Source organism: Lonchura striata, chromosome Z, assembly GCF_050655825.1.
Source record: "Lonchura striata isolate lonStrDom1 chromosome Z, ASM5065582v1, whole genome shotgun sequence".
NCBI lineage: Eukaryota > Metazoa > Chordata > Aves > Passeriformes > Estrildidae > Lonchura > Lonchura striata.
The window spans coordinates 34,331,262-34,475,440 of NC_140740.1; the positions used below are offsets into that span (position 1 = coordinate 34,331,262).

At 40.8% G+C, this 144,179-nt stretch overlaps 2 protein-coding genes, 2 long non-coding RNA genes and 1 pseudogene across 10 annotated transcripts; 2 read left to right on the forward strand and 3 right to left on the reverse strand.

Annotated features, from left to right (window-relative positions):
- Nucleotides 1-917: 917 nt before the first annotated feature.
- On the reverse strand, nucleotides 918-13,573 carry LOC146763768 (uncharacterized). The gene is made up of 3 exons (XR_014951452.1): nucleotides 13,464-13,573; nucleotides 11,000-11,085; nucleotides 918-1,041 (listed from the first exon to the last, which is right to left on the reverse strand). It is a non-coding gene; the product is annotated as an uncharacterized LOC146763768 (long non-coding RNA).
- Nucleotides 3,182-8,151, forward strand: LOC144248295 (uncharacterized). Its single transcript, XR_013341676.2, has 2 exons — nucleotides 3,182-3,452; nucleotides 6,380-8,151. It is a non-coding gene; the product is annotated as an uncharacterized LOC144248295 (long non-coding RNA).
- LOC146763769 (uncharacterized) lies at nucleotides 4,168-5,014 on the reverse strand (annotated as a pseudogene).
- A 6,356-nt stretch (nucleotides 13,574-19,929) lies between the features above and the next one.
- Nucleotides 19,930-28,710, forward strand: RGMB (repulsive guidance molecule BMP co-receptor b). Of its 3 annotated transcripts, none has more exons than XM_085567262.1 (3): nucleotides 19,930-20,063; nucleotides 22,763-23,274; nucleotides 27,720-28,468. In XM_085567262.1, the coding sequence occupies exons 1-3, from the start codon at nucleotides 20,048-20,050 to the stop codon at nucleotides 28,380-28,382; spliced, it is 1,191 nt and encodes a 396-aa protein (XP_085423388.1). In that variant the 5' UTR covers nucleotides 19,930-20,047; the 3' UTR covers nucleotides 28,383-28,468. The 3 variants fall into 3 exon arrangements, with proteins under 3 accessions (XP_085423388.1, XP_085423387.1, XP_021401902.1); XM_085567261.1 differs by lacking the exon at nucleotides 19,930-20,063 and adding an exon at nucleotides 20,076-20,284; XM_021546227.3 differs by lacking the exon at nucleotides 19,930-20,063 and adding an exon at nucleotides 20,077-20,425 and having other exon boundaries at nucleotides 27,720-28,710.
- Nucleotides 28,711-35,885: 7,175 nt separating this feature from the next.
- On the reverse strand, nucleotides 35,886-90,510 carry CHD1 (chromodomain helicase DNA binding protein 1). Of its 5 annotated transcripts, none has more exons than XM_085567259.1 (37): nucleotides 90,424-90,510; nucleotides 87,922-88,129; nucleotides 70,360-70,564; nucleotides 69,247-69,348; nucleotides 67,920-67,990; nucleotides 66,559-66,708; nucleotides 65,980-66,248; nucleotides 64,214-64,439; nucleotides 63,307-63,407; nucleotides 62,882-63,060; nucleotides 61,746-61,873; nucleotides 60,947-61,163; nucleotides 60,212-60,301; nucleotides 59,127-59,317; nucleotides 57,943-58,131; nucleotides 57,476-57,638; nucleotides 56,912-57,064; nucleotides 56,366-56,437; nucleotides 54,253-54,402; nucleotides 53,514-53,662; nucleotides 53,178-53,274; nucleotides 52,994-53,089; nucleotides 51,895-52,071; nucleotides 51,561-51,721; nucleotides 50,156-50,197; nucleotides 49,238-49,368; nucleotides 48,710-48,848; nucleotides 47,863-48,013; nucleotides 46,759-46,881; nucleotides 46,262-46,399; nucleotides 43,785-44,033; nucleotides 43,253-43,393; nucleotides 40,351-40,529; nucleotides 38,689-38,785; nucleotides 38,417-38,474; nucleotides 37,261-37,468; nucleotides 35,886-37,066 (listed from the first exon to the last, which is right to left on the reverse strand). In XM_085567259.1, the coding sequence occupies exons 2-37, from the start codon at nucleotides 87,972-87,974 to the stop codon at nucleotides 36,703-36,705; spliced, it is 5,409 nt and encodes a 1,802-aa protein (XP_085423385.1). In that variant the 5' UTR covers nucleotides 87,975-88,129; nucleotides 90,424-90,510; the 3' UTR covers nucleotides 35,886-36,702. The 5 variants fall into 5 exon arrangements, with proteins under 5 accessions (XP_085423385.1, XP_085423384.1, XP_021401899.2 ...); XM_085567258.1 differs by lacking the exon at nucleotides 90,424-90,510 and adding an exon at nucleotides 89,986-90,237; XM_021546224.3 differs by lacking the exon at nucleotides 90,424-90,510 and adding an exon at nucleotides 89,891-90,237.
- Nucleotides 90,511-144,179: the final 53,669 nt, after the last annotated feature.

Genomic DNA, 144,179 nt, shown 5'->3' on the forward strand with positions numbered 1-144,179 from the left:
AGATTATTACAATATTTGTTGTCCCAATACAGGAGTTTGCTGTACACAGAAGTTTGCTTTATTAGTAAATTGCAAATGAAGTGGAATTTTCAAGTTAGATACATTCACATGTACACATATATATTTACAACCTCAGTTCCTGATGCTACAAGTTGCAATGATTGAGAAATATTTTTTGGTTTATTGTGTTTCATATGTGGACAGAAAGATCTCATTTTTCCCAATTTACAAAGCTGCTTTTAAGTGAGAGGAAGAATTAAAGTCTGAATTCAGTATAGACAACTCTGAGTCTTTTCAGAAACATTTGAATTCCCCTCACAAGACACAAAAAAAAAGTTTTAAAAAATAAGAGGAGTTCTTTCTGTTTAGGTGTGAGAACCCCGGCCTTGCTTTGGGGTCTCATGTAGTGGTGAAATTCCTCCTCCAACCCGTGCTTCCAAAGAAAAACTCTGCAGGCTTTAGCTGTTCAGTCTCAAGGCAGTTTATTGCTAGTTATCTAACAGATTATGTTCTTGGACTGCGGCTATTTGGTCAGCGGCCTGGGTAGAGGCACACACACACACTGACATCCTCTCTATCTGCTGTCTTCTTCGTCTCTCTCCCCGCCCAGGGCTGCTGCTATCTTTTATAAGATATATTACGTGTAACATGTTTACAATTATTCCCCAATACCTACTACCTACGTTGCCAAGTGTTTTTCTATTCTAAACCAATCTGTGAGTGCCAACATCACCAAGAACATGGAGGTAAGGAAAAAGAAGGAGGAAGAACAGGATCAGCCCACTTTCCTCCATCTTAGAACTTTTGACCCCCACGTACATAATGAAACCCCCCCTGTACATGTGCTAAAACCCCCTTGTACAATACTAAAAACATTTCCCCTCTACTTTGTAATTACTTTTACTGTATTATCTAACCTTTTGTGATTGCTTGTTCCACCTCCAAAGTTGGTAATTCATTCCATGGCTCAAACTCAAAATCACAGCTGTTTTTCAGCTGTCTGCCAGGGTCTAGAATGCTTCTGACCAAGGCCTGGAACCTCTAAAAATGACAGAGAGACATTTTGAGTTCCCACATTTAGGTATTTATATAAGAAGAGGAAGTAATGTGGTTTCTGATGCTATATTGAATATTACACTTGAACTATGCAGTAGAACTTGCTTTCAGAGTTATAGGAACATAGCAATGCTAGTGTAAGTATTGAATCTACCCACATGATAAGAGCTGAATTATCAAAGTAACCTGCAAAGAATACATAAATGTCTGCTCAGTTTTGTGGGAAATGGATTTGTAGAAAATTTTAAAGGTTTGATAGAAGGCTTATATAGTACGTATTAGAATATAAACTTTGAGATAAGAAATATTAATTTAGAAATGTTGTGGAATAAGATAGATATTATTGAAAGAGAAATGGAACTAGAAATAAGTTTTTAAGGATGGTTTTATAAATAAGACTAAATACTTTAGAGAAATAAAACTATGAAAAATACATTGTAGTAAGACTTATGAGGGATAATTTTAGATTATTAGCTTTAAGACATTTACACTATAGTGTATTAAAAGCTGATAAAAACTACTTATAATGTATTATAATAAGAAAGTATCTTCTAATTGTAATAGCGTGAATTATAACACTTGTATTGTCTCACTCTTCACAGTAGACTGAAAATAGAATAAGTTTTTAAAACACCTCTCAGTTACCCCATCTCTAAGTCAAAAAAGGGAATAATCCAACAAATTTCATTAAAAAATCAGGATGTGAATATTTTATCTTCTGAAAAGCAGAAGCTCCAAAATGCAATCCTGTGCTTTCCCTTGTCTTGTTCTGAAGCCTCAAGCAGTTGATAGGTAGGACATGCTTTCAATGTTAAAAGTTACTGCTCAAAAAATTTGTCCTGAGTATTTGCAGCCTGCAGACATCCTTACACTGAACAGAATCCCTAGAGCCATGGGGTAACAATTCTAGAAACATATTTTTAGGAGGAAAAGTGAAAAATTCAAAGCTATACACACCTCATGTGTCAGTAATTTTATGAGTAATAAAAGGTAGAGGTTTACTTGTTGGAACTCAAAATGTCTCTCAGACATTTTTAGAGGTTCCAGGAAAAGTAGTTACAAAGTAGAGGGGAAAAATTTTTAGTATTGTATAGGGGGGTTTTAGCACCTGTACAGGGGGGTTTTTACTTTGTACATGGGGGTCAGAAGTTCTAAGATGGAGGAAAGTGGGCTGATCCTGTTCTTCCTACTTCTTCTTCCTTGCCTCCGTGTTCTTGGTGATGCTGGCATTTATGGATTGGTTTAGAGTAGAAAAGCACCTTGTAATATAGGTAGTAGGTATTGGGGGAAAACCGTAAACATATAACACATAATATATCATATAAAAGATAGCAGCAGCCCTGGGCAGGGGGAGAGAAGAAGAAGACAGCTGACAGAGAGGATGTCAGGGTGTGTGTGTGTCTCTGCCTGGGCCGCTGACCAAACCACAGTAGCCAGAGAAGACAATCTTTTAGATAACTAGCAATAAATTGCCTTGAGACCGAACAACAAGAGACTGTGGAGTTTTTCTTTGGAAGCACAGGTTGGAGGAGAGACTTTTCCACCACACGAGACCCCAGACCAAGACCGGGGTTCTCACAAATGGCATCCCTGGGCGCACATCAACAAAAAGAACAAAAAGAAACATCAAAAAACCTCCAACCTTCATCAGCAGAGAAAGAAAAAAGAAAAAAAAATAAGAGCAGAGCACACACACTCTCTGCAGATTCCAAGGAGAGAGGGAGCGGAAAGCTCAAGACAAGAACCTGACCTTCACTGTAAGACAAGGGTGACCTTTTTGTTCGATGCAGCTGCAGATAGTAATTTGTTTCAAAGAAGTTTGTTTTTACAGCGGTAATAGGCAACAGGCTGTGAATTGCTGATAATACGCATTCCTAACCTTTTACAGCGGTAGTAGGCAATAGGCTTTGCATTGCTTAACTGATAACACGCATTTCTAAGATAACACGTACACTTGAGACTGTGAGAATCCCCAGATCAAAAGACACCTGTGAGGAAGACAACCAGCCTTCATCCCACGACCACCAGGAGGCAGAAAACGACCACCTAGCAACAGAATGCGACTGCGCAGAAGAAACGAGTGAACTAAGGAAGGAGATAAAAAGAGTGAGCTAGGGGATCACAGGGCGGCAGTTTGGCGGAGCGGTTGCTCCCCTCTGTCGCCGCAGCGCTGATTTTTGCTTTGCTCTCATATACTCTATTAAATGAATTAAATAAATTCTGTTAATCGGATCAGATAGCCTCTTGTGCTCAATCATAACATTCACCAAGACAGCTCGTCTGGAGGACAGCCAGGAGGAGAGAAACCAGAAGCACGCCTAGGATTTCTTGCCTGTGACCTGCTGGACAATGAACAGTGCCATCTCCAGATTGACCTCATGCTGACTCAGCTTTTGGTGAGAATGATTGAAATTAAGAACATGGGGAGGGGATGCTCCCAAGGACAGACCAAAGATTTCTTTTTAGCCCTATAGGGCGAGACTTCTACCCATCAGGGAGAGATATCTCCGAATGAGATGAAAGCTTTGTTATTGTGAGTGCGGTATAATCATCCGCACACAGAGGCACATCTTTTCTTTGAGTTGAATTTTTGGCAAGGGATCAATCAGCAACTGTATTACTGAGCCACAAAAAAAGATAAGACTTCCGCAAAACTTTTGCTTTCAGCAAGAACAATAGAGTCACCTTCACAATGTGGCATTTCAAACCAGACAGCTAAGGCTCGTAGGGGAGCACAACGGGGAACATCGCCCAGCCAGCAGCTTGGGGCAAATTTCCTCACCAGGGGAAGCAGGATTGCCTCCCGTGGAGGATCAGGGGGATGGTGTCTCATCACGCCCTGTGTCTCAGGGTTCCCACTGTTCCTCAGCCTCCCTTGAACATCAATCCCTAAGCGCCTCCGATGCAGAAACTCCCCAGACAGTGAGAGATAAGCCAAACATGGCCGCAGCCCTCGGTGGGGGAAGGGACCAGGCATTGCCCGAGTCCAAACCCGCGGCGGGGGGGGGAGCAGCGGCATTGGTGGCTCCGGTGGGGGAGGGTGCAGACGTGAGTGCAGAGCAGAGGGAAGAGGGAGAGGAGAGTGCTCTTGCAGCTGCGCGGGTGGGGAGTTCAAAACAGCTCATGATGCAGACGAGGAGGGGGGCAGCGGGAACGATGCGGGCACAGGTGGTGGTGGGAGCGCGGGTGCGGTAGTCAGGTGTCCCGAGCGTCCCGTGACGCGTTCCATGACGAGGATCTGTGAAACGGTGGAAGTGGCCACTCGGCAGGCGCCGGGGAGCAGCTGCCGGTTTGCAGCGGCGGCGCTGGCCAAGCAAGCGGCTGAGAGAGAGTGGAGGTCTATTCTCGCCACGGCATGCGCAGAACAGTAGAGTGAAACCCGGAAGCCGGGGCGGGGGATCTTTCGCATCTTGAGAATGCAACACAGGCACAGACAGCGTCGGGGGCGGCGTTGGCTGTGAGCCAACCATCCGCAGAACATGCGGCGGCAGCGGGGGGAGACCCGAGTGGTGCGGGGCCTGGTGGAACGTGGCGTGGGGATGCAGCAGCGGTGGAATGCAGCAGTCATGCGCTGCTGACATCAGTGGAGCACTGAACTGCGCTGGGAGCCGGCACTGCCACTGGGACCGGGCGGGGCAACCCAGAGTGGGACCAGGGTGGCGCCAGACCCGGCTGGGAGAAGGAGGGAGGCGTTGCCAAGCCCACAGCCGCACTGGAGCCGGTGCAGGCAGGGCGCGACGAGGCGGGGCTTCCTTACCTTGTTCCCATGGCAACACAGACAGAGAGGGGTGAATCCAGGCTGTGCATGTGTTTGCGGGAGTCAAAGCGAATGCGGAAGTGGCTGAGAGGGGCAGATTGCAGGCGCGGGTTCAGCACAGTTGGCGCTGGGCATGAGCAGGGAGGGTGAGCAAGAAAGCAGTACCCCTCATGCTCGTGCAGGCAGGGGCTGGGCACAGCCAGTTGCAGGGATTTCCTTGGTCACCTCCTCTCAACAGCGGAGCTGCATTGTGGCAGCCGCAGAGATGCCAAGGTTTTTTCTGCGGCATCGGTGAGCCTGTAGCCGCATGGTTCAACTGCAGTGCACATCCAAACATTAACAACAAATACGTGGCAGTGCCCAGAAACCACAGCAGCCAGAGCAAACAACTTTTTACAAGCACATCCATTGCACCAAATATCCTGCAGCAATGCTGGAGGATGGGACTCCAACATTCACCCCAAAAATAAAATACAGCTAAGTCGCCTTTTGAATTCATTGCAACATAAGGGTTTCTTCCAAACTTCTCCAATGTTTCTAAACACTAACCCCAGATTTTTCAGTTAGGTGACAGAACTGATCAGCAGACACACCCAGCCGGTGTGATGAAAAGCACTGATTGTGGAATACAATATGAAAAAGAGATATCATAATAAAAATTGAAATAGAAAATTAAATAGCATGAAATTTTAGTATTTTATTATATTAAGGTTTAAGTTAGGTTGCATTTTAACATTCTATTAATGATAGAATTGATTTTTATATAGTTTGGTTTGAGTTTAAGATAAGTATTGTTTAATTAGAGTATATAATTTTAAGTTTATTTTAGGTTTGAGCCCTGAAGAAGTTAAGTTTATAAAGGTTTAATTGATAATGGATTTATATATTATTAATTTGATACATATGGATTTCATAAAGTTAATATAATTTAGGGATTCTTTACCAAGATTTTTTATATTGAGTTTAGGTACTGTTTGATTCAAAAATTATTTTAAGTTTTTCAAAGGTCAAGTTTATTTAGCTAACAAAGTTTAGTTGTTTTTCTTTAAGGTTTAGAAGGTTTTGACTGAAAGAGTTTACGAAATTATAATGAACATTGATTTAAGGGGAAGACACAATCTATTGGATCTTTGGTTTTATTTTAGTCTTTTCTGTTTTATTATAAGTTTATCAGTGTATAAGAGTTTTAAAGGAATTTGAGTTTTTCTGAGATTGATTTCATTGTTTAATAATCAGTTGTATAGTCTATTATTTCTTTGTATAATGATACAAAGGGTGTTTGTTTCCAAATCCTTTATTTTATTTTTAACTATTTAAGTGTTTTATAAATGTTATTGTTAAGAAATTTTATCATGTTATCAGGTAAAGCTTTGTGCTTTGTTTTTTCATAGTGAATTTTCATACGTTTCATTGTTGTTTATGTAATCTTATCCAGGTTACATGCCGTTCTGAAGTATCATTTTGGATTTTAACTATATTGTGCATTTTTTTAGGTGAACTTTCTGGTTTGTTTTTATATCTCTTGTGAGTGGAATAATTGCATTTCAATTTTTTTTTCATTCTCAGATGTTTTTCAGAAGATCTCAGAGAGAGGTGCCTGAAGCATTCTGACAGCCTTTTGTCATTGTTAATCTTATTATTTCTTCCAATTGACATCCTTTTCCTGCAAAGAAGTTTCAAGAAGAATGAATCCTTGTGTCATTTGATGAATTTATCAATTTGAACTTTGAGTGTTTATTTTATATGAAAATGTTATAATGAGTTATTATGTTTTAAGTATCATATATGTATTGTTGGTATAAGCTTTGTTTAAGATAATATGTTAAAGGATATCACTCCAATTTAAAGTTTGAGTTTTGGCTAGGCCCCGATTTTAACTTGGACAGTTGAGTTTGCCAGCAAAATACAGAGGTTTTTGCACAAAAATGAATGATATGTAGATCATTTTGATCCACCAATTTGATCCTACAAATGTGACAGCTGACACAGCTTTGAGGTGAAACTTGTCAGCCCTGCCTGGGAACGGATGCCAGGAGTTTCCACTAGAAACAAATGTTTCAGCTGTTTGCAGACTCTGAACTGCTGGCACAATGTTTCTGATAATCACGCTTTGTTCAATTTTATATATGTTATTTAGAATCTCTTCTGAACTTTCTTGACTTGTTATTGATTTTGATAGGTCTTACGCATTTTATTATTGAGGTATTTTGTCTTATTCTATATTATGTTTTATATTTCTACCTTCTTGTTTCAAAAGAGAAGAAGAAAAAGAGAGAAAAAAGAAAAAAGGAAAAAGAAAAGGAGTGAAGAAGTGCCTGAAATAAGGCTGGAATGAGCAATGAAAATTTTGTATATTTTAATCTTTTGAGATTGTTCTTTTGTAGACCTGATTTCCAGAAAAATATGAGGAGAATGCCAGACACTGGACAGTTCAAATTGAAAAAATCATTCAAGTTAATAACTTTGAACAGGGATTATGTTAATGTTTTCACAGAAGTTGAAAGTGGGTTTTTGTTTCTTTTTAGCTTACAGAACCTCAAAAACAATTCTTACAGATTTAGAGATGATGGCTCAGATTATTATTAAGGCAAAGACCAGATTGCTGACAATGTCAGGCAAAGATTTCTTAATTATTCTTTTACATTTAAAGAAAAAATATTTTGAGTGGATATCCTGGTTTGTAAAATAAGCTTGTATTCTATTTGCCATCTGTTGGAGGTTGGGCAGGTTTGTTATCTCTTCCAAGAACAATGGTTTGCTCCGAAGAAGTAATGGTTTGTTAATGGGCCATTGACTGACTCACTGCAGGGCTGGTAACGTAACACCATCCCATTGCGAGATGCTCCACCCAGAGGGGGAAGCCAAGCACTCTTACTGCATAAAGGGGTACCTTTTGGGAGACAGAGCAGCTCTCTCTCTTTGCGGGATTCCCAGAGAAGCAGATCTCTCTCTTTGCGGGATTCCCAGAGAAGAAGCTCCTTTGGCGGGATTCCCAGAGAAGCAGCTCCTTCGGCGGGATTCCCAGAGAAACGGCCGGAGCACGGTGAGGCGGCGGCAGCGGAGCTCGGAGGCGGCCCCGGCGCAGAGGAAGACCGGCCCAACTGCCACCAGATCTTCAGAGAAAACTATACCCTTCTAAAGATCACCACTTCAGCTGCAATTCATCAGCCACTGCAAGAGGAGCAGCTGTCATTTCAACTGGACTGCTACCAACACCCTGAATCCTCAGAGTGTCAGGTTGTGGACTTTATCACTAGTTTTGTTTGTACCAATTGCATTTGCCTTTTTAAATAGTTATCTAGTTTTCTCGTAGTAAAGAATTGTTACTCCTATTCCCATATCTTTGCCTGAGAGCCTTTTAATTTAAAAATCCTGGTAATTCGGAGGGAGGGGGTTTACCTTCTCGATTGCACAGGAGGCTTTTGCTCTCCTTCACAGACTCCTGTCTTGTCAAACCAAGACAAGGACCCACACAGGCATTGGAGGTCATTCAGTGTTCTCAGGTTGTTATCTATCTTTATCTGCTGGGGCCTAACGGTTCTGTTGTTAATTTCTAGGTCCAGATACTTCCAAGGTGGAAGTAGCCATACCTTTTTTTTTTGCAGCTCAAATCCTGCCACCGACAAAGCCACAACAGTGTCTTCTAATGCCTTTTGTAGGGTGTCATTGTGATGGGTACAAACCAACACATCATCCATGTAATGGTAGAAAATAAAGAATGTCCACTTGGCATGCGTCGGGGACAGAACTCTGGCGACATAGCACTGGCAGATGCTGGGGGAGCATTTGAGGCCCTGAGGCAATATTCTCCAGTGGTAGTGCTTCATGGAAGCCTCTCTGTTGATGGAGGGCACAGAGAACGCAAAGTGTGGTGCATCGGCAGGATGTAGCAGAATTTGGAAAAAGCAGTCTTTTATGTCAGTAACAGCCAGGTTGTAATTTTGGGGCAGCATAAAGGGGACGGCATACCCTGTTGGAGGGACCCCATGTCCTCCATAACATCATTAATTTTTCTCAAGTCATGGAGGAGGCACCACCTATCTTTCCCCAGCTTTTTAATAACAAAAAACAGGGAGTTCCAGGTGCTGTTGGTTTATACAATATGACCTTTAGCTAATTCCTCCTCCACAAGCTTCATGAGCGCCTTTAATTTCTTCTTGCTCAGCGGCCACTGTTCTACCCCAACTGGTGAATCCATGAGCCAATTTAGTTTCTGGGTGGGGCGCTCTTCAGTGGATGCACCTAAAAACCCTGGGGGGCCGTAAGTTCCAATTTGGCCCCCCACTGGGAGATGGTGTCTCTCCCCAACAAGGTAAATTTGCTGTTAATCAGAAATGGATGTACTGAGGCCAATTGTCCATTCAGTCCTGTAATTTGCACTATGCTTTTAGATTGTTTTGCGAATTGAGGCCTGCTACTTCTACAACTGGCATTCCAACACTCTGCATCTCTCATTGTGACGGCCATTTGTGTGGTGGGATGACTGTCTGTTGTGGTTTGACACGGCACAGGAAAAAGAATCTTCTCGGAACGAAGAGGTCAATTTGGATATTGACACTTAGAGTGACTAATTGAGGGTAGACACGCTTTTGAGAACACAGAGGGGTTAAAAGCAGAATTTCTAAGAGAGCTCTCTTTCTTTAGTTCTGGGCCTGACCCGTGGCTGGGTGGGGAAGGGGAGCCATGCAGCCCAGGTTGAAGTAGGCTGAAGGGTGGAGGGACTGGAACCAGGCTGGCCCTCTGCAGATGGAAGGGTAGAGAAATCTGGGATGTCTGCATCCCCCCCCACAGAGTCTCTCTCAAGAGAGAGAGAGTGAGAAAGAGACAGCGACAATCTGCCAGCAGTACACTGCAGGGAAGGAGGAGAGCTGGGGGGCTGCAAGGTGCCCAGCCGTGGGAGCTAGAGATCCGGGCAGAGAGCTATCCAGGGAGTTGGGACTTTTAACCTTTCTTTGAGAAATGAAAGCTTTGTGAAATTTTACTCCTCCTCAGTTTGAAAGAGAGGAAGAGAGACAGCTTGGGACCTGGGATTGGGGGGAAAGATGATGGAGTGGCTTTTGGCTGAACATTTTCTTGTTAGCCATTGACTGAACTGATTTTCTCCTCTAAGAGAGAGACTGTATTTTAGGATGATTCCAGTGAGCCAAGAGACCTGCTTCAGCAGCTGAGAAGACAGAAGTGGAGCGAACAGAGAAAAGTTAGGGAGGTTTGTGGTGGTGCTCCCCTGTCCTCAAAAGAAGGAGAAGAGAAGAAGATCTCTGTTCTTGAGCCCTCAGCCCCAGGGGAGGAAGAAAATGGGGGGGACTGTGGTCCCAAAAAAAAATTAAAAGATGAAGTGTTTTTTTCCCTCTTGGCAGAGCATTCTTGAAAGGAAAAATTCTAAAAGCAGTCTGTCCATCCATGCATTGGTGCTGAGAGCACTGTGCATGAGCATGGAAAGGAGAGTGTTACCATGGCAAACTTTTTCTCCGGGCAGTGCCATGTTTGACATGGAAACACAAGAAGCGGCAGCTGTGTTTCTTGGAGGTCTATGGTGCAAGGGAGATTCCTTTCTCCCCTGATGGACTGAGTATTGATTATTTGCAGGGTGAATGCTTGATTAAGGGTCCAAATGTGTCTCACTGTGGTTTATTAGAGTTGGGTGGTAGGAGGAGGAATGTTTTGAAAGGTTTTCATTTTAGATTTATGTGTGTGTTTTCCTTTTTTTCTTCCTTTATAGTAGTATAGTAGTAGCTTAATAAAGTTTTTTCCCCCCTTGCTATTAAGCTTGGGCCTGTTTTGCTCTGTTCCCAATCACATTTCACAGCATTCAATTGAGAGGTTGCATTTTCATGGGGGCACTGGCATTGTGCCAGTGTCAAACCATGACACTGTCATGTCTGCTCTGGTGTCCATCATCCCCTGGAGTTGTAGTGAATGCCTCTTGCTCTTAAGGCCACACCATACAAGGGGGCTTTTCCTCTCCCAAACACTTGGTGTAAAAAACTGAGAGTTCCAGATCGTCACACAGGACTCAAGGAATGGGAATTGCCTGTGCAATGATCTGGCCTCTTGGTAAGAAGGGGGTGGGGGGGTGGACACAGCGTGCCATGAGAGAGAAGACCCTCGGGTCAAGTGTGGAGATCCCAGGAGGGATCTCTATCTCAAGTGAAGTGTTTTTTGTGTCCCTGACAATGAGGTACCTACAGTTCAGGAGGTCTTTTCTCCATCGGGTCTCACAGCAGCAGATGTGCGATAGAAGCTCTGTCATCTGCTATAAAGAAATGCCACTCCTGAGAAGGAAAATGGACAGGGTTAGTGAGTCGAAGCTGATAAGGTTCCGTCTTGTCAGTCATTGAGAGGCAGCCACTTTTACTGATGGCACTAAATGATGGATCGCGGCTCCTTGTGCAGTGCCACAACCCACCTCATTTTTGTCTACACGCGAGGTAGGTCTGCGCTCCTCCTTCAGTTTATTTGAAGTGTAGGATTCTCCTCCCCGACCGCCTCTGCAGCCCCTGGAGATGCATTCCCCAAAAATGGATATTGGGCCAGAAAGTGGCCCTCCTGATGGCAGTGGAAGCACTGGCACCTAGATGGGAACTGCCTTGGAGCTGAGTTCCTATCACCAGCCAGGGGCTAAATACAAGTCATGAACAGGACGGGACTGCTGTGGAATATGTCTCAAGCTGTTTATTTTTTAGCATCAGTCTCATTACATGGTTATAACAATGGGAAGATGCCAGCAGCTCACATCCCAGGCAACAAACCAAGAACTTAATGTTACAACTTACTTTATAAGCCTTTTGACCAATCACACAAAAGTATATTGACAGTAGTTCTATCCAATCACTATTAATACACATACCTTTGCTTAAAACAATGCTTGCTTATTTAGAATACAATACTTGCTTGTAAGCCTCAAGATACAATGCACAGAGCTCCATTATTAAGCTTAGAACTTCCTAATATCTCACCAGATATACTTTTCTGCAATTTAGGGAGTTATTCTACCCAAGCGTTAATACACAGACCATTGTTCTATTGGTCCTTTCTTTCTACTTCTTGTATAATTTTTCTGCTGACAAATCTTATAGCTACTGCTTATCTCTAAATCACCGTCCTGCTGTCTCTGAGGCCTGTCTTTTGCAACGTGCCCAAAACCCTCTGCTTTTAAGGAATCCCACAAGTTCCTTGGTGTGGCAGCTGGAGCAACCACTTTGTCTTGAGGCTTCTTTGGTATCTCTTCTCCCATGAGTTGTGCTTTCTGTGTGCATTTGTTGTTATCATGCTGGCATGGTAGCATGGAGGAAGGTTTTAGAAAGGCCTTGGGAATGGTAAACTGAGGAAAAGGATACATTCATGTATGCCCCATTGTTTTAGAAAGGCCTTGGGAATGGTAAACTGAGGTAAAAGATACATTTATGTATGCTCCACTGTTTCGGGAAAGTCCCGCTTCAGCATTCCTCTGTAGACCCCCTTCTCCCCACCCCTGAGCAGTTCCTATTGGACCTGGCCCCTGGGGTGGTTCTGATGTGCCCAGGCTGGACACTGTCTCTATTGTTTAAGACCTTATCTCTTAATTTTGCTGTATAAAACTGTATCTGGGCAATAGCCCAGGGCCTTTGGTCCCTGCAACGCTTCAGGCAATACAATCTATCTGGACAAGCATACCATTGGTCTCTCTTGGTCTCTTTATGTCGAATCCTAGCGGTGACTGAGGCAACGCCGCAGCTCGGACCATGCTAACCCAGACGCTGCCTGGTAAGCCCAGGGCAGCGGGACCGCGGAAAACCCCGGCCCTGGAGGGGACAGCTAGCCAGAGGGTCCCGGGGGGCCGGAGAGGGATGGGTGACAGCAGCGAGGAACCCCCGAGAGCAAAGTGGCAGTCGAAAGAGAAGCAACATGCATTCTTCCATTATTTGGTCAAGGGTTGGTGGTGATGAGACAGGCAAGGCTTGGATAATTCTTTTGCAAACTTCATTTGCATTCATGGAGGTAATTTCCAGGACGATCTGGTCCTGGAGTTCCAGCCCCTCCACACGCTTCTCCACAGCTTCCCTCACACAGTCCACAAAATCTATAAAAGGCTCAGTAACAAATTGTTTAATTGCTGCATATGATGGCATTGGCTCCTTGGTGGGCATAGCCAGGAACGTGCACTCTGCCGCATCCCTGGTCATGTCCAGCACTGCTCTTGGAATTCCCCTAGCCTGCAGCAGTGCTTCATTCCAGTCTCCCTCACCAATAAGGTGGTTTAAAGTGATTGGTTCCTTGGCAAGGTTGAGGCCATATGGGCCCTCTGCCCATCTCTTCCACTTTCTTTCCCATAATTTTTATTCTGAGAGGCTGAGCAGACAACTAAACATGCGATTAAGGTCTGCAGGGACCAATGTTTTTGATGGAAATATTGCTCATAACATGTTCCTGAAAAAAAGGACTTTTGGGGCCAAAATCTCTTTGAGTCTTGCAGAGCTCTTCTATAGCCTTGTAGGAGAGGGGTTCCCATCTAGGGTTTCCCCCCCACCGGCCTATAACAGACTGGAGCTAAGAATGGCTGATCTACTGCTCAAGCCTGTTCCCTCCCTGTTCCCCCCTCCCTCCCCGGTACCTGAGGGACCGTGGAAACCTGAAGGTGGGGCATGGGAAACAAGAGGAGGGTGGTCCAAACCTGGAGTCTGAGGGGCAGAGTTGACAGACCTCTGTGGACTGAGGGGGTGGGCCAATGGTCGGGCCGTGAGAAACTGAGGAGGACTGGAGGGAACACCCACAGGAGGAGGAGCAGAGGGAGGGGGAGTTACACAATTTCCAGAAAGGGCTGCACATACGTCAGCAGGGAAAGAGGAGGTATTTGAGGCAACAGTGGGAAAAGGCACAAAGGGGTTGGGAGAGGGAGAGACGCCTGCCACCATTTCGCATTGGTAGTGCAGTGGTGCCTCTCCAGGGGGACAAAGGGAAAGATTTAGGGGAGCAGAACTGCATTGGGCTGTGCCGAAACCGGGATGTATAACTGGGAAAGAGGGATCGAGATGAGGGTTAGGGATAAAGTTCCTGGCAGCATGGCCAGTGCCATCAGAGCAAGGGTACTGGGGGGACTTGGGGGAGCTAGGAGCACAGTCCACATTGCAGGAGCTGCCCTGCACCTGCAAGTGGTGGGTTGCCTTTCCCTGTCCACCTGATTTAGGGGAAGATAGGAAGGGAGAGCTAGGTGGGGAAAGGGGTGTAGAAAAAACTGGGGATTTGTCCGCTGGCTGCTCTTCAGCCACCCATCCACCTCTTGCGCACCTTCTTTTTTAACCACTTCCCAAACCAGCACAAACAGCTTCATGAAGCTGTCCTTTATGGAGGGGTCTCCACGTTTGATTCCTTCTGCTAATCTCACACCAACTCCCTTCCAAAAATCCTTTTTTCTAACATTCTCTGCCAAGAATCCGGGAAAAGCAAAGAACAACCATCGGACGAATTTTTTAACCAAATGTTTAGGAATAACATCACCCCCCTCCCTCAACTGATGACCCTCCCTTAGGAATCCCTTAACTTGGATATATAATTTTCTCTGGTGAGTGGACAGCCTAATATCCATGCTGCTCACTCACACAATCTCACGCACTTGCCACAGGAAAGGAACAACTAAACAAAAAATGGCCAAAGAGTCGCCAGTGGTGAGCCACTCACACTGCACGTTGTACCTCCCCTACCCTCAGGAGCATGGCCACCCACATAGTGAGGGAAGTTCCGGCCGGGTCTGTCCCACCCACCGGAAAACTTACCCAACTGACGATCTTCAGAAATCAATCTGTGTCAAGGGTCCTCCTCTCAAAGACAGCTCCCTATAGCAATTGGTGAGGAGTTAAAGCCTCATTCCTTGTGGGCATAAGCAGAACAAAAAATCTGTGTGCTCACTCAAGGGCGTTGGTGCTTTCACTGACTGAGTACACACAGTCCAGCAAGGGGCAGTTCCATGCAGAGGCAGCAGTGTTCGTCGTGGCTGCGTCTATGGCAGTGGCCGGTGCGGGGGCGGCCAGTGTGGTCTGGCAGTGGCGGTGGCTATGCGGTCTGGCAGTGGCGGCGGCTACACGGTCTGGCAGCACCAGTCAGGAGACCAGCATGCTGCTTTGGCGTGGGCAGTGTGGTCCTGGACCGCAGCCACCGTGTGTGGGTGGCGTAGTCCCGGCACGCAGCTCAGCAGCATGGCACAGTGGCCGGCATGGTACAGCGACGCAATGGTGGTGGCATGCTGGTCGTGTGGCCTTAAGCAGCAGCAGTGGCTTCCAACCGTGGCAGCCGGTGGCAGTGGGGTCCAGCAGTGCAGCGTCCAGTGGCGGCATCTGGTGGTGTGACTTCCAACAGTGGAGGCCCACAGTGGTGGCACATGTCCCTCTACGGCTATTTTCCTGCCTGATGGTGGAGCACCACCTGCGGCAGTTACCATCCATGGCCCCAGGTAGGTGGAAGGGTCTGGCTAGTACAACCCATGTGAGGCTGTGTGGCCACCATGTGAGTGGACGAGCAGCTTAAGTAACTCTGCACACTGAGAGGAGATGAAGAGATGAGAGAAGGACACTTGTATACCAGCCCAGAGTCCTTTATTTCCCCAAGTGGGGCAAGAAAGGTGCCCTCTGAATGGGTACAGTGACAAATGCTGAAGAAATCAATGATTACAGAAACTTAAATAGGGGGTGGGCGGACAGAGGTGTAAACCTGTCTTGCCTAATGGGGATAAACCAGAGAGGGATACAACAACCTATGATAATGTAGCAGGGATAGGTACAAGGTCAGGGGACAAATAGAAAAGCTAAACTGGAGTGATTGATACAAAACTTTCTGGAAGAAACTGGGGATAGTTACAGGATTGACAGCCAAAAGGGTATAAACAAACTCGGATTGATGGAACCAAATAACGAGAAAACAGGGAGATATGATTGACATATAACTGGGGAGCCAAGTGGCAGGAACTTTTGGCGTAAACAATTTGTATCAATCCAATTGCAAGGGGACAAATGGGAGAGCATAAGACTAATTAACATTGCTAAAACAAACTGACTAAATCAACCCACAGCGCAACACTGTAAGATTTCAGATTTCAGAATTTTGAATTTAAGGGGCACAAATGCAGTGACTTGGTCACTTTGTGGATATCCATGTGAAGCGATGCTACTGAATCTGTCTGTAGCACAGCAGCAGAGGAAAAGCTTCTCAGTTCACCAGGTGTATTGATCCTCAGTATTATCTTTTTATGAGGGAGAGAAAAACTAGCTTAAAAGTGATGGGAGAGGGAAAGATGTCACTATTGAGTAAGAAAGTGGCACAGACTCCAAGAAGGCTGGTTTGCACAACAGGAGCTTTAATGCCAAAAGTCTCCTCTTTATAGACTGACCTGACACATTCTACCTGATTGGCTAATGAACAAAAACACTTTTATCACAAACAATCCTGGAGAAGAACAGAAAAATAACACCTGCAGGTTGTTTACAATAACAAGCTATCATTGTTTCTCTACAACTTCCTAAAAGTCTCACAAGTCCACAGTGAGAAAACTTCTGTTGTTTTCTCACTCTCTGACCAGGTTGTCACATACACAGAAAGATACCTCTGAACTTTCTTCTTTCCTTCTGTCAACTACAGGTAGATCTCTGCAGCTCACAGATTTGCCCAGGGAAACTACCAGACATTATCACAGAACACAGATATTTATTGAAGATATCATACCACAGCAAAAGCAGGTTTGTTGTTTGGTGTGTGCAGCAGGTTTCTTGCTTGTCTTTTCCCTTTTTTTTTCATGAATCATTAATTTTGGGTGCCTAAAGGTTGAGTGTCCCCATGACAAGTGTAGAGTCTAGGGAGACACTAATCTCATATGTGTTTGCATGACACTTCATCCAAGATGGAAGGACGTTTTCTAGTACCATCTGTGTAGCAGTTGCCCTTTGGCAGTTTTCTTTATCTCCTGTTCATGGGCCCATCAATGTCTTGCCACATGACTCAGAGATAACACTCTCCAGGAGCCAGTTCTGTGATCAAAGACACACCTTGTGACTCAGAATGACATGAGCCCATTGTGAGATGCTCTGTCCAGGGGAGAGGAGCTAAGCATTCCCACCTAGATATAGCCTGAGATTTCTAGACATAGAAACAGCCTTCCCACAGGTTTCCAAGAGGACACATCTGGGGTTTTTCCACTGGACCAACTATACCTCTTCTACAGGATCACTGCACAAAAAGAAACCACATCTGCCACTCCAAGAGGACTGCAGCCACTCTAATTTGGACTGCTACCAACATGCTGGCCAAAGGGGTGTCAGGTTGTATTCTGACTTTGTCAGTGGTCTTTCCATTTGTATCATTGCATGTATTTTTTCTCTTTTCCCTTTTCTCAATAAATTGTATTTCTGACTTGGAGTCTCTCACTAGTTTTGCTTTCAAACCAGAATATACTTAAATAGCTTTTGTCTTGTCAACATCTAAGGGACACATCCTCTAAGCAACCCGTGTCCTGTGCATGGCAGGGGGTGTCATTGAAAGCCATCAGAATGTGGATTCACCCATAGGTGTATCTGCCCATTCTCCCCACTCTGACCACTTTTCTTACAGCCTCACAAGTCAGACCTTCTCAAAAAAAGTTCCCTATCCAGCATTGGACTCCTAGTCTCTTTGCAAAAAGAAGATTCCCTTTGGCTTGTGGGAATCGGCAGCATCAGTTCCCTCAGCAAACATTGCTTTTAAATCTCTGTCCCATCCATGATGGATATATACTGGATGGCAGCACATTTTTAAATATTTGCTGGACTCTAAAATCCAGCCTACAGAAGCTGAGTAAATTTCTGAGCTAACTAACTCTCATCAAGTCACAACTTCTATTTTTACAGTGCACATTTGCAAGGACCAAAAGAGGGAAGCAGTGTTGCTAGAAAGTGCAGTTTTATATAGAATTTTCCTCTGTTATTTAATTCTAGATGTCAAAATAAAGTGCTATGGAAAAGAACAAACTGATGCCAGTGCTGCAGGTGAGAGGAGAAGGCACATGAAGGAGAAGGTCAAGCACATGAGTTCTGACCCTGGATAGAGGCAGTCCTCTTGTGAAGCAGGGGAATTTTCAAGGTAGGTGAATCCTTGAGACAGTATGGGGCTGCCAAACAGCACAACAGATTTGTGTAACACAATACAACTCTGAAAAACTTCTCCTTACTAATTGTATACATAAGATGTACATTTCGGGTTTGGTGATGCCCTCCTTTCTAGGGTGCAACAGAGACTTCTGCAGAGGGCAGCCTCCAACTGATTTATTAAAAAAATATGGATATTTATCTAGTACAAATATCCAACTGTGACGGACAAAATCTCTCTAACAGTATAAAGTTAGAAAGTGTATGTTTATTCAACACCGGGCAGCGTGCGGGATAGCTCCCAAATACACACTGTGGCTTCCAGGTGATTACAGAGTCTTTTTATCCATACAAGTATTGAATATCCAAAATAAAAATACATATTAATAATTTTGGTACATCCCATTCCTCATTTCATATGCTAATCATTTCAAAAGCTATTAAGGATGTGTAGTTTGTTCCTTGAAATCGGTCGGTGGTCCCTTTCATGGGGAGGGGTCCCAAACTGAGGAATTAAATGAAGTCTTCCTCGTTCTGACCTTTCTACCTTTTCAATGCAAATATGACAAATGAACTCTTGGTAGAACTCCCATTCCTTTTCTTCAATTGGTTTCAGAACAGAGGAGGCCCACAATTGTCTTATGTTCCTAAAAGCTATTTCCAGTTTTTATATTCTTCATTATAAACCCAGCTAACTAAACATTGTGCTGACAAGCAATCAATTATTAGTTAACTACTAACTCTTAACTTCATCAAAGCCTACTCATTAATTTTAATTAACTCTAGTAAAGCTTATCTCTAACTAAAATCTTAGCTCCTCTAAAATCTCTAAATTCCTTAAAATTTATGTTTCACAACTAGCAGTGTATTTCCAAAAGCCACAGGGGCAGACATCACATTGTAACATAATTGTGGAAGTGATAGTGATCCTAATAATAATCCTAGGAATAATCATAATTGCTGGAATCCTGGATGCTGAGAATTTTAAACTTTCTGTGCTGAAAGGTACAGACTCACAAGAGAGCACTGCATTTGACTTGAAGTTGTGGAGAAGACTTCCAAAATTGATTAACAGCACTGGGATTCCAGGTGTGTAGTTGGTTAGAAGTGTGTAATATCACAGTGGAAAATTTAGAGCTTGGGGTTTTAGAATATAGAAATAAATATGAAGCAAGACGGGGGTTTTAGCGGGGAGAGGCTCTTCTTCGCCTTCTTCCTTCTTCTTCATGGGTTTGGGTGTTGTTTTGTAATTGGACAGAAAAGTCTGCATTGTGGGCTTTGAGGGATGTTATTGGGTTAAAAGGGAAAATAGTCTAGGTGTCATTTCTTAATTGGATTGTTTAGTTTTAAAAGACTTTGTAACAAGAGATAGTAAACCATTTTATGCTTTGTTAATGAAAGACTGCAGAACTGTGAGGTTGTGCAGGCTGTGAGGTTGTTTCACTGATAAGTAATAATAAACACCTGAGTCCAAACATGAAACACCATCTCAAGTGCCTTCAATCCCAACCTCGACAGAGGTAGAAAAAACAAGCAGAGGACCCACACATAATCCTGATGGTAGATTATAACTGTGACCTCACATCCATTGCTCTGTAAAGTCAGGTGCTGTCAGAACCTGGGCCAACCTGTGGGAACAAGTACACATGGCCACAGGGAAGGAGTGGAGCTGCCCCATCTCGGTGTTCTGTAACCCACCCTGTATCTGCGCTGCCATCTGCACTGTCCCACTGGTAACTTCTGCTCTGGGCCACCGATGTCCCGTGCCCTGTTCTCAGCAGTGCCGGTGGGCCACCGGTGTTGCCATTTGCCCTGTCACGCCGCGTCCCTTGTCTGCACCGGAGGTCTTCCATGTCCCATCCCTGAGGTGTCCCTGCCCCCCCGGCCGTGCCCCCTTCTTGCCTGGTGGTAATCCTAACCTATCCCGGTTGAGCCGCCTCTCCTGTCCTAGCGGTGTTCCCCACCCTATTCCGGGGTATTTCCTTTCTTATCACGGCGGTGTTCCCTGCCCTGTTCCGGCAATACCCCTCCCGCCTCACGGGTGCGACTAGTGGTGCGGGCGCTCGGCCGTTAGTGACGCAGCAGCTGCGGCGGCGGGGTCCGCGGCGGGCGGGTCGTTGCCGGCAAGGGGCGTCAGGCGCCTGGGCTAGCCATGACCGACAGCTCAGGTAACCAATAAGAGGCGGCGCAGAAGGAGGGGGCGCGCCGGTCGCAGCGCCGGTGCAGGCGCCGCCGCCGCTGCCCCATCGGGGGTCCGTTCCTTTGTGCGCATCGCGTCCCGCCCCGCTGCCGTGGATGCGGCCGCACCGCTGGAGCAGTAGTAGGCGGATGGGAAAGCACTGTGGAAAACGTCGCCCACTCGCCCGCGCCGCCGCCGCCTCATGCCGTGGTACCGTCCTGCCACCGGCTCGGGAACCTGCATGGCCGGGCATGGGGAGCGCTGTAAACTCGCCCGCCCCCAGGGCTAAGCCGCCGCTCGCCGCTTTGCGGCGGCTGCTCGCCGCACTGGGGCTGCTGCTGCTGGGCGCAGGTACCGGGAGTGTGGGGCTGGGAAGGACGGGTGCGCAGCTGTGTGCGCGCGCAGACGCGGGTCCTTTTCCTTCCCGTAGAGGCTCTCATGAGGCGGGATTCGCGAGCTGGGCCTGTGTAGTCCAGAGGAGAGAAGGCTGAGAGGCAATCTCGTTAATGCTTATAATAGCTCCATCTGAGAGGATGGTGCCAGATTCCTTCATTGGTGCCGAGCGACAGGAAGGAGGCTATAAACTGAAACACAAAAAAAGCTTCACCTCAACATGAGGAAAAACTTCCTTGCATTAAGGGTAGCAGAGCACTACAACGGGCTGCCTGCGAGGTCATGGATTTTCCTTCTCTCGAGGCATTCAAGCCCTACTTGAACACGTGCCTTTGTCACGTGGTCTAAGTGATCCTGCCTTGGCTGAGGGGTTGGACGAGATGATCCCCAGAGGCCCCTTCCAGCGCTAAAAATTCTCTAATTCTGTAATTTATTGAACTGTTTGATGACTGGACAGACTTGCTCAGCTAGCCTGATTTATTTGTGATTAAAATAGTATTACAAATACAACTGAACGGAAACAAAAGTTTTGATGCTTTGAAAGTCTGGCTCTAAATCCAGTATTCCCTCTGTCATTTTGCTTGGTATGGGTCTTTTTTATATATCTGAAAACACAGAAATTGATTGTTGTTGTTTTTGGGTTTTTTTTTCTGTATTCTGCAGAGGTATGTATGGCTTGCACAAAGAAATTTTCAGCTTACCTGCACAAGGCATGGTCATGCTTAGCTGTAGGTGGAGAGTTCCTAATTCTACTTCATGTTGTCATGGGATTTTGACAGATTTGTGTTAGCTACGCATCACTGGCAAAACATATTACCCTTGTAAATTCATAGTTTGGATATTCGGAGTAAGTCATGTGAATACTGACTCAGGAAGGTGAGCTAAGGGGCAGGCAAAGAAATTGCTGATATCCTCCCATCACTGGGTGCATTGAAGAAAGCAGCTATTTAGAAATGAATTATTCATTTGTTATTCAACCTATTTTCCACTTCTGACAGCTCAGAAGTTTCTCATATATTTCGTTTTCCCTTTTTTTTTTTTAACTCTTCCATGGGTCTTTGTGGCGTTCAAAACCTGCTTTATGACAGTGAGAAATTTCAGACAAATGTTCCTACAGATGAATTTTAGTAGATAGTTTTGCAGGCTTGGACAGCTATTGTATGAAGTTGTGCACCAGTTCTTTATGAAAGTCCATTTTCTCTTTGGATGGCAGGAAATGTGAGCTCTCCTAGACTGGGATCCCCCTGCTTTTAACCTGTGGGAAAAGTGTAGGTCTGTTGTCCTTAGTATGTTTTTTTCATTTAATTTTTGCTCTTGGTAAGTTCTTTGGTAAAAGTTACCTTTAGAAAGCTGATGTTAACTGCCATGAGAGTCTGGAATGATTTCAGATCATACCTGTGAGAGCTGTGGAGGAGACTGTAGAACTTTGGTTTGCTTGCAAGGATTTAACTGGTTTTTTTTTAATGGAAATCAGGTTATCAGATAAAATGTGACTGGTGTGCTCATGTAAGTTCAACTGTGTAGCAGTTGTATACATCTGATAATCACTTCAGACTTTTGTGGAGAGAGGGTTTTACTCCCCCCATCTTATGAATTTTGCTCTTTGAGGTACAGTTACTGCAATGTACAGGTGCGTTAGCTGAAAACTTGCACTTCAGAAAACTGTTTTTTTTCATGCTTTAGTTTCAAAAAAATAAGCAGTGAAGCTCTAGCTATGGCATTGCCAGGGAAATAAAGCAAACTGCTTGTTCGCTTATCTGCTCATTCTCCCCCACTCTTGTTTCTAGAAGAGAACTTGGCTTCTGCTTTATTCAGTCTAGTTTTTGTCAAAACATTTTTAGACTTATGTCTAACATCTAAACAATGTCTAAATAACATTACTTTGTTGTCTTTACCACATTCTTCTGAGGGGCAGAATTCTATATAAAAAGCACTTAAAAACTAAATGGAGGCTTCCTTATTGACTAAGTTATTAATTTAAAAACAGAATACCATGACCTTGGTATCTAGAAAGAAATGTGTGGCTTGTACTTGACAGGACCTAGTGCTCTTAATTTTCATCTAGACAATATGAAGTAATGGATTAAGACATCATGAGTCTCATCAGCCTCTGAGATATTCTCCATTGCTTTTATCTTTCAACCTCTTCTTTTTTAAAATGTAATGTTTCCCTAATGAGTGAACACTTTTAAGTTTCTTTCAAGTTGTTTTCTTATGGTTCTTGTGGGAGTGGAAAGGGGTATTGCCACTTAAGAGGTTTGCTTTATGTCTTTCTGCTGTCTGTTTCGTGCTTAGGTGACTGTGAGCTGCACACATCTTGTGGAATCCAGAAGTGCACCACTGATTTTGTATCCTTTACTACACATCTAAACTCAGCTCTTGAGGACTTTGATTTGGAGTTCTGCAAGGCCCTGCGAGCATACTCTGTGTGTACCTATCGCAATTCCAAAGTATGCCGTGGAAACCTAGTCTACCATTCTGCAGTGCTTGGGATCGGTGATCTCATGACCCAGAGAAACTGTACCAAAAATGGACCCACATCCTCCACCAACTCTGAAATAACCCATGATCCCTGCAATTACAGTGGCCACACAGAAGTGAGAGACCATCAAGGGGGAGAGAAGACATCTCCTCCTACTTACCTGTTTTGTGGCTTGTTTGGGGATCCTCATCTGAGGACTTTTAAGGATCACTTCCAGACATGCAAAGTGGAAGGTGCTTGGCCCCTTATAGACAATAAATACTTATCAGTACAAGTGACCAATGTGCCTGTGGTCCCAGGATCCAGCGCTACTGCTACAAACAAGGTAGAGATTATTTTTGTGTACTGTGCATGCATGAAGAAGTGAAAGGCAAACAGTTAAGTAAGTCATTTAGCCCTTAACAATGAAAAAGTGTATTAGCTTGAGAATCTTCTGTGCAGTAGTATAAAAAAATAAAACTCTTAGCATCTTTGTTAATGAGCATCAAACAAAACAGGTTATTTTCTTCCCTCTTCTCTTGTTTAAGAAAACCTGTGCGTATCAACACACAAGCCTGTAATGATACTGATGTAACACTTTAAAACAGTTATTGATTATTGTACATCTGTGACTGCCTCTGTACTAATTAGAAATTTGAAAAATCATACAATGCTTTGGGTTGGAAAAGAATTTAAAGATGTAAAGAATGTATGTTTAATGAATGAAGTTTAATTTTCTAAACTTCACAGCTATAACAGTAGGAAACAAATAATACTGAGAGTGGCACAAAAAACTGGTTACCAAAACACTGATGATTCAGAGCCAAAACAAGAGGGCAAACTGCAGAGAACTGAGAGAAGGTAGCAAGCTGAATGCTTGTGACAAGGACTTTAGTACCTGAGCTGTACTAAACAAACAGTGGCCTTAAAATTATGCCACGGATATTAAACCCTTGTTGAGACAGGGGAGACTTAAGATTGCAATCCTCTCAGATATTTTGAGGAGTCTAGAGTAGGAATACATCCACTAGTATTTAATAACTGATGCCATTTCTTTAACTTAAGAAAAGTCTGTGTCTCTTCCTGCTGGATGCAGGTAGCAAGTGAGTCCATCAATTACTGGATTTGAAGCTGATATTGTCACATATCTCTTTTGGAGTGAAAGGGCTTTTTTAAAAATAGTGTTAGTGTAGCTCTTGGATTGTCAAGCTACATCAGGCTGTATGTACACAGCTTCAAGACATTTACTAAGCAGTCACAAGTTTTTTTGTTACAAGGCAATATATAACTTTCAAAACCAACAGACAGTTGCCACAGGATTTATTTTACTTTTCTAACCTATCACCTTTACTTACTTCTACTGCACTGTGGCTATTTTTATCCAATGGGCTTCTAACTCACAGACATACATATGCATCTGTTATAACTCTGAACTCTTAGCTGATTCCATACAACTACACCCCTACATTATAAACACTTGAGCAGCTTACCAGTATAGTTTCTCATTTACTTAAGGCATATTCTCACCTACAACTATAGAAATAAAAATTTATAATTTTTCTGCTTAGTATCTGTGTTTTGTATTTTTACATGAATCTAAGCTTTTTCTAAGGCTGTAGATCAAACCCTTCTGTGTCTGATTCCCACAAGAAGATAAGTACAAGAACTCAACAGTTGAAAGTGTTGCTTTTGTTTAAGGCACACAAGCCTTAAACTTTCTACAAATACATTAGGGCCTTCTCTAGAAATGGTAGTTTTACAGCTCAGTAACATCATCTTTGAAAGGTTTTATATGTGCAGTGGAATTTAAGAAAGCTTTGTGGTCAGTGTACTCATCAGTACTGGCATCAGTAGGAGTGGGAGGATGAAGTTCAAAATTAAATGTGTAAATTTCTTTGGTTTAGTAATCTTACTATAGCTGATTTGTTTATTGTATCCTTAGATAAGCCTCTGGAAACCTTTATTTTTGTGTTTCAGCAAGCCTCACTGCAGAAGAGCTCTGTACCCAAAGAACAAGGCTGATACACTGATAATTTCAAAGATCTTTCTTTATGTGAAGATTTTGGCATTCGGATTTTTCCATCCTAACTTTAGAAAGGGCAGCTAATCACTAGTCTGTAAACAGTACTGCATAAGCAGCTGTGTGAAGGTGTTCTTGGGACCCAGAGTGTGAAAAGTACCATAGGTACATAAACATTTGTTAGAAATAACCATTTTCACTTTTTAATGCTCTCTGATACCTTGAGAATTTAAAGAGAGAAAGCTCTACAATGACATTTTGCTTCATCTCCATTTGCAGTAGGTTCTGAAGTATCTGTCAGTACCAGGGCATGATACTGAGATAGGAGTGTATGATAAGACAAAGCCCATGCAGCACTCTGGTTTTACTGATCTGGCCTATGGTTTAGGTGGATGTTGCCCAACAGACAACAGAATATTCAAAATCAGTGTATTGAGCTGCAGTGTTTAAATACAAGTATGTCCTTGGAAAATCTTAATGTCTCTGTTGATTCTCTCTTTAAAGTGTCCTTGCAACATACATGGAGGCCTTTATTCATCTAATAAAGCTCTCTAAAATCTAATTTCAGCTTTCTACATGTCTACAGCATCCATTGTTATTGTTAATCTTAAATTAGTGTGAAGGCTTCTTGTTCTTTCTCTGTGTTCTGAAATTGTGTGCATTTCATTCTAGTAAATGAGGGAGTTCTGGAGAGAGCAATTTGGTAGCTGCTTCCTGATCAATTTTGCCAGGTGTCTTGCTTAAATATTTTATGAAGCAGGTAGTTCAGTGTCTCATTAAAACAATGAGACTTCTTTTTGGCTCCAGTCTTGTTCAAGTGCTAAGGAAACTTAGAGTTTTACTTCTGTAGGTGTGTAAATTATTCTTCACAGAACAATGCAAGTGTGCTCAAGAAAATAGCAATGCCTCTTTGTCTGAGCAGGCTGAGATAGAAGTCTGTTTCATTCAAACTGTGTTACACAAAATAAAAGGCTTTTTACTGTATTATGGCCTGGATTATATGCAGAAATACTAATCATTTGAGAGACCTCGAATTTCTGTTCTGTAGGTTGCTGAGTGTACTTTACTAAGAGCAAAACTGTGAGGTCATCTTTACAGCAAAAGAGGCACTTGTGTGTTTTGTGGATTTTGGGCATAAGCATTCCTGCTCAGCTGTCATTCACAGACATCACTTTACTAAATTACTTGACTAAGATGGTCTTAAGGTATATAGCTGATACATCTCATGCTGTATAACTGGTTAATGCAAGGAAAAAACATTGGAAAAATCCCATCAGCACTAGTGAGAACATATGAAGTCAAAATAGTAAGTAGTGTCTGTGTTGTGAGACAAACACTGACAAAACATCCACCACCTGGGATGAGCCAATTACTGAAAATTAATGTAATATTTTTTAAGATATGTGTGTGTACTCCAAAGAAGAAATTGTTGCAATGGGAGGAGAGAGGTGGGAAGACTTGTGTCTTATAAAAATTGTATAGAGAGGTGAGACTAATGAGGCCAGAGGTTTTATTAAAATTGTTTGTAAATGGTTATTGATCTAATCTCTTGCTCTTACTTGAAAGGAGAGAAGCAGAAATAAAAGTTGTGCAGAAGTGTGTTGGTCTTACTTTAAATGAGAGAGGCAGAAATAAAAGTTATGCAGAAGTCCATTGGTTAACTGAAACTAAAATGTGAGGTTGCTGTGGAACAGATTTTAAGTTTAACCTTAGTTTAAAAATCCCTTCTGATATGTTTTGAAGTTTTTGAGTGAGTCTCATAGCAGAATTCCTAAATTGTAGACTGTAACTAATTTGATTAATCAGTTAATGATGAAAATAATTATTAAAATATTTATTCTTGGTGCAAAATGTCTTTTACCTTTTCAGTAAGTTATTCCCTTCTAGTCATTCTTTCTCTACAGGAAGTAGCACATCTGTTTGTAATACTTAGATGTGATTTCTCATTCTAATTTTTGCTTTAGGAAAGCTGCTAGACACTCCACATTTCATCTGCCATATAGCTTAGTTATTCCCTTCAAGTAAGACTTGAGGAGGACCTCAAGGATACTTAAGGAGGACCTGCTTTTTCTTCTGTTGTGACCTACTCCAATAAGTAGAAAGGATTAAAAGGCTAGTTCTTATCTTTAAAAAAATAATTAATTGCCTTATGCTAATGATTTTGATGTTGAAAGTCACTCACTCTTCAGAGGCACATCTTTGGGTATCTTTCAGTTCTGCATTTTCTCTGTAGCACAGTGGATTCAAAGTGTCAAATCTCCCAATTCCTAGGATTAATGTATCCAGGATCTCTAAGCTGTTATTTGACTAGTTGTTCTTCTTGGTTCTGATTATACCTTTCCCTGATTTTGCATGGTCCCATTCTGGTTTTGCCATAGTTGCCAGCATTGTGGGAATTACTTGGTCCTTACACTTCTCCGCCATTGCAGGAGGCATTCCAAAGCGTTAAGAAACTGTGAGGCAGGAGGTAGTTTTTATGCTTAATTAAATATAAAGTGTTTTCCTTTTCTGACCTCAAGGCTGTTGCTACATGCTAATAGTCTTGCTTCCAGACCAAAAAAAAAAAAAAAAAACAAATTTAACATTTGCCATGTGATAAAAGGCTGCTTTAAGCATGTGTACAGGCTGTTTTCCTTAGGCATGAGTTACAGACAACTGTCAGGTTTTAAGGTAGTGGGCAGTTCCAGACATATCAGGTACAAAATGGAAAAGGAATTGAGACAATGATTTCTTTCCACTAACTTTACTTATCTTTTTTCCCTCCCCCACAGGTAACTATTATCTTCAAATCATACCAAGACTGCACAGATCAGAAAGTATATCAAGCAATGACTGATGACTTGCCTGCAGCTTTTGTTGATGGTACAACAAGTGGAGGAGATGAGCACACCAGGAACTTGCACATTGTGGAGAAAGTTGGTGGCAAATATATTGAGATGCATGCAAGGTACATTGGGACCACAGTGTATATCCGCCAGCTTGGGCACTACCTGACCCTGGCCATTCGCATGCCGCAGGAGCTCGTGATGGCCTATGAGGAAAGCCAGGATCTACAGCTCTGTGTGAACGGCTGCCCTTCCAGCGAACGTATTGATCAGAGTGACCACTTGCCATTGCCTGTGATAGGAAAGCTTCTTTCTTGGGGTGCTGTGTCTCATGCCCGCTCAGGGTACACACTAGAAACAGCCACCACCAAATGCCATGAAAAGATGCTTGTGAAGGACATCTATTTTTACTCATGTGTATTTGATCTACTTACCACTGGCGATGTCAGCTTCACAGCTGCTGCTCACAGTGCCTTGCAGGATGTGGAGGCACTGCACCCCAGGAAAGAGCACTGGCATATCTTTCCCAGAAGTGGAAATGATGGTGTGGGCAGGGATAGCAAATTCTTTGTCAGTATTGGACTTCTATGCTTGATCGTTGTTGCATAATTGTAAGAATTTTTTTTTAAACTCTAACAAAAAAATTTGAAATATATATTGTCATAATATATTGAGTAAAGAGGAATATATATGTATATACCGTGTATATGAAGGGATGTTTTGTCTTGGGGCACCAGTCAGAGAGGATGTTAACTGTTTTCATGTATGTTTGATTCAGTATTCTATGCATCTATTTGTTTTACAGTTGTTGAAAAGTTTTAGTGTTCCTGCATTGAGACCTGATAAAAAGCACTTTATTTTTTACACATTAAATATATGTGTGTATCAGAGTAACTATGTGTTACACATTAAATACTCAGTACTCTTTCTTCTCTAAGTACTTCATTTAACTCATTTTTTTAAACTGAATTAACTTGTGGGTTTTCTCAAGAGACCTTTAGTTAATGCCAAACATGTATATTTTGAAGTTGTTCTGTGGCGAGAGCTTAAACTTAGAGGGAACACCTTTTTTTTTTTTTTTTTTTTTTTTTTTCTCCCCCTCCACAGGCCCTCCAGTTGTCTGTGTTATAGAAGGCTACGGATGTGTATTTTTTTCATGCTTGGAAACCCACAATGTATCAGTCTTTGCAAAATGTTGTAGGTCTGGTTCATCAGTATACCAGTAAGTATTTGTGTGTGTATAAAAGAGTGGCTGTGCAGTGTGTAATATTTTAAATTATTATAGTAGAAGAATAGTTTTACCCCCTCCCCCTCCTCCCCGCTGAGGAATGTCAGTAAAGTGATATAAGTGATCCCTAGTGGGGTGCACAGAAATTGGAGATACAGACCACATACTGGACAGGTAATCTATAAATAAATTCTCAGTTTGTCTCCTAGCCAAATAGGATGGATAGGATATTGGATAGCTATGTGCTGAATACAGTTGTTATAATTCTTGCAGATGCTTGTTTCCCTCTGCTATGTAAGATGTGTAAATTCATTATCAGCAGCTTCAAACCAGGCCAGTGTATTGAAAGAGATGAGTTTATTGAAAGAGATGAGGAAACTAAGATGAAGAACCATTTCCTCAGGATCCGACTTGCACTTTGTAATGTTCGCAGAGATACAAGAATTTTAACACAGGGATCTGTGTTACTGTTGCATCCCTCCTGAAAGCATTTTAAAAATCCTCTTTTCAAGTGATTGGAGAACTTTCAGACTAGAAGAACCCTGGAACATAAAATTATTTTCTTTAAAGAATAGGTGAGGAAATTAGAATAAATGATACAGAAAAGTCCACAAGATTACAGAACTTAGTGTAACAAGATGATCTGCTAAATAGATATGGAGTATTTCAGCTGCAAGGCTAATCAGTGTGAAGGTACATTGAAAGTGCCAAAACTTAAAAGAAGTTATGTCAGATATATACGAAGAAATACACACCTAATAAACCTAATCACAGCTGTGAATGTTGTGAACTGTTGCTTCACTAAGCTTGTATTACAGCTGGAATTTGAAGTATGTGAGAAATAATCTTATCAGAGAAATGAATTGTGGAAATTGCTGTAGAAGGCAAAAGGAGCTTTAAATATGTATATGTTTACTGTACACAGAAGGCAGATGTCATACTCACAGGGGAATGTCTTAACACCACAAGCTCTGTAGAAGGCTGTGTAATGTGATGATCAGTATTTTAATGCAACAGGCAGTCAGCCATTACCGATGCAATCTGTTTGCTGGCCTGTGTCTCAAGCTACTGTTGGATATCAGTGGCTTACTCAAAAGGGTTTTTTAAGTATCTTCTAGAACACTCTTAACCATATTCTAACAGAGCGTCTAACAACTGGTGATGATAGTTCTCTGTAGTTGTGGAGTCTGACAACTTCCTTAGTAAGCATCTTGAAGGATTAGCAGATCCTAATCCTTTATTTTGTGTATACAGAAGGCTCTTAAACAAGTGTATTAGAATTAGGAGTCTCAATTGCCTGTCAAACCAAAAATTCTTTTTTTCTTCCTGGAAAACCTATCTGGAAGAAAAATGCGCATAGAGCATCTGTTAAGTGGAACACAACTGAAGAGTACAGCCTTTTGTTCTTATGGTCAAGTTGCAGATCTTCAGTGTTGCATTTCCTTTCAGATTACTGCTATACTGCCAGAAAATAGATTACCAATTATTTACATTCTCCTACTTTAGCATTATGACTACCATGCATTTGTTTTATGACTTTTGAGGCTGTGCCAGTGTCTGTTTACTTATATACACTTTAAAGGCTTTGTACTGCCTAATGAGAGTTTCGTTAGTTGACATGTTTTGAAAAAAAAACTAGGAGCATCATGGCTTTCAGTGACACACAGCACAGTTTAAAATCTTGCATTCATTTTCTTCATGTAAATATAGCTATGGTCTTTTACACTGAAATTTTCATGCTTTGGTTATTTAATGCTTATGTATATCTTGACTGATAAAATTCTTTTGCATCTTTCCCTGTTACAGCTATTGAAGACTGCTATCTATACAGTATCCAAACAGAACTTAGTAACAATCCCCTTTTTTAGCAGTATTCTGTGTTTTTTACAAGGTAAGCATTCTCTGTATTGTGCTGCTACTTCTCTTCAACTATATTCAAAGCAAACAGGGATTGTGGGGATCAGTGTTGTCCATTAGATTTTATAGTTCTCATTAATTACCCTATTATGAAGAGCAACATTGCTACAGATCAAATACAAACATGCAGGTGAATTTGTGATGCTGATGTACAACAATTGCATCTGATCTGATTCAGAATTCTATGTTTGTAACTGAACTTTGTTGACATTAAAAGCTGCTATTACTAAATTAACTGTGAAGAGTAAGATTGATTACAGTCTTTGTGGAGGGGTATATATAAGAACACATTAACTAGATATAAAAAAAAGTATGTCATATGGGGTGTGCCAATACCTTATTTATAGGAATTATTTTACATTTATTTTACAATTACATTATTATATTATTTTACAATTATTTTAAAACTTAATATCCACTTCTGTCTACACTGTAACAATAGAAGAATATTTATTTACACAAAATATGTACCCGTCATTGATTTAGCATGTGCTGAGGGCTGGATCTACAGAAGGTTTGTATGTCTAGTTAGTTTGTGAAGTATCTAAATCCAAAACTGAAACACACAGTAAAGTCTTTTCAACTTAAACCCAGATGTTTCCCTGGGATCTCAAATTCTTTTCTTAGTCCAGTGAGCCCCCTTAAAAAAAACCTGTATTTTGCAGCTGAGCAGAGAAAATGAAAGCAGTCTTGAGAGTTGCACCTGCACCCCAACCAGAGTCACATGTTGGTCATCTGCCTGGTTTACTTGCAGGACCTTTTGGGCAGGTTTCATTTGCTCACTCATGTTTGACAGGTGATGGTGGAGTTGTTTATAGTGGTGATGAGCATTCTTGCTGGAGTTTGGGAGAGGCAAGTTGAAATTCCTCTTCTGCCTTGGTCTTTCACATCTTTTGAGTAATAGCTGGGAGCTATTACTGAATAACGTAATTTTGTGGTATTACAGGAGGATAGCTTTATCCAGACTTAGGTCCAGAGGTCTTAAGTTCCTCATTCCTTTCTTCCCACATACAGAGTTTCTATTTTAACTACAAAAGCTCTATTGTAACTACAAAATTACATTTACCATACTATTAAAATGTTAATACAGCACTTCTAATCAATATAACAGAATACATAGTATTCAATTTAATATTTGCAAAAAGGCAATAATAAAATAAGCATTATTCACAGTCTATACAATACAGGTAGCAACTTATCAATGCTAGAAATAGGGAAACCCAAATCCAGTAGCTAATTTTAAGTGATGCGTGAGATTACTTTCCAAATACTTCAATTACTGCAATAAATAACTAGCTCTGTTGCAAATAAAACACAGTGGAGGTCTAAGAGTACTGCAGTAATAAAAGCTCTCTGATTGTTTTCTCATGTGATCAGTGTCACATAATTTTTCAGCCATAATTTGTGTGCTTATTTTGAAAGACAGACTTGCCTGATGAAAAACCTGTATCAAATAAATAATATGTAATGTTCAAGTGTGTTATTCAGGCTTCAGCCTTAGTGCTTGAACTCAATATAGATCTAAATTCTATTTGTCAAAACATCTCAGAAGTGTTGCAGCAGTGATTTCCAAAGTTTTCAAGAAACACTGACAGTGAAGTTGTGGGATGGAAATTTGGGGTATAAAAATAGGTTCACTCAGTACCAGGCTGGGTTTGGACACTTCAAGTTTGCATAGCAGGCATAAGAGGACTCGCAGCACCCTGGAACACCATTTCCTTTACAGTCGTCTATCTGGCATACAAGAAATGTACACTTACCTGACTCCCTCACAGGCATGCAGAGACTGTCAGCCTTCCAGCAAAGCCCTTCTTTTTGTTAGTGCAAACATGGGATCAGCTGTGGTAATGCCTCAATCTTAAGAGTAGTTTTTGAATAGGTTTATGAAGATGCTACAAATAATTTAAAAATCATAATTATTTTGCTATGCAAGGTTCAGAAATAGTTTGGTTTTTTTAATCAGGACAACAGCAATTCTTACATCTTTATGCAAATTAACAATCACTAAATTTCATCTTTTATGCCAAATTTTTCACTTGTTAAAAACTTTAAAAATAAAAAGAATAAAATAATTACCAATAAATGGATAGGGCTATGGGCCTGGAAAATGCATGCTATAATGATTGGTTTTGTGTTGGCCATATCCAAATACACCATGGAAGTTTAAGGATAGGTGGACCAGAAGGTACTTACCATTACTCAGGTGTTCTCCACTTATATCTTAAGTAGGTAAATGGAACAGAGAGGGAAAAAGCTTAAGAAGCAAACAACAAATTCCATGAACTTTCTCTTCATTCTGCTCGTATCAGCATCCCACACATCTATGTATTCCTTAGCTACTGCTTCTGGACTGTTTTCACAAATAAAAGATTCAGCATAAAATTTTAAGAACAAAACTTCTGAAAATGTCAGGTGCAGCCACTCTAGTTTGTTGGAAGAATGAAGACTAAAGTGCCAGCACACACCTGTCCCAACAGAGTTCAGTAAAACAAACCTTGTTTGGTACAAATGGCTATCTCATACCAGGCATTACTATTTTAACATTCTTTACTACTCTCTAATAGAAACAAGAAATTGTCTAAATTGATTTCTGTGTAATTCCTAAGTAATGGTGAGGTAATTTCTTACCAAAAAGAGCTATTGTACTGAACACAACACTAGGCCTAACATTGGAGATGGAAACAACTCCTTTGAACTGCTTGGATACCAGGGTACTTTCCTGGGATTTTGTATTATAAGTGGAGCTCTCCAGCTACACAATTACGGCTATGAAATGGATAAGATATGTCTGTGTATGACAAACTATCACACAGGGACAAAACAAGCCAATCAAGCTTCAAAAGGGCATCAAAGATACCTGTCCTAGGAGCAGTGTCTCAAAGGGAGGTCAGGGCGCACTCCTTTCATAGGAGTGTCGTGTCAACACCACAGTGTTAACATGACACTCCTATGAAAGGAGTGCAAATCCTTCAGTGAGTGGTGCCCTAATGCACTTTTGCAAGTCTTGTTGATTGTGATGAAAAACTCTCAAACTAGCAATTGTCTGAATGCTGCTCTGACACCACAACATATGTGTAGAGGATCTGAATGGGGGAAAACATAGAGCAACTGTGATAAGGTAAATTATGATCACATCATCACCCTTGACAACTAACAGCAACCAGAATATGCATTTCTCTGTCCCTAAAACTTTAAGGGCAGTAGTACGGTTTTTAAACTGCTTTTTCATACTTAACCACCCTACTCTGTTTGGGTGGTACTAGGAGTGGTAGACTAAGACTTCTAAGACTTCCATGCATGGTAGATGAAATGCCTAAGCCTTTATCAATAGCCACATGAGGACTTCTCTTGCAGGCCTCAGAATTATTACTTCCCAAAATCTTTGACAAACAGGCAACTTTAGTATCTGATGGATGCTTCAGAACTGGACACACTCCTTGAAGACTTTTCAGTAAAAGTAAGCAAAAGAAGGATCAAACCTACATTTAGACTGAATGATAAATGGGTCATTTGCAGAGAATATGGGATTGAAAACTAAGATACAGCGTAACAGGCATTACCAGCAATAAAGACAATTTCCATCATCAAACTTCAAATACTTACAACATAATGGAAGCCAGAGGGGAAAAAATTAAACTATTGCAAATGTGATCTGTGTATTTGTAAATATGACTGAGCAAAAGTTATAGTTACAAAGCATAAGGAGACTAATTCCCAAAGATTGACATCAAAGTCATCAAGTATTTCAGAGACCTGAGGGACCTTTGGTGAAAATATATCATATCCACACTGATGGGAGAACCAGGCTCTGTGGGAATGTCCTGTCTATGCTCTAGGATGCAACTGTGTGCTTCCCAACCTGGAAGAATTATGTCTGTGGCTGGAAATGCTCAGACTTCTACGTTTCCACCCTTGGAAGTGGAATGTGCATAAACAATCTTATCAGACTCTGCTGCCTAAACACTATTCAACAGTCAAGCTTGAAACCAGAACCACTCCAACACCTCAGCTCCTGTCAAGATGAAAAGTTAAGAAATTAAGCAGCTAAGAAATTAACCAAGTCCCAGCCTACACTAAAAGAGCAGCAACTATTTAATGTGCAGCAACTGTGCCTATAGTAAGATCCTTAGACATATTCTGTGGTCAGATTGTGGTTCTATATGGAAATGCTTCCACATAAACCTGCTTAATTGGAAAAAATATTCCATATTGCAGGAGCAGAGAAAAACTGCAGCAGCAGATGCAGCTCCTGCCACCTGATGCTAGTCTAGGTACAGTCTCTATTTATCACCAGGATTAAAATTCAGTACTTTTAATGTTTTTATGGTAAACCTTGGGAAAAGTAACACAGTATAGAAAAACACAGCAGAAAACTACAAGACCCACACGTCCTTTTAGTTTAAATTTAATTTGTCAGATAGAAGTTATCTATGTACAATCAGTGTGCATTGTAACAATTCTGTCAATAAAGTAATAATTCAAATCTTCTAAAATATTAACTACCTGCATAGCACATTTGACATTATTGCCCATGTTGAAGAGGGAATATATGATTTACAATTAATTTTGATTGATTTCGATACTGAACTGTTCAGGTATTTGACAAACCTCCTTTAAAACCAATGCACCGGGAAAGCTTTCCAGAGCACTGTTTAGCTAGATATTTCTTACCATTTCATTACAAACAATCACAACACTAACAGCTTAATACAGAAAAAAAAAAAAAAACCCAAAAAACAACACAAAAAAACCCAACAGAAAACCCCAAATAACAAAAAAACCCTGCCAAAACAAACAAACAAAAAACCCCATGAACCCCACCAACCCAACAACAAAAAAACAAAAACAAAAAACCCCCAAAAAACTCCACAAAATCACAAACCAAAACATATATCTAAAGTATCAAAAAAGAGAGCACTAAATGCACTAAAGTTGCCTTTCCCCATTTTTACATTCTGAACAGTGACTCCATCAAATTCTTTTATTGAAACATGTACATACACTGAGTTTCATAACTGTGACAAGAAGTCCTGAGTTGGTGGGGAAAGGAACAGTCAAAAAAAGCCTGAAGGGGGAGAAAGGTCATTTAATAAATTTACAACAATTTACAGCCATTTGTTTGTGTTTTGCTTTTCTTTTTTTTTTTCCTTTCCTTCTTTTTTTTTTTTCTGTGGTGTGGTTTCTTTCTTCTTGTTGTTTGTTTTGTAAAAAGGCATTGTAACTGATCACAAACAGGAGAAATCCTGGCTATTTTACAGTTATAGGTAGAGAATTTAAATATTCAAGCTTGTGATGCAAAGCGGCAAAGTGGTCGCAGTGTACAATGTAAACAAGTAGCTTTGGAAAGTGAACAAAGTCCTTGAGAGTTCTTTACTAAGAAAAACAAATATTCTCCCCATTCCCTCCTGAAATATGAGCACAGGTCAGTGTTTAAAAGTTCATTTACAAACATAACTTAAAACATTATCAGCCTCAAACCACTTTGACACGAAGAGTGTTATACTAAGATCCAGTCTGAAATGGGCAGTGTTGAGGTCCCTGTAAAAGTAAACATCTTCCATTTCTTAAAAAAAAGTGCCACAGCATTTGCAGCACAGTGCAGCATAAACTTTAAATACAAAAATATTTTTCTTCTGTTGGGATAATAGACCTTGCATCCTGGAAAGACGTAACAATACTGCTACTGATAGAATATCCCTTCTGTATCTTTCAAGTCATGTAAGGCAATTATTGTGTTAATTTACTGTATATGGCTAAAAGAAAGTCCAGAAATATCAGTTTTTGTTATGTTTTCCGGCTACTCCATGTATGTTCAGGTGTACTTTTGTGATCTGATGAATGTTCAAATGGAGATCTGTGACCTAGGGGAGATCTTGAACCATAAGGAGACCTCTGATCTAGTGGTGACCTTGGACCACTACCTGAAGCTCTGTGGTCCATTTGCCAGTCTGAGTGGTACCTGTAATCTCTGGGAGATTTATGATGGCTGTACTCGGAAGAGGAACGGTGATCTGAATGTATCCTGTGGTCTGAATGGGAACGGTGATCCAAATGAACACGGCTGTCTTTTAGACTCCCTTCCAGGCTTGACCTGTGGTCTCTGTTCCTGTAGTCATCTAACTTCCTATGTTTACTATCACTGTAGTATCTAAAAAATAATAACTTAATTGTATTAGAGTTACTGGTAACAGCAAAAGCTACAATTATGTAAAACTGACAGAAAAGCATTAGAGAAAGATCATTGTTGCAATTTTGTGTTACTCAGAAAAGATTGGTACAAGCATAACTACAAAAACACAAAGGGAACTCTGACCAAATTTCAAAATTGCAGAAGAAACTCACCTGTCTTGTTTGTAATGATCCCAGTCTCTGTGATCTTTTCCATTGCTGAAGGCTGAATAGGGCCTTTTCCTAGAGTCATTTTTCTTGTAAGCGTCTCCCTGATGTCTGTCCTTATGATGATCATGGTATTGTGACAGATGTCTATCAGAGGAATAGCTGTCCCTGCTACTGTCATCATGGTTTGTATTCTCCTTCAGTCTTTCCACATCTGTTTAATAAAGCACAGGTTAAAAGGAAGTATCGTAACATTTTTACTTCACCTAATTCAAACAGCATTTCTACCTGTCAGCGGTAAACCAGTATGAAATAGATACCATTTAAAAGAAACAAGATCTAAATAGTGGAAAATCAAATGCATTAATGCCAGTGAACAGAAGAAAATCTCAGATTTAAGTGGAAAGCAAGCTAGAATGCAGGTGCATAGGACTTGGAAACTGAACTTCTAAACCTCTCTATTCAGTCTATGAATCTGACTGTCCAAATGGGCAGTGAGTAGAGGGTATCTTCAAGTAGAGCAATATTGGATAGAATCGCAGCAATTTCCTTTCTAAGACGAGATAGACTTAATATAAGTAACAGTTTTAAAGAAACGCCTTGTTAGCAAAAGAATTTCAGTGGTATTCCTAAAATTCATGGTTGTTGATTTTAAGTCCATGACAATATACTTGGAAGTTCAGTAACACAAGATTAAATAAAGCACTATATTCATAAAAGCAGGTGTGAGATCATGTGGGGAAAAAATCAGTGTTATTCACAAGAATAAAAGACAGCCCTGGTAACTAATGACTGTGAGCCCCTATCAGACTGTGACTGACTAATAAACTGCTTTCTTTCATTATAGTGATACTGCAACAGCTACAAACAGTCTCAGAATTTCCGAGTTTACAGGTTTTAAGTAGACCTCTTGCCCTCTCTTAAATTTAACATAAAAATTGGGGTTTTTTTAAAGGATGCTTAATTAACCTGGTAAGTACCAATTTCACTCTGCACTCTGTTGGATTTCATCAGCAAATGAGTGAAGCTTTTTGAATTATTCTATCATTATAGACCTTAACACATTTCTGTATGTGGAAAACAGACCCAGAAGACACGGGAAATTAAATAAACATGAATACTTAAGGTATTTAATACAAGAATATAATTAAAAGTTTCTTACCTGGATTTCTAATTACATGTGTATTCACATGACTGCTAATATTCTGATCATTGTGTTGCTAAAAGAGGCAAATACATTGGTAAATATAATTATTGGTAAAACCCAAAGTTTATTTGAATACATTAGAAAAATACTCTATCAAAAGAGACTACTATACTGCAAATACAAATACTAACTTGAAGTCTATTACCATGTTCTTTATAATCCTCTAACAAAAGTTATAATAACTAAAATATATATTTGGGTATTTCAAAAGGATGTGAAAATATTACCTGAGACTCTTGACGTTTTTTGATTGCATGTTTATACAGTTTGTGCAGCTTTCTGGCATCAAATTCTGTAAACTTAGAGACAAAAATCCACAAATTTCTGAGGAAGAAGAAAAGAGAAGTTGTAACTCTTTAAATTTCTTTTCTCTCTATTATGTAGCAGAACATGGATTTGACTTGAAATTATTTGAATACCACTTCAGTAAACCTGAAATTCTATATAATCCACACAGTATTGCCAAATTGCACAAGAGGTGTTGTAAATAAAATATTTGAAAAACTGATTCCTTTAACCATTTTTCACTTTTTAATATTTATTTTAAGTACTTGAGAGTGTGAAGTGCATAGACAGTAGTACTAATTAGAATTGTTACATTTTTATGAAATGCTTATTAAAAACATAGCTATGAATTTATATATATATATTCTGAAAATCTGTTTGAATTCTGAGTATTTAGCAGTCTGTAAAAAAGAAAAATTTAAATACCTAGCCTTTTCTTCTATGATGACCGGTAAAGTTTTTTTAACAGATACTGATTTTTTTAGTAAAATTTGCAGGTGGAATGCTTAGAAAAGTCTACAGAATAACAGTGTTCAAAAATATTTGAAGTGTGGAGGTTCACAAAGCAACAGTATGCTCCTTCACTGTGATTATTAAATATGATAATTCCTGTCCAGAAGCTTGCCTAAGTAGGCAACCAGTCAAGGGTATGTTTGATGAGACCATTCTGACTTTATATAAACTATACTACTTCTTACCAAATATACCTGAAATAAGTATTCTATCTACACATAGTATCATAGCATTATTATGAGTAACAACTCTATGAGAAGTTTCAGCTTAAAATAATAAATAATTTTCCAAAACCGAAGACATGGGTCTTGTTTTGGTATCTCAGATCACCTTACTATTTTCAAGTAAAGGAAGTAAAATCAGCAGAAGCATATTACACTAACAGAATTCTTCAAGAAAATGCAATACTTAAGAATTTGATATATATAATCACAGGATGTATTTTCAAGCATAAACTGAAGATTCCAACAAACGTAAGTCAAATTGCATTAAGAACTTATCAATGAACTACAAGACCAATCTTTTTTTCTTAGTTCTTTTTATACTGTCACCTGATATAGATGCAAACTCTTCCCTCAGTTCTGAAGTGCATCTGAGTACATTATGATAAATACTTGTTATCAACTAGTAGTTAATACATAATAAGTAATTTCATTTTAGAGTACATTTTAAAAAAAGAAAGAATTCTACAACTTAGACTCATATATTCAACACAATTTTAGAACTGCATATTTTCAACACAAATTATTAAAAACCAAAAATGACCTGAAGTTGAAAAAACAGATCTTTAAAGGTAAGAATGGTTTTGACTAAACACAGTGACAGTGACAAGTCCCCAGTCAGTGTTAAGCAGAGAGATGTCTCCACCCTCTGGACAAAATACAGGGCTCTGCATCAATGTTAAAAATCAATCCAATCATTACAGGTCAGAACAATATATAATCACCTTTTAATAGACTCCTATTTAAAACAGCAGAAAGATAAAAGAAAGAGGGGAAAAATAAACAGGAGAAATAACTAAAACGTACTCTTCTCAATGGAACCAATTGTAGATTTCCATTTTTCAAGTAAAACCCAAGAAGATAACTTACTTTCTCCACTGTTTAATCTGTTCAGGATTTGTGTACTCCTTTAGACATTCAGTAATATGATCCCCAATTTTGATAAGACACTGTCTAGTATGTTCTAGCTGTTCTCTTTCAGAAAGGCCCTTCTCTGGTCGATCAAGCTGTTTCAATGCTGCCTTGACAGGTCTCATTCTTTCTTTGCACTGTGAAATGGAAAAAAGGAATGTATTGATTCAAAATAAAAAAATGTATTCTAAAGCATGACCCACCTATTACTGTGATACATAACCACAAGTGAAGACAGTACTGTTAGAAGTCAAATGAATTACAAGACCTCCTCAGAGGTCATATAAACATTTTACATGTTCCCTTCAGAAAATTAATCAATCCAATTGGAAATTCACTTCTCTATGAAAGCACCAAATTATATAAAATACATCAAGTTGTAGAAGGTGCTCATGTGTATATCTCAAACACCAGCAGCCAGATAGCTGTGAGGCCATTTTTTCTGTTCAAAACCCACTGCTATGGACTTATTTGGTAGGTCAGGGACTAACTAACATACTGATCTTCATTCCAAGTTCTTCTTCTAAGCTTTTGCAGATTTGCTCACTTTTGAAGTTCCTTTCACTTGCAAGTTTCCACAAATCTAGGGTGATGTTTCCCCTTCAAGAGTAGGAGACCACTATGATTTGAGAAACCACTAATTTAATATATAGGATTTCTGAGGAAAAGGACTTACTGTATTTTGCAATTACAACTCTAAGCATAATCATGTAGGGCAAGACCTACCCTTTTTAACACCTACAAAGCTATACAAACTCAATGTTAAAATTAAATATGAGAGTGTTCAGTACATTTCAAACAAATACTTTATGCAACCATTACACTTGGCATTCAATGAAGGATCAAAAGTGCTTCTCTAAGCATTTTTTAAACCTCACTCCTTTGCAGGTATTAGCAGAAATTATGCTACCTAGAAGAAAGCTAGTTTGGGTATAGCACCATGAAGGCTGGAAACAATCTCCAAGATCATTAAACCCAACCTTTGACTGAACACCACCATCCCAACTGAACTGTATCAAGTCCCACACCCAGTTGTTCTTTTGAACACTTCCAGACATAGTGACTCTATCTCCTCAAACACTTCCAGGCATAGTGACTCTATCTCCTGCAGGCTGTTGACTTGCTTAACCACTCTTTCACTGAATAAATCTTTCCTTATATCCAACATAAACCTTCCCTGAAACAACCTGGGGCCACTTCTCCTTATCCTGTCACTGCTTCCCTGGGAAAAGATCTGACCCTCACCTGCCTACAACCTGCTATCAGGCAGGTGTGGTAAAGGCTCCTCTGATTCTCCTTCGGACTCAAACCCCAGCTCCCTCAGCCACTCCTCGTAAGACCTGTGCTCCAGACCCTTCCCCAGCTCCATTTCCTTCTCTGGACTTGCTTCAGCACCAAAATGTCCTTTTTGAACTGAGAGGCCCAGAACTGAACAATTGAGATGTGGCCATAGGGAATGCCTAGACTAGCCACAAATAAAGGTCGTACATTCTTGAATGTTCATATTTTGAATCCAATGTTTTCATAATAAATCCAGATAAATCCAGTTGGCATGGTTTAAATTGCAAACACTTGCTTAATCATACATCAAACTCCAATAGCATGGTACCCATGACCAGAATATCCTCACTGTCATCAATGTCACCGTCAGTTAAGCCTGAACAACATTTCCATTTGAAAGTGCAGGTATGTTTAATTAGACTGCTCCTGACCATGGCATAATGATAAACACCAATCACTTCCTTCCCCACTACATGCTAGCAAACCTAGAAAAACCAAAAAAATACCTGGAATGGAATGAAACAGAATATCACCATTACCAGGTAGGCATCTAGGGACAACTCAAAAAAACTGGGGAAGCTGCTCTATTGCCATCTCATGCCACTAAGTAATTAAACATCTAGTTTACACATTAAACTCGCCACACATTAAAGTAGCTTTTAAAAAGACAACTTATAGAATGCAATTCTTAAATAGAGAAGTGATCAGAAATGTGTAACTGCACATGGAAATCAAATGATTTTCTGTCATTAGCCACACAGACATATCCACTTGAATCACTCAAGGCCCATGCTGAAAATCACAGGTGAGTTACTTGGATTGTTTAGGCTAAACTCATGGACAGTAACTGCTGTACACATAAAAATCCTACTGGCATTCTCATAGCCAGCACTCACAATACACCCAACAGACCTGGCTGGCAAAAACACAGCTGTTGAAATCTGAATGACAAAACAACCACAGCTGTTCAAAGTGACTCTGATACTTTTCCATGGGCCTCAGCCAACCTATAAAACTTAATCTAAATTGTGCATATACATTTTTCTCAAATAATTAAACATAATTCATTTGGTGTAAGAGACATTGCCTCAGCAAGATATTTCTAAGTGTTTAGCATTGTTTCTTCCTGTGTTTACTAACTAAAGTTTGCAATACTTCAGAAGAGAAGTGCTGAATCCTAGTTTTTCTTGCTATCTTACATAGAAGATATTATATATTATATGGTGGAGTCAAAGACTTCATCAATTCCAATTACATTCATTCACATCTGCTCTTAAGAAGCATATACAAGTGATTCTTGAGGATAAATCTTTAGAGTTTATATTCTCAACCTATTAATCATACAAACTATTGGGTAAGTTTTTTCTATTATCTTGCATATATACAGCAAAAAGCCAAAACAAAACTGCTAGAACAGAGTAAAAAATTACATTACTATACTGTCAATAACATTAATTGATCCAACACTTAGCAAAAGATCACCTGTGTTACTGTGCCAAGCAATAGTATCAAGAATATCAGTAAATGTCCGCATTTAGACTATGAAGTATACAGACTAATTTATTAAAAGATGACTTACCACACTAAAAGTTTTCTGATCTAGCTCTTCAGATTCTTCTAATATAGGAATTGGTTCACTAGATGCAGTAATATGAACTGGAGTATCCAGCAATGGAATTTTTTTAGTTTTTTCTTTATTTTCAGATTTGATTTCATTTACCTAAGAACAAGATAAAAAAAAAAAAAAGTACATTTTATTTTGGTTCTGCAATTAAAACATAACTACTGCATTTTCTTCAGTAATAAGAATAAGATCTATTCTGACATTCAATGACAATACATTTTACTTTCTCTATGAAATGGAAAAGGAAAATGGAAAAAAATACTTTTCTGCACACAGTCAGTCCAATTAAGAACTATCTCATTGAAGATGTACTTCCCCATTTCAAATGCCTGTCCTAGTGGTTTCAGGTAGTAAAAATAAAGCTTCAAATGACATAAAATACTTTAATGAAATGACAACTGTCAGATGCACATTTTTAATCTCAAAATAATTCACATAAACCTCGTGGCCTTCTCTAGCGCTAGGTATGATAAGTAAACCTAGTTACCTTCTCTTCCTTTACTTCTTTTTCTTTCTGTGTGGATTCTTTTACTTTATTTTCTCTCTTTTCTTTTAATTCTTTCTTATCCTCTTTTTCTTTTTTCTCCCTTTTCAAATCCCTCTTATTTTCCTTTTCTTTTGTCTCTCTTTTTTCTTCAGCTTCCTTCTTTATACCAGTATCTGGCTCAGGCTTTTCTTCATTTTCTTTTTCTGCTTTAAATTTTTTATGCAGATGTTTCACTGAAACAATCTCATCCTGCAATATGCAAGCATATGTATCACATCAAACTGGGTTCCTATCTATACAAGTTTTGCAACTATCAGATAAAAACACTTCTTATCTGTGAATTTTTTATTCCTGGATGTAGATTTACCAAATCACCTCTCAAACAGAACTGAATGCAGTTGGTAAAGAAATATGAGAACTATGCATTTACTTCCTTGATGTGACAAAGCAAGTACTGATTTGTTGGAGGCAGTGGGCATGAGAAATTGCATCCAGTTAACTTGAAATAAAGTTTGAATTTGGTCTCTTTAAAGGCTGTTAGACTGAAGAACTGAAGTCTAAAAGAAAGCATGGTATTGCAAAACTGACCTGATCAGTCAGGACAGTAAAGTGATGGGAGATGTTAGAAGATCTCTGATCTAATTAGCTTTGTCCCAGTCCCATATTAAACACTCACAGGAGAAGGTAACAGAATCCTAACTTTCTCTTTTCTAGAACTCTTCATTTTACTAGGCTTTAAAAAAAATTTTAATTCCAGACTTGCTGTTATGTGCCCATTTAGTTGTTTGGAAATGAACAAAGTATTACTCACTGCTCTGTATAATATTCACTGAGAAGGTCCGAGATCAAAACTAATATCCTTTCAGACACAGAAAAATACTATAAATAAAGTATTATTATAACGTAAGTGGAAGAATCGTTATCATGTTTTAATTTATTTGAACATACCAGAAAGGCACATACAAAAACTGCTTATCTGTTGCATAAAACCAGATGAAAGACTGTCTAGTACTTGAACAAGTTACTTATAAGAGGTATAAAGTTATGAGTACAGCCAGGGCTAGGTTTTAGAGTTTAGGTATCATGGAAACTTTCTAGCAAAAATCCTATTATTTAAAAACTTTCCTGGTAATTCTAACACTAAAATAGGTAAGTTTTAAATATTGCACACAATATGGAATCTAAGTAGCTAAAGCCAGCAGTTTAGGAAGGTTGTAGCATACAGTTCAGTTTTCAGAAATGCAATTGTTATTCAGTGTCCAAAAACTGAAGTGATGAGTACCTGTTAACAGAGAGGACAGCATTCTAGGCAGTTTACCTAAACATAGTTAAGTTCATAAACTGATGGCAGTGTCTTCTCTTTTGAGTGGAGATGAAGACTAACACTAATTTTTAAAGTAGTCTGAACAAATTATTTGCTAAATTTTAGGGTTCAGTTGTCCAATTAATGCACTGGGAACTGTGGCAACATTTACAAGTCTTAGTTTTACATTTCAGGCAGATTAGTGTAGCTATAAACACAAGGCATCTACATTGAATTTCTTTTTTACTGCTGGCTTCACATTTTATTCTTTCTAGTACAATTTAAACACATACACTGAAAGAGTGATTAAAATTTACTATTTTTTCATAGATTTATAATGGATTTTCTAATGCAAAGTTTAGCTATGTATTTCCATGAGTATTTTTTCTTTTAGAACAAGTTGACAATTACAATGGCTTGTAACTGTTTGCTTTAAACCAAGTAGAGAGTATTTTATTGATTATAAAATTGCAGTGACTTATTTCAACTGCTTTCAAATTAGCTGTGACATGACCCTAAATTTTATCCAAATTTTTATGTCTAGTGATTTTGCTATGTGATAAACAACAAAAATTAGACACAACAAAAGCATAATACCAAGATTAATAATCAGAAGTAAAAAACCCCAACAAGGCTAAACAGTCTTTCTGAAAAATGAAAGCCATGATGTATATATGAGCTTTCATATGTAGGTCTTGAAATACAATTTTTTATGCTGTTCATTCTAATTGAGCTCGATGGTATTTTTCTCAGCCTCAATAAGAAAACCTTTACCTTAAGAATCATTACCAGTAGTAGTAACACATGAGCAAAATCCAGTAGTTTTACAACTGTGATTTGCAATTCTAGCAAATACAGGGTTAATGCTTAAAAAAAAAGGTTGAAACTAAGCAATGTCACTAATAGTTAGACTATATTTTAATAACAATTTTGAAAACTCATAATTCATTATTTATTAGTTTATCATTAAGCTGAAATAGATAGTCTTCCATTTGCTTGCACTGAGGCTACATCACTTGTAGCGGCCAAAGGGAAGTGGGAAGTTGTAGTGGGAAAAGGATGACATTCAGGTGTTTTAATTTTATTAAACTGAGCAGAAGATGAAATACAAATTGATACTAATAGGAAGAACTGAATGTATGGTGAGTATCTTTACTGTGTGAAAAATGCTCACCTTGTTATTCTCATCATCATCTTCATCAGATTTTTCTGAGGGCTGTGGTGAAGAATCACTTTTTATTTCTTCTTTTAATTTTGCAGCCTTTAGCACCTTATTCTTCTTAGTTCTCATTTTCCTCCTCTTTGAATTGCCCTGAATGCAAATTTTTAATCATGTCAACTGACAAGCATCCATGCACTATCTTTTTTGCAAAATGAGACTTGGTTTTACATCAAAGAGAGGGTTCCTTTTATTTATTGCCACTAATGACCACCACTTTACTCAGGACTGGAGACAGAACTTAGTGCAACAGTAGAGAATACACACAGATAATAAAAGAATAATACAATATGAAACTTGCAATTAATATCCTGCGTTTGTCTTATATTCTACAATTAGCAATAGAGTAATACTACACAAATAAAAAGTGCAGAAATAAAAAATGAAGATAATCAGGTGACATGCCAAAAAGCATTGTTTTACCTTATTATCGAATGCCACATTTTACTTACTGCTCCAGCAAGCCTCTGTGCTTCCTTCCTCGCAAGGTCTTTATTCAGTAATTTAATGAGGTAGTCTGCACGGGTCTGTAACTGCTTTGCCTGGGGTTTCTTATCTGGATCATCGGGCAAAATCTTAGGAGAAAATGGTAACATCATAGTTGTGAGTACAGATTATCAATTTCAGATGTTAGCCTGGAGCACACAGAACAGAAAAAGCTCGCAAAAGGACATGGTAAACAATGCATTCCAACTATACCTAGTAAATACATCAGAATGTTTAAAGCAAAGGAGAATCTCAAAAAAGTTTTAATTTCTCTCCAATTAAGCCAATGCAAGCAACCAATGCTGAGTCTTGGAAATTGCCTCAGAGTTTAAAACCAACTCAAGAAACAAGACTGTCTCCACTCTTAGACACTTCATCTAAGAAATTACGGGCACCTATACCAATCAGTTACAGAACTCCTGGCTCTGACTCATTCATGTTCTAAATGCAGTTGCCAAGAATACAAACACATGGTTTCAAAAGCCAGACAAATTAATGAAAGGCAGAAGTAGGAATCATTACGAAGCAAATCTGGACACAAACCTGGCTTCTTAAATCCCAAAGCTATAGGTTGTTGGCACTGTTGCAAAGTTTACTTCACCCCAGACTTTTCCTCAGTATCTGCTGCTCACTATAGCTAAGAAGTTATTGCACTAGCTACTCCCAATGTTGGGAGTGGAAGACAGTTTCAACTGAAGAACCTGAGGATTAAGCGGGGATGAAGAAACTAAATTAAAACTCTAGAAAAACGTCCCTTCTCAAAAGAATGAGAACACAAAATCAGAATATCTGAAGATGTGTAAGAGTGAAAAATCAAATGACATAGGGCCAACCACACGAGAATATGAAAACACAACTGACTGCAAGAATGCATGCTTCAAAATAAATACTCAAGACCCGATAATCTAGTAATATACCACAAGAAGGATATGAATTATGTATGAAGTACAACTGACATATAATGTTTCTGCAATTTCATTTATCATAAAGTAAGCTCTTTTGGTAACACTACTTAGCAGCATCAATACCTAAGCAAATAGTCTTTGATAAAACTATTGTAGATGGCATACCTTCTGTGTCAAACTGAGATCAGGATCCATTTTTATCATTTCCCAGCTGCCATAACCATATTCATAGATGCCTATCAACAAATTGGAATCATCTTCCTTACCCCAATCTATATCAAAATGAGCTGCCTTAGTGTGGCATGGGATGACATATCTAGAAGAAATATATTAGAAAGAAGAATACATGATTTTTACATCTGAAACTTAGCAAGGGAGAAGAGACCATACTAAAGGTAATGTAACTAGATTTCTTTTCTCTGCTGAGATGCTGGTAAATTTAAGAAATTAATCCAAATATTTATAATGCTTTCTTAATATTTCTATAAAACAGTTATTGAAAGCAGCACTGGAATGTGTTTTAAAGGTGATTAAGACTAAAATATGAAGAACAGATACCTGTCTGTAGCCATGAGCTGTGTGGTAGAATTGGCTAGCCACGAATAAAAGCAAAAATCATACTCCAAGTGCTCTAACTAGTGCAGTTTAGGAACTGCAATACACAAGGTGGCAAGTTTAGAGGGTAGGAACAAATACTGCTGCACTTTGATACTCCTGTCAAGCAGAGATGACACATTTAGCTCCTCAGCAAGCCTGAATTCTAGTCCTAATTATTATTACTAATTGAACACAGTTCATAGTGAATACAACTGACAAGTTAAAACTGTTATGGCTTCTGTGGCAAAGGAAAAAAAACAAAGTACAGCTGTGGAGTAGGTTACTGCTGTCCTTAAAGGGAATAGAGGGACAATGCTTTTAATAGAGTGTCTAAATTGCAAAAAAAAAACAAACTAGTAAGACTTGAGAAGTTTTCTGCATTATTATTCCCTTAAAAATATACAAAAATCAGTACCTTTTCCTTTCTTCTGGATCTGAAGGAATGGATTTGTGCAATGGTGCCAACTCTTCTTCATGAGAGATGACTAACTTTGCATTAACTTGCACTCCTGAGATTCGGAATGTTGGGCCTTTAACCTTCCCAAGTCTACCTCCTTAAAATAAATTACAACACTATTAAAATATTTACCTTTGCAAATAACATCAGAAAAATGTAAAGGAAACAATTGTATCATATCACCTTTTTTTGACCAAATGCTTGAATTAAATGTTTCAGAATTGAAAAGTCCCTACATAACAGGACATCTAAATTTCACAGCAAATCAAAAACCTATTTCATTTTTTAGTGGTTAAGTCACACACAGAAAGGGGAAAACGGTTACCTTACTATAACCCTGGGATTTTTTTAAATTATGCAGTATGCATCCTAACATTTTTGTTCCTACTTCCCAACAAAATTGTTTTCTGTTATAATCAGAATGCAAGAGTAACTCATTCTTCTTGTCATTTTTCACTGTCCTCTCACGCCCCCTGAATACTGTACCTGCTCTTTCTTGTCCAGATGAATTGTCCTTTAAGGCTTTAATGCATCCATTATGCACAAGCTCTCCCAAACGTCTGAGATCTGTCTCTGATTTATCAACTAGCTCAGCATCTCTAGCTACAGCATCTAACCTGTAATAAAAAAAAAACTAATTTTTGTAACTCTGAAAATTTGGCAGTTGTGAATGATTCCTTCAGACTTCAAAACAAAATAAATGATTGCGTAAGTTAGCAGTCAGCTGTGGTTTCTATTTGGTGTACAATTTTGATCCAAGAAGAAAGACCCTAAATTATTTAGGTATGAGGACAATAAAACAAGAACTGTAAAGAACTCCCTAACCCTAGTGTTAAATTATTAAATTTCTTTAGAAAAGAAAATGAATCATTAAATCATACATACATATATGTATCATGTGATCATATGCACCATAAATATTTCTAAGGATTAATATTCACAAGGATGGAAGTTTTTCTTAAAATAGGAATAATGAGACAAGCTTAAAAATGACAACTGACAATATGTAAAATGTAAAACTAACTTTAACAGAGTGGATAAACTGATCAGCTTTCAACAGGCTTATCAAACATGACAAGTGAATGATTATCACCAATGCAGAATAAATAAGTCAGTAGATAAATATAAAGGATGTGTTCTTCCAAATGGCAAAGTCTCTTGTGTGGCTGTCTGCACACATACCATACATGAAGAAACAGAAGATACTACACTAAAGTCACACTATATTCAAGATGTTGTATTTCCCCTACTGCCTAAAGTTTCATGGTACATTCTAACTTCTATAAATATATATATATATATATATAAATATATATATAAATATATATTCTATATTATATATATATAATATAAAATATAAAAATATTCCAAGTTGCCACACAAATAACAATCAAACAACTTTACCTCTCAAGAGGGCCACCAAATTTCTTGTAACTCTTGATAAACCTAGTAACAGAAAATAATTTTAACATACCAATATATGCTTAACAAATAACATTTGTTTTAATGTTGCATTGATACAATTGTTAATCTTAGTATAACGCTATGTGGACAATGCAGGTAAAAAGGACAGAGAGAGTAGAGCAGCTTCACATATTCAGATAACTCAAATAAAATCAATTTTATGGATTTAAGAATTTATATAAATAAAACAATAGAAGATATAATTTATTTCAGAAATCACTTTATTAATTTCACAAGACTGAGGATTCCACAGCTGTATGTATCTAAAAATGAAAACTGAATGTGGATTTACAGTAAATGAAGATTTCAGACATCATGTTACGTATAGTTATAAGGTTATTAAAAAGAGCAATCTCCAACAGGTAATTGGAAGATTTAGGAAAATTACATGAAAGATACTTTCTGTTCAAATATCTAAGCAATGGAAAGAAACTAGAGATACTTGGAGGAGAAAGGAAATTAAATAGAAATAGTAATTTAAAAAAATTTAAACAATAAAATTAAAAAAAAAGAGAAGAAGAAAGAAAACTTCCTCAACAATGAAATTGATTGTTAAAGCAGAATAGCTTTGAGATGACAACAGCTGTTAGATGACATAGCAAGCCAAGAAGTATCTTTGAAGTTATTCCTCTAAAAAAATTCTCTGAAGACTTTACAGCAATTTGGGAAAACATGCATACTTCAGTTTCAGAAGCAAGCAGCATTTCACAAACCCAAAAATGCTAATCCAAATAATTCCTCCTACTCCTACCAAAACAATACTTCAGCAAATATTTAGCATATACAGAAGGGAGCAATGATAATACAAGTTTCAAATAGGATTTTATAATTTCTTAGTTTTTCAAAAGCAGGATTTAAGAATTCAATTATGTGCCAAGAAGTTTAAAAAGAAAACAAAATCCAATCAAATTGTTTCATTTATCACCAAATAGATGTAACATAGTCTTTGAGCACAGCAGGTTTTAGATAAATTGGTGGAAACCAGATTATTTTGCTTGTTTCTTTTTAAAGGAAAGTTCACCCCTCCTAAAAATAATTACTGTCAGTAATTATTTAGTGAAATTACTGTCTTCATAGACTGAGGGAACTAAAAAAAATTAAACAAATCATGCATATTTTTCAAACCTGATTTTATACCTCATTAAAATGGGTTCAAATTCTTGCTGTAACTGTTCACTATGTCAGCACCACAAGGTAAAAACATTAAATGTTTAGAATAAAGATTTCAAACAACTTCAGGAAAAACAGATTACCAGCTGTAGTTTCCAGACTAATAATAATATTATTAATAAAAATACTCGTAATTTCTTGTTCCCTTAAATATGCATGTCCTCCTATATCTTACCGCCTTATCTCTGCATCACTAAATCCTTTAATATTTTCTCGAGGAATAGTTCGTGGTCTTCCGCGTTTTTTTGGCCTTTTTCTTTCTGAGATGGAGTCACTATCAGATCCAGAATATCTTCTACTCCTACTGCGTCTCCCTTCACTGCCATTGAAGCTAATCTGGAATTCCAGAGCAAGCAAGCTATGTAAGTAACATATATAAGCAAGTTTCACCTGGTCTGTCAAAAAAGCATGTTCACAAAAGAGAAAAAAAAAAGCAACCCAAACCCCAAAAGCAGTGGACTACACCAAAAGAAACACAGAACTACAATTCAGTAAAAATCAAGAGATACCTGTTTTGCACAGTTTCTCATTCTTGGAAGCATGTATATTTCTTCAAGTTCTTTTTGTCTTTCCTCCTCTTCTATTCTTCGCCTCTGGACCTCTGGAATGATTTCTTCCCAATTTCTTGAATTTCTTTCTGGTTCCAGTTCAATATCATCTTCATCCATATTGGAGAAGTTGGCCACCTTGTACATCAAAATATATACATTTTAATCAAGTCAATACATTACACAATTAAAAAAAACCCGAATCAACTACTATTTAAGGAAAACAAGGTTACAGATCCCATATTTTATGCATTTATACATATAATATTTAAATATTTTATCTATTTCTATATATGCTATTGTTTTATAAGATATATATTAATACCTAAATTCAAAATGTTTCATGAAACAGTCTCTAATGAGACTTACACATTTAAGAAAGACAGACTCCTTTCAGCATGGGCTAAGAAGAGATACAAGGAGAATCACACCCCATACACCTCTATGATTGTGGTCTAACTTCCTTCAAAATAGAGCTAACTCCTGATTTAATGTGAAACTATAATAATATAAAATTAACCAAACATTAATACAATGCAGATATCAAAATATGTTATGAATAACTGATTAGCAGGAGAGCTATTTAATAATCTCCAGAACTAAAAAGACATATTATGCTCTGCTTTATTTTTCCCTTTCTTTCCCACACATAATGTTTAACTAATAACACTTAAAAATACCTGGCATTCCAAGTTTACTTTGGGGCTAAAAGCAACATGGAGAAATTACAGCTAAGAAAGACAAAGAATGCATTGCATTTCTTGATACTATAGCTGCTTAATAACAAAGGTAGTAAATAAAACACAAAATTAAAATTCTAATCATTAACACATTCATAAATACATCTCATTATATTATCAAAACATAATATATTTTTAATTGTTTATACTGATGTAAGGTATCATGCATAGGAAAAAAATATTTTACTAGGAAGTGATACAGAGTTGACTTACTGAGGCATTTATTTCTGAAGAATTAAAAGATAGATAAGTAGAAGCGAATTAGTACTGTTTAAAAAGGGAAGTATAATTATAGCAGGAAAGAAGGAACAGAGCCATACCTTGAACTGCGAAAGCAACTCATCTCCTACAGTTAATGGACCTGGCTCATTTTCCCGAGTTTCAGCTCTCTTCAATATTTCATCTATATCCATTTCCTGAGGATAAAAAAGTTTCTCTTTACAATTAAATATTACATACATATTTTCTACTGTTTTATCTACTTAGTCCAGAAGTGGTACTTACTTGAGGCTCCTGTTCTTCCCCTTCAGGCTCTTTAAAAAGTTCCTCAGCACCAAACTTCAAAATTGCCGACAACTCCTCCTTATTAAAAGGTGTTGAGCTGAAATAAATGATGTTTCAGGAAAAACATTTTAACTTACTAACTTGGAAAAGTTCCCTATAATCATTAGTCAATTAAGCTTTCTTCTTACTGTTAAGTATAAACTCTTCATATATTTGAGATATGTATTTATTATGCAAATAAAAATCAACAAAGACTTTGCGTCTTCTGTTCTGCCTTTCATTTACAATTGAAATATTCTTAAGGGTATGTTGGTATAGAAACAAACACAAAGGTACCTTGAAGGAGTAGAGCCTGTATGTAACACAGTTTTCCCTGTAGTGTCCATTCTCTGAATTACTAAGTGATCTAACACCATCTTTTTTTTGGCTCGTTCAAGAATATCTTCTTCCACCGATCCTTTTGTGACTAATCGATAAATATTAACCTATTTGTATTTAAAAAATAAAAAATTTTAAAAGCAGAAATCTCAGTCTTCATTATGTAACTTCTGCATTTTTTCATGGGTTTCAAATATGAAATACTAATTCAATCACATTACCACAGTCTTTACAGAAATGTTTTAAAAAGCCCTAATAAATAATCTTAGACATTTCTTTATAAACTTCAGTGACTTGGCACAAGCATTGCCAGAGGCAATAATGTCATGCTTCTAATTCTTGTTGTATGTCTTCTGTAAGAAGGAAAGAATCCTCTTGAGAACTAGAATATTTATACATTGGAGATGTGCCTGATGTAGCAGTTATTTTGTAGAATGACATCATACCAATGAATGTAAGACAGACAAGTTGAAAACTCTTCTCCCTCTCCCACCCAAATACCACAGCTGCCGTATTATTTCTTCCTCTATGGAGACTTAGGAAAAAAAAATTAGCATTACTAACAATTCTGGAGATAGGAAGAAAGTATTAGTTATTCTCAAAAATACAAGAGGATTGTATGGTGCAGACAGAGAGTGGACAGCTGATGTACAGAACCGTCAATTTCAGGTCTGGAGTTTAAACTGACTGTGTTTACCTGTTTCTTCTGTCCAATTCTATGTGCTCTAGCCTGTGCTTGCAGATCATTCTGTGGATTCCAGTCAGAATCAAATATAACCACCGTATCAGCAGATGCCAGGTTGATACCTAATCCTCCAGCTCTGGTAGACAGTAAAAAGCAGAAGTCCTGAAATCATAAAGTAGGAAATAGTTTTATATACAATACTTGTAATATTCCTAAAGGAACCAACATACTTTACTATTTACTTTACACGGTATGTGGTGCTATCAAATCTGTAATTGCTCTATGCTTAAAGTTTCTTTAAATAGAAAGCAAACAGTGATTACCAATTTCTTTCATAAAATCACTGAGCAAGACATCCCAACAAAACCAGACTGGCCAAAAAAATACCAAATCTTACTGTGAAAGGTTTTATTGTTACAAAAAGCCTCTCCCACCCTCACTGCCCCAAGCCCTAGAAGGCTAAAGTCATGTCAGAGCAGGGAAAGCACTTGAGCCTACAAATAACTGGTTGAGAGACATCGCAAGAATCTTCTCCCAAGTTCAATGCTGCTAAGCATATTCATGAACAATATGAAAATAGGTAAGTAGCAAGGAGAAAAAACCCTGTAGGCAATATAAACGTACTGAATCAGTTTTTGTAACTATGAAAGCCTGTAGAAGAATATTGAGATGTACAAAAAACAACATATGAAATCCAAGCTAAAGTAAAGCAGGCTAAAAAAACCCAACCAAACTAAATTTTTAGTCCAGTTACAGGAAACACCAACCATTACAATAAGGACAGAATCCTGAGAATTCCGTTAAAGATTTTCAGGTAGCCTGTAGCACAGTTACACCAAAACTCTACAAAACCCACCCCAAAACATTATGAAATTTTAGGAAATAAAAAATAAAACTTGTTACATTGTGCTCAGGCCATGTTTTCCCCCATTCCCCAGGACCTCTGTGACTGATCAAGATAAACCTGGTCCCCTCCTTCATGCCCCAACAGGGTTGGCAGAGAGCCAGAGAAGCCTTCCCTGTCCGGAGACTAGCTAAGGCAATGACCCTTCCTGTTCGCGCTCTTTCCCCTATTCTTCTTCCCAGACCTCATGGAATAAAGAAGTTGGACAACTACGTCGGGGTGAGAGCCTCTTTTAGAACCTTTACCCATCTCCTGATGCTCCTCCCCTCAAGGCCTCTTATCTCTAGGCTAGGCTAATAGTTTAGGGCTGAGACAGGGAGAAATGTCAAAAACTGAGAGCTGCATTTGTGCTGTACAAATGCAGAGTTTGCCTCAATTTTAGAAATGCATAAATTTTTCTTCATCTCAAAAAATGTACAGTGTAACTGCTAAGATTTCAGAAAATGTCAGCAATGTCTATGAAAGAAATTTGAAAGAGTGTTAGTTTCTGTATTTAACATGGAGTTTGGTCCTTCTCTCTCCACAAAGCAGAAACAAGCTCAGCAGCAACTAGCAAATGCTATCTTCAAATACCAATTAAACCAAACCAAAATCAATGACCAACAAACCTCCACTCCCTCAAATCTGACAGTAGGAAAGAAGATTTAAACCAATCCAACAGTATGGAATAACATGCCTAATAGGAGTGCTAAATAAGGTATAAATATTCCAGTTCAGAATCTAAATAATCATAACATGCCTACCTACTCACAGGTTGCTCAGAAAGAATTGCTAGAAATCAGTACTTTACTATTTCTTCCACAGCATGTAACAGGTATCAACAAATGAAGATAACAGGAATTGTATTTGAAATAATAAAATATGACTGATTGTGCAACGATATATGAAGTTAGTTCTGCCCATTGCCAAGGGATTTTTGGATACTAACTGCTTAAGTTAGCACTTTTGTAAATATTAATAAATTCTACAGAGGAACAAAGCTGGGGTTAAAATTCTGCAGCATTTATAGAGCAATCAGCTACCACTTCCCTAATTTATGTGTTTTCTACTTAGCATCTTCTTAAAAAATATATTATATAAACCTTATAATCTAGGCAGTAGCAATGAATTTCCAACTTTATTGATATATTCCTCACTTTTTTCAGCCTTTCTTTTTTGTGAAATGTCTTTTGGTACTTGGGAAAAAGTAAAACAGATTCCCCAGGAAAAAAAATACTGTACCTCTGATCCTTCTGCATTAAAATGATCCAGTGCTTGTTTCCTCAATTCCCCTTTTATTGATCCATCAAGTCTCTAGAGAGATTGAGAACTACAGTTAAAAAGTAATTTTAAACTGTATTCAATATCAGAGCAACTTCAATTGCCAGCTGCCAAACTGTTATATGAAAGGAAAAAAAAGTAAATAAATAGCTCACATAATTTTTAATTCATCTGTTTCACTTCAAAATAACATTTATCATAGAGCTAGTCCCCTTCTAGAAAAATAAGACGTTTTCATCCATGTTTTTTTAATCAAAGGGCTAAAAGCCACATAATCAAAGGGACTGCTGAGGGTACTCTTGTCTAAATCCCCTACTGAGGCAAGGACAGCTAAAGCATGCTGCCCAAGGTCATGTCCAAGTAGCTTTTGTACCTCAACCAGAAACAAAAATTCCACAACCTCTGGAAAACCTGTTCCAGTGCATTGACACCACTCACAGAAAAGAAAAAAATATTTAATATTCAAGATCAATGCTTCTTAGCTGCTATTACCAGCAAGTTTCTTACCTGAAACGGAAACTGACGATATTTCAGATATTCTGCCAGGATGTCCAGCATCCTTACCATCTGTGAGAAAATCAGGACTCTGTTGCCACGTTCTCGCAGACGAATCAGTAGCTTGTCAAGAAGGATTAGTTTTCCACTGCTACGTATTAAATGCTACAAAAACCAAGAAACATACATTGCAAAATAAATTAATCTTGACACTAATACACACTGGAGGTATGCTGGACATCCACCTGAGCTTTGTTTTTCTTTCTGTTACTGTGGGCAGAAAAAAGGCAAATTCTGACATTCCTGAAAAAATTTACTATTTAAAACACCATACAATAATATATAATTAAAACTGGGCATATTTATTTACTCAATTGTCTGTCAATTATTCAGTTCCAATTAAGATTCAAAAAACACTTCACTGTAAAAACCCAAGATGCACATTTTGTGGAATACCTGTTTTTCCTTAATATACTTCAATAAGAACTAATGAACTGCCAAGAAACTATAAAATTATGTGAAAACTACAGAGGTAGAATCTCTCTTTTATTTTTTTTAATTAAAAAGCGACACTACCTGTAAGGCCTCCTGTTTATTATAGAATTCATTATCATCTGGTGGTTTAATGAGGTAGCAATGGTTGCAACACTTCTTGAGTTCCATCATGATGTTCAAAAAGCCGGAAGTACTGCCTTTTGAACCTTTGCTAAGGGCTTTATAATTCCTGGTTAAAATCCACCTATGAAATAAGATGTACAATATTAGTAACTTCTAACCATATGTGGAAGTAAAACAGTTGCATCTGTCAAATATACACAGGCTAAAGAAAAAAAAGCATCTCTGAAAGAGTCTATCAATATGCCAAAAGACACTACATATACATTAGACCAGTGCAATTCCTGAGCCCTTGCTTAGCAGAATTTTAGTGCTGTGAAATCCTGCCGAAGCCTCAACTTCCATACAGTATACAAACCACTCTAATTCAGTAAATTGTACGTAAGACTTATCACTGAAACAGCAGAATATACAGAGTTGGTACATACTTATAGTATTGCTTCTGCAATGCACTCATTTCCATCCTCAGAATTTGCTCAACTTTAGCAGGTAAAGACTTTTCTACATCTTTTTTAACTCTTCTCAATAGAAATGGTTCAAGTTCTTTGTGAAGACTTGCATAACCATACTCTCTCCCTTTGCCATGCTCCTCTTCAAAATCTTCCCATGAAGAAAACCTTCAACATAAAAAAGTAAGTGCAAAATAGTGACATACTACGAACAGTTGAAGGAAAATTCAGACACAGAACATATAAATATATACATTCAGATTTCTTCCACACTCCCTTCTGTTTCATCCCATTTCTGAATTTTCATCGCCCAAGAAAACTTCTGATTCCACAACGGAAACACAAAGTTTTTCTTTTACTGCAAGGACACTTGTCTAGATCGTTGCAGAAAAGTCCATTATTATATTTTATCAAGACTGCATAAAAAGCTAGTTCCATGTCCAGACGGTGTGCAAGAAAACAAGAATATACTTAAAATGTGTCTTCAGCTTGTATAGTGTGTAGCTTTTTTTTCAATGTAGCTTTTGTCTGTACTAACAGACTTGGAGAATGCAGTTTATGATCAAGCAAATGAATAATGGCTACCCAACCTCAATGGCTTTGCTTGTAATGTTCTGTATAACCCATAGCTCAAACTGAACAAGATATGGTGCTTGGTATTACAAGATGTCTGACAGGAACATGTACCTTCACACATGATCTCTAGTTTACCGCTAGTCTAGATTTAAACAAGTCAGTACAAAATCAGGTCAATGTAATAAGCTTACTGTATGCAAAACACATGGGAAAACCAGGTATCTGATTGAATTACAGGATATTTGGCATCTTGACACAAATTTGTTTTCATCAATACTACTAACATAAGAAAAATTTCATTCTTCTTCCCCCAGAGCAAATCTGTATGTTTGTTTTCTCTTAGGCTAATACAAAGTCTTTTTCCCAGGTTCTGACACATACATCAATCCATCACTTTTGCGCACTGCTAAAATGGGAAAAGGTGACATCTGCTACCAGCATGTTTACTTAAAGCAGCATCAAAAGATAAACACATTTATTTTATGCAGGATATTCAAGCTATCTTTCAGTACAATTCTCTACTTCTACTGATTCTCACATCACTACACTACTTGTCATAAAAAACTTAACAAAACATTCTTTCTTACTTTTCTGGCATGATGAAGTGGAGTAAAGACCAAAGCTCTTTGAGAGAGTTTTGCAGAGGGGTTCCAGTAATAAGAAGACGATGGTTAGACTTGAAGTCTATTAAAGTTTTGTACAGAAGAGAGTCATCATTTTTTAAACGATGAGCTTCGTCAACTCCTATAAATGCCCAATTCAGACCACCAAGGAATGACTTGAAAAGGAAATGGAGACGCAGGGAAACTTTATTCAAATCAACATATTACATGATTTGCCACATAATAGAAAGAAGCTATAAACCAAATCACTTCTTGGTTTATTTTAATAAAATAACAACTATATGTTTTTAATACTAATTATGGCTTTTACATTTACACATTTACCAGGTTCAATGCAAAGCTGTGTAGTCATCCTAAGAAAACATAAATTCAATTTATTATTTTAAAAAATGCCCAGAAGTCTGACCCACATTCTTTTGCACAGCAGGAAAAAAAAAATCATTATTGAATCTTCCCATACAAACAAATGAAGTAAACAATGTCAAGTGCTTCTTGAATATCTGTATCAATTTCCACATACTGTTAGAAGTATTACTCTGTCAGGAGTTATTAGAAGTTATTAGAAGTGTTACTGTCAGAAGTATTACTCTGTGTGCTATCACATGCATGCATGCATGCAGAATACCACAAAAAACTATGGGATTTCCTAGTTTTCATTCATGTTTGGGATTAAGGTTCTGTTAGGTTCTGTTTCAGTTGCTTGATGATGGTCTATAAAGAAGAAGAGCATGAAGCTAAGAAGAGATCATTACAGCAATGAAACTCTCAAGCAAACCGAAGAAAATTAAGTGTTACCCACCTCATAAAATGGGAAAAGGCTGAAAGCATTACCACATGTATGAAAAATCCAGAAGTGCTTAAAATAAGAAAAGTTCCCCCCAAGGAACAAAAACCAAAAACCCAAACTACACATTGTAATACTTTCAAAAGCAAAAACTATCAGACTCTCCATTAATTTAATGGGCCATAAAATCAAATATATGCAAGTCTAAAGAGAATTATTCTACACTGAGGAAATTATTTTTGTCTCCCCACAGAAGGGCAATTACCTTGTCCTTTAGCAAAATTTCATATGTTGTTAATAGTATGTTAAATTTCAATCGTTTGGTCTGTGGATGCATCCATTCATGAGTTCTTATCTACAAAAAGAAACAAGTAAACCATAAGCTGCAGAAAAAAGGTCTTGCAGACTAGACTCAAATATTGCAATATTGCAATCGAACAATGTAGATATTTACTAGCATAAAACAAAATGATAATGGAACAGAAGGACAACACACATATATAACATTTATATATATATAATATAAAAATATATATACATATTAACATAATGTTTATATATAAATATGTATACATGCATATGCATGCTATATATAGATACGTACACATTTATAACAGACAAGAACTTTTTACTTCAATACATAAGACTAATAACATTAACAAACCAACAACCTTTCAGGAAAAAAAGTAAGATCATGACTGGCTTTCTTATATACTTATTTTCACTATATTCACCTAAATAATTACATAGCAGAAGATAGCTGGTTTTCAAATACAAGACAAAATTTTTAATTCTGTCCACTATTAAGCAGAAAGGAAATCTCTCACACACATTTACATGAGATCAAAATCCAAGCTTTCAATTCACATTTTAAAAACATAGGGTTTCAGCAAATATTTGCTCAGTCCCAACTAAAATATTTGAGATATGCAGATGACAAAAATATGAAGTATGTCTTGTTTATGCACAAGATTTTCCAATGACAAGGAGAAATACTCACCATATTTCTACTAGTTATGTCTCCTAAGTAAACTACAGCATTCATCTGAGGAGCCCAGGTTTGAATTTCTCTTTGCCAAGATGTCAAGGTAGAAAGTGGCACAACCAACAAGAAAGGCCCATACAACTGATGCTCGTGAAACAGATAGTTCAGAAAAGAAATTGTTTGTATTGTTTTACCCAGACCCATTTCATCTGCAAGAATACAGCTATTCCCTCTAAAAGAAAAAAAAGGAAAAACAAAAGGAAGCAAAGCTGTTTAGGGGATATGTGGAGATGGAAAAGGTTTGGATAAAAAGAAATCATTATCTTTTGAGCATAAAACCAATCATAACAGTTTTCAAAATTTTACTACTATATGTTTTGAAAATATTTATTTATATTGTTTTTCCATAGAAAGATTTCCAATCCCTCCTACCCCTTGAATTAACAAAAAGGTTGCAAGTAGTCCTCCTGAGTCTAATTTAAAAATTTCAAGAGTAAGACTGACATTCCATAAATGTTTGTTTAGCTTTTCTCAGTTTACTGTTTTAGGTCTGTTGGTTGTTTTAAAAATATTACTTATTCAATTGAAACTAAAAGCAAAGTAATGACACATCTTAGCTGTTTTTTGTTGAGAATGGCCATAAAGTGATAATTTTGGTACTACTTCAAGCAAAACCAGTTCCTTCAGACCTCTACTTTGAGCTTACAGTATTAAAGTTTCCAACTTTAAAAAAAAACCAAACCACTCAACAGAAAAAAACATTTCAATACTTTACAAATGCTTGCAATTTACAAATAAAATTGAGACTCCTTACTTGCACCATGAGTGAGCAAGCCAATTCAACCCATTTAACTGATAATCTCTTAACTCTAAACTTTCATGTCCTCCAATGTAAGATGGTTGTTTTTTTAGTGCAACAAACCGTGGCCTTTGTTTCAGAACCTGTGAAAAGCAAATTGATCATGAGTCAATGATTGAACTGTAACTGAAATGATGAAAAATAACAGGAGGTATTTACTAGATCACCAACTTTAGTTTTTATCTATCAGTGTAAGCCAGGCTATATAAAACCACCAAGTAATTAGCAAGTTGAAACTAGTTTGATTACCAATCTAAATGTCACAACATGAGTGACATTAACTCACTCAAAGTTTTCTTTTAAAATAAACTACAGTAGTAAACAAATCTACTTCTGAATGCTAGTAAAAATGCAGAGGACTGGCATCTACAACAGCTACTCTCAGTAGTGGTATTGTCCATACATTCTATTATACGTCATTATTGGTATTCTGAAAAAACTTTTCAAAAAATTCATATTATGTATTTGATATGTGGATTTTTAAAAAAAATCACATCTTTACTACTGCAACTGATGTGGCAGCTTGAACTTGGCCAGGAGCCAAGCTGCCACTCAACTTCTTACTCACTTCCCACCCTAGAGGGAAAAGAGAGAGAAATGGAAAGGTAAAAGTCAGAAAAAAATTGTGGGTCAAAATAAGGAGTCTACTGGGTGAAGGAAAACCACCCACCCAAACAAAACACAAGAGCATATAGAAAAAAAATCCCACAAGTGACAGAATGTGAGTCACACATCAATTAATGAGCAGACTGATGACCAACGAATCTCCAGGCAACAGGCAGCCCCTACTCAGCCCACTCAATTTATTGTTGAGTAAGTCATTAAACGGCACCAAGCACCTTTTTGGTCAGCTGGGGTTCAGCTGTTACTGGTGTGTTCCCTCCCAGCCTACTCATGGTGGGGATGACACAATAGGACACAGAGAAGGCACTGAGCAAGTACTGTTCAGTAACAGCCAATATGTGCTACCAAAACCATTTAGGTCACAAATACAAACCACAGACTGTACAGGTTACTATGAAGAAAATTAACCCTATCCTAGTCAGACTCAGTACAACTGATTACAAATCCACTGCAAATTACCTACTCACCTTGCAGTCTTTAAAGGGAGTGGTCTTGGATTGATTTCTGCTGAAGTACTCATCAATGCGTGCCTGAAACTTTTTGGCAATGAGAGCTCCATCTTCCCAACTACATTCAGAATAAGGCAGACCTTGCCACTTACAATAGTAGTCTGGATAACCAGCAGCTGATTTCTGATTTGAATGAGCTACAAAAATGCACCAGAGATCTAATCAGCATTTTACTTCTGTATTTAGGAAAACATTCATTTTAGGTAATAATACAACAGAAGCTAGACCCATACAGATAGCCTGACAGCTCTTCTCTTTACCTGAAGTTTTGCTTTGGATTAAAATTTTGTGATATCAATAGTTTATATTTCTTAACTACAAATACAAGAGCATTGAGAACACACAGAATCCCTGACACTGATGTCCACAAGTTTGTAACATACCAATTATTCTTTCCACTATCTGGTATTGTTTATGTAGATCATCTGTAAGCTCCTGCTGGCAGTTGTAATATTCCACATCTTCTGGAGAAGCATTTTTCAGCCTGGAGCAGGAATTAATTCACAACACTTATTACACCATATACTTCCAAAATGAACAAAATTCACCAACTCCATAGCTCTGAATGTAACCATCCCATGAATCGTGCCTGGGAAATTTTTTTGAAGGAACAACTTAAAAATCCCTACTATAAAATGGCTGCATGTGGCCTAAGTGCCTCACCATTAATGACTGAAAATACTTATCGCTGAAAATTAGCATTCTCCATTAGTTGCTTGACTAGTACAACTGGTAGATGTAGTAGCTATGTCTCTGCATAAGCAGTACACTTTACAGGCTATTTTCATGGAATAGTAGTCAGGGTGGCTCATTGATTATATTAAACATACTAATAAAACTGGACACCAAAGAGGTGATTTTAAAATGCATATATTTCTTCATGATTTTTATTGTCAAGCTTCAACCTCAGATTTCAGCAAAGAAAACCAAATTCTTCAAAGTAACCTGAAATGGCTAATGCACCAAGAAAACATTGATCCTTGACACAATTCTTGAAAAACTCCAATCAAAGCACAATGGAAAAATTACCAAAAGCTACAACTTATTATTAATTTTTAAATATTATTCATGTTGTTAAAATTCCATTTATACCATAAAGACACACACCCACACCAGATTCAGAGAACTTTGTTACTGGAACATGTTAAAGGGACTTTGGCTTTCAAAGTTTTTGTCTTCCCATTGCACAGACACTCAAAGTTATGTCCTCAAAACCAGGTAACAAATCTCAGAAACACAATAGAATACCCACAGTGTTTCAAAATAAGTATCATTAAAAAAAAGATTCACCATCGTTTTGTTTCCTGATCCTTTTTCTTATAATTGTCCAGTTTCTTCATTCCTTTAACATTTTGTTGCTTCAGTGTTTCTTCAGTTTCCCAAGTGTTATGAATGTGTGACCAACCTTTCCATTTAATAAGATACTGTACTTCTGCCGGCTCCTTTGATTTTTCAAACTCAGCATTTGGGTCACCATCTGCCTCAACTGCATATATTGTGGTTGCAGCACCTGTGGCTGAGAAAGAAACCACATCATATGCCTTTAGTAAATGTGCATTGTCATAAATTAACCAGTTAGAAATGTAGTAAAGTAATTGGAGGTAATTTTAGATGAGCATACACCTGACTAATGTCCACTGCACTCAGGTCATTACTGTTATTTGAAAGATCATAATGCAGATGTATTTAGACATGCACAAGTAATCAAGAGAATAGAAGAGCAACTAAAATTTCTACACCTACCCTAAAATATCTTATCTTCCCTCTTGAAAATTTATTTGTATTTCTGGTTTTTAAAGCAGTCACTAGGAAATGCTCCACACTAACACTGCTTGTCATTTTCTGTTACACTATTTTTATCCCTGAGCATAAAAAAAAGACATCTGATGTTCTGTCTGATTAGCCTGAAGACATGAAAAACCTAGGGGAGGAAATAGCTAAGCCACTACCATAATCTTTGAGGTCACGGTGATCCAGGGAAGTTCACACCAACTGGAAAAGAAGAAATATAAAGCTCATTTTGAAAAAGAGAAAAAAGGAAGACCCCACGCTCTGGGGTCCCCACTGTAAGAAGGGTGTGGGCTTGCTGGAGTACATCCAGAGGAGGGCACCAACATGGATGGTAAAGAGGGCTGGAATATCTATGGTATGAAAGTTGGGGCTGCTATGCCAGGAGAAGGTTCTGGGGAGACCTTGCAGTATCTTCTAGAACCTAAAGGAGGCTATAGGAAGGTTGGACAGGGACTTCAGAAAAGAGCACATAGTAGTAGGCAAGACATAATGGCTTTAAACTGAAAGAGACTTAGATTAGGTATTAGGAAGAATTCTTTGTTATGAAGGAGGTGAGGCACCATAACTGGTTGCCCAGCTACACCCAAAGAAGTTGTTGATTCACCATGCCTGAGTAAGTGTTCAGGGCCAGGCTGGATGGGTCTTTGACCAAACAGGTGTAGTAGAATGTATACCTGCCAATGGCAGAAGAGCTTGAATTAGCTGATCTTTAAGGTCCCTTCCAACTAAAACTATTCTATGAGTTTATGATGTTAACTTGCAGACTCAAATACAAAGCAGAATTATAGATAACATTGCAATTTTAGATGCATTTTTTGTAGCCATTCCACACATTGTTCTGTATTTGTTGTGCATTAACTGAAATCTTTATTTCAGTGGCTCAGCCTTGCCAACACTGTCTTTCAATGTTCAGACTACTAGTCAGCTCTCCCATGTAGTCTACTTAGTCTGCTTTCTGCACTGTACATAATTTGTACTGATCAAGTACCACTGAACTGTACAAACAGCATCATAGCAATATGGTGTGCAATTATGCAATACAGAGCTATATTCCACCCGATTTTTATTTTCCACTTAAGTATGCAATTTTTCTGTATTCTGCAATGCTTAGATTGGAATAGGAGCATTCTTATGAATATAAAAGGTGAAACAGTATGACTTCTTTGGAAGTTAAAAACTATTGCTTTTTAACCTATAGATGAGAATATGTGTTGAAATTGCACCATGATCTTAACAACGATTTTAAAAACATTTAACAAAAATACCTCCTTTACGGCCAACTCGACTATCCATAAATTTCTCTATAGTTTCAAATTCATCTTCTTCAGGTTGTGGAACATCTTCTCCACAAACTTCTAGCAAATCATCAGAATCTGTCTTGGTTTCTTCAGCTTCTTTGTAACTAATGTTGACTGTTGCCTGGCGACGAGATCCCCTCTTATCATAATCATCATCCTCTTCCTCCTCATCCTCTGAAGAATCAAGCTGCCTCTTTTTTGGTCCTGCACTCTTTTTCCCACTTTTTGGCTTAATTCTTCAAGACAATAATGTATGACAAAACAATCATGTTTCAACAAGTGCAACAATAAATTATCTGCATTGTTTTCTGAATACATGTATTTCATGAATGTCAATTACTATGCTTTCATTTAAAGGAAAGCAGGAAAAGGTATTCACTAGAAAGCATTAATATATTATCATATTATGAATATTAAAAAAAAAAACACACTTTTTTTTTTCTCAGTATGTACTACCATTTACAGTTGCATGCATAGTAGTAGTACATACTCATTTGCTTTTTAGAAATAGTTTAGAGTAGAGCATTCAAACGCCCAACTTCTTACCTGATTGGAGGTTTCCGGCTTTTGACCTTGTTTTTTGGCTCATAGTCAGATTCATTCTCTTCACAGCTGCTTTTCTCCCTGTCTTCCTCTGATTCGGAATCTGAACCTGTTCCCGACATTGATCCTGATCCTGACATTTGCCAGTCTTCACTGTACATGATGAAAGACAAAACAGTAATTTCATGCTGTTGCACTTTTTAGAACAGTTATTCATCCATGAGGAATACACTGACATTTCAAGACTCTTCACAGAAATAAAAATCTTTTAACAGTTATTTCAATTGATGGGACAAAATTTTGTCCTCAGTGATACTAGGTAAGTTAAAAAATGTACAATGGCATCAAAGGGATTTGGACTAAGAGGTAGATTTAAAATCTAAAATAACAACAAAAATCTGGATATCTATATAAATTTCAGCATGAAGAAATGAGTTAATGTGACATTAAGAAAACAAAGCACTTAACAAGTTTACCTGATAAGATACATATTCATCAGAAGTTAGACATGTTCAAATCATAAAGTCCTATCATACTGTATTTTGGAGAGTCTCATATTGTCTAATGCCTATGGTCTCGGTAGCCCATGTGAAGAATCCACAACTTTGGCATAAGAATTGAAAAATTATAGAGGCAGATTTGAGAAATGCAGAAAAACCTGAACTGCAGCAACTAGTGCGTGGCACTGGCTCCCAAAAGCTTCCACTAAACTCTCACATCAGTGATTTGCAGCCAGGCAAGGTACTATGAGTAAGACACTTGTGACTGAGTAGCAGGATTCCCTGCTTTCTGCTTAACTGAGATTTTTTTATTTCATGACAGGAAAGATGATGTACAGTGTCTTGATTCAAACTGATACATGAAAATTCAATCTTAATAGCTTAAATAACAAGTTCATAGTTATTTAATATCAATACTAAAATAACTTTTAAGCACGTCCAAGGAAAAGAAAAAAGGAAACAAAAGCAACCCCACAAAAATCAAAAAGATAAGCCATCTGGCATTAACCAAGGGATTCTAACTTGAATTTGCTTTGAGACAACCTGTTTAAGTAGTTTCCTACCTCTACAAGAACTTTTATGGCTTTTTATGGAATTTTATTCAAAAGTAAACTGCAATGAAGTATTTTAGAAATAAAAACACTGATGAATGTTTTCAAACAATATTGCAGACTCTTTTGCTGAGAAATTAGTGTGATAGATATGTTCATTTGATAGTTTATTTTAAAATTACAAAATTGGAAATGAAAGATCAAGACAAATTAAAAAGAGAACTTAAGGATTTCAAGAGCAAGGAAATCAAAAGTTACAAGCATCTGTCTCTATGATAAAAAACATGTGCTATTACTTAGGAAAGTGTCTTACTCTTTATGTGTTTTCTTCTTCTTGGTTTCACTGGATGAGTCATCTGCTGAATCTTCACTACTTGAAGAGTCCTGCAGGGAAAGGAAATAAACCAAAACCAATTCATTTTTACAAAAACAATTATGTAAAAAAATCTTCTAACAAGTAGATTTTGAAAAGATACATCAGTTTCCACTTTCAAATTTGAGGTGTATTATTCATATTTTACCCCCTTCATGCCTTGCAGTTTAGTTATTAGAACACTGCTGTTTTTGTATTTTTCCATGAATACTCTGTGCCAATACCGCTCCGGAGAACACCACATAAAACCCCCATCTTAAAAAATCAATATTGTGCCCACATAAAAACAGTCATGGTGTAAGCTGCTCCACATTACTTAAGATGATGTCTCTGTAAAAATCCTAATGACATCTCCTACCCTCAAGAGCTTTTTTACCTTTCATATTTGTTCACATTAAACCACGAGTTTAAGAAAGTTTCGAGACTAGCGTATCCCTTCTTTCTTTACAATAGAAGAAAAAACAAGAATCCTCTTAAACCTAGATTTTCTTAAGGCCAGTCTCATTGTCTTAAACTTAGTTTAGAATAACTTTTATCCTGAAAAGTATCTTTCTGGAAGAGAGTGCTTAACAGGCGTAAATTAACATTTTAATGATACGTGATTGAGTTTTCTGTTTAAAAGATGAGCTGCTAAATCAGATAAAAACAAAAATTCAACAAAATGAGTGTGACTACATTACGAAGTCTTTGTAATACAGGGAAAAAAAGACTGTTTTCCGATTAATGTTCTTAAAAGATATTCCTACTGCAAAAAGTCAACGTTTCTTTAGCCTATGATTTAGTTTTGAAACCTGGAATACAGACCTCATTCTTAAAATACAGGAATTCTTTCGCAGTAACTATTACAAGACTTGTAAAAATTAGTTTTCTACTTCATATTGAATTTCTGAAAACTACAGCAGACATCTTTTCCAAAAACACATTGAAAAAATAAGTTAGCATTTTTATTTGTCTTTACAATAAACTCAAGAAGCCAGACATGCAATGTAGTGTGGCTTGAAAATTTTGTCTAGACAACAAACAATAGCTACCTAAAAAAAGCACAGAATCAAGAGGGCTATAATTCTGGGACAACTCACTTGGAAACAAGTAACCAGAGGTACCTTTACTTTTCTACAAAAAAATGTCAGTTACTTGAATGTTAATTTTAGAGACTAACCCCAGGCTTCTATGCAGTCAGAGAATATGAATTCGCTCTATGTAATTTTACTGCAATGTGTAAGACAATGAGACAGGAATGTGTACATTTTAAAATTACATTAATCACCTCTTCTGAAACACTGTCTGATGAGGCTGCCTTTTGTTGTTGCTGCTTCTTGAGCACTGCTGATCTTTGCACAGCAAGTATACTTGGACTAGACTTCCAAAACTAAACAGGAATAGAGATGCAAGAGTCAGTGAAACATACTGAAAATCTCCAGTTTACCACATACTTGTCCTAAGTAGCATCTTAATTTTATCAATTAAAAAATTTCACTACAGAAAATTTTACTACAAAACACTAACATTAACTCACAATATCAGACACCTTTTTAAAGTCGTAAGATTTCTACAAAACAGAATGTTATATGCTAATCACCAGAATAATTACTGAAACATATTTAACCATAGTTGTGTAGGTAATTGTTAAAGCAAAACTTTATAAAGTACACTTTTAAATTCACACAGATAAATTCTTTCAGACTGCTCAACTATTACGCTTTTCTTTAATGCAGTAATACTTAAAACACATGGGAGAAAGTTTAACCGGGAATCCTTAACACAGTTTTTAGTTCTTGGTGTGACTCATCTATAACTACCTATATAAATGAGAGTATACCACTCCATAAACATGGGAGAGTGCATGTAATTCTAGTGCCCTGGGTTAAAGAGATTTCTCAATACCACTTTTTTCCTGCTTTTAGCAGACTTATTGATAAAGAAAGCTAACTGTATGTAAGCTTGAAATTTTTATACAATTATTTATAGATACAATGAAACCAAGCATTTGAGAAAAAATGTAGAAATAGAATTCAGGAACAACATTGTGTGTTATCTTTCTCTTCCAGAAATTCCAGGAAATTAGCACATGCTTCTGTACGATGAAATTATGTAGCCTTTTAACTGAAAATACTTAAATACTTACAAATGTGAGAAGTTTAAAAGCACTAATTTAAGTACTTATATGAGAAACTTGCCCAATGTTTAATGCACCAAAGTACGTGCTTTCACTAACCCAATCAAGTTAGAATCTAATTAAGAACACTTCATTACATCATTTTTTTAAAATTAGCACTGCTCTTTAAAATAATTTTAGATTTTTTTTTTAGTATTTCCTTGCCACTTTTTCAGTATTTCCTTTGCCATTTCCTTGACAAAGGATTCATTTATGTATATTTACCTCAGATCCGTCAACTTTTGGTGGTTTAGACTGAATTTGTTTCTTCTCTCTAGATGCATCAGACTCTGATTCTGATTGAGTGCCTGACTCTGAACCACAGTCAGAGTCACTGCTGCCTGACTGGCTGCTGGTTCCGTCACTACTGCTTCCAGAGCTTGAACCAGATCCAGAAGCTGATGCTGACCCAGAATCATCATCTGATCGGCTGCAATGACAAGTTAGATATTACACAACTGCCAAAGTAACAGGATTAAAAGAAAAGTCACCTTAGCTTTACCTATAACTCAACTGTTAAATTAGACCAGACAAATGGGTAGCATACAAATGGAGGCAGTCAACTAAATAAGCTGAGTTGACTACAGCTAGAAATAAACAGGGAATAAGAATTTAAAGTGCAATTAGATACTCTATGTGAAGCCAAAATAGAGCAAAGCCGTTCAAATTAATACAGTAGTGTCACACAGGGGAATTAAAAGTGGTAGAAATGCTTTGTAGCCACACAAACTTGAGCTTCACCCTTTCTAAATCCCTGCTTAGCACCATCAAATGCCATATTAGCTAATGGTTCCGTCTATTTCACAAAAGACTATCCGATATTGTTTTCAATCTTCATAAAGCCAAGGTAGCCCTTAAAACAAAACAAAAAGCTGCACAGACTATGGTCTTCTGTCAAAAGAGCAGCACAAATTTTTCCTACATGGACAACTCTTAATTTGTCAGAGGTGGTATGACTTTTACCAAAGCACTTGGCATACACTTCAGCAGTCTAAATTATTTCATCTGCATATTCACTTTACATCAGATTTAACATAATTAGAACACACATTAATTAAAGCTACTTCTTTTATAATTTTAGCATTTGTTTTTCATAGATAGATGAGTTTGAAATGTCAGTAAAATTCCTGACTAGATTAATACTAAATTTCAAAGCTATCATGAGAAAGAAACAAAATAATTTCAAATTATGTACACACTGCAAAATAATTTCAAATTATGTACACACTGACACAAATGCTTAAAAACCAGAGTAAACATGAAGTTGGAACTGAAAAACCTTAAAGCCAAAACTGTACCAAATCCCAGCTGGTCTCTGCCAGCACAATTCATCTAGTTGACAATCAGCTGGAGGTGAAGTGCAGGAGATCATTTGCCACAGAATATACTTAATGGACTATTTTAGAACTACAGAGCAAAGCAAAATCACTCCTCTGCTTTTGCTGCCACCAACAAAACTCTGTCAGAAAATAAGAAATTAAGCTATTCATTAACAGATCCCTGCAGAGTGTATCTCCATCAGCCATCTGCAACCAGCAACCATGAAAATAAAGAGGGGCAAAGAGAGCACAGTGAAGCTTCCTTGCTCTGAAGGGCAAGATGTGGAGAAACACCTTGCTACTTGGTTCTTTGCACTTACTGAGAGGAAAGCTGGGAAACAAGAAGGCTGCTCAGAAATTTCCACTTTCTTTTATCAAAGTCTTACTTCAGATATGGTGCTGTAACACTAACCCCACTTGTCCAAAAAGCAGGATACAGATTATGATGCTACAATGTATCACCAGAGGTTAAATGACACCAGAAATTAATGACACTCCATGATTGTCTTCTTAACAGAAGAAAAACTATTGTAATAGAGTTTTTGCAAACAAATATTGCCTTACCTTAAATACTAGGTGAATTGCACCTTTACAAAACAACCATATTTCTCAGCAAAGCAAAGTGGCATAAATACATGTCAGAGAGACTACAGAAGGCAGCACTAACTCTAAATTAATATGTATACAGAAGAAAACTCAGCATGGAGAGACACAAGTAAATATCAGCCAAAGTACCAGTCAGAAAAAGTTACCAAAAATATGCAAATCCTAAAGAACCTTGAAGGAGGGGAAAGGAATCAAGTACCTTTATGCAGGACAAGGCTTGCTCAAAGAGGACATTAATAACATGGATTACCAAATCAACTTATGCAAAACACTAAGCCATATGGATGGTAATTAAGTCAGCTTTCCACATAGCAGTAAAATAGTTCACACATACTAATACAGTGCTAACCATGTGTTTAACTGCTCAGAGAGACACAGACAACCAAAACAAAGTGCCTGTTGTCTAAGCTAGCATGGGGAAACTAACACTGGAATAATACATCTTGGTCAACTTACTAACACTATAAGAAACATCTAAACCAGATACAGAAGAGAATGGTGGAGAGGTAGAAAACTTAAAAAAAATTTGTTTACTTAGATAAGCAAGTGTAAGCAAGAATTACACAGATTAGATAGAATCACAGAATCATCAAGATTGGAAGAGATTTTCAAGATCATCCACTGAACCCAGCACTACCACTGTAACTCCTAAACCACATCACCCACCACCAGATCAAATGCCTCTTGGACATCTCCAGGGATAAATAATTGATGGGAAACTTTCAGTTGTTTTATGCTCTTCACAGGAAGTTCCAAAAGGACTGAAATAGGGGGAAAAAAGTCTAGTGGATAATGCCATTTGCTGTAGAGTTTGATGGGAAAAAAAAAACAGCTAATGGCAGATCTTATTATTTACTAAGAGATCAGCTGACTATCATCTAAAGTCTCTGTTAAACAGTACCAACACATCAACATGTGGATATTGATGTAGATCGTACAATATCCAGAAAAAAGAACACGGGCTCCTTATCTTGCCATCTAGCTCTCCTCAAAGCTCTAAGTCTGGCAATGAATTTTCATTAGGCTTATGAGAAGGACCAGCAAAGAGCTATTCCATAATCCTTGTTACTCAAAATAAATTGGCCTTATATGAAGAAGAGCAACCTAATACAACTCAACTGTATCACAACTCACAGTAACATCTGACAAAGAGTAAAAATCTTAATTCAACCACATTACTAATAAATGCAAGACTACAAAACAAACCTGCACATAGAAGTAAAAGGAATGGGGAGAGAAATTCTAAGAAAATTATGAGAAATTACAAGAAGAAAAAACAAGTAATAAAGTTCACCACACTGATTCAGAGCTGCCCATACTGACACCATGCACAAAGGGCAATGTAGGATCCCTACCAGAGATTAACATACAGAACACAGAACAGAAAAAAAATAGTCATATGAAATTCAAACACTATAGCAGCAATATCTTCCTAAGCTTTCTTATCCCACAGTGTCAAATCAGAACAAGGAAAGGAGAAAAGACACAATGTGTAGCCTGAAATAATTTTACAACCAGGGTAACATCAATGACTTGCTGAAACATTTACCAAAGCTTAGTATTCTATGTCAGTTTACATACATACATAAAGCATTTGAAACTAACTCATAAAAAACACTACAGGAGTTCAAACACACTAGTCTATGCTGGGAAGAGCTTACTTCAACTATAACCGTCCAAATTAATGCAGTTGTGTGAAACTTCTATGAACTCCAAGTTCTGCCTGTGCACCACATAGCTCCAGATATCTTCATGGAACTACAGCATGTATTAAAAAAATTAGGTAAGAATAACAAATAGGTTTTAATTTCATTTCATGTCTGCTGTTGACTTCCCTGTTGAATTCTTGCCTGTTGACTTGCCACGGAACAAGTAAATGACAGGCTCCCAGAGCTACCAAAGCAATGTTTCTTTTATCATGTACTTTCATACACTGTTTCAACCTGAAACCTGGGGGCACAAACTCTACGAAGATAGCACTTTAAGTCAAACCTAAAGCTCTTGTTTGCAAAGGAGGTAGAAAGTCAAATAATAAATAAACTCTGCATAAAGACAAATTACAGATCTTTAAGACAGTACAGACAAGCAGCACTGCATGAGATACAAATCCTCAATAGCTGCAACAGTCCATACATCAAAGGACTTCCTCCAGAGACATATGTAACAGATATGGGGCACAAAAGACAAAAAGCACACCTACAGAAAGAACTACAGGTTTAAGGCTCAGTTTTCAGTGTGTATTTTCAATATTAGAGAGAAAATTAGTATTTTTCTTTCTATAAGTCAAAGATCCAAAAAAGAGCATGTTCATGCCAATATCAAAATACTATATACTTCTGGATGCATACTGTCCCTTTGCTTTTCACATACTTAAAAAAAGTAAAATACGGGTCTAGCACTTCCAATGATAATATTTGGTATAACACAGCAATTTAAAGAAAACATTTTTGTAGCAACACAACAACAACAAAACCTCTACAAACCAACAGGACTAGGTATCTATTCAAACAGAAATTGAATAGAATTTTTCAGTCTAAGAATTAGTTCTTAATTAGCTCTTAAGCTCTGTCTCTACAAGGCAGACAGAAAAAATACAGTTATCAATTGGTTTTTTTTGTTTCTTCACATATTTCACACAAAGCAATTTTAGACTAATATCAGACTCAACTAATGATCCACTTTCAATATAACAGAGAACCTTATTTGTTTTTTACAAAACACCTGTAAGAAAGCAGCAGCAATGAACTAAAAGCATAGACCTATGCAACCTTTTCTAAAAATGAAGAAATTCACCAAAATATGCACAGACTTACATGGGACAAGGGGAGAAGAGTTACATAAAGAGGAGAATAAAGTATTTTACCTCACAACAAATGGAAAAGTGAAATATATCTGTGGCATTTTCTAGCCACATCTCTTAAGCAGTGTCCACAGTGGAAAAATGAGGCAGTAAAAATTAAGTCTTACTGAAAACCCAATACAGCAGCAGTTTTCCATTTCAACTTCTATTAAGCATAGATACTAGCAGTTTACTACATCATATCAATTTAACACACAGAGACCAATGATTTCTAGCACTTTCCCTCTGCAGATGTAACATCACTGGGACATTATCTGTACTTTTATTTTTGTTTCACATGTAGTGATGACCTAAACAAAACAATGAGTCATTGCTTTGAATTATCACATGAGCCAGAGTAACCCTGCCTCGGGACTTAACTGAGAAACTATCTCTTAAAGACAGCCTTCCTAGTGATAAAGACAATCCATACTTTAAACTGATGCAAGGAACGACAGGATTTACCTAAAGGCTTTATCATGCTCTAAGGAGCCAGCCTTGTAGCTGCAGCATTTGCGCTAAGGTGTACTTTGTAAGAGCTTCCCCCTCTCCCAGCCTCACCACAGTTCACCATCGAGATAAAACTGGCACATGAAGACAATGGTTCTCAAAGAGGAGTGCGCACAAGCTCATAAGACAATTTGTGGGGTTATGCAACGAATATATTGAAACTGATATTTAGATTTATTTTTATCTAAAACAAACAAACAAAACCAAAAAACCCCACCCAAACCAAAGTAACAATCCATGAAATGCAAGAAGGAAAGGACCGGAGGACAGGAAGGACAGAAAGGAAGGGGGGACAGAGGTAGACCCCAAATCACAACTTCAACTCTACAAACATTCAAGCATTTAATAAATGGCTTGACACTTGTAAGTTTATTCAGCTTGTATGTCTGATGGGCTGGTGTCACATAAGGCAGTTGAGGGGCCCTGGAGGAAGTATGTGCTTCACAAACCAGACAGTGGCACGATCACTCCACTCCTGTGTGCAGTGAGACAGACCTGTGTGCAGTTTGTCTCTGCTTGATGAGGTGGATTCCTGAATAGTATTACATCCTTTTAACCAAACTAACCCTTACAGAATGGAGTAGTTTAAAAAGAATCCTGTAAGGAAACAATGGACTGAAGGTACTGTGAGTGTATGTGAAATGACAATGGCAGTACTGACACTTCTACTACAGTACAAGCTCTTCATAAGCCTCTTTATAAGCCACACTTCAAAGAAACAGAGACAATTTAATGACATCTGACAAGAAGTTGGATTAAAGAAAACTTCAGTAATCAAGACTATTCAAAATACTACTTACCCATGTTAACTCTTACTCTTACCCTAAATGTGTATCATAACTTGAGATATTAGCCAATGGTAGCATGAAACCACCACAATTAGCAAAACATTTGAAAACTAACCATCCAGAACACAAAGATAAAACTTCATTTTTTCCAGCAATGTTTCAAGTAATGCAATAGTAGTCTTAAAAAAATTATTTAATTTAATGATAAATGTTTAGCAGCCTGCTCTGAGGTTTTCTTGTGTAAGATCCAGGGGAAAAAAACAGCATGCCATCTGAGAATTTAATTTTTGTTGCTTAAAAATTACTAAAATAATGCATGGAAAACTACAGCGACAAACTGAAGCACATTTCTTTGACAGCAAACACAAATGTGTCAAAGATGCATAGAAAACATTGCTGAAGATTTGAAGAAACAAGTATTAGAACATCATCCATATAAGAAGGTTTGCTCTATGGTTGGATGAAGGTACAGTTGCTTCTAACATGTCTCAAATTCAGGAATTTCAGTAATGAGGTACACAAAAAATTACTCTTCCTAAGTCACTAAAGGAAAAGCAATAGAGAAATTATCAACAGTAAACTAATTTTTAAATTTAAAAAAAATTAAAAAGTTTTCTGAAAAAACTATGCTAATGTAACTAGGAATGTGTGGTTGCTTTGGCTAGAATAAAAAACAGAGTCTAGTAAGGGCAGTAAGAGGTTGCAGTACAAAATAAAGTCATCCACTCCATCAATAATAGGTAAGCTATTGCAGCAAAGAATCTGGAGTCAGAAGAATGCAGGAAGTCACTGAAGTTCTTCATTTTATGAAAACAAGTCCATTAAATAGTAAAATATTTACTATACTTTGTAGCAAGATAGGAAATGAACATAAAAAATATTTATACCATAAGAGGTTGAACTGTAAAGAAGCATTGTTGACTAGGAATATTAGTTCTCGGTAAGCTCTGAAGGTGTTTGTTTTAAAAAGAAGAGTGCTTCAAATATACTGGCTATTTCTGTGGAAATAATTTGTTAGCAGTAATATGCTGCCTTGCAGATATTTTTGAAAAAAATAAACGGATTTTATGTATCCCTTCCAAGTGAAGGCGACATTTTAACAGTGAAAAAGCAGCTGCTTTTCAAAAGAAACTCATGCCATAGAGACAGCATTTTGAAAACAGATGTTTGGAAAGGTTTCCATCATTACATGATTTTATTACTAAAACCAGTGCATGTTACCTAAAAAAGCTATTGTATCTATACACATTAAAAGCTGGGAGATAAAAATTCCCAGACTTTTAAAAATTTTTCCAAGAAGTTTCAGTGGGTTTTGAACTCATTTGTTAAAAAACATGAAAACTGCAATCCCTTCAGATTAACATGCATGAAATGACTGACAGGGTACTTGGAAATTTACTAGACAAAATTTAATAAAAAACTTCACATAATTAGTTCATGGGACTGAAAAAATAGTACTTCGACTTAGTAAGTGCAGTACACAATGCACTTCTTCCATCTGAAGCTATGTATCTTTGCTAGGCGCTAGTCATTAAAATAAAGTACCAAAATAAACTTAACGAAGAACCATACCGTCAAGCCACTGTGTCATAAAATGCTAAACTAAGATATTACTAAACAAGAATATTTTTAATATTTTTCTAGTAAGTGCTAAAAGGGTTCTTTTATCAATAAAAAGCTAATATTTTCCAATATTAAATCTTTATATCATACTTTTAAATGTTCTAATTCCTGTATATGCTTTATAAAGGTAGATTGTAGTACAAGTATTATTACATGTATATATTTCATAAATTATATATATATACATTGAGATGCACACTGAAATATTGACAGGAGTGCACAAACAACAGTTTTGGAGACCAGTGCTCTAAGACATTAAAAAAAAAAAAGTAAAGGAGAGCTGTCCTCCTTTTTCCTCAACCTAGAAAAGGAGCAAGCCTTATTAAAAACAACCATCAATCTGTAATCCCTTTTGCAAAATTAACTATGACCGTCTTCCACATAAGCAATAATTCAGATTAAATCCTAGTATGCTAGATGCTAAACTTAAAGAGTAGAAATTTAATTACTTAAGAAGAGGTATATACACTTACACATGGGAATTCAAAGACAGCATTTACATCTGTCATTTCCTCACAGTAAAAGAGGAACACAGAAACAAGAAACAGAACTGTAAAACTTCTCTTTAACTGCTCCTAATTACTGTGAGTTGCTCTGAGTTACAGAAATATTTACACAATTCATACTGGGAACAGTATGCCCTGCCACACTTTGAAAACACATTCAGTCCTCACCAATACATTCACCTGTTGGTGAGGAGATATAAAAATAACTTTTTCTGACAATGGTATTGTTGCTTTCTCCACTTACCCTGATGGTATCAGAGAGAAGACAGCTTTTCAAAACTGCTTCTGTTCTCATAAACATTCTTAAGCATCTATTAAAATGTGGAAGAAATGAGCAGGAATGATCAGGCAGTATTGCATAAGACTACTATCCTGAAAGCAGGACAGAATAAACCAGTGGAAATAAACACAGAATCTAGGAGAAAACCCTAGACCGATTTAAAATGAAAAAGGTGGTTTTGGTATTACTCAATTTTAGCACATGTACTACATGGTGCAACACCATCTCTCCTTTCCCCTAGCACATGGAACTGCAGATGTGACTAATAAAACAGGCAGCAGGATAGAGCAAATGTAAAACCCATTTACCAGTTTTTGAAATGCAATTGTTTAAGTTTCTGAAGGTCATGGGAAAGTACATACAGGTGTTTCAGACAGATTTTTAGTAGCTCAGCTGAATTTTCTTCATCTCCTGAAATGGGACACCCCAACAACCAGCTATAACAAGGCAAAAAATAATAATTATCAGCTGGAGAGAGGTCTAAAAGCTTTTCAGAGTATGAAGACAAGTAATATTTTAACAGAAATCTCTGATTTCAACAACTTGTATTAGCAGAATTTCATAAATGATTTAATCTTCCTTGAAGTGGAAAAGGAAAGGAAATACAAAATACGAAGAAATTATGTATTTTCTGAAAATACTCAATGGAAGCTACCACTGCAAACCAAATGATAAGTGAGAATATTTCATACTGTGCTAAAATTTGACTTTTAAAAACGTTGCTACAAGACAAAAAACCTGTCTGATAGAAAGGCAGTTTACCTCCATTTAAGAAACAGAACCTAAGTTCTGCAATGACGATATTAAAAACACAGGGAGATAATAGCAGTGAGGTAGCCATAGTATCTGGTTGCTTTCTATTTTCCATGGGATTTGCCTATGGGATTCATCTACATTTTTCCAGGCACAGCCTATAAGCAATTTACTTTCTAGCCAAAAAACTTTAATCGTCAGCTGATACAGTTTAACTAGGGTCCCTAATCTGACCAATTTTCCTTGCAACAAGTAATGTCCATTAGTGCAAATTAGCAACACTGACTTTCACAAAATTAATCACCTGAATTGACATTACAAATTACTGAGATTCTAGTGCTTATGTCTAAGGGAAGAATGGCAACAAACATTACATATTTCCTAAAACACTGATTAGAACACCGTAACAATTAGCTGTCTGCTGCTGTCTAATGCTATCACACAAATGCCTTCTCAGGAACAGGGCTTCTGGTTCCCCCTCTTAAGGGTTCATCTTACAGAAAAAGAGATGCCAAGTGCATTATTTCTTGACAATTCTTCCTATACAAGCCAGGGTCTTTGCCTAAGTTGCCCCATTGGAAACAACTCAGCAAAGCACTCAACAAAAGTGGACACCTTGCCCTTACTCCTGGACATACCTAAGGCAGAATAGGACAAGTAGCCTAGATACAACTTAACCAGCCTTTTATTTTGCTTGAGTATCTGTATCTACTTTTTCATTTCTTAAAAAAAAAAAAACAAAACCAAAAACAAACAAACAAAAAACCCCCACCCTGATTAAAACTGGCAACTAAATGAAAACTTAATTTTAGGCAGCACAAATTAGGACCTACATCTGTCTCTCCCTCAGCCTTTCCAAACTTTGTCAAGATGATCTCTCTACAGAACACTGAAAAGCTGGAACCTACTTTTTTCATTCAAGTCTCCAGGCAAAACAGTCACTTTACCCAACATAATCAGAGCAATTATCAGCATAACAGACTTCATTCTCAGTTAACTGAGAATGTTTGTCATGAATCTGTGTTTGTCAAATTCACTCTACTTCACCATGTCACATTATGTTTATTATTCCCTCCATGCTCTGGCCTTGAACTGTTGGCCTCTTCAAAATTGCACTTTATTGTCCAATTTGCCTTTTTTTCTTACCTTCTTCCCAGATGACTGGGATTTCAAAAAGCCAAATTGCTCCAGAAATTATAAACATTATCAAGACCACAACATAAAGTGCAGATGGAAACAGGGAAAAGCAAGTTAAGTTACATAACAGAGGTGTTATTATATTAGATACAGTAATAAAATGTTCGCTAAGATTAACCACTTTAGACACTTTTAGGCACTTAACTCCATTAATCAAAACAAAATTTAATCTTCTGTGTCACATAAGTCTTCTTCCCTCTTCCACCTTCAAGCAAATTACTTGCATTACTTATATTTTAAAAGGTAATACAAAAATGTCATTATTTCTTTAAAGATGCTCCTGAATAAGAAACCTTAAATTGCATTCACTTTGCCCAACTGAAACAGAAAAAACAAACACTCAAAAACCCAGCCTCCCCTCTTGTGCTAGATTGCAAGGTAATGTCAGTATTCTGTTTGCCATCTGTTACAGGCAGGGCAGTTATCTTCTGTTAATTATGCAGTTTTCTTTATCTCTTCCACAACCAATTCTCCCTCTGGGGACACATCTGCTGTTAATGGGCCATTGAGTGTCACTCCATGACTGATAAAAACTATTTGATCCCATTTCGAGATCCTCTGCCCAGAGAGAACCAAGCATTCCTAACTGGATATAATCTGAGATTTTGGGACACCAGGACAGCCTTTTCTACTGGATTCCCAGAGGGGTAGCTGCCTTTTACACTGGATTCCCAGAGGAAGACCAGGCCCATCTACACCAGCACTGGATCTTCAGAGGAAGACTACACTCTTCAAATAGATCACTGCTTCAACAGAACACATCAGTCCCTCCAGGAGGACCACCATTTCAATTGGACTGTACCAACACCCTGACCAACAGGGTGTCAGGTTGTATTCTGACTCTGTCCATGTTGTTTCATATTACTGCATTGTTTATTTCCTTCCCAAACTCCTGCTACCATATCTCGTGCCTGAGAGCCCCCCTTAATTTCAAAATTATAACAATTTGGAGGGAGGGGGTTTACATTTTCAATTTCAGGGGAGGCCCCTGCCTTCCTTAGCAGACACCTGTCTTTTTCAAACCAAGACACATCTCCAAACTAAACTAAGACTAGTATAAAAGACTGTGCAGAACAGTGGATATGGAAATGGATATGGAAAATAGAAACAAACATGATGGATAAAGCACTAATAATCTCCTTGATACTGCTGAAGTGAGACAATTTCTTTACTGTGCAAACAAACCCCAGCAACAATGAAAAACTTAGCAGTCAGCAGTAACTTCCAGTAGCAGGACAATAGCATATACTGAAAATGAAGAGCGGGTGTCAGGATGGAAGTTCTACATGAAAAAATAGTTTAATGTATGTTGACAAATGAGGTGTAAAGTCTAGAAAGAACACTTTCCAGGATATGCACTTAAGAAATCTCTTTCCTCTAGCCCTTGATAGCTCCATCTCTACAGCAGCAGATGTCAAATCTGATTTGGTATGGAATTTAGATACACCCTGAAAGAATTTTTCTGTTGTTTTTAAATGAATACTCTCTCTGGGTACTCCCTCCATGTTCAAATCTATGCTTGAATGCAGTATTTATTTGTGAACTCCTTGAAAGAAAAGCAACATAGGTTAAAGAAGGTACAAAGCAGGTAACAGGTTAAAACAAATATAATTTTTTTTCCCAACTCCCCCAAATAAATATCTATGCAATGAAACTGGGGAACACTTTGGAGAAATGACAGGCTTAAAGCAAGTATCCTACCACACAGCTCTTAGTTTAGCTGCCTTAAGTTCAGCTTCACCTATCCTTTAGAACATTAGAACAAAGTGCCCCTGAGAGGATCATACAATGAGAAACTAGGCACTAGGAACACAAATCCTAAAATGGAAAGCTAAACAAGTCACCTTGTGAAAGAGCTGATAGAAAATTTATATTCCTGTCCAGGACAATAACTGATCTAAGAACAGCTAATTTAACATCACTGATTTCCAGTGCATTCATTAGACGATGTTAACCTTAGCGATCTTCTCTTGCAAGGCAAGTAAGACACAGTAACAATTTAAGCAAATTAAAGTTCAATACACTAAAAAATAGAGATTACTCTCTGCAGAGTCTTTGAAACTTAGATCTGAGATGACAATTGACTGTCTCCTTTGATGCTTGGTTGTTGGGTTTTTAAAAACAAGCTGAAGGAAGAAAAGCAAAGGAATATGAAGAACCCATTCAAAATGTGCAGAAGTAACAGACACTTAATGCCAAACTCACAAAATCACAAGTAAGTTTTTATAGGCAAATGCTAAGTAAATAGCTTTTCTAGCTTTATTTCTTCCAGAAATTTTTACTATTTAACTTAATTACAATGCATAAGGTGGCATGATCTTACTCATCACTGCCAGCAAAGAACAGAGGGCACAAAGAGTATCAAATTGTTATGTTATTTCAAATGTTATTTCCTATCCTCAGCTATTATAGAGTATGAACTGAATTTAATTTTCCTGGTATGGTCTAACACATTGTGTTTCCTGTACTGCAGACTAATTATTTGCTGCTACTACTGTAAGCAAAGCGACGTTATCAAAATTAAACTGATTACCTACCAACTTTCATGACCGTATGAACTACATTTCAAGTCTTTATTAGAAAGGTGCAAGTCACACATCTTAAGAGCACAAAGAACCTTTCACAGTCAGGAGGTATCAGTGATTACTCAAGGGTCTACTACTTTCTTATGTAATCTGAGAAACCTTCAACACACAGATGGATCCCGCAGCAACACAGTATCTTTACCAGAAGCTCCTTAACTACCAGCAAGAAAGTATTACATTGAATTTAATAAACAAGCAAACAAAAACAAACCTTAAAAACCCCAAACAAACAAACAAAAAGCCAACCAACCAAAGAAAACAGTTGAAGCAGCCAAAGGACACCATCTGGACAGGTCTGATGTATATACTGCCAGTACCACAACACTTCACTTTGTCTTGAGGAACATGAAAAGTTTCCATTAGCTAAAATCTTGAAACTCTCAGAATAAAGAAATTTAACTTAAAATATGTGGTACAGGTATGTGACATCCAGTTGGGTTAGACAAAAAACAGGGATAAACTCAGCAGGAGTTCCAAAACCAAACTTAAGATCACACGCAGATCAAGAGCCAGATGACAAATTTTTAATTTTTTCTTTTAGTTGGGAAGGTTTCCAGGGAAAAACAAACAAACAAAAAACAACTCGGGTTTGGATACATGATCTCTCTGAATTCTTCCAAAAAGTGAAAAGATGCTTTTAACTCTGATTTGGATACCTTATCATGCTTTAGTATGTTTAATTCTGTAAGAGATTGTTTCTGATAAAATAACAATTTGTTAATTAAGGAGAAAAATACTACAAAGAGCTTGCTTTATCTACTACCTGTTTACAGTACATGCTACCAACAGTCTTCTTTACCATTCAGGTACTTTTGTTGATCTGAGAATTCCTATGCAGTATGTATGTACTGAAATATATAGTTTTACATACATGCTCTCTCTTGCTGTATACACGCATTTTTATTTATGTCATCTATTAAACTCCTACTAAAAGGATGCCAGTGCATGCAATTCTGTATTCAAGTAATTCTGCAAATATCCTTGGTCAATTTCTATTTTAACTCCCACTTAGATTTCATGAAAGCGAGAACCTAAAGTCGCAGCTTTAAGCAAATCCTCTTTACTTTCTATGGAAGGTATGCATTTAGATAGTAAATTGAAGCCTGTTGATCAAGTCTTTACTCTTTACTTAATTATGTGGTCCACAGATTACAATCCACAAAACAAATTAAACCCACTGAAATTCCTATCTTCTTTTAACATCAACTTTCAAGTGTATAAAGACTTGTAGAAGTCTTTGGTGTAAGCAGCTGCTTTCTGCTTCCTGCAAAAATGGTCAGCTACCTTCCACTCAAGCAACACTGAGCGCATGCCTTTTTACCTAGGAAAGAAAGGTATGCTCAAGTCCTCTATGCCTTGTTCTGCAGAAAGAAGAGCACAGAGACAGGAAATGCAAGAGCAAAGAGATACACAATCAGATTGTTATTCAAATAGTGCCAACATTTCACTGCTGCAGTCCTTGTTCTACCTGGCACTTGTCTTGCAGTTCAGGTACAACTGTCCTTCCTTGCTGATTAAGCTTTCTTATTGCTATGTAACTCAAATGTACGTATTCACATTAGATTTTCGATGATGAATTGTACTGAATGCTGTCAAGAACACTATACAAAGATGCTCTGCTTGAGTAAGCTTCTCAGCATACTGCTTAGTAAGTCTTTGTGTCTACACTCACTTGCTATCCAGATGAATAATATCTGATATTTTACCTTGAGCTACATAAAAACATTATAGAATAGTTATTTCTAGTAAATAAGAAACTGGAAAGTAGACTCCACTGTGATTACTGGGCAGGAACTTGAACACCAAGCAACAAGACTAGTTAACAATGTTTACAATAATTCCATCATGTTCAGTTCTAGTACTAATTTAGAGCTTCAGAGGCTGAAATAGGCAAGAAAAGTCCAAATCATGTGGCCATGCACTTTTCCACTTGCAGCAAAACAGAACTTCAGGACCAACATCTGCAACCAGGGAAAGTTTTCTAGTGATCTATCAGACAGATGAATAGATACAATGCTGGAAAGGTATGAAGCAGTGTGACAAACTGTTCATTCTTCTTTAGAAAAAAACAAACCCTAACACAGTGAATAAAGGCAAGCTACAATCCCTTACCACAGTCTATTAAGTCAAAGGTTTATGATCAGCCCCTTCTCTAGCTTTCCTACTGCTGAGAATACTACAAACTTTCAACAACTTTTTTAAGTTGTGGTGTTTCCATAAAACACCATGTGCTGCTGTATTTTTGTAAAACCAGCCATGACCAATTGCTTAAGTTTCTGAAGTAATGATGGTGGCTCTGCTACATCAGGCTGTATTTATAATCACTCCAGAATGAGAGGAATGGAAGTTGACACCATACACCAAAGGCAAGTGAACTGCCTTGCTGCGCTACTGAAGTATCAAATTCACAAACTGACACAAATTTTCAGAGTTCTACTACTTAACATTAATTCTGCTGCTTAGATGAACACTGTACTCATCTTCATCTCTTTTGCTTCCTACTAATCCTTCAATTTGATCTTCTTTGCAATTTACTCCCAGTAGCAGTTCTCAATTACTTTCTTCACTTACTTCATTTCCATCCCTAGCATTCTGGGATCACTATAAGCTTAGTAAACATATTCTGCTGCCAATTTCTATCTCCATTCTCTAAAATTCACACATCCAGATTTGAAGAATAATTACAACAACACATTCCAAGTTACAGTAAGTATCTGTCTACAGCTGCAGCTTGCTAAGGTACTCACCTCAGAGCGAAAATCATCTAGAGTACTGGTAACCTACATATTAAAGTAAAAAACTCAGCTATAACCCAAGGATAAGTAATATAAAAATATTCTGCATTATTTTAATAATGGAACTAGGTTAGACAAAAGAGAGTTCCATCATTTAAAATGCCAAGTTTTCTTGCTTCACTTACACAAACAGCTTTCTGATAATGAACATGAAAATAAACTTTCCAAGGCCTGCTTGTGAATTAGACTATGGGCTTATCAAGCAACATAAGCCTAAGAAAAACAGTTGATTTAAAAATTTTTCTAAGTTTTAAGATGTGCTCAGAAGGACATTTAAGATGAAGAATAAAGTCTCACTTTCCAGTCAAATATGAAGTTTTGAGTACTGTGCATTCTCCTGATACATGTTTTTCATTTAATTCATGGGAACTTTATGACATTTAATTGCTTTAGTCTTATGAACTGCTACAGCTTTTAAATAACTTTGATATACAGATAGTTATGGGCAATCACAGTTCAATACAAAATAGTTTCTCCATAGATCTTTAGCAAGGTGGCTTCTTTCAAGTAGTAAGCAAATTCACATAATAACTTGTCCCAGGTAGGTTCATGCTCTTTGGAAGGTTTTGTTTTCCCTTTTTTTTGAAGTAACAAGCAATATTTTACCCCAGAAAAGACTTCAAACTTGATTCTTAACTGTGACAGTATCAACTTTATAGGAAGCAGAAATCTTCAAAAATTACTATGTGTTAGAGCTTACAAATTATTCACAAAATTGAAAATCTACTGTCTTTCTAGGAAAACTTCTGCATATAATAGGAAGCTTGACATAAAAATACACAAGAATTATAAAAGTCTCTTTAGTTTCACTGTTCATAAATTTCCTTGTGATCTGTACCCAGGGCCACCTAAACAATTCTCTCTTCCCTGTCTTCCCAGTCCATCATACACTGTAGAAGTTTGATGGCCAGCACACGCTGGCTGATTAGCTGGCACTTATATGTTCTTCTTGCATTTCTTCTCTTGAGGCAATAATTCCGATCTCTCTCTACCCAGCTGGAAGTTTCATAGTCTGCAGAATGTAGTTTTCTTTATGGCCCTCTGACTGACAGAATTAGCTAACCAGTTGAACAGGCTGTAATCTGACAGGAAGAGGGGCAGAAAAACAGCACAGTCACAAACTACCTCTTAGTCTAATGCTCACCTTTTATTGGTAAGTTGATTTTTAAACCTCTAGGTTTATCATATTTCCAGTTTTAGAAATCTAAACTTTGTAGTGCAGGAGAGTCTTTTTGAACTTGGAACTGTTCTAGTAAATGAACTTAATTCCATCCCCTACAACTGGCTGTCACCCTGCATGGACACAAAGACATTCTAATCAGGCTCTTCCAAACATTTGAACCAAGACTGTAATTTCACATTAGAGTACTGATTTTGGGTTTCTTTTTAGTTAAGAGCACAGCTGGACAACAGTCCTTTCACTTCCAAAAACAAAGTTAACACTTTCAGCTACACAAGTCTGACAGCTCTCAAGAATGACCAAAAAAAAAAACCAACCAACTAAAATAAATAGAAATGCATATGTATAAGTATAAATATTATATCTTTTATAAAATATAAATACAAAAAACTAACTAAAAAAAAAAACGATTAGGGTTTTATACAACATATATTATGCATGTGTGCCTTGCACATTCATAGAGGACAGCTTTAACACTTTAATTCAATGTGTTTGAATTTGTTTGAATTTGTTTTTTCAAGCACTTTTTTTCCCCTCAAAAGAGATACTATGCTGCTGGATGCCAACATGGCTTTAATACCACTTCAGCGTTATTATGTAAGACATGTACATGATCACTCCCATTCTTAGCTGAAATAATGTGAACGTAACAAGCAGATTAAGCACCTGTAAGAAAGCAAAACCAGTCTTCCTATGATCTGCCTGCAAACCACATTTCAGCATTCAGTTCAGATATAACTTAATTTTAGTACACAAAATATTAAAAAATATATAGCCAAGAATAACTGAAATAAACAAGTGCTTACCTTGACTCTCCACTACTGTTTCCTACACTTTCTTCATCACTATGCCCATTCATTGTAAAAATTAAAAAGTTTAAAAAAATAAATAGAAGTCCACGCAAGGTACAAGGGAGATATCAGGAATCCACTTCTTGCTACTCTGTATGTTTTCCAAACACTGTATGTGTTTGCTTTAGTGCTCTCGGCGGGTATTCAAGATTTTTCCCAATACCTAAAATAGGTAAGGAACACATTAACATAATTTTAATGTATGTTTGCAGTTGAAGACATACTAAAAATAAACTTTTTTTTTCCACTAAGAGTGAAAGGGGGTATGTTTGATATCATGTTTGTAACTCAAAATTTTCTTTTTTTTTGTGTGTGTGTTACCTGTTCATGGCTGATCATTTTATTACCATTTCCTTTTCTGAGAAAAAAATATTTCCTGCTGTCTGTGAAAACAACAAAAAATAATGTCCAGAGAACAACAGGTCTTCATATAAATAATTTTTTTAAAACTGGAAGATCTATATAAAATGCACAAAAAAAAGGGGAAAACTATCTTGCTTTTTGTTTGACTGCAACAGGGTTCCAACATACACTTCTTTTTGCCATACTTCTTTATGCAACTTTTCATGGATGGTGCTCTAAAGATGGCAACTTCTGCTGAACTACTAACTCCAGAATAGGAAAAATTACAGCAATTACATTTTCATTAGTACTGCAGGGTGAGAACAGTTTCCTTTCTGCACAAGAAGTTGTGTCCTAACTTTGAGCATAGTATTGAATTCAGGACAAAAGAGATCTAAATAGTAAAGAAAAAATGCCTACTTGAAGATTAATGTTCTGCCAAGATCTTCTCAGTAAAATGTATTTCATACCCAAAATATAGTGCAAGCATTTCCAAGAACACACTTAATGCTACCCACTTAAGAGTTGTGGGCAGCAGCAGGAAGACTGTACACGGGCTCCCACTAAATCCAACCAGCACGATCCCAGAGATGGAATGATCATTATTCCACATATATCAGTCCCTAGTCCTGATTACTATGCAGTCAGTATTTGAAGCATCCAGAGAAAGTTTAAGGTCACGGTAAATGGGCTGCAAGTATAAACTCAAGGGATCAGATGAACTCGCGCCCTCAAGGAATTAGTGGTGTGAAGGAGATTAGGGTCTTGCCTGCCCCAGGGTGCTCCCCAAAAGCAAGCCACGGCCCAACCCGAGCCAATCGAGGCACTGGTGAAGAAACTCTCGCTCTGGGGAGGGCACTGCCCTGCGCTCCCACCGCCGGGCTACTCCGGACCGCGAACAATGGCAATGAGGAACGAGAGAGCGATCAGGAGGAGCCCCGCCGCCACAGCGGGGCCGCGAAGCGCGACTGGGGAGCCCGCGGGGAAGTACTGAAGCGCCGGGCGATCCTGCGACGGCACGAACCGCCGCGCCTAGGGTACCCAGGAAACACCGCGGGCGACAGCAAAACTTTCTCCCCGCTGCCCGCTCTCTGCTCCGGGCCGATCCGGTCCCGACTCTCATCCTCTACCGCCCGCGCCGCTCTCTCGCTGCCCGCCCACAGGGAGCTCGTGCAGCGCCACCCGCTTGCACCGCAAACCGCGCGGCCTCCACGGGCGCCGCTCTCTGGCAGCGCTTCCAAGGCCACCACCGCCGCCCTCCACGATCGCTTCCCCCGGCGCCCCCCACGGCCCGGAGCGGAGCCGCTGTCGGGCCCCCAGACGGCTCCGCACTGGCTCCCCCCGCAGGAGCGCGCGGGCAGCAGCTCGACCGCACTGCTCATCTCAGTCCCGCAGGATACCTCCCTCTCGGCGGAGAACAGGCAGAGGGTCCGACAAGCCAGCCCAGCGCACGGCATCGACCGCCCTCGGGACCGGCAGCGGGGCTGCATTTCCTCCGCACCGCCCGCCCCCCTCTGGCTTTCATCTCCGGCAGCTACACAGCTCCCGGCCGGCGAAGAGAGGCATGGCGGCCTTTGCCTACCTGGCGTGTGTGGGGCCCGGCCGGCCCAACCCTCCCCGGGCCCCCTCAAGGCCTGAGGCCTCGATGCGCCCCGCGAGGCGTACTGCTGCTCGTACCGCAGCCCTGAGACGCGGGCGGCTCCCGCGGCCACGGCCGGGCCCGGGAGGCCGCCGCTGCTCTTGCCGGCTCCGCGCTGCCCGCGCCGCGGGGTCGCTCGCTCTGTCGCTCGAACAATGGGGTCAGGACCACGCTGGGAGGGCCGCAGGGAGAACCGGAGTAGGCTCAGGTCCGCTCTGCCGCCGACTCCTAAGTCCGAGCAACCGCCGCCATCACGCCGCCGCTCCGCTCAGCCTCCCCCTCCCTCGGTCGGAAGGAAACCCCGGGCGTGATGTCAGCCCTGCGCCCTGGGACCGACCGGTAGCGGAAGGAGGAGCCTCGGGCGGAGGCGACGAGCAGCAGCTCCGCCGCCGGCCTCGGACAGCGCGGCGGAAGCCGTGCGGTCGCTCTGGGAGCTGCTGGGGTCGCCGCAGCTCCCGCCCGCCATCTGGACTTACCTCCCTTCTGCCTAGCGCTGGGAAAGCTCCCATCCGGTGTGCGAGCGCAGGGCGCTGCCCGATGGGCGCCATGAGCTGAGTGCCGCGGCCGCAGCCGGGAGGGGGCCGCCTGATACTGCGCTGCGCGGCGCAAGCGTTTTGTTTGCGGTTTTCGGTGTAAAATCACGGCCTGACGAAAAACGCACCGCGTTTCTCACTTCACGCGGTCACAAGCGGTGCTGAAGCGTGCTTAGGGAGGTTTGGACTGTTCCCTGGCAGGGAGCTGGCTTCCTCCTTGATCCAAATATCTACGCCCGCTCCTTGCCAGCCCATCAGCATGGTGTAATGAGATGCGTGGTCGTTATTGGAAAACACCGAACAACCCAACCCCGAAAAAACAACACACATGGTTGCTCTTTCAGGGTGAGCAATGCTGGCTGCCTTGGTGCTCAGTGATGTGTGGGACAGCTGATGTACACACCACCCTGCAGCTGAGTTGGTTAGGTCTCCTGGAGCCTACCAAGGAACCTTGAGTGCACCAAGTATGATGTGATGTTGCATGTCACACTTAACAATAAGGAGCTGCAGAGGCCAGATGAGGCATATACACTCAGTTCTCACAGTTCTCATATACACTCACTTTTCGTGGCGATTACCACGAAATTTCAGTGATGAATGACAGAGAAAAAGATTTCCCTCTGGAGTTAAGAAAGATGCATTTAGGAATTGCTTGGACAAGAAAACAGCTTTAAAGTTTACAACAAAGGGATAATTGTGCTATGTTCCTTACTGAAGCACTGAAGTTTGCCCAAGTCATCTTAATGGAGAATATTTTGTGATATTGCAAAGAGCAATGGGACTCAAGTTTAAATTGAAGAGTGTCAAAATAAAAATAACTTTTAAATTAAAGTAAATTTAAAAAAATACCTAACCCCTTCCCATGGGCAGGTGGCTGTTCAGCCATCCCTAGGGGAGCAGCGCTCTATCATATATCCACCATCTTTCTTTCCCCCTCAGTTTATATACTGAGCATGATGCCATGATGCCATACGGTCTGAAACATCCCTGTGGTCATTTGGGCTAAACTATCCTAGCTTCCAACTCCTTGCACACCTCCAGCCTCCTCATTGGTGGGATGGGATGAGGAGCAGGAAAAGCTCTGACTCTGCATAAGCCCGGATCAGAAGTAATTAAAACATACTTGTTTTATCAACACTGTTTCCAGCATGTGAAAAACACCAATTACTTGGTTTTTAAAATTTTAAAAGTTTAATAATAATAAAAAGGTTATAAAAACAGTAATACAATTAGAGTAATAAAAATTTAGAGTTAGGACAATTACAAGAGAATAAAAAGCAAAGACTTATGGATGTCCAGATGCTCTCGGGCACTTAAGCCACAACAAGCATGCCTTGTGAACAAAGGAAGAACCTTAAAAGCAATAGCCTGTTGCATATTCATATATCTCATACATGAGGCATACATTCCTTGCAAATTAAGAATTTTTCTGGTTTTTGTCAACTTCTTCCCCTTAATCCTGGTGGTTCCATAAAGACAGAGAGAAGTGGAAGAATGTTTGTCTTTTCTGATAAGGAGGGAGTAATTCTTTATGGGCCCCATCACTGCCATCTCTATGCAAAGAATTTCTTGATTATTTAATTATTGCTTGAGCTAGTAAAAAAATCCTACATTGCAGAGTTTCTATTTATGTTATAATTATGTTCTAACTTAAAACTGTATTTAACACACTACTTAAGATAATTAATACAGCATAACTTTCTAACATTACACATATAATATTCATTGTAACATTTGCGTAAAACCAATCATAAAATATGCATTTTTCACACAGCAAAAATCCAAAACATAGCCTCTTTTCAGCTATTATGAAGAAAACTAATTTTTATCCCAGCCAAAATTAGCACACCTTCATGTTTGGTTGTATTTTACTTAATAATCTTGGATTTTTCAGTTTTCTTTACCTAGATTTGTTTAGTAGAATTTATCAGCTCGCAGCCTTGGAAATCCATTTTGAAGGTCTGTTTTCACAATGGTTTAAATAACCGGAGTTAGAACTGCTGTGATACCAACTTCATCTGCTATGAGAGCCAAAAACTAGCTACTTAAGTGTCTAAACCAGGTCACCATGCAGCTGCACATGCTGTGATCCCTGTGTATTGTGATAGTAGCAGCAGTTGTTACTTAGAGTGCTTAAAATTTGCCAAAATAGTGTCTGGAGACACTATTCACACTGTCCTTCCATGTGAGAGAAGGACTTTTCTCTCATGCTAGAACTTCTTCATATTGCATCTTTAACCAATTCCTTCAGATCAGGGGGAAAAAGCTAGTCTGAATTTTTTATCAGTTTAGTCTGTGGGCCACTTTCAGATTACTCTTGTTATAAATCAGTTTAGTTTAGATCTGTGATTTGCTTAGGTCTTCACAAACAGTTGGGCAGAAGTGGTTATTCCAAAACAAGTTTATGCAAGATGCAAAGTCTTGTTAGAGTTAAATGTCAGTTATCTGCCAATACTTAAAGTGCAGGTAACTGCAGTGCACAGAAAGTGGAATTATGGAAGAAAAAAGAAATAGTGATAGTTTAGATACGTTGGTTAAGTATGACCAACCAAGCATAAGGCTTTTTAATTATTTAATTATAAATTTCTTACATTATTTACATGATTCCTAAAAAAAAAGTGTACATTATTTAAATTATTTTCAAGTTAAAAATAACACCTTTGGCTGGTAAAAATGTATGCATAAAATTTCTTAACTATATTAATTTAATTAAATTGAACAACAAACTGGTCACTGGATAAGCATGACTAAGGCTTCACTTAAAACTGCACATTGCAATCAACTACAGTTTTAACAGATTACTGCCTTGTCTGAACAGAGTATGTGTACACAATTGGACCTCTACAGAAATATATTATCTCTGCATTGGCTGAACATCGTGCTGAAAAGCTGAAATGAGTAATAAAACCAGGGGTATTTATATGGTTATAATGAGCCTTTAAAGTTAATTTGCATCAGGACAGCTGAGAAAAGTTCACACTTTTCTTTAAAATACTGTTTTGTTTGGCCTAAGTTACCACAGATTTGCTGGAAGCATTAATTCTCTCCAAAAGCAGCTGCAGGGTGTATATGTTAGGTGTCAAATAAGCATTATGTCTGTTACTGTTTTCTTCTCAATGTTTAGCTAACAAAATTATAAATTGAGTGTAAAGTATACTTTTTTTCTTTTCTTAGATATTAACCTTAGATATTAACAAACAAAATATGTCAGGTTCTACATATTGGTAGGTTTAATATGCTATAACTCTCCTTTAGAGAACTGTTATACCATTTCTAGGGCAGACTGCCTTTTTCAGGGTTTGCAACAATTATATCATCCAAGTCTTTTATATCTGTCACCTTTCTTGATTTCCTTGTTTTCTTGGTGGTGTATCATAAATTTCTAGAAGTCTCATTCATGTCTTCCTGAATTCACGTGGCTGGCCAGCTGGCCTGGTTTGTAGAGTGTTGATCAGGTACACTTGACAGGTAGAATGTCACAGCAAAAGGCACTATATTGGGTAGGTCTGATGGAATATGCATCTTGTTTAATGAGCTCCCACCATAAGGCACTTCTTGTGCTGCAGGCCCTCCTCTGTGACAATACGTTAACCTGTTTTTCATTTGATAAGCATTGTTTTGTAGCCTTATGCACAAAATGCCAATTTTTTGTAGTACGTCACTGTAGCCTTATTTTTTCTAATTTACTGGAAGTTAAGAAGGATAAAATGGCATAAATATATGCTACTATATATAACACTATATTTACACCTGGAAATTTTATTTGCATTCCTATTTCAGTCACAAGCTTCCCCTGCTCATATTCCAATCTGACAGATCTTACACTACAAGTGTTTACAAATGCAGATGTTCGGAGCATCCTCTCTGCTACAGGAATGCCACTCTTAGGCATCAGTTCTAACAAATGAACATATTTTATGCTAGTATATTGGTTACATTTGGCCAAAACCTTGAGAACTATGCCCTGTGTACTGGAGTAATGCAATTCTCTAACTGGACCAACTGGACCAACCTCTGAGTTGTGGCAGTATAATGGGTAGGTCATGCTAGAAGTTATACTAATGAATAATCTTTTGGTACTTCAGTATTTACAGCTATAATAAGTTTATAAAGAGTAACAGTTTTCAGTTTCTGAGTCTCTCTGAGTAGAGCTTTTAGAGTGTGCAGATTTCAGCTCAAAGCTAAGGTTTGTTACTTAATCCTAATGCTGTTAGGAAAATAAGACTAAATAATTTGAAAGAATCATACGTTAACAGTTTATTCCAGTTACTAAATAAAGGATAAGCAGGAGCACTGTCTGAAAGAGGAATCATGCTTCTGTACTTAACCATATAACATATAAAACATGAAGGGGTGTTTAGAAAAGACCTGCACTATATTGCTCTGTACAACAAAACCAACTGTTTCTTTGCTATAGTGAGTGATGGAAAGCAGTGATTTTGAAGCTGAGAAGAGTCGCAAAAATGCAGAATATATTTATTACTTCAAAGTGTTTGTACTGTTATTCAGAATTTAATCCTCAAAATATTCCTGCAGGACAAAGTAAATTAGAATTAAAAGGATACAACAGCATCAGAAGAAAAAAATGTCTATGAAGTGTTAACGGCATGTACTTAGCAGCAAGACATTAAAGACATAACAGTGTCTATGTATCTATTTTCTCAGGGTTGATTTTTAAACTAATTACATCATTCATTTACTGCTAATGTAAATAAAAGAAGGGCAATGGGACCTCAGATTCCTGAAGTCTTGTCTAAGACAGATCATTAATGTATTAAAATACATTAGACTTGTCTCCAGGTCTTACCAACAAGATTGGATAAAAATTCTTTCCAAAATTATTGATACCAAGCCTTAATTATTCCAAAATATTACAGAAGCTAATGATTCCACTTAGAAGTAGAGCTGAGAACTCAGTTTAGTAGGAAGAAACACCTTAAAGACAGGGATTTATTTCTTGAGGCGGAAGAGATCTAAGTCAACCCTAAAGCTTAAAGGAATGTAAGAGGAATACGTTTGCTGTCAGACTAGCATGTAAGACTCCATTGTCCAATCATATGAGGCAAGGAAGTACAAAAGAGGGTTTACATCATGTGCTAGAAAATATGAAGCTGTATGTGTGGGCAGGAGCAAAAAAGTTAAAGTTATGTGAGTTCTTGGGAGTTGTGAACTGTAAAGTTAGAAAGTGTCATAGACTTTCTTAGAAGGTGTAATGAGCAACAAGAAATTCTAATGTGAGTTTTAACATTTTCTTCTTTGATTCTGCTACAGTCTGTATTTTCAAGTGATCAGGTTATTTTTGTCCTTATAGCTTGTCTGTCAATGAAACTGAATCCTTTTATCTGACTTTTCTGTTTCTTCTTTGTGACTAATTCCACTACACATGGTAGGTTGACTTTGGCTGCCTGCCAGACACACACAGAGCTGCTTTCTCATTCCTGAACATCAGCAGGATGGGGAGAAATTTAGATTAAATTCATGGGTCAAGATAAAGACAGAGAGAAAACCTACTAAGTAACATCACAGCAGAAACAGCCCGGACATGGGAGAAATAATTTAATTTATTGCCAATTAAAATAGAGCTGGATGGTGGAAAACAAATACAAAATATCTATACTGCCTTCTCTTCATCCTCCTTCTTTTTCTCAGGCTCAACTTCAGTCCTTCAATCCTGACTTCTCTCCCTGAATGGTGCCAGAACACAGGAAATGGCTGCTGGGATCAACCCATAACAGCTCCTCTCTGCCCCTTTTTCCTTATCACACTCTTCTAGTATACCCAGGTGGGTCCTTTCTGTGGGATACAGTTCTTCACAAATTGCTTCAACATGGTTTGTATGTGGGCCACAGTTCCATTAAGATAAACTTGCTCCAGCATGCGCTGTAGGGAAATTGTTTGACCAGTGCCTGCAGTACCTTGTCCCCTTGTTCTCTGATCTTGGTTTCACATATTTCTCACTCCCCTCTCTCAACTGTTGTGCAGCATTTTTTACCATTTCTTAAATCAGTTTTCCAAGAGTTGCTACCACTTTGACTGCAGGGCTCAGCTATGTCCATTTGAGCTGGCTGGAACTACGTATAGGCACATGGCTGCTCCTCAGAGAGGTTGTCCTTAAAGTCCACTGCAATGATCATAATCTTGCACTGTAGACCCAATGCGGCAACAGACCAAGTCACTTTCACCAATATGAGATATCCAGAGTCTCCAAATGGTTTCGTGTTTTACCTCCGTTTGAGCTGTTTATTTTTTTTTGAGAGCTGGTACTCCATAATTCTAAGAATAAGATGTTTTTTTCTGGTGGCTGACATTAGCTGGGTATGCATCCTGGTATCCTGAGTCTCATAGGAAGTGTATAGTGTTTGTGCTGGAAGTGGATAGTCTTTCCAAGTACAGGTTGGGAGACAGAATTCAGGACTGGTCTTTGTCCCATGGAGAGCCATGAATTATGCTTTCACAAAGATGTGAGTTATGCAGAAGAGATTTAGCAATTTTCTTTTCGTTTTGATCCCTCTGACAAAGCAATTTACTGAGATGCTTGTCTGTTTCCCGAGAAAGTCCTTACAAATTGCTTTACAAGTATAGCAAGAATGAAGGATATGATGACTGGAATTAAGAACACTGTGTTGCATTGCAGGAAGTTGTGCTTGAATTTGTATGTGTAAAATGCAAAAGGTCTTGTAGCAGCAGAAAAAACAAGTTATGGAGCTGACTGCAAATACAACCTGTACCTCTCCTACTGTAAGGCTGGACATAAGCTTGCTTTTAAGGTGATATTCAAGATAACGTAGGTAAACGTATATGTTAGGATACTGGCACATTAGATCCTGGACTTCTCAAATTAGGCGTGCTGTTGTATTGTGGTTTTATATTTCTGTAACAGTTCTGTAACGGTTTGCCCCTTCACCCCCCATCTTCTCCCAGTGGCTCTACCCCAAGTTTTCCTGCCGTTCCCTCAATGCCAATCTCCTTGAAAATGCTTAGTCACTCCCCTCTCCCCTCCCTGGTACCTTGTCCATCACTCGACACCCCATCCAATTCTTCCAGAATCTTCTACCCTGTGCGTTGAGGGATTGGATGAGGGCTCAGGGTCCCTCCCTTAAGTTTCTTCCACTTGTTTTTGCATCTGTCTATCCTTTCGCCTTCCACCCCCCCAAATCCCCACATGGTCAATGGGCGTTCCCTTCCCCGTGTTACCACCCCGGTTTTTTAGATGTTGTGAAAGCCTCGAAGGTGCTTTTGGCTGTTGGATACTTTGTAATTCGGAGCTCTCCGGAGCCTAGATTAAACCTGAAACTGTTTCCCCAGCCTTGAATCAACTCCCTTATTAGCTCCTTGGACGCTGCCTCTCCTCCATACAAGACAGATAGCGTAGCGCTCTGTTTTAGCTGCTCCCTGACTCTCCTTGAGATACAGGCAGTGACCACAGCTGACCGTGCCTCTGCCAGGCAGGTGAAGCCAGGGGGCTTCAGATTAGCACAGTGGCAGCACACAGAATAACAGGACCTCTAGTTGATCTTTCAATTGTTCAATGATCAATTTTCAATGGCCCTTTAAGCGGAGATTGGAAGTAAAAGCACTGCTGTAACTCAGAGACTTTCATCAACTTAGTAAATTATTATGAAGCAGGAAGATGCAATAATATTGTTTGTTAAAGAAAAGCATCACAGGAAATGAATACTTGGCAGGACTGTATTTGGCCATTCTGTACTTCTGAATTGAGAACATTCCGTGATATGTGTTATGAATAAGTTCATTAGTTGAAGGAAGTTAAGGAATTTAAGGTTAAATGTGTTAATTAAGACTGTTATTACTTGTTAAACCCCATTGATGTCTCCCTTATATCTCTCCATGTTGTGCCTATTCACTGTACCTGTCATCCCTGTTGCGATTATTGGGTATTGCCTCTGCTGCTCCACAAAATGGCGACCAGAACACTTCCAGGGATATGCAAATTAAGGACAGTGATCAAAAACTCCAAAAAACCTCTGAAGATGATGAGTCAACTTAAGACTTGAACAACAAATTGACTTTGACGATCAGGAAGGAGTCCTTCTATCCTACCAGCACTACGGATCGGATCGTATCCGGAGCGTCACCATAATTTAAGTAGAGCCAACCCTGAGTAAAAACCCTAGCCAACGAGCCAAGAAGTGTCTTCCTAGGCACGCCCGTGAGGACGGAAGCCCCAGTTCTGCTGCACAGCAAAACTGACTACCTCCTCCTCTGCATCGCCAAAGGGAGCAGCGGTGGTGTGCGCGACCCCTCAGGCTCCCCCCCAGAGCTGGTCACTTTAAGATAATTTTAATGTGGGACTGTGAAGTGATTGCCCAAACCCAGGCTAGCTCTTAGAACTCCGTTGTCACACCAGGAGTGGGGAACTGCCTCAATATGAAGATTTACAAGAGGCAGATCCTTTAGAGCCACTTGCTCTCAGGTGCCAGATGCAAGCCATGACAGGGACCAGGCAGAGGAGAAAGGAGTAGGCTCTCTGTCTTGAGGTTCCACAAGGAATGGTTTATTCCAGGTGAAAGTAGTAGGACAAAAAGCCCTTAGATGTGTTTTCCAAGGGATTTTGTATAGATACAAGTCAGGGAGTTGACACAAACAGCTAACCAGTAGGGAATCCTCAGGGGAGGAGTTGAAACACAGAGGAAAAACCAAAACCCCACAATTCCTATAAAGATTTGTAGCGAATGGTATGTTTATTACAGCACTGGACGCATGTAGGGAATCATTCCCCTTCAAAGATCCTTTTTTATTACCCCTTACTAGTTTACCTATGCATAGAATTTCACAATAGGTTCATCCATATTCATTCTACTGATTTTGAGTTACACTTGAGCTAGTTACACTTGTAGCTAGTTTTTTTATCAGAAAGTACAGAAAGAACTCCTGGGTCACTCTGCCCTGTCTGCTTCAAGGTTCCAGGAACATCGCAGCTCTTATCTCTCACCTCTTATCTCTTCGCTTGGAAATTCACATTCTTTCTCCACAAGTGGGGCAGTTTTACTAGTGCTGCAGAGCTTCCAGACTAAACAGCATATTTTACTTGAGCTATCAAGCTCAAAGTGGCACATTTCCCCTAAATCCAAATGGATTTCTAGCCTGCTAGACTAGAAATGTTTCACTCTTTCAGAGTTGAGGGGATTACATCAAGTATCTGGGGCCATTTGGAGTAGGAGGGTGGAGAGGATGGGTCACATGGGCCAATGGGGCTTTTGAGGAGTAGGGGAATTCCAAAGGGGTGTTGCAGACAGGGATTGGCCTGAGGCTTAAGTGGCAGAGAAGGTTCCGGAATCAAGAGCTGGGTTGCCTTAATAGGCAGAGAAAGCTGGAACAAGAGGCAGGGAATGGCATGAGGGACAGTTTTGAAGGAGGGTAAAACCCAGGGGTAAACCAACTCAAGGAAAACATGGGGGTACAACAGGATCAGCTACTTAACAAGGAATCAATAAAATAAATTCAAACTGCAACAGGACTGTCTTTAAGAGGCTCTTAAAAAATGTAAGGAAATAACTTAAAATTCAGAAAGTGTCCAATCAAGTGTGTCTTAGGTTGGAAATGGATGTGTGTATTCTATTCCTATCTGTGGAGTGCGGTGGTGTGTTTTTCTTTCATTTAATATTTGTTTAATATCTGTTTCCCCCCCCCCCAACCCCCCAATCTCCTCCTCTCCCCAGTGTCAGTCTTCCCTAGCTCTCCCCTAACCCCCCCCTCATCTCCAAGTGGTCAATCCTCCCTTTCCCTGCCCCTTTCCCTGGAACCTTCCCTGTCATTCATTCTAGCCCCCTCCTCAGCTTCCAGATGTTAGTTCTGCCCTAAACTCCTCCCCTGCTATTCCCTCATTGGTTGCTGTTCCTACACCCATCCTCCTGAGTTCTGTATAAAACCTCTGCTCCCGCCCCCGAGGGGGCCTTGGGGCTCACTGAATAAAACCATCCCGTTCACCCCCCAAGTCCCGTGCCGCCTTCGTCTGTCCCCGCGCGCCACAAACTGAACTGCAGAGCTTGCAGGGGGAAGCGGCCGCCCGTTCTCTTCCCTCACCGCCCAGCCTGGCACGGCTCGGAGTGCCGTGGTGAGAGGAGCGCATGCCGCGCCACAACATATGGTAGTAGAGGATGGTTCCCTCCTTCGTCTTGTAAAAAAAACGGGCAAATTCGTGGGGACGCCCGCCTCACAGAAGAAGAAGGAGGGAAGAGGAAAATCTACGGCCGTAAAAGCTCTGCCCCATGCTATGAGGAGCTGAGCGCCGAGCGAAAAAGATTGAGGCTCCGGGACCCTCTTTGTTCTCGCCATATACCCACCCTGGAGCAGCCGCGCTGCACGGGCAGCTGGGCTGCAGAGCTTTTTGGCGGGCAGACTTACCCGAGGACACAGAGGGCAGTTTTGGCAGCGGCTCGGGGGAGCCTGAAGAAAGGCTGACCGAGAAGAGGTTCATTCCTCGGTCAGCATCTGCAGTGAGACCACCGGAGGCTGATAGTGGCCGAAACCAAGGCTTCGGGGACAAGTCTTGGTTTAACGGGAACACCCAGGCCTCCGGAAGGGCCAAAACCGGGAAGGAACATCCCCAGTTTTTAGCGCGACTTTTCCATCGAGTCGAAGAGAAGATTCAAGCCATCTCCGTCCGAGCCTGCAAGGTAAGGTAGGCTACACGGGGTGGGGATCGCCCCGACGGGCGGCTGGGTCTGCCACTTTTTTTTTTTGCATTTTAACCCCCGTCTGCGCCCAGACTGGGGCTGTAGCCTTGCATGTCCCTGGCAGGCGGGTGGGTTTTCCTTTTCTGGGGGAAGCTAGCACTGAGTGCTATTCTTCGCCTAGTCTTCTGTGGGGACCTAGATTGGATCGCTTTTTCTTCTCCTCGAAAATGTTGTCTTCTCTATCCTCCCCTCCCCATTCTGGGCTGGACGGAGGGCGTAGAAAAGACACCAGTAGGGAACAGCTAAGAGGGCGACACGTTAGCTATAGGAGAGTTGTTGAAAGGGGCCCTTTACACCCACGCATTGCGCCGACATCCAGCTGCGTTGGGCCCCCCCCCCTCCTATAAATTTCCCCTTTTTTGCTTCTGTGAAGCTCCCTATATCCCCATCCCCTCAGACTTTCCTAAAACCCTTTCCTATCCTCCCTTGGGGATTGCTGTGGCCGAGCTGCCCCAAGTGCCCTGCCGGACACTGCTCAGGCCAAGTGCAGTGTGCCCGGCACCCCCTCCCAAGATGGCGCTGGCCACGCCGCTCAGGACCCATTTTCCTGCCTTGACCCTTCTTTTCCACCCCTGGTTTTCCGCCAGTCCCATTTCTCCCCCAATAGCCCTGCACCGTCCCTGCACGAGGCTAGTCCCTATTGTGGGGAGGCGGGGTTGGATATTCCCCAATCCTTCTTCTGGCTCTTCCTCCGGGGGGAAGGTCAGGAGGGATCTTCTTCCAAGGAAATGGAGCCGAAACCCGGGACTGGGGATCCGTCATTTTGTCTTCCCCCTAAAATGGCGGCGCCCCGGTCCACCCCTTACCGATACCCCCTGTTAATCATGGCAATCACTAATTAAGTGATTGTCTGATTCCCCTATCCTATTCCTTAATGTACCCTACCCAATACTCCTTTTTATTTAACTACGAATTCCTCTTTTTGCTTTTAATTATTTTTTGAATAATCTATTTGTTGAGTTATATTTTATAGAAAGAAATATCATCCCAGTTAATTAATACTCAAGATATTATGCCCACCTCGCAAACAAACATTGAAATTGAACAAACCACATCGCTATCCGCTGACTCTGCTTTAAGACAAGCACCGTTATCCGCTGACTCTGCTTTAAGAATTTAAGAAGCTGAACATCGCAAGCGCCGTAACGAAGCAAATTCTAAATCAGATGAAGTCACAAATCCTGCTGTGCTTTGTACCCTTAATTTGGACTTTCGTTTAGGACAATTTTATATATTCCAGATGAAGTTTTTATATGTTTCATATGTTATAATCACAATTAGTTTATCATTTTTTGATGTCTTTCAACTTATGTTTTTTTTTAATAATATGTAATGTTACAATTTGATTTTATATTAAGTTGTTTTGTTATAATTATAATTAATTCAGTCTTTTCTAATATTTTTTGACTTAAAGGCTGTGTTTTTAACCATTATTGCTACAGGAATCACACAACTAGTGTATCACTTCAGGCTTGCTGCATTGCTGCGAGGTTTAAAAATGTATTAGTTTATTTAGTTGATCTTTTATTGTATTTAATTCCAATAATTCCATTTAATTATTTTATTTAAATTAGATAGTTGTGATTTTAATAATTCTAATTCAATTTTTTAGTTTAATTTCTGTTAACTATTTCATTCTATTTCAATCACCTAGTCTTTATCTGATTTCAATTATATTTCAATTATTTCAATTATTTGCATTATTCTAGATTTTTACTCAGAGCAGCAAAACAGCAAGTTTTGTACAGTCTTATGTCTGATTTAGGATGTTACTACTCTTCCTGCCCTATAAATGCAGTAATGTGTCTTTCATGTCCTTTAAGTAATTTACAAAGTTATCATATAATTTTATGTTATATTAATTTGCTTAAACCACAGAATTCTCCTTCCTTTTGTAAAAGAAAAGAGGGAGATGCGGTGGTGTGTTTTTCTTTCATTTAATATTTGTTTAATATCTGTTTCCCCCCCCCCCAACCCCCCAATCTCCTCCTCTCCCCAGTGTCAGTCTTCCCTAGCTCTCCCCTAACCCCCCCCCATCTCCAAGTGGTCAATCCTCCCTTTCCCTGCCCCTTTCCCTAGAACCTTCCCTGTCATTCATTCTAGCCCCCTCCTCAGCTTCCAGATGTTAGTTCTGCCCTAAACTCCTCCCCTGCTATTCCCTCATTGGTTGCTGTTCCTACACCCATCCTCCTGAGTTCTGTATAAAACCTCTCCTCCCACCCCCGAGGGGGTCTTGGGGCTCACTGAATAAAACCATCCCATTCACCCCCCAAGTCCCGTGCCGCCTTCGTCTGTCCCCGCGCGCCACGAACTGAACTGCAGAGCTTGCAGGGGGAAGCGGCCGCCCGTTCTCTTCCCTCACCGCCCAGCCTGGCACGGCTTGGAGTGCCGCGGCGAGAGGAGCGCATGCCGCGCCACAACAGTGGAGCAGGTATCTTCTGGTTTTTTTGGGGCGGTTTTCTATATCTCTTCTGTAACCAAGCCTCCTTCTGGGGAGATACCTTCTGTTTATGAGCCATTGAGTCTCACTGATCTTATTGGGAGATGCTCTGTGTAGAGGCAGGAGTCAAGCATTCCTAACTGGATATAATCAGAAGTTTGGAAAAACACAGGCAGCCTTTTCTACTGGATTCCCAGAGGGGTAGCTGCCTTTTACACTGAATTCCCAGAGGAAGACCAGGCCCATCTACACCACCACTGGATCTTCAGAGGAAGACTACGCTCTTCAAATAGATCACTGCTTCAACAGAACACATCTGTCCCTCCAGGAAGACTGCAGCCACCATTTCAATTGGACTGCTACCAATAACCTGACCCACAGGGTGTCTGGTTGTATTCTGACTCTGTCTGTGCTGTTTTGTATTACTACATTGTTTTGTTGGTTTATTTTTTTTTTCTTCCCTAATAAATGTCGAGACTCTCAGTTCAGTTCAAGAGATTCTTCAAGGCTTCAGAGCCTGGGAAACTCAGAAAGAATGAAAACAATTATTATCTCTTTGTCTGCTCATGTTGTTTATAGATATGATTCTCCAGGGTGTGCTGCTTATAGTTCACCAAGAGTGTGAATCTCTTATCAAGTCAGATTATAAAAGGACTTGCTGTTTCTTAATAAACGCTCTTTTTCGCCTTCTGATCATTGGTTTCATTCCGTCCTGTCCCTGACTCAACAAAGTGGCACAGAATGTCATCTGTTTTTTGCCTGCGATGGCTCCGGGACTGTGTCCCGATCATTTCCAGTGGCTCCAGCTCTCCCCGCGCGGCGAGAGGCAGCAGCTGTGCCTTTGCACTCGCTAGCATTTCCGGCATTCCCTGCTCCGCAAGGACTTGGTGGGCTCGCCCCTGCCGGAACCTGCCCTGCTGTGGCCGCCGTCGGAGCCCAGCCCCGCTCCAGAGAAGGACCAGCCGGTGTTCCTTTGTTTCGGCCGGCCCTGAGCCGACCACCGCCGCCAGTGCCGCCCCTGCCAGGACCAAGAGAAACTGCCACGGCGCTTCGTCGTGCATCTGTGGCCCCCCCGCCAATCAGCCTCCCCGTGCCGCTGCCCGCCGCTGCGCCTCCAGCAGCTGCACTGTCTGCTTTGCCATCTGCTTCGGAGCCTGCAACCAGGCCCCCTTCTGCTCCTGCCCCCGCTTCTTCCAGACTGCCCCAAGCTGTGCTCCTCGGAGACGGAGGCTGGGGTGGCTAAAGGAAACGCCAACCTGTTCTGCAGCGCCGGCGCCGCTCGGCAGGTCATAGCCGGTGCCTGAACTCTTTAACACAGTGACGTTCTGGGGGACAGCATTTTTCTGGGACCAGCACCTTCTTGTTGTGGGCTTCCTCTTGCTCCCTGGGGCTCCCGCCGGGGCTTCGGGCATCTCGCCCCCGCGGTCATATATATCTATGGGGGAGGAGGGGCGGGCTCCACAAATGCTGGCTCTGTTCTCATGCCCGGGGGGGATGGTGGTGGTGCCACAAATCCGGGAGCCGTTTGAAAGTCAATTGTATCGTGGGGGAGGGTGGTACGGGAGAGACGGAGAATCTCCCGTTTGTCCTGGGCAGGCATGGGCTGTACCAAGAGCTCCAAATCCAGGATGGAATTTCATATTCCTGGGAAAACCTCTCCTTTCCATTTGCCAACATGGACTAGTGGTCCTGGAGGGAGTGAGGAGGGGGAGGAGGAAGCATTCTGACAGGGAGTCCATCCTGTGAAATACAAAGTTGTGTTTCATGTCAGGTAAATAAAAGCAACCTGCGTAGCTGTGGCTATGAAATATATGGAACACGGCCATGGGATAGCTATGAAGATGAGTTCTAATAAACAACTGAGGAAAGCATGAAAGAAGGCTTTTGAACCAATCTTTAGTGTGTAAATAACAATTATAAGTCTTAAGTTGTTCTGTAATAAGAACTTTTGAATTATAATTTTAGAATGTTGCTGAGTACTAAGGATTTTAAACTGTAGCTTTAGAATGTACAAAGGATTTAAACAGGAAGGGAAGTGACCCTATCTCAAGCTCCTGGAGAAGGAAGATGGACATCAAGATTGCTGATTAGTGACATTGAAAGGGGAAGCTGGACATCACTACCATAGATTAATGATCCCAGAAAACAGAAGTTGGACTCCACCCTCTGGACACACATCCTGGGGTATACACAATAGGGTATAGAAACTGGAAATGAACTAAACATCACCATCATAGATTTATGACCCTGGGGAATAGAATTGTGATGTTAAAGGTAGAAATGCAAACTGTTGGAAGCTTATGTAGAAACTAGGAAAAGATTATGAATATGCATGAATATGATCGATAAATATCATCAAGCCCAACCACTGTTGTGCAGTCAGAGGGGAAAACCCTCACCACTGTACCCACTGCTGTCTTTGCTCATATGTTACCATATTAATTAATAAATTGAATTGGTGCTTGATAAATTGGCTGAGTCAAGTGTTTCATTCCTAACAAAAGGATGGAAGGATGAGTCATAGATGGCTCAGAGCACTGGAAGGTTACAAGTTAGGCTCGGCCTGGTTGTATTAAAGACTGTTGCCATGGCTTTCCAGCATTTTCCTCAAGTGTTTCTGAATTTGGTCAATTCTGCTTCATTCATTCAGGACATGAATTCATGGGCCAAAAGCCTGAAACAATGCTTCTATCAAAGTGCACACACCCTGCAAAAAGCAATTTCAATTAATGCCTACCAAGGCTTGACCTGCTGTACCTTAGTGGCTGGGATAAATCCCAGAGGCTTAAAGGCTTTGCAGCTGTGGCAAACAGATGTTACACACCTTGCCAAATTTGGCTGATTTGGGTATGTGCACGTGTTTACTAATATCTTCTTTTCTGCAATGTGGGCATCTGCTCATGCTGGGAAATGGGTTTTGGCAAGTTGGGCTGCCAGTCCTTTGGCAGACTGACAATAGTTTGTTACTATACTAGAGTTGGTAACTGATTTCTTGGAATTTAATATAAGTTAGAGATCCCTTCTACCATTCTGATTAAATGTCTGATTGAGGTTTTCATTGACAATTGATAAACTTCTTGAGCTGTGTTTGTTTTCTTTCCTGTAGAGGACTACAAATGCCACCTCCCTCTTGAAAGAAAAAAGGGGAATTACCAAGACTCTCAGTTCAGTTGAAGGGATTCTTCCAGGCCTTAGGCCTGGGAAACTTAGAGAGAAAGAATGAAAACAATTATTATCTCTCTTTCTGTTGATGTTGTTTATAGATAAAATTCTCCAGAATGTGCTACTCATAGTTCACCGATAGTGTGAAAGGTTTTTACTTTGAGACCAATTAGGTTTCACCTTAGCAAGTCAGATTATAAAAGGACTTGCTGTTTCTTAATAAACACTCTCTTTTTTGTCTTCTGATGATTGGAGTCATTCCGTCTTGTCTCTGACTCAACAGCATCAAATAAAGAATTGTTATACTGTTATTCTTGCTCCCATATCTTTGCCTGAGAGGCCCCTTAATTCCAAAATTATAACAATTAGGGGGGAGGGGATTTACGTTTTCCATCTCAGGGGGGGCTCCTGCCTTCCTTAGCGGACACTTGTCTTTTCAATCCAAGACAAGTGTGTGTATCTGGGGAGTCTTAATCTAACTTTTTAGTTTAAAATACATCTCATATACATAAATTAGAAATCCTGCTGCAAAAATACATCTATGATTTTTAGAATATCCATTTAAAAAAGAAAAAAACTTCCAACACCAAAAACTTCACTATTGATGTAACTTTTGGGTTGGGTTTTGGTTTTTTTTTGTTGTTTGTTTTGTTTTTTTTTGTTGTTGTTGTTTGTTTGTTTGTGTTTTTTTTTGTTTGTTTGTTTTTTTGGTTTTTTTTCATTAAAGGCATGGGGAATATAATAATATACCCAAAACAATGAACCATACCATGTGCCTTCCAAATAAATCTCTAGTGGTCAGTTAGTTCTCCTGATCAGTCCATAGACTCGTGATGATTCTCACTAGTATTGGAAACGTAATAAAAGTGTTCAAATTAAATTACTGTAGAGTAATTTCTTGCAGAACAGGGACATGCTCTTACTTTGCAGGGACTGGATAACCCTGGTTTGCAGATTACAGAGTTACTTAACAATCTTGGACGGTCCTCGAACAAGCAGAATAAGGAAAAATGAACCATTGTACAAGTACAAAGCTAAACACTATGCAGGATATGAGAACCACTACGTTAGCAAACCCTGACCAAGCACTTGCAGCATGATAGCCAATCAACAAGTAACATGTACGTGTAATTGCAGCCAGTTAGCCAATGAGTGTTATATAACTGCTGCGTGAGCAAAGCATAGAAGTATAATAGGTTTGTTAATAAAATTTGTAGATTGGCATGTAGCCATATTGACATAATTGTCATTACTTGGGTGGTTGTCTTGTGGGACCTTCTTCAAATTACCACCTCAACTGAGTTGGTCACATGAAATGCTGCTTTCATTTTTTGTTGTTGATTGAAGATACTTTCATATGCTACAAGTCCTACCACATCTTTCTATAAACGCGGACTTAAAATACAGAGATTTTGCTTTTCCCTCCCTCCTTATTTTCAATATCAAAACTTACAGAAAAGCTAAATTCAATTATTGAATTTGAAACAGACAAACTTCTGAGTTTTAATTGTAGAAAGAAGAAGTCATAGATCAAGATAACATGGCAATTTCTGTTTAAAAATACATGGAAATAGAAGTCAAATAGTGCTTTTAACTTTAACTTTGCTGATACCAGACAGGAAAATATTTTCACAATTTTAAATATGAAGGGAGTGTAGAATAGGAATGAGGGCTATCTTTAGTTTATTTTTATTTAATATTGTTTACCAAAGAGTTTGATAAATCATTTAAAATCTATGCTGACATTAAACAAGTGCATAATCAAAGGGAGAAAGCTACTTATTTAGGCTGTATATTACTAAATTTTATCTCTGAGATCCAAAAATAAGAGAAATGTAAAGACTAGTGAGAAAGAGTGCTTCAAGATATAGAATGCCTTTGGTGCAGAGCACTTTGGTGCATGCTATTGCTATGAAAAAATTTCAGAGCTGCATTTATGAAACTGGGAAGATAAATAGTAATTAATTGCTTGAGATCATAGAGCTATTCCATTCCATTCCAGACATTTCTGGCAATTAAGCAAAATTTTTCTAGATGCAGGAATGGATTATGCTTGGTAAATGAACAGTAGAGATGTACCTTCCAAATAATATAATTGAAGATTTCTCATACTGATTTTTAAATTAATATCTATTTTAAACTCCTTCTTTACTGTCACAATCATGAGGTAAGTCAAACCTGAAAAAAGTTTCTTAAAATTCCAAGACATGATTTCTTCTGATGGAAAATTAAGATATGGTTTTGTAACAAGCAAACCAAAGAATTGAATCAGCTTGTCCCTAAATAATTAAAGTAATTCTTCTACTAACAAAGAAATATTTGCTGTTGCAGTGCTGTGGTTTGGGGGGTTTTATTTGTTTGTTTGTTTATATTTTAAATAGTTTTGGAAATCAGTCATTCAAAAACAACCTTAGGGGCCCAGGTACAGCTTGTAACTGAGAGTGACAGTATGTATGTCTCTATCTTTGGTAGAAAAGCCTGGATTAAAATATTAATAGATGTTGCTTCCTTCAATACACACTAATTATTTCATATCTTTAAGGGATCTAGGACTTGGAAGTAATTGTGTTATCCAATTGGGAAGATTGTGAAAAGCTGCTTGCAAATGATTGTAATAGTGTTTGTCCTTTGTATTGATGAAGCATATCTCTACCAAAAACAAAACAGCAGATTGTGTAGTTTCTTCCTTACAAGAGTGTAACCTTGGGAATCAGCTAGCAGAGGAGTATTACGGCCTGAGGTTCTTGGGTTCTATCTGACCCTGGCTGCTGTAGGTGCCCCGGATAGCGATGTCCAGGTCCCTCCGGCAAGCTCCCAGCTGCAGGCAATCTTAGCAAGCAGCTCAGCTCTTAAGTACAATCAGGTCTTTGGTGAATTCAGCTCTTCAGTGATTTCAGCTCTTTGCTTGCTAAGCTGCCTCGGCAGATGCAGGGAAAGAGAGGACAAGGCTGTGTGAGGTTCCACAGATGTGCCTTGGCAGCTTCTACAAAGTCTTTCAGTGACAGCTCTTCTGCCAAACTGGGCAGAAATGGGGTACATATAGGGTGTAGGGGTTTTGGGAAATGGTCCAATAATAAGGGTCAAGGCGAATATGACCTATGGTCTTACAGAGAGATAACAAGGGTCCAAAGCCGGAAGAGGGGCTACTTTGGTCCAATCATCATGACTAGGCATTTCTTGTCTGGGGCAAGTAACCACCCAGGAGGCCTTGCAGGGCCTGTGGCTGCTACAAAGGAGCAAAGGATTCTTAAGGAAAGAAGAGTTAAAAGTACCCAGAAAAGGTAGTAAATCTGTTGTTTGGCTTCTCCACTGTCACTTAAAACATTGGTTTAATTTTTTGTCTCTGACCCAGAAGTAGAATTTGCACATGCATTTTTCTTACGTGGGAACCTCATAATTAAACTGTTTAATCTAAATTCTGGTAGATTTTTCTTGCAAGATTTAACCTTTATCATTCTGAAATCAGATTTTAACTTCATTTTGGATAAAGAAGGAAATTTCAAAAGGTTAATTTTTTTTCTTCCAAGAAAATTCCGTGAGTCAAAGTGAGCACATGGAAATAAAACAACATATCTCATTAATACTACAGCCTATGGTTAAAGTGTTGAGGTAACATGATATAAAAGAACGAGCAAACTGAAACTTACAAGACTTCAGCTTTCAGCTGTAATGTATATTTGTGTAAGAAACACAGATGATCACTTTTGTGTCATTTGGGATCATATTAAAGAATTGAATTGGAAAAATCACCAACATTCTGTGACATGTTGAGAAAAGCAGTGCTGTAATTTAAAATCTTAGGGAATTGCCTATTTTATGCTTATGTGTAAGTGCTAAGTAAGTATGTGGTCATGACTTTTTGAAGTTTCATATCCAAGTTAAGTTACCTCCATCCGAGTGGATCCATTGCTGTATCACATCTTTCTTTGTACTATAAATTATATTGAGTTCTAAGGTTTGTACTATCCTATTGGTCACTTTTCTGAAGGAAATGAAATTATTATGGTGGTCAGCATTACCGAACATTAGGAAAATGAAAAAGAAATATGCTGTGCAGCTGTTCCACTTTGGGAAGCTGTTGGTAAATTAAAAATAGTAGATTTTGGGTTAGAGATTCTGGGTTATTACGTAGCTGTTGTGCAAAAAGCTGTGTGTGCCTAAAATCTGAGATGTAGTTAGTGTGAATTCCTTGCATAAGTAAAAAATAGTGATTTTTGAAATAAAATATTCTTTAGTACAGTAAATTTTCTTTTATTAATAGATGTCTCTTTCTTCTTGAAGTAACCTGTTCTCTATCGGAAAGTCTACTTGGAAATTTATTAAATTAAGTCATTTTTCTGGTTTTTTAACCTTTTTATTTTTCCAAGTATGTAACTACAGCCTTTCACAGTCAGTTTTACAATCAATAGTAGCAGTTTTAGTAGTATTAGTAATTTTAATTTGTGTGAAATACAATTTTTTCATAACACATACTAAAATTCAGGGTGAAATCCCCCACATTATTAACAATTTTGTTAAAAATAAGCTCTGGAAAACCATAAATGGAAAAATCAACATTTGTAAAAACTAGAATTGTGGATATTCGCCAGTGACAGTGTAACTTTTAGTCATTATTAAATTGATCTATTTGTGTAATGTTGGAACTGTTTACACTAGTAAAGTATCTGCCCAATTTTAGTTTATAATTCTTAATAATTATGGGAACAGTTTTTGTAATAATTTTTACATCTGTGTTTCAGCATTGATGAGTTACAGTGTGAGGTACTACTGGCACTTGAACTTTAATTCAGACTAAATGGAAAACAAACATGATTGAACATGTTCTTATGTTTGTATTCTGAAACTTGGTGAAATTTGGTACAATTTGCCAGTGTGCAATAGAAGGAGCATCAGTGAGAATTCCAGCTAGACCTAACAGAATAATTCAATTGAATTTTCAGTGTCGTTTTTAAGTGTTAGTTAGTTTTACATATCTTTGTACTACTTTAATCAGAACTGATAGTCCTGAAGTAGTTATAGCTGAGCTGAAATAACTCACATGATGATAATTCTACTGAAGGTATTTATTAAACTGCTATGTGGGTCCACTAATTCTAAACCACTGCTGTTGACTTGCATTTAGATTTTACTGGGCTTGTTATTTTGGGGTTGTTTTTTTTCCCTAGATTGTTAAGGGTAACTTACATTAATTAAAAAACTAGAAGATCTTATTCCTTTCTAGAAGGATGACATCTACAGATAATTGAGAAATATTAAAGCAAAATTACTAAACTAAAATTTGAGACCTTTTGCTTTCATCTCTCATTGCTCATCTTTTTGATACTTAATATGATTATATGTATACTAGAAAGGGACAAAGAAATGGCTAGTTGGATCACTGAATGGAAAATTATTTGATTTTTAAAAAATGCAAATACCTTGTCACTGAGGACATAATGGTGAGTCAATTTTGGAATAAGTATTTTACTAACTCTATCCTTCAGAGTGTTGTCATGCTCTTTCTTGCTTGAATGAACATCTGTGGCAAATTACTGCTTAAGCAGAGTGAATTGATTATAGTAAAGAATGTTAAAATGCATTAAGACTGCACATTAATCAATCATTAATTATCTATAGAGAATCTCTGCATGCCTAATGCTCTTTACAAGGTTTAAAGTAGAGGAGGGAGTTTCATGATAATGTTTTGAAACATAATTTGTTACATAAAACTGTGTAGAAAGAAAAGATTTTGTTAGAAGTTGATATCAATTATTCTAATAAAATGTAAGATATGTCACTGGTATTTTTTGCCTATAATAGGCATAGGGTATTTTTTGCCCTATAAATTTTAAATCGGTGATAGTGAAAGGTGAGATATGGAGAAACATATGATCATATGAGTGGTAATGCAGTAGGAACATCTTATAAAAAAGGTATTCTTGACAAATTAGAGGATTAGGCAATCACCAACATTATGAAGTTTAACAAGGACAGATGCTGGATTCTGCTTCTGGGACCGGGCAGCCATGCCTGTGTGTATATACTGGGGAATGAAGTGCTGGAGAGCAGTGCCATGGAAAGGGACATGGGGGTCTTGGTTGATGGCAAGTTGAACGTGAGTCAGGAGTGCCTTGACAGCCCAAATGGCCAACCATAGCCTGCCCTAGCATTGCCAGCCAGGCATGGGAAGGGATTGTCCCACTCTGCTCTGCAGTAGGGCAGCCTCACCTTGAGTGCTGGGGGTATTTTTGGGCAGTGCAATGTAAGAAAGACATTAACTATTAGAGAACATCCAAAGAAGGGTCATGAGGGTGATGAAGGGTCTGCAGGGGAAGCCATATGAGAAGCAGCTAAGGTCACTTGATCTGACTGAGGATAGACCTCATCAGAATCTACAACTTCCTAGTGAGGCAAAGAGGAGGAACAGACACTGATCTCTTCTTTGTGGTGACAGGACTTGAGTAAATGGCATGAAGTTGGGTCAGAGAAGGTTTTGGTTGGCTATCAGGAAAATGTTTTTAACCCACAGGATGGTTGTGCACTGGAGCAGGATTCTCAGAAAAATCATCACAACACAGAGCCTGAAATAGTTAAAGAATTTGGACAATTAGTTTGGACAATTCTCTCAGGCCCATAATGTGATTCTTGGGGTGTTCTGTGCAGGCCCTGGATTTGGACTCAATGAGCAATGATAGGTCCCTTCCAAGTCAGCATATTACATGATTATATGATTCTATTCCCTTAAATCTCTAAAATTTGGAGTCAAAACTTCAACTTCAGATTCTTGACAGTCTTATACTCAAGTATAAAGGCCCACACAATTGCTGCTGGTCTTGTCAAAACTGAATTTATTAGTCAACAATTTTATTTTCTTTTTAATAGAATGAAAGATGAGAAAATTATTTTCTGCATAATTAATTTTTTCCTTCCAAGAAAATGTGAAGAGGCTACATACTAATTTGACCTAAAAAGTAAAGACGTTTTCTACATCAACCCCCACATTCCTCTTCCTCTTGTATGAAAATTCTGCAAGGTGATCCATGGGCTGATTAAAAAGATACTTCTTGTCTTTTGTATTAAGAAAAAGTTATAGATTGAGATAAGAACAGTTAAATAATGAACAAGAGAGGGGAAAAAAGAGCATGTATTGTCATGGCAGCAACTTGCCATCTCCAAACAGCACATCAATGCCCAGGTTATGTGTCTGAGGATAAGCTACTTTGGAAATACTATACACCCAGATCTGCTGCTGAGCATGCCATTGTATGGCATATGGCTTTTGCATTTGTTCATTTGGGGTCACCTGTCCTGCCTACTTCTCCTCCCAGGCTCTTGCTCACCCCTGGACTGCTTGCTGCAGGGACAGAGTGACAAAACTCTGTTTGAGGGCCTGGACTGTGCAAGCCCAGTTCAATAACCAAAACATTTTGGTCACATATGCAGAGTGTGGCACTATACAGGCTGCTACGAGGAAATACGATTCTATCCCAGGCAAGGACAATACAGGTATACAGATGCTAATGCATAACTCTATTACTATGGTGCAAATTGTTATTAGGCAGTCTTTATTTGCCTAGTTGCTACTTCCTCTTTCTGTACTTAGAGAGTATTATTAGATCTATAATGTGCTTTCAAGCACAGTTCTTTTATGCAAAGTAAGGTTTTACCCTCTTTAGGGTTCACTGAGAGAGCTTCCTTAAAAAGTATCCCCAGGTGTTTGCACCCAGACTTGGACAGTGTAGAGGTGGATGGTGAAGGAGATAAGGCTGTTAGGCTTCGGAGAGATATTATGGACAAGGAAACTGTGTCATTAACAGAGACAGCCATAAATGCTCTTAAAGTCACTAATGCATTGGAAAGGCAGGAGTGACTGTCGTGAGTCATTAGTGCAGAGAGCTGAAGCTGCAGTGGCCGTTAATATGTAGATACTAGAAGTGCTTTCACAATCTGACACTGTCCACATCAGAAGATTGAAGGAATTTTAGATTCTGAAGCCAATGTTTTGTTCTTCTTTTGGTTTTGTTCTGTTTGTTTTTTGACTAGACCTAGATGATTATTTTAAAATAAAAAAATGTTACTTCCCCTTAATTCCTTTCATGTGTAGAAATTTCCACTTTTATGTTGAAATTATTTATGTAATTTCTTGAAACAAACCTATATTCTTATCAAGCCTATGCAAGTCTGTAAGTTCAAAGCACAAATGCAGTGTAATAAAAATATCAAAATATGAATTTTCAGGCCTTCTGCTACATTCTCAAATCTATGGGAGTTACTTTTCCCTTGTAAAGGGTAATTATTTTCCCTGCTCTCTTGCATGTTTTCCCCCTCCAAAACAATGAAATTGGATAAAAGGTAAAACTTGTTTAGGTAAAAAAAAATTGAAATTGACTGTGAAAAATAAGAAAGGAGCTCTATTAAGGATCCTTTTAAATATATTTTGATGTGGTCAATTAAAATTTCCCTGAAAAACAGCATTATTATTTCCTTCTCAATTAGAAATTAAGATGTTGCTTTCAAGATTAACCAATGATCAGATGCTATAGTTTTTATAATTACTAACAATAATTTTTTTTTCTAATGTCGTAGATTCAGAGAATAGTTTGGGTTGGTAAGGGCATTAATGGTCACCATTTTCCAACAATATCAACATTTTTTCCCTTATATCCATTTCATACAGTAAATAATCTAAAGAAACAACAATGTTTGATGGTGAATACAATAGGGTTGATGTGAGCTGGTTTTAGTCATAAATACATTTTTGTAAACAGCTAAAACCAAATATAAACCAAAAGAGAATAGTAATCTAGATAACAAATTGTATAAATTTTTAGAGGGATAAAGAGGATTTATAGCTAATAAAATTACATTTGATTTTTAGTAACTTAAGGCCATAGTATTCAGAAGTTATTAAGGAAGGGGTGGGGGGGAAAGGAAAGAGAAGAAAAAAGGATACCTGAAAAAAACTCAAGCTTTGAAGTCCTCAGATACAATTCTTTCATTCTTTGTATGAACCCTTTTGCCAAATAGAAATCCCGTATTGCAGTATCACTGGAATCATCAAAGATACATATGAAGAAAATTGACCTTTTTGACATTATTAAAATGATGGAGAAGATCAGTTTTTTAGCCAAAAACCCATGTGTGCATTCTCCTTGTTTCATTCAAAATTAGCACTGTGTTCTCCACCTGTGATCTTATTAACATGGTTAAGTCATGTTTAGTTGTGTAATTCCCCCAAGTGCTTGCTTGGTGAATGCTGCCTTTGAGCTAGTGCAAAATGTACATGTCATGAAGACAAGCTGCAGTAATGTTGCTCATCCTGTTCTACAACTCTTCATCAGCTCTGAAGTTTGGTACAAAATCTTCCTGTTAGAAAGACTGCCAAAGATGAGTGGTGGTTGACTCTAGCTCCTTGTTGTGCTGTCCGTCATACTCACACTTCTTGCTCTTCCATATAATCATTACCCCTGTTTTGCCTTGGCAAAACTGAGGCTCAGATGGGCCTGTTCCACAGCAATTATTAACTCTGAGGTTAGTGTATCTTCTGGTCTATTGTCTGTCTGTGAAAACAGAGACACAGAGACAGCCCTGTTCTGAGCATAAATTAGTGTGAGATGATTAGCTGTAAAGTGACTTCCTTACTAGTATTATGATGCAAAGTCAAAACTTGTTGCTATACCCAAGACGTTTATGTTCAGCTACCAAAATTCTGTAAGCTTGTACCAGCAGGACCAAGACTATATCTTTTGAATTTTCTCCTTTTTCTGCTGCAATAACATACTAAAATTATTGATAATAAAAATAATATTTCAGGAGTACCACATTTTTATTTTACACAGTGACTGCTAACGCCAGGACTGGATTGAAATACTTCGAAGTATGATACTTACATACAGAGGGATTTTGGCTCCCTCTAGTGAAAAAAGGCGTCAGAGAGGCAGATTGGCTCACCTGTACAAATACGGGTGAGAAAATCATTGAAGGATGTTTTACTAATGCACTGAAGGACCTCAATTCTGCTACACAAGACAATCAGTGCAGGACTTGCTGATATAAAGTGTCCAAAATGGATGGTCTTTATTAAGTTAAAAGTGTTCTCATTCTGCAATTTCCTTAAGAGATTTTTTTTTTAATTGCTGTACAAGTATATAGAAGGAAAAACTGTTGTAAGATTGACAGCTATTGATGAAGGGGGTGTTTGGTTTTGGTTTTTTGTTTCTTTTTATTTTGTTTGTTTTAAATTCTTAACAGCTATTCCTTTTGCATTAAAATACTTGTGAATACCCAAATTAATAAAAATAACCAAAATAGATGAACAGTTAGATGGAATAGGAAAAAGAAGGCAGAATTAAAAAAAAATTAAGATCCACTTCTGCAGAAAAATGGACTCTGGGTAGCCCTATTCTTTTTCTAGCTGCCTTATACCAACTTCATTTTTAATTTTTTTTTAAAGAAAAGGATAGAAAAGCCAAGTGAGAGAAGAAAATGAAGGGATATAGCAAAATAACACATCTAAAAGAGAACAATAATATTGTCAAAGGAACAAAATAATGGCTATTGTGGACAATGTTCAACTGAAGAAGAGCTTGTCAGATCGATCTCAAGCTCTGTTGGTGTGGTTTAAACTATTTCTTCTAGATGACAGAGCTCTGCTCAAAGTGATTATAACAAATGGCAGAGGCACAAGAAGGTACCATTACTGTTGTTTGAGCAGAAGGCTATACTTTTTCATTATTTGTCAAGATTTTAAAAAATTTCTGGTTTCCTTTATTTTCTTTTTTCCAAGGCAAGACTGGAAAAGCAAAACATTTTTCACTCACAGTTTTCTGCAAAGATCAAGAAAAAACAAGCTGTTGGGTTTTCTGTTCTTTTTTATCCAATCTATTCAGAATTTAGTAAATTAAAGACTTTGGGCAAACTTCATTTTTCACAAGAAAGCTTTATTTTCAAATACAATGATTAGCCATCTCTAATATGATTTTTGTTGTATTATTCAGAAACACAGAGTTTAAAGTAAACAGGAGGGTGAGAAGAAGAACTGAAATCATTTCTGGTCTGAATGTTCTTTTAAATTTCCTTCAATTGTATGTCAAGTAAATCACTGTTAATTCTCCCAAAGGCATATATCAATTCCAACAAATGATTATTTGAATGGTAGGAAGGACGTGGTAATTTTCTTGGTAGGTGCTCTTGTTTTTCTTTAATGGTTACGGTTATAAGAATTTATGTGTATTATCCAGGTAAATTGCTGCTTAATTTGGCCTTCTTTGTGGCATACATGTATTGAGTGTAATAAGCTACCTTGAATTCAAACACATAAATGTATAGAGAAGGGAGAAAGGAGGAAGAAGTAAATGCCAACACAAAAGTCCACAAAAACATTTATCAAGGAGAAAAGCCCAGATCTTCCTAATGTGGTACCTTACCTACAGGCTTTTGGTGAACAATTGGAACTGCTTCCAGGAATAATATATTTTTTTTTCACCTGCACCAAACAAGAGTAAGATTGTATAAATAAATATATCTAGGCAGGAATTTTGTTTGGGAGAGTGAAAAAAATTAAGACTGAGTTTATCAGAGAACTGAGTACTTTGTCTTAGGAAACTGCCTTGCACAAGATAAGTTGGCTGCTGTTTAACAGCAAATTATTTTTAGTTTTTTTTTTTAAGGAGAAAATTAATTCTTCTGCTAGAAACATGATAAGACTTTATAAGAATGTAGCAACTTGTGGTAAACTCTTAGATGATGTCCTGGTTTGTAAGATAAGCTTGTATTCTATTTGCCATCTGTTGGAGGTTGGGCAGGTTTGTTATCTCTTCCAAGAACAATGGTTTGCTCCGAAGAGGTAATGGTTTGTTAATGGGCCATTGACTGACTCACCGCAGGGCTGGTAACGTAACATCATCCCATTGTGAGATGCTCCACCCAGAGGGGGAAGCCAAGCACTCTTTTATAGGATAAAGTGGTACCTTTTGGGGAGACAGAGCAGCTCGCTCTCTTTGTGGGATTCCCAGAGAAGCAGCTCCTTCGGCAGGCCTCTCGAGAGAAGCGGCCAGAGTGCGGTGAGGCGGCGGCAGCGGAGCTCGGAGGCGGCCCTGGCGCAGAGGAAGACCGGCCCAACTGCCACCAGATCTTCAGAGAAAACTATACCCTTCAAAAGATCACCACTTCAGCTGCAATTCATCAGCCACTGCAAGAGGAGCAGCTATCATTTCAACCGGACTGCTACCAACACCCCGAATCCTCAGGTTGTGGACTTTATCACTAGTTTTGTTTGTACCGATTGCATTTGCCTTTTTAAATTGTTATCTAGTTTTCTCCTAGTAAAGAATTGTTACTCCCATTCCCATATCTTTGCCTGAGAGCCTTTTAATTTAAAAATCCTGGTAATTCGGAGGGAGGGGGTTCACCTTCTCCATTGCACAGGAGGCTTTTGCCCTCCTTCACAGATTCCTGTCTTGTCAAACCAAGACAGATGATGAACTCTTCACAACAGGTTGACCCATTTAAGTAAAGGTGTGAGAGCAGATTTGGGAACTTGACCATATTTTCTTCAGAGACAGAATGACAGTGCTAAGTTTTCATTCTGTGTGTCTACAAAAGAGTTTAATACAGGTAAATTAATTTTATGGGGAAATAAAATGGAAAACTTTGACTGAGAAGAGTATTAATTTACACTTGGTGCTTAGCAGTGTGCAAAGGATTCTGATTGTAGTATACAAAAGAAGAAGGTTGAAAACTAAAATCAAGTTGGAGTTTGATTTCATTATAGACATTGATCATAAACTTGCCTATTCTGACAGGTAATATTTCCATAATAAATAGTAATCAGGGAAGGTGATTAAATCATTGTGTAGCATATTGAAGCTAGGTTGTAAATAATCTAGTAAAAGCTACAGTCAATTTTAAAGCTACTCAAGCCTCATGTGGTGTTGTAATAATTTGTAATTATATTTAAATTTTTAACAAAACCATTTGTTCAAAATCCCTAATTGTCCACTAAACATTACAGAAAAGAAAATATTTTTTCTCTGCTGTTTCTAAGCTTTAGTGGTGCAGTTGGATCATGCTTTGTTTGCAATTAAGGTACAACAACTTTATGCTAGCTAAAAGTAGACTTATTAAGAGAAAATACGAAGGCAACATAGCTCAGAATAAAAAATAAAAACAAATGTTGTCAATGCAGAGCAACAAAAAATACAGTATTTGTGTGCAGTGTAATAATTCCAGATCTTTCTGGATTATTGTTAGTCATTGACCATATATATATATTCTCCATTCGCTCAGAAAATGAGCTGTGGATTCTATTAACATCTGCTTTTTAATAAATAGGGAACAACATTGTAAATATTATTGATGGCCAAGTTAATATTTTGTAATGGCCAAGTAATGAACTGGGCAAAGATAACAACTCTGAATAGTTGTTGACTTGAGGTGCGTGGGTAAAATCTTCCCTGTAACTAAGCACAATAAAAGAAAATACAGATACTCTAATTATAAATTTAAATTAACTAGGTTTTCTGAAGTTATCTCTTCTGCCTTTCCTAAACAGAATCTTCTCTTGACAACTATGAGACTATCAGTGATGAAAATAGATAGGGACAACTGGCTGGTGGTCAGAATCCAAATTTATTGTGGAGTACCTATGCTTATATACTATTTTAGAAAGACTAGTAATATTTTGCTGCAATGATTAGGTTAATCATCACATAAACAAACTTATACATTTTACAACATCTCTTGCTTACAGAAGTTTTGGTGTAATTTTATTTTCTGGTAAATCCTGATTTAATCTTCAGCTTAGTCTTGATTTAATCCCCAAAGTTCCATTTGCTCTTGCCAAGGCATTCTGTTATCAATTCTCTTATGCTAACAGGTCCAAAGTCCATCATCTGTCTTTTGTGTCCCAATATGAAACCTCAGATTTTTAAAACTGTGAAATGCTTTAATCTAATTTTTGTCTTTCTTTACAGCGTAATGATGCTATAGTCCTATCATTTAGAGCAGAGTAATTGGCCTGAAAGATAAGATTGAAAGAGCTGGTGGGGTAGCTATTGGAGAAGAGAGGTGAGGGGGAATATAATCAAGTCTTACAAAATCATGAAAATGGTAGGTAGTACTATATTTGGCAAGTCCTAATATCAGAGGCATTCCTTAAACTAGTAGGAAATAACTAGTAAGAAGAGCACTTAAAAAACAAAGCCTCCTTTTTTTTCCCTGCAAAACTGGCAGTGAACTTTTGCTTCAATGGACTATAGAGACACACAGCATCAAGAGATTCAGAAGGGATTTTTTAAAAATCACAGATAATGATCTATAAATAGGGATATACCCTAAATAACATCTGTTTTATACTGCTGGCAGTGAGACCTGAACAAGATGGACCCCTATCCACATTCTTATAACACTGTCCTTTTCTCAGGAATCCTATCTTCTTACACTTGAGTTCCATGTGATCTAATTTTCCATTGGATTCCTCTCTGTCTTCTTCAGGCTGTCACTTCGCCTATGATGCTGTAAGGTTATGCTGCTCTTTTATCCTATTTGTTGCACATACATATACTATTTGGCTGGGTTCATCTGCTCAAAAGAAAAATGACTGACTGAAAAACCTGGAGTGTTGCAGATGATAGATAAATATGATTGTTCATAAATAATACAGCTAGGATGAGAACAGTTCTCCCAGCTATCTGGATGACACCCCTGCCTTTGGATGGGTTCCTGGGGTGAAATAGACTGTTCCATCCCACCCCCCAAAATATGTATGGTTCACCCCACACCTCTATCCCTCCCTTCAAACATCAAATGTCTGTAGCCCCATTGGCCCATGCCTTATTCCAACCCACCTAGAAGCCCCTGATAAGGAGGCTTCGAGGGGCCACGCGCTCTCTTGGAACTTCTTCCCCTCTCTTGGAACTTCCCCTCCATTGGAGCTTCCCCTCTCCTAAACCCTCCTTTTGTCTCTCCCTCCCCCACTCTCTCAGACCCAGCCACGTGCTGCGCCTGGGAGCATGAGGCAGAACCTTCTGCACCCCCAATAAACCTCTTTCCCCAAGAGCAAACTTCAGAGATCTCTGCCTCCATTCATCAACACCATGCTGGAGCATGCAATTTTCTTCACTGGAACAGATGCCTAACCTTTCTGTTACACTCTTCTGCTACAGCAGCAACAGAATTGATAGTAGGTGGACCTGGGATATGTGCTAGGCAAAGTGTGTGAAAATGTAGATTTGCTTTCTATCCTGCTTGTTTCTTGGGGTCAGTTTGTTGAGACCCAAGAGTGTAAAAGTCCTTGTTTCCTAGCCTGTGAAGCCAAAGAAGGAGTCTGGAATGCATTGGATCGGTTTCTCAGGGTTGTTTATTCTTCCTTATCTATGACATTCTTTCTCTGACCTGCTGAGCTCTGTCAAGCAAGGAGGCCAGGGCAATCTGCCTCTCACCTCAGGCAGAGTTTACGTTATATACTCAATATTACATAGAGTCTGTTTATGATACCGTGCCAATACCTATCATCTATGTTGGACAGTGTGTCTCTACCTTAAACCAATAGAAAAGTGTCACCATCACACCAAGACATGGAGGACAAGAAGAAGATGGCTAGGACACACCTAAATTCCTCCATCTTGACTCCCTGACCTACAGTCTAAAAACTCCAAATTTCTACTTTTCCACCATGTGTTAATCCAAATATCACACTACTCAAACTCATGTGGCTTATAATTCCTCACACAGACTTGGCAGCCTTTTCCACAGACTAAAATCGAAGCCACAAGTATTTTTGACTTCTTGCCAAGGTCTCCGAGCCCACTTCCAGGGTCTCAAAACAAGCAGGACAGCCAGAGGGATGTCCTGGATTCTGACACTTGTTATTTTCTACCATCTGCAGTCCATTTCTTCTACTTTCAAGCAGGACATCCTCTGCTGCACCTTTTTTTTTTTTTTTTTTTTTTTGAGTTTGAGTTTTTCTTGGTGCTCCTAGACATTGTAGAATAACTGACACAAAGATTTAAAGAAAAGCAGAGTTAAAGTAGGGAATATGCTTGGGTAGAGTAGAATATACTTATTTAAAAATCTTATTTGAGTAATCATTAATCTTTTATCAGCACACAAAGGAAACAGGTCTAGGCAACAGAGTAACTCCAGTTTCTTCCTATAAAATGTTGTATGTGAATTCAATGCTATTTGAAATAAAAAGTATTCAGGTAATGTTTACATTTTGTGAACTACCTTATTGGAACTGTATTCATTAAATGATTTTTTTTTCACAGAAATGATTTGTGGATCTGATATAGCCTGTAATTTTTATTAGAACCAGGACATGGACATGTAATATTTGGATATCTGTATAACATAATGTCAGGATCCGCTTAGAGGAGCAGGGTGTCGTGATGGTTCGTTTATCAATCCTTAAAGTGCAAGAAGGCAAGCAGCAGAGGAATATCAGTTTAGTCACAACAAATGCACATCATTATGGTACCAACAGCAAATGCAATAGAGGGGACAGGAAAGAAAATAAAGGATAAAGAGAAAAAAAAGGGGAAAGGGGATTATAGCTACTACCGCTGAGACGAGATCCTAAATGGTACAGCCACATGGATTCACCATCATCTGTGGGGGTTAACTGAAGTTATCTCAGAAAGTTACAGTTTGCATAGTCTTTAGCTAAAGCAAGTGGCATCTGGCCAGAAGGTAGGGAATATTTAGGGGTCATTGTGAAGAGCCCTCGGTCTGTGAGCAGGTGCAGGCATGCAGGGACAAGCCACCACTTGTTAGAACCTGTTTGAATGCAGTGTTCTGTAGAAGCACAGTGAGCGCACCTGCTAACAGTCATGTGGCAAGTGTCCACATCCACCTCGGCCAGGCCAGAACCCCTGTCAGGGATCTTCAGCTGTAAGGCAAAGAAGGAAACTTTGGACCATCACATAAATGGATTTTCAAGAGAGATTGAACTGATTGAATCTTGCTATCAGTTTATTTTCTTCCAGCTATAAGAAAAAAAAAACTTTGAATTACTGTTTTATCTTAGATTATTCCATGGAGTTTCCATGTAGATTTTCCATGTAGATTTTAAAATATCAATATATCTGCACTGTGGGAGCATTTCTAAAGACTGCTAACATGTGACTTGCAAAATACATGTAATAGTATTTCTTTGAGGTTTTTTCATGATTATTACTTTAAAAACCTTAGATTGTAAATTGTGCACAAAATCCCACTTAGATATTAAATGATAGATATTAGATATCTAATATTAGATATTAAATGAGACTAGTAATTGTCATAGTTTTGTTCTATAGCTTCTCAGTGTGTGAGCATTAAAATACCTTATGAGGAAAATGTCTTTCTTAGACAGTCCTTTTTTTCAAAAAGCAAGATGTCTCAAGATTTGATTAGGAGTTTCACTGATGGGATGCATAGCAAAACAGTCAACAGCAGCTCTGTTAGAGTGGAGATGATACTTGCTTTTTCAAAGAAATTGTCTTTTTGTCCTAGATTGATTGACAAGCAAGATATATTCTATTTGCCATCTGTATGGCAGTTGTCTTCTGTTAAGTGGGCAGTTTTTCCTTATCTCTTCCATAATCAATCCTCTCTCTGGGGAGGCATCTGCTGATAATGGACTATTGCATGTCACTGCATGACTGATAAGAACTATAGCATCCCATTGTGAGATGCACTGCCCAGAGAGATGAGACAAGCATTCCCACCTGAATATAGTCTTGAGAATCTGGCCCAACAACACAGCTTTTTTTCTGCGCTGGATTTCCCAGAGCCTCTTCCACTTGCTCTTCAGAGGAAGATTACACTCTTTTCTACAGGATCACTGTTCTAACAAAACCACACCTGACACTCCAGGAGGACTGTAGCCACAATTCCAATTGGACCGCTACCAACACCTTGTCCAAGAGGGTGTCACATTCTATTCTGACTCTGTCAGTGTTGTTTTCGTTTACTGTATTGTTTATTTTCTTTTTAGTTTCTTCCCTGTCACTGTAGGACACGTGAAAGCATGACACGAGCCACCTGCTGCTTGCAAAGTAAAAAAGGAATGTTTATTATCTGACTCTGTCTTTTATACCTTCCCAAGGGTGACATTGGACTGGAGAGTGAATGGGTCACCTCTCCAAAGACATTGGACAAACCACCAGTACATCAAGTGTTCTCCACCCTCATAAAAGAATGTAAACAATATGTTGTTTACAGAAATTGTGTGGGAAAGTTCTCCAAAGGAATGAGATGAAGGCTTTAGGAAGTCTTAAGAATCAGGGTGACATCTCATCCTTTTCAGTTTAAAAAGAAAAAAAATAAATAAGGTTCAATGTCCATTCACAGAGGAATCATCAGAGTGCTCACCCACCACCATCCTCAACTGAGTCATCATTCGACGATCCATCCATTTGATGCCTTTCAGTTTGGTCACGGCTTCCATGTTGCCCGTTGATCGGGTTCTGTCTCTGCAGTTGCAGATCAGGACGAACACACTTCGAAGGTACCCAGCGTACACAAGCATACCCGCGCCCTGAAGCGATAAGGTCATAGGGACCTTCCCATTGTTTGGTGACTAAATTCTGCACTCAAACTTTTGCTCGAGGCTGATGTGCCTCGTCTGAAGCCTGCAACGAGAGATGATGATTTAAAATGACAGGGTTATTTGAATTCTGCTGCACCGTAAGATGATTGATGGTGTACAATGCTTTCTCCAACCGACTGTGTGGGGTCTCACCCTGCATTCCCCATTTTTGTTTTTGAAGAACCCACTTCAGAGTACCATGAGCGTGTTCTACAATAGCTTGGCCAGTTGGAGAGTGGGCAATACCAAACTTGTGTGACACCCCCCACAACTGCAGGAACTGCCACACCTGCTGCGATGCATAAGCAGGACCATTGTTGGTTTTCACAGCAGAAGGTATGCCCAGAACGGCAAAGGCCTGCCTCCAGTGGGCAATGACATTGCGGGCCTTTTCTCCAGTGTGAGCAGAAGCCCACATTGCAGAGGAGAACGTGTCCACCATGACATGCACATACTTGAGCCAGCCAAATTCGGCAATCTGGGTGACATCGGTCTGCCAAAGCTCTAGGGCCCTAAGGCCTCTAGGGTTTACCCCTGCTTGTAGAGGCGGAGCAAGTGCATGGCAGTCGTCACAGGACTCAACAATGCCACGAGCCTCTGTTGCTGTCAGCTGAAACTGCTTCTGCAGAGTATGTGCATTCTGATGGAAAAACACATGCGATGCCTTGGCCTGCGTGAGTGAATCAGGCTGAGGTGCTACCCACGCCGGATTAGCCAACCTGTCAGCCCTCACGTTACCTTCCGCCACAAACCCTGGTAAATTGGTGTGACTTCTCACATGCAGAACGTAAAACGGATGAACCCGGGCCTGAATAGCACACCACAAGGTCTTCAGTAAATGAAACAAGGCAGGGTTACTGACCTCCTTCAAAACCGAATGACCCAACCGCTGTGCAATGTCAGCCACATAGGCAGAATCCGTGACCAAATTGAAAGGTTCCTGGGAAAATCTCTCAAATGCCATAACAGCAGCCCTCAACTCAACCAATTGGGCCGACCCCTCCTGAGGAGCTTTCAGAACCTGCCACTCAGATCCGTCCTTCCAAGTAACAATGGCCTTTCCTGTTTTCCCTGAACCATCAGTAAAGACAGTGGGTCCTTGCACGGGTTCCTGACTATTTTTGGGCCGCAAAGAGATCTGCGTAGATTTTGCCACCTGCAGTAGCTTGTGGCTGGGCAAATGATAAGTGATGTGCCCTGAAAAATTTTCCAGAGCACATTGCATGGACACACAGTGTGCAAAGCTCCAGTCAAAGTCCTCCCAGGATATTGGGAGTACGATCTTTGCAGGATCCGCACCCATCAATTGCAAACACCATTGCCGGCATTTGATTATCAACTAAGCAATCAACTCAGCCAATGTCGTTGCCGTCTTCTGCGGCTGATGGGGCAGGAAAACCCATTCCAAAATGTGCAAGGGATCAGACCATTTGTCACTCCATTGACCAATGATACCTGTGGGATGCGAATCTGGAGTGGTAACAAACACAGTGACATCAACAGAAAGATCAATACGATAAACCTGACGGGCAGAAACAGCCTGCTGAACCTCCTCCAGCACCTGACGTGCCTCAGGGGTCAATGTGCAAGGTGATTTTAAATCAGGATCTCCTTTCAACAGATCATACACAGGAGACAGTTGTGTGTCAGTTAGTCCCAAGTATGGACGTAACCAGGTGATGACACCCATCAGTTTTTGAACATCATTCAGTGTCTTCACTGAATGCACAAATTGCACCTCCTGGTGTTGGATTGTCCGTTCCAGAATTTTGACCCCCAAGTACTTCCAAGGAGGTTGTTGCTGAACCTTTTCTGGAGCCACCTGCAGCCCATGAGCATGCAAAGCATCAAGCAACCGAGGCTGAATCCTCAGCAGCTCCTCCTGAGTGGATGCAGCCACCAGGATGTCGTCCATATAATGATACAGACGTGCATCAGGGAACTGCTTGCGAACTCCAGACAAGGCACGAGCCACATACCATTGGCATATAACCAGGGAATTGCGCATCCCCTGTGGCAGAACTTTCCATTGATATCACTGTGCGGGCTCATCATTGTCAACTGCTGGCACTGTGAAGGCAAATTTTGGTCTGTCATCAGGATGCAAAAGAATTGTAAAGAAACAATCCTTCAAATCCACGATGAAGATCGGCCAGCCTGCAGGAAGCATGGTAGGCGATGGCATGCCCGCCTGCAATGTTCCCATGCCTTCCATGACGGCATTGACCTCCCGGAGGTCCTGTAACAACCTCCATTTCCCAGACTTCTTTTTGATGCAGAAAACAGGGGTGTTCCAGGGGCTTCTGGAAGTCTCCAAACGACCCTTGTCCAACTGTTCCTGCACTAAATTTTGAAGGGCTGTCAGTTTATCTTGAGGGAGGGGCCACTGGTTTTCCCAAACAGGTGTATCCACCAGCCACCGTATAGGAGGTGTAGGACACTCCTCGCCCTTTGCTGCAGTGGCCCCCATCAAAAACCCGTCCCGATGCGCACCCCCCATGCAGACAAAACATCCCTCCCCCAGAGGTTAGCAGGAGAAGAAGTAACATGAGGCCTGATCCAAGCCGTCTGTCCCTCTGGGTTTGTGACCAGCACGGGCCGCTGGCTCACATAACATTGCGCTGTTCCTCCCAGGCTCGCGACAGACGTCTCCGCTGGATCCAGGGGCCAGTCTGGAGGCCAGGCGGCAAGGGAGAGAACCGTGACATCAGCGCCGCTGTCAAGGAGCCCGCGCAGGTGGATCTCTGACGGCGTCGCACCAGGGATGGACAGGGTACACAACATCTCGGGACGGTCTTTAGTCAGGAGAGCGGTCCAGTGAACTAGAGGCGGTCCAGTGGATCCAAAACCGCCATCCCCTCGTGACCGGTCAGCCGTCCTGCGAACAGAAGACTTAAAAGGCACAAGTTGAGCAAGCCGTGTCCCTTTTGGGATTGTAACAGGGGGGGTGGGCGTGGAGATCATTACACAGATCTGCCCTGTGAAGTCTGCGTCTATAAGACCCAGATGCACAATGATGCCCTGAAGGGTGGCACTAGACCTCCCGATAAGGAAGGCACTCATGCCCTCACCCAAAGGACCAAAGGCGTCCAGGGGAACCTTATGCACCTTGCAAAAGTCTAAAGCAACTGTTGCTGCTGTGCAGACATCCACACCTGCTGACCCGCAGGTGCTGGCAACGAGCAGGCTGAGCAGACCTCCATGGGCTACGGGGACTGGAGAGGAACTTGTGTCTGAGCACGCACCCCCTTCACACCCTGCTTCCCGTTTCCTGAGCAAACACAAGGCGCTGTTTATGCTCTTACTTCCCGACAAAATCAGCGCTGCCCTTCTTTTCTGCAGCTGCCACCGAGGCCTCTGCATACCGGAGCCTCAGAGGACGAGCACGAATTTCCCAGGAGGGACTGTATCAGGGCGAAGTATAAACGCAGGAAAGTAGTCCTGGAACACCTGCCATAAGCATGCCAGCCGTGAATTGAGGCGGCACGGAGCTCCAGCCACTGTCCTTTAGCAGTCCGAAGAATGCGCACACAAGCCGGCTTCGTTCTTCCCCTCGTACAAGCCACCTGTTTCTGCAGCTCCTGAAGGCGAAGAAGCGGCTGCCTCGTGCACAGATGAGGGCAGCGGCAGGTGCAGGCTCCGTAGCACGGCTTCGGCAGAAAGATGCCGGGGAGCGCCACTTCCCTCCGGACAGCTCCGGACCGCCGTAGTCTGCGTCCTGAGTGGACTGCATCATAGCGAAAAGCTTTGCCAGTGTGTCTCGCAGGGAAAAAGTTTACCAGCACAGCGGAATTATCCCGATCTTGCCCAGAAACATGGACTTGCTTCACACTCCAAAGACACTGCTCTTTTCCGAGCAGACTAGAAAATACTCTCAGAAGGCCGTGCTCTCTGCCTGCTCCTGCCCACCTCGTAGTTTTAGGTGTGCACATCCCGGCCTGGCATTCAGTGCACAGTGAAGTCAATTGCAAAATCCAGCAGCTGCTCATTCCCAAACACAAGGCGCTGTTTATGCTCTTGCTTCCCGACAAATTCGGCGCAGCCCTTCTTTTCTGCAGCTGCCACCGAGGTCTCTGCATCCTGGAGCCTCAGAGGATGAGCACGATTTAGCCAGGAGGGGTTGTATCAGGGTGAAGTCAAAACGCAGGAAAATAGTCCAGGAACACCTGCCATAAGCATGCCAGCAGTGAAATCAAGGGGCACGGAGCTGCAGCCACTGTCCTTTAGCAGTCCGAAGAATGCGCACACAAGCTGGCTTCGTTCTTCGCCTCATACAAGCCACAGCTTTCTGCGGCTCACGGAGGCGAAGGAGCGGCTGCTTCGTGCACAGATGAGGGCAGCGGCAGCCGCAGGCTCCGTAGCGCGGCTTCGGCAGAAAGACGCCGGGGAGCGGCACTTCCCTCCAGACAGCTCCGGACCGCCGTAGTCTGCGTCCTGAGTGGACTGCATCATAGCGAAAAGCTTTGCCAGTGTGTCTCGCAGGGAAAAATTTTACCAGCACAGCAGACTTATCCCGATCTTGCCCAGAAACATGGACTTGCTTCACACTCCAAAGACACTGCTCTTTTCCGAGCAGGCTAGAAAATGCTCTCAGATGGCCGTGCTCTCTGCCTGCTCCTACCCAGCTCGTAGTTTTAGATGCGCACATCCCAGCCTGGCATTCAGTGCACAGTCAAGGCAATTGCAAAATCCAGCAGCTGCTCATTCTCAAACACAAGGCGCTGTTTATGCTCTTGCTTTCCGAAAAATTCGGCACAGCCCTTCTTTTCTGCAGCTGCCACCGAGGTCTCTGCATCCTGGAGCCTCATGGGACGTGCACGATTTAGCCAGGAGGGGCTGTATCAGGGCGAAGTCAAAACGCAGGAAAGTAGTCCAGGAACACCTGCCATAAGCATGCCAGCAGTGAATTGAAGGGGCACGGAGCTGCAGCCACTGTCCTTTAGCAGTCCGAAGAATGTGCACACAAGCCAGCTTCATTCTTCGCCTCATAAAAGCCACCAATCTCTGCGGCTCCCGGAGGCGAAGAAGCGGCTGCTTCGTGCACAGATGAGGGCAGCGGCAGCCGCAGGCTCCGTAGCGCGGCTTCGGCAGAAAGACGCCGGGGAGCGGCACTTCCCTCCAGACAGCTCCGGACCGCCGTAGTCTGCGTCCTGAGTGGATTGCATCATAGCGAAAAGCTTTGCCAGTGTGTCTCGCAGGGAAAAATTTTACCAGCACAGCGGAATTATCCCGATCTTGCCCAGAAACATGGACTTGCTTCACATTCCAAAGACACTGCTCTTTTCCGAGCAGGCTAGAAAATGCTCTCAGATGGCCGTGCTGTCTGCCTGCTCCTGCCCAGCTCATAATTTTAGGTGCGCACATCCCAGCCTGGCATTCAGTGCACAGTGAAGTCAATTGCAAAATCCAGCAGCTGCTCATTCCCAAACACAAGGCGCTGTTTATGCTCTTGCTTCCCAACAAATTCAGCGCAGCCCTTCTTTTCTGCAGCTGCCACCGAGGTCTCTGCATCCCGGAGCCTCAGAGGACGAGCACGATTTAGCCAGGAGGGGCTGTATCAGGGCGAAGTCAAAACGCAGGAAAGTAGTCCAGGAACACCTGCCATAAGCATGCCAGCAGTGAATTGAGGCGGCATGGAGCTGCAGCCACTGTCCTTTAGCACTCCGAAGAATGCGCACACAAGCCGGCTTCGTTCTTCGCCTCATACAAGCCACCTGTCTCTGCGGCTACCGGAGGCGAAGGAGCGGCTGCCTCGCGCACAGATGAGGGCAGCGGCAGCCGCAGGCTCCGAAGCGCGGCTTCGGCAGAAGGACGCCGGGGAGCACCACTTCCCTCCGGACAGCTCCGGACCGCCGTAGTCTGCATCGTGACAGGACTGCATCATAGCGAAAAGCTTTGCCAGTGTGTCTTGCAGGGAAAAAGCTTACCAGCACAGCGGACTTATCCCGCTCTTGCCCAGAAACATGGACTTGCCTCACCCTCCAAAGACACTGCTCTTTTCCGAGCAGACTAGAAAATGCTCTCAGATGGCCGTGCTCTCTGCCTGCTCCTGCCCAGCTCGTAGTTTTAGGTGCGCACATCCCAGCCTGGCATTCAGTGCACAGTCAAGGCAATTGCAAAATCCAGCAGCTGCTCATTTCCAAACACAAGTGCGCTGTTTATGCTCTTGCTTCCCGACAAATTCGGCGCAGCCCTTCTTTTCTGCACCTGCCACCGAGGTCTCTGCATCCTGGAGCCTCAGAGGACGTGCACGATTTAGCCAGGAGGGGCTGTATCAGGGCGAAGTCAAAACGCAGGAAAGTAGTCCAGGAACACCTGCCATAAGCATGCCAGCCGTGAATTCAAGGGGCACGGAGCTGCAGCCACTGTCCTTTAGCAGTCCGAAGAATGCGCACACAAGCCGGCTTCGTTCTTCGCCTCATACAAGCCACCTCTCTCTGCGGCTTCCGGAGGAGAAGGAGCGGCTGCTTCGTGCACAGATGAGGGCAGCGGCAGCCGCAGGCTCCGTAGCGCGGCTTCGGCAGAAAGACGCCGGGGAGCGGCACTTCCCTCCAGACAGCTCCGGACCGCCGTAGTCTGCGTCCTGAGTGGATTGCATCGTAGCGAAAAGCTTTGCCAGTATGTCTCGCAGGGAAAAAGCTTACCAGCACAGCGGACTTATCCCGATCTTGCCCAGAAACATGGACTTGCCTCACATTCCAAAGACACTGCTCTTTCCTAAGCAGGCTAGGAAATGCTCTCAGATGGCCGTGCTCTCTGCCTGCTCCTGCCCAGCTCGTAGTTTTAGGTGCGCACATCCCAGCCTGGCATTCAGTGCACAGTCAAGGCAATTGCAAAATCCAGCAGCTGCTCATTCCCAAACACAAGGCGCTGTTTATGCTCTTGCTTCCCGACAAATTCAGCGCAGCCCTTCTTGTCTGCAGCTGCCACCGAGGTCTCTGCATCCCGGAGCCTCAGGGGACGAGCACGATTTAGCCAGGAGGGGCTGTATCAGGGCGAAGTCAAAACGCAGGAAAGTAGTCCTGGAACACCTGCCATAAGCATGCCAGCCGTGAATTGAAGGGGCACGGAGCTCCAGCCACTGTCCTTTAGCAATCCGAAGAATGCGCACACAAGCCGGCTTCGTTCTTCGCCTCGTACAAGCCACCTCTCTCTGCTGCTCCCGGAGGCGAAGAAGCGGCTGCTTCGTGCACAGATGAGGGCAGCGGCAGGTGCAGGCTCCGTAGCGCGGCTTCGGCAGAAAGACGCCGGGGAGCGGCACTTCCCTCCAGACAGCTCCGGACCGCCGTAGTCTGCGTCCTGAGTGGATTGCATCGTAGCGAAAAGCTTTGCCAGTATGTCTCGCAGGGAAAAAGCTTACCAGCACAGCGGACTTATCCCGATCTTGCCCAGAAACATGGACTTGCCTCACATTCCAAAGACACTGCTCTTTCCTAAGCAGGCTAGGAAATGCTCTCAGATGGCCGTGCTCTCTGCCTGCTCCTGCCCAGTTCGTAGTTTTAGGTGCGCACATCCCAGCCTGGCATTCAGTGCACAGTGAAGTCAATTGCAAAATCCAGCAGCTGCTCATTCCCAAACACAAGGCGCTGTTTATGCTCTTGCTTCCCAACAAATTCAGCGCAGCCCTTCTTTTCTGCAGCTGCCACCGAGGTCTCTGCATCCCGGAGCCTCAGAGGACGAGCACGATTTAGCCAGGAGGGGCTGTATCAGGGCGAAGTCAAAACGCAGGAAAGTAGTCCAGGAACACCTGCCATAAGCATGCCAGCAGTGAATTGAGGCGGCATGGAGCTGCAGCCACTGTCCTTTAGCAGTCCGAAGAATGCGCACACAAGCCGGCTTCGTTCTTCGCCTCATACAAGCCACCTGTCTCTGCGGCTTCCGGAGGTGAAGAAGCAGCTGCTTCGTGCACAGATGAGGGCAGCGGCAGCCACAGGCTCCATAGCGCGGCTTAGGCAGAAAGATGCCGGGGAGCGCCACTTCCCTCCGGACAGCTCCGGACCGCCGTAGTCTGCGTCCTGAGTGGACTGCATCGTAGCGAAAAGCTTTGCCAGTGTGTCTCGCACGAAAATAGCTTACCAGCACAGCGGCATTATCCCGATCTTCCCCGGAAACATGGACTTGCCTCACAATCCAAAGACACTGCTCTTTCCTGGGCAGGCTAGGAAATGCCCTCAGATGGCCGTGCTCTCTGCCTGCTCCTGCCCAGCTCGTAGTTTTAGGTGCGCACATCCCAGCCTGGCATTCAGTGCACAGTCAAGGCAATTGCAAAATCCAGCAGCTGCTCATTCCCAACAATAAGGCGCTGTTTATGCTCTTGCTTCCAGACAAATTCGGCGCTGCCCTTCTTTTCTGCAGCTGCCACCGAGGTCTCTGCATCCTGGAGCCTCAGAGGACGAGCACGATTTAGCCAGGAGGGGCTGTATCAGGGCGAAGTCAAAACGCAGGAAAGTAGTCCAGGAACACCTGCCATAAGCATGACAGCAGTGAATTGAGGCGTCATGGAGCTGCAGCCACTGTCCTTTAGCAGTCCGAAGAATGCGCACACAAGCCGGCTTCGTTCTTCGCCTCGTACAAGCCACCTGTCTCTGCGGCTTCCGGAGGTGAAGAAGCAGCTGCTTCGTGCACAGATGAGGGCAGCGGCAGCCGCAGGCTCCATAGCGCGGCTTAGGCAGAAAGATGCCGGGGAGCGCCACTTCCCTCCGGACAGCTCCGGACCGCCGTAGTCTGCGTCCTGAGTGGACTGCATCGTAGCGAAAAGCTTTGCCAGTGTGTCTCGCACGAAAATAGCTTACCAGCACAGCGGCATTATCCCGATCTTCCCCGGAAACATGGACTTGCCTCACAATCCAAAGACACTGCTCTTTCCTGGGCAGGCTAGGAAATGCTCTCAGATGGCCGTGCTCTCTGCCTGCTCCTGCCCAGCTCGTAGTTTTAGGTGCGCACATCCCAGCCTGGCATTCAGTGCACATGAAGGCAATTGCAAAATCCAGCAGCTGCTCATTCCCAACAATAAGGCGCTGTTTATGCTCTTGCTTCCAGACAAATTCGGCGCTGCCCTTCTTTTCTGCAGCTGCCACCGAGGTCTCTGCATCCTGGAGCCTCAGAGGACGAGCACGATTTTGCCAGGAGGGGCTGTATCAGGGCGAAGTCAAAACGCAGGAAAGTAGTCCTGGAACACCTGCCATAAGCATGCCAGCAGTGAATTGAGGGGGCAGAGAGCTGCAGCCACTGTCCTTTAGCAGTCCGAAGAATGCGCACACAAGCCGGCTTCGTTCTTCGCCTCGTACAAGCCACCTCTCTCTGCGACTCCCGGAGGCGAAGGAGCAGCTGCTTCGTGCACAGATGAGGGCAGCGGCAGCCGCAGGCTCCGTAGCGCGGCTTCGGCAAAAAGACGCCGGGGAGTGCCACTTCCCTCCGGACAGCTCCGGACCGCCGTAGTCTGTGTCCTGACAGGACTGCATCTTAGCGAAAAGCTTTGCCAGTGTGTCTCGCAGGGAAAAAGTTTACCAGCACAGCGGACTTATCCCGATCTTGCCCAGAAACATGGACTTGCCTCACATTCCAAAGACATTGCTCTTTCCTAAGCAGGCTAGGAAATTCTCTCAGATGGCCGTGCTGTCTGCCTGCTCCTGCCCAGCTCATAATTTTAGGTGTGCACATCCCAACCTGGCATTCAGTGCACAGTGAAGGCAATTGCAAAATCCAGCAGCTGCTCATTCCCAAACACAAGGCGCTGTTTATGCTCTTGCTTCCCGACAAATTCGGCACAGCCCTTCTTTTCTGCAGCTGCCACCGAGGTCTCTGCATCCTGGACCCTCAGAGGAGGAGCACGATTTTGCCAGGAGAGGCTGTATCAGGGCGAAGTCTAAACGCAGGAAAGTTGTCCAGGAACACCTGCCATAAGCATTGAAGCAGGGAATTGAAGGGGCACGGAGCTGCAGCCACTGTCCTTTAGCAGTCCGAAGAATGCGCACACAAGCCGGCCTCGTTCTTCGCCTCGTAGAAGCCACCTGTCTCTGCAGCCCCACGGAGGCGAAGAAGCGGCTGTTTCGTGCACAGATGAGGGCAGCGGCAGCCGCAGGCTCCGAAGCGCGGCTTCGGCAGAAAGACGCCGGGGAGCGGCACTTCCCTCCGGACAGCTCCGGATCGCCGTAGTCTGCGTTCTGACAGGACTGCATCATAGCGAAAAGCTTTGCCAGTGTGTCTCGCAGGGAAAAAGCTTACCAGCACAGCGGACTTATCCCGCTCTTGCCCAGAAACATGGACTTGCCTCGCACTCCAAAGACACCGCTCTTTCCTGGGCAGGCTAGGAAATGCTCTCAGATGGCCGTGCTGTCTTCCTGCTCCTGCCCAGCTCGTAGTTTTAGGTGCGCACATCCTAGCCTGGCATTCAGTGCACAGTCAAGGCAAATGCAAAATCAAGAAACTGCTCATTCCCAAACACAAGGCGCTGTTTAGGCCCTTGCTTCCCGACAAATTCGGCGCTGCCCTACTTTTCTGCAGCTGCCAACGAGGTCTCTGCATCCTGGAGCCTCAGAGGACGAGCACAATTTTGCAGGGAGGGGCTGTATCAGGACAAAGTATAAAAGCAGGAAAGTAGTCCAGGTACACCTGCCATAAGCATGCCAGCCGTGAATAGAAGGGGCACGGAGCTGCAGCCACTGTCCTTTAGCAATCCGAAGAATGCGCACACAAGCCGGCTTCGTTCTTCGCCTCGTACAAGCCACCGTCTCTGCGGCTCCCGGAGGCGAAGAAGCGGCTGCTTCGTGCACAGATGAGGGCAGCGGCAGCCGCAGGCTCCGAAGCGCGGCTTCGGCAGAAAGACGCCGGGGAGCGGCACTTCCCTCCGGACAGCTCCGGACCGCCGTAGTCTACGTCCTGAGTGGACTGCATCATAGCGAAAAGCTTTGCCAGTGTGTCTCGCAGGGAAAAAGTTTACCAGCACAGCGGAATTATCCCGATCTTGCCCAGAAACATGGACTTGCCTCACACTCCAAAGACACTGCTCTTTTCCGAGCAGACTAGAAAATGCTCTCAGATGGCCGTGCTCTCTTCCTGCTCCTGCCCACCTCGTAGTTTTAGGTGTGCACATCCCAGCCTGGCATTCAGTGCACAGTCAAGGCAATTGCAAAATCCAGCAGCTGCTCATTCCCAAACACAAGGCGCTGTTTATGCTCTTGCTTCCCGACAAATTCGGCGCAGCCCTTCTTTTCTGCAGCTGCCACCGAGGTCTCTGCATCCTGGAGCCTCAGAGGACGAGCACGATTTAGCCAGGAGGGGCTGTATCAGGGCGAAGTCAAAACGCAGGAAAGTAGTCCAGGAACACCTGCCATAAGCATGCCAGCCGTGAATTCAAGGGGCACGGAACTGCAGCCACTGTCCTTTAGCAATCCGAAGAATGTGCACACAAGCCGGCTTCGTTCTTCGCCTCGTACAAGCCACCTCTCTCTGCGGCTCCCGGAGGCGAAGAAGCGGCTGCTTCGTGCACAGATGAGGGCAGCGGCAGCCGCAGGCTCCGAAGCGCGGCTTCGGCAGAAAGACGCCGGGGAGCGGCACTTCCCTCCGGACAGCTCCGGACCGCCGTAGTCTACGTCCTGACAGGACTGCATCATAGCGAAAAGCTTTGCCAGTGTGTCTCGCAGGGAAAAAGCTTACCAGCACAGCGGACTTATCCCGCTCTTGCCCAGAAACATGGACTTGCCTCACACTCCAAAGACACTGCTCTTTCCTAAGCAGGCTAGGAAATTCTCTCAGATGGCCGTGCTCTCTTCCTGCTCCTGCCCAGATCGTAGTTTTAGGTGTGCACATCCCAGCCTGGCATTCAGTGCACAGTCAAGGCAATTGCAAAATCCAGCAGCTGCTCATTCCCAAACACAAGGCGCTGTTTATGCTCTTGCTTCCCGACAAATTCGGCGCAGCCCTTCTTTTCTGCACCTGCCACCGAGGTCTCTGCATCCTGGAGCCTCAGAGGACGAGCACGATTTTGCCAGGAGAGGCTGTATCAGGGCGAAGTCTAAACGCAGGAAAGTTGTCCAGGAACACCTGCCATAAGCATTGAAGCAGGGAATTGAAGGGGCACGGAGCTGCAGCCACTGTCCTTTAGCAATCCGAAGAATGTGCACACAAGCCGGCTTCGTTCTTCGCCTCCTACAAGCCACCTCTCTCTGCGGCTCCCGGAGGCGAAGGAGTGGCTGCTTCGTGCACAGATGAGGACAGCCGCAGCCGCAGGCTCTGTAGTTCGGCTTCGGCAGAAAGACGCCGGGGAGCGGCACTTCCCTCCGGACAGCTCCGGACCGCCGTAGTCTGCGTCCTGACAGGACTGCATCGTAGCGAAAAGCTTTGCCAGTGTGTCTCGCAGGGAAAAAGCTTACCAGCACAGCGGACTTATCCAGCTCTTGCCCAGAAACATGGACTTGCCTCACACACCAAAGCCTCTGCTCTTTTCTAAGCAGGCTAACAAATGCTCTCAGATGGCCGTGCTCTCTTCCTGCTCCTGCCCAGCTCGTAGTTTTAGGTGCGCACATCCCAGCCTGGCATTCAGTGCACAGTCAAGGCAATTGCAAAATCCAGCAGCTGCTCATTCCCAAACACAAGGCGCTGTTTATGCTCTTGCTTCCCGACAAATTCGGCGCAGCCCTTCTTTTCTGCAGCTGCCACCGAGGTCTCTGCATCCTGGAGCCTCAGAGGACGAGCACGATTTTGCAGGGAGGGGCTGTATCAGGACAAAGTATAAACGCAGGAAAGTAGTCCAGGAACACCTGCCATAAGCATGCCAGCCGTGAATTCAAGGGGCACGGAGCTGCAGCCACTGTCCTTTAGCAATCCGAAGAATGCGCACACAAGCCGGCTTCGTTCTTCGCCTCGTACAAGCCACCGTATCTGCGGCTCCCGGAGGCGAAGGAGTGGCTGCTTCGTGCACAGATGAGGGCAGCGGCAGTCGCAGGCTCTGTAGCGCGGCTTCGGCAGAAAGACGCCGGGGAGCGGCACTTCCCTCCGGACAGCTCCGGACCGCCGTAGTCTACGTCCTGACAGGACTGCATCGTAGCGAAAAGCTTTGCCAGTGTGTCTCGCAGGGAAAAAGCTTACCAGCACAGCGGACTTATCCCGCTCTTGCCCAGAAACATGGACTTGCCTCACATTCCAAAGACATTGCTCTTTCCTAAGCAGGCTAGGAAATTCTCTCAGATGGCCGTGCTGTCTGCCTGCTCCTGCCCAGCTCATAATTTTAGGTGTGCACATCCCAGCCTGGCATTCAGTGCACAGTCAAGGCAATTGCAAAATCCAGCAGCTGCTCATTCCCAAACACAAGGCGCTGTTTATGCTCTTGCTTCCCGACAAATTCGGCGCAGCCCTACTTTTCTGCAGCTGCCACCGAGGTCTCTGCATCCTGGAGCCTCAGAGGAGGAGCACGATTTTGCCAGGAGAGGCTGTATCAGGGCGAAGTCAAAACGCAGGAAAATTGTCCAGGAACACCTGCCATAAGCATTGAAGCAGGGAATTCAAGGGGCACGGAGCTGCAGCCACTGTCCTTTAGCACTCCGAAGAATGTGCACACAAGCCGGCTTCGTTCTTCGCCTCGTACAAGCCACCGTCTCTGCGGCTCCCGGAGGTGAAGAAGCGGCTGCTTGGTGCACAGATGAGGGCAGCGGCAGCCGCAGGCTCTGAAGCGCGGCTTCGGCAAAAAGACGCCGGGGAGCGGCACTTCCCTCCGGACAGCTCCGGAACGCCGTAGTCTGCGTTCTGAAAGGACTGCATCATAGCGAAAAGCTTTGTCAGTGTGTCTCGCAGGGAAAAAGCTTACCAGCACAGCGGACTTATCCAGCTCTTGCCCAGAAACATGGACTTGCCTCACACTCCAAAGACACCGCTCTTTCCTAAGCAGGCTAGGAAATGCTCTCAGATGGCCGTGCTGTCTGCCTGCTCCTGCCCAGCTCGTAGTTTTAGGTGCGCACATCCCAGCCTGGCATTCAGTGCACAGTCAAGGCAATTGCAAAATCCAGCAGCTGCTCATTCCCAAACACAAGGCACTGTTTATGCTCTTGCTTCCCGACAAATTCGGCGCAGCCCTTCTTTTCTGCAGCTGCCACCGAGGTCTCTGCATCCTGGAGCCTCAGAGGACGAGCACGATTTTGCAGGGAGGGGCTGTATCAGGACAAAGTATAAACGCAGGAAAGTAGTCCAGGAACACCTGCCATAAGCATGCCAGCCGTGAATTCAAGGGGCACGGAGCTGCAGCCACTGTCCTTTAGCAATCCGAAGAATGCGCACACAAGCCGGCTTCGTTCTTCGCCTCCTACAAGCCACCGTCTCTGCGGCTCCCGGAGGCGAAGAAGCGGCTGCTTCGTGCACAGATGAGGACAGCCGCAGCCGCAGGCTCTGTAGCTTGGCTTCGGCAGAAAGACGCCGGGGAGCGGCACTTCCCTCCGGACAGCTCCGGACCGCCGTAGTCTGCGTCCTGACAGGACTGCATCGTAGCGAAAAGCTTTGCCAGTGTGTCTCGCAGGGAAAAAGCTTACCAGCACAGCAGACTTGTCCAGCTCTTGCCCAGAAACATGGACTTGCTTCACACTCCAAAGCCTCTGCTCTTTTCTAAGCAGGCTAACAAATGCTCTCAGATGGCCGTGCTCTCTTCCTGCTCCTGCCCAGCTCGTAGTTTTAGGTGCGCACATCCCAGCCTGGCATTCAGTGCCCAATGAAGTCAATTGAAAAATCAAGAAACTGCTCATTCCCAAACACAAGGCGCTGTTTAGGCCCTTGCTTCCCGACAAATTCGGCGCAGCCCTACTTTTCTGCAGCTGCCACCGTGGTCTCTGCATCCTGGAGCCTCAGAGGACGAGCACGATTTTGCAGGGAGGGGCTGTATCAGGACAAAGTATAAACGCAGGAAAGTAGTCCAGGAACACCTGCCATAAGCATGCCAGCCGTGAATTCAAGGGGCACGGAGCTGCAGCCACTGTCCTTTAGCACTCCGAAGAATGCGCTCACAAGCCGGCTTCGTTCTTCGCGTCGTACAAGCCACCGTCTCTGCGGCTCCCGGAGGCGAAGAAGCGGCTGCTTCGTGCACAGATGAGGGCAGCGGCAGGTGCAGGCTCCGTAGCGCGGCTTCGGCAGAAAGACGCCGGGGAGCGGCACTTCCCTCCGGACAGCTCCGGACCGCCGTAGTCTGCGTCCTGACAGGACTGCATCATAGCGAAAAGCTTTGCCAGTGTGTCTCGCAGGGAAAAAGCTTACCAGCACAGCGGAATTATCCCGCTCTTGCCCAGAAACATGGACTTGCCTCACATTCCAAAGACACTGCTCTTCCCTAAGCAGGCTAGGAAATTCTCTCAGATGGCCGTGCTGTCTGCCTGCTCCTGCCCAGCTCGTAGTTTTAGGTGCGCACATCCCAGCCTGGCATTCAGTGCACAGTCAAGGCAATTGCAAAATCCAGCAGCTGCTCATTCCCAAACACAAGGCGCTGTTTATGCTCTTGCTTCCCGACAAATTCGGCGCAGCCCTTCTTTTCTGCACCTGCCACCGAGGTCTCTGCATCCTGGAGCCTCAGAGGACGAGCACGATTTAGCCAGGAGGGGCTGTATCAGGGCGAAGTCAAAACGCAGGAAAGTTGTCCAGGAACACCTGCCATAAGCATGCCAGCCGTGAATTCAAGGGGCACGGAGCTGCAGCCACTGTCCTTTAGCACTCCGAAGAATGCGCACACAAGCCGGCTTCGTTCTTCGCGTCGTACAAGCCACCGTCTCTGCGGCTCCCGGAGGCGAAGAAGCGGCTGCTTCGTGCACAGATGAGGGCAGCGGCAGGTGCAGGCTCCGTAGCGCGGCTTCGGCAGAAAGACGCCGGGAAGCGGCACTTCCCTCCGGACAGCTCCGGATCGCCGTAGTCTGCGTTCTGACAGGACTGCATCATAGCGAAAAGCTTTGCCAGTGTGTCTCGCAGGGAAAAAGTTTACCAGCACAGCGGACTTATCCAGCTCTTGCCCAGAAACATGGACTTGCCTCACACTCCAAAGACACCGCTCTTTCCTGGGCAGGCTAGGAAATGCTCTCAGATGGCCGTGCTGTCTTCCTGCTCCTGCCCAGCTCGTAGTTTTAGGTGCGCACATCCCAGCCTGGCATTCAGTGCCCAATGAAGTCAATTGAAAATCAAGAAACTGCTCATTCCCAAACACAAGGCGCTGTTTAGGCCCTTGCTTCCCGACAAATTCGGCGCAGCCCTACTTTTCTGCAGCTGCCACCGAGGTCTCTGCATCCTGGAGCCTCAGAGGACGAGCACGATTTTGCAGGGAGGGGCTGTATCAGGGCGAATTCTAAACGCAGGAAAGTAGTCCAGGAACACCTGCCATAAGCATGCCAGCCGTGAATTCAAGGGGCACGGAGCTGCAGCCACTGTCCTTTAGCAATCCGAAGAATGCGCACACAAGCCGGCTTCGTTCTTCGCCTCCTACAAGCCACCGTCTCTGCGGCTCCCGGAGGCGAAGGAGTGGCTGCTTCGTGCACAGATGAGGGCAGCGGCAGCCGCAGGCTCTGTAGCGCGGCTTCGGCAGAAAGACGCCGGGGAGCGCCACTTCCCTCCGGACAGCTCCGGACCGCCGTAGTCTGCGTCCTGAGTGGACTGCATCATAGCGAAAAGCTTTGCCAGTGTGTCTCGCAGGGAAAAAGTTTACCAGCACAGCAGACTTATCCCGCTCTTGCCCAGAAACATGGACTTGCCTCACACTCCAAAGACACTGCTCTTTTCCGAGCAGACTAGAAAATGCTCTCAGATGGCCGTGCTGTCTGCCTGCTCCTGCCCAGCTCGTAGTTTTAGGTGCGCACATCCCAGCCTGGCATTCAGTGCACAGTCAAGGCAATTGCAAAATCCAGCAGCTGCTCATTTCCAAACACAAGTGCGCTGTTTATGCTCTTGCTTCCCGACAAATTCGGCGCAGCCCTTCTTTTCTGCAGCTGCCACCGAGGTCTCTGCATCCTGGAGCCTCAGAGGACGAGCACGATTTTGCAGGGAGGGGCTGTATCAGGGCGAAGACAAAATGCAGGAAAGTAGTCCAGGAACACCTGCCATAAGCATGCCAGCCGTGAATTTATGCGGCACGGAGCTGCAGCCACTGTCCTTTAGCACTCCGAAGAATGCGCACACAAGCCGGCCTCGTTCTTCGCCTCGTAGAAGCGACCTGTTTCTGCGGCTCCCGGAGGCGAAGGAGCGGCTGCTTCGTGCACAGATGAGGGCAGCGGCAGCCGCAGGCTCCGTAGCGCGGCTTCAGCAGAAAGACGCCGGGGAGCGCCACTTCCCTCCGGACAGATCCGGACAGCCGTAGTCTGCGTCCTGAGTGGACTTCATCATAGCGAAAAGCTTTGCCAGTGTGACTCGCAGGGAAAAAGCTTACCAGCACAGCGGACTTATCCCGCTCTTGCCCAGAAACATGGACTTGCCTCACACTCCAAAGACACTGCTCTTTCCTGGGCAGGCTAGGAAATGCTCTCAGATGGCCGTGCTCGCTGCCTGCTCCTGCCCAGCTCGTAGTTTTAGGTGCGCACTTCCACCCTGGCATTCAGTGCACAGTGAAGGCAATTGCAAAATCCAGCAGCTGCTCATTCCCAAACACAAGGCGTTGTTTATGCTCTTGCTTCCCGAGAAATTCGGCACAGACCTTATTTTCTGCACCTGCCACCGAGGTCTCTGCATCCCAGGCCCTCAGAGGAGGACCACGATTTAGCCAGGAGAGGCTGTATCAGGGCGAATTCTAAACGCAGGAAAGTAGTCCAGGAACACCTGCCATAAGCATGCCAGCTGTGAATTGAGGCGGCACGGAGCTGCAGCCACTGTCCTTTAGCAATCCGAAGAATGCGCACACAAGCCGGCCTCGTTCTTCGCCTCCTACAAGCCACCGCTTTCAGCGGCTCTCGGAGGTGAAGAAGCGGCTGCTTCGTGCACAGATGAGGGCAGCGGCAGCCGCAGGCTCCGAAGCCTGGCTTCGGCAGAAAGACGCCGGGGAGTGCCACTTCCCTCCGGACAGCTCCGGACCGCCGTAGTCTGTGTCCTGACAGGACTGCATCTTAGCGAAAAGCTTTGCCAGTGTGACTCGCAGGCAAAATTTTACCAGCACAGCGGACTTATCCCGCTCTTGCCCAGAAACATGGACTTGCCTCACACTCCAAAGACACCGCTCTTTCCTGGGCAGGCTAGGAAATGCTCTCAGATGGCCGTGCTGTCTTCCTGCTCCTGCCCAGCTCGTAGTTTTAGGTGCGCACATCCCAGCCTGGCATTCAGTGCACAGTCAAGGCAATTGCAAAATCCAGCAGCTGCTCATTCCCAACATTAAGGCGCTGTTTATGCTCTTGCTTCCAGACAAATTCGGCGCTGCCCTTCTTTTCTGCAGCTGCCACCGTGGTCTCTGCATCCTGGAGCCTCAGAGGACGAGCACGATTTTGACAGGAGGGGCTGTATCAGGGCGAAGTCAAAACGCAGGAAAGTAGTCCTGGAACACCTTCCATAAGCATGCCAGCAGTGCATTGAGGGGGAAGAGAGCTCCAGCCACTGTCCTTTAGCAGTCCGAAGAATGCGCACACAAGCCGGCTTCGTTCTTCGCCTCATACAAGCTACCACTCACTGCGGCTTCCGGAGCAGAAGGAGCGGCTGCTTCGTGCACAGATGAGGGCAGCGGCAGCCGCAGGCTCCGAAGCGCGGCTTCGGCAGAAAGACGCCGGGGAGCGCCACTTCCCTCCGGACAGCTCCGGACAGCCGTAGTCTACGTCCTGAGTGGACTGCATCATAGCGAAAAGCTTTGCCAGTGTGTCTCGCAGGGAAAAAGTTTACCAGCACAGCGGAATTATCCCGCTCTTGCCCAGAAACATGGACT

What these genes read in the sequence shown, in the direction of transcription:
- RGMB (XM_021546227.3), top strand. Translation starts at nt 20,191, where the DNA reads ATGCGGCCGCACCGCTGGAGCAGTAGTAGGCGGATGGGAAAGCACTGT. An exon ending in GCTGCTGCTGCTGGGCGCAG is followed by an intron (nt 20,426 to 22,762) that starts GTACCGGGAGTG and finishes TTTCGTGCTTAG; the next exon opens with GTGACTGTGAGCTGCACACA. An exon ending in GCGCTACTGCTACAAACAAG is followed by an intron (nt 23,275 to 27,719) that starts GTAGAGATTATT and finishes CCTCCCCCACAG; the next exon opens with GTAACTATTATCTTCAAATC.
- CHD1 (XM_085567259.1), bottom strand. Translation starts at nt 87,974, where the DNA reads ATGAATGGGCATAGTGATGAAGAAAGTGTAGGAAACAGTAGTGGAGAG. An exon ending in CACTTCATCATGCCAGAAAA is followed by an intron (nt 58,132 to 59,126) that starts GTAAGAAAGAAT and finishes TTTATGTTGAAG; the next exon opens with GTTTTCTTCATGGGAAGATT. An exon ending in AAAAACGTCAAGAGTCTCAG is followed by an intron (nt 38,475 to 38,688) that starts GTAATATTTTCA and finishes TGCCTCTTTTAG; the next exon opens with CAACACAATGATCAGAATAT.